The 144,179-nt window shown below is 43.3% G+C and overlaps 3 protein-coding genes across 11 annotated transcripts; 1 reads left to right on the top strand and 2 right to left on the bottom strand.

Annotated features, from left to right (window-relative positions):
• Window positions 1–52,678: 52,678 nt before the first annotated feature.
• On the top strand, window positions 52,679–59,081 carry hps6 (HPS6 biogenesis of lysosomal organelles complex 2 subunit 3). Its single transcript, XM_014199021.2, has one exon. The coding sequence runs from the start codon at window positions 52,957–52,959 to the stop codon at window positions 55,813–55,815; it is 2,859 nt and encodes a 952-aa protein (XP_014054496.1). The 5' UTR covers window positions 52,679–52,956; the 3' UTR covers window positions 55,816–59,081.
• Window positions 59,082–60,691: 1,610 nt separating this feature from the next.
• LOC106604404 (prominin-1-A) lies at window positions 60,692–95,425 on the bottom strand. Of its 3 annotated transcripts, XM_014199004.3 has the most exons (26): window positions 95,171–95,425; window positions 94,681–94,749; window positions 93,046–93,171; window positions 85,109–85,435; window positions 79,475–79,539; window positions 77,799–78,004; window positions 75,832–75,952; window positions 74,717–74,780; window positions 72,008–72,097; window positions 71,581–71,777; window positions 70,685–70,759; window positions 70,399–70,462; window positions 70,030–70,186; window positions 69,785–69,937; window positions 69,558–69,681; window positions 69,392–69,480; window positions 67,423–67,507; window positions 67,041–67,184; window positions 66,804–66,872; window positions 66,555–66,647; window positions 66,296–66,349; window positions 66,084–66,164; window positions 65,662–65,730; window positions 65,348–65,437; window positions 65,138–65,250; window positions 60,692–61,166 (listed from the first exon to the last, which is right to left on the bottom strand). In XM_014199004.3, exons 4-26 carry the CDS (start codon window positions 85,350–85,352, stop codon window positions 61,115–61,117), a joined length of 2,499 nt encoding a protein of 832 aa, XP_014054479.1. In that variant the 5' UTR covers window positions 85,353–85,435; window positions 93,046–93,171; window positions 94,681–94,749; window positions 95,171–95,425; the 3' UTR covers window positions 60,692–61,114. The 3 variants fall into 3 exon arrangements, with proteins under 3 accessions (XP_014054479.1, XP_014054469.1, XP_014054485.1); XM_014198994.3 differs by lacking the exon at window positions 93,046–93,171; XM_014199010.3 differs by lacking the exons at window positions 93,046–93,171; window positions 94,681–94,749.
• A 3,314-nt stretch (window positions 95,426–98,739) lies between these two features.
• On the bottom strand, window positions 98,740–142,438 carry ldb1a (LIM domain binding 1a). 7 transcript variants are annotated; one of them, XM_014198964.3, is made up of 12 exons: window positions 142,256–142,438; window positions 133,212–133,294; window positions 110,315–110,420; window positions 110,156–110,200; window positions 109,952–110,027; window positions 109,709–109,811; window positions 105,819–105,871; window positions 105,003–105,125; window positions 104,738–104,821; window positions 104,461–104,584; window positions 104,096–104,238; window positions 98,740–102,862 (listed from the first exon to the last, which is right to left on the bottom strand). In XM_014198964.3, exons 2-12 carry the CDS (start codon window positions 133,237–133,239, stop codon window positions 102,623–102,625), a joined length of 1,125 nt encoding a protein of 374 aa, XP_014054439.1. In that variant the 5' UTR covers window positions 133,240–133,294; window positions 142,256–142,438; the 3' UTR covers window positions 98,740–102,622. The 7 variants fall into 7 exon arrangements, with proteins under 7 accessions (XP_014054439.1, XP_014054407.1, XP_014054421.1 ...); XM_014198932.3 differs by having other exon boundaries at window positions 105,819–105,991; window positions 142,256–142,434; XM_014198946.3 differs by having other exon boundaries at window positions 104,738–104,815; window positions 105,819–105,991; window positions 142,256–142,432.
• Window positions 142,439–144,179: the final 1,741 nt, after the last annotated feature.

Here is a 144,179-nt window from a genome sequence, read left to right as displayed (position 1 = left end):
CCTCATCCGTGAAATGCATGCCATCCCCACGGTGCTGCCTAGGGACACAGTGCTTTATGGCAGTGTGGCAGATTGTGGGAATGCGCATGTCACGGAGAAATGCAAGCTGACCCATGTGGAACTGACAAACGACTTATTACAATTCAAATGCACGCAGTAAACATGGTGCTTCGCACACTATCAAAACCTAAAATGTATGTTCTTTTCCAAATCTGTGAGTTGTCCCACCTGTTTTCTAATTTATACTGCCATTTAAAAATGAGGGCACGTGTGCTCTTTTACTGGAGTTGGAAAGTCGTGTACAGCATTACTTAGGACATTTTGTATTCAAGGGTTTAGAGCTATCAGGACTCAGGATAAGACCCAGATGCAGACAGTTCGAATCACAGATGTGTATTTACAAAACAGGGGGGCAGGCAAACGACAGTTCAAGGGCAGGCAGAGGTCAGTAATCCAGGGAAGTGTCAAAAAGGTATAGAACGGCAGGCAGGGTCAGTGTAGGCAGAATAGTCAAAACCGGGAGGATTAGAAAACAGCAACTATAGAAACTTGAAAACACGCTGGTAGTACTTGACGAACTGCCAACAGTCAAACAGAAAACAAGGTATAAATACACAGGAGATAATGGGGACAAATGGGAGACACCTGGTGGGGGGTGGAGACAAGCACAAGACAGGTGAAACAGATCAGGGTGTGACAAGAGCACCTATACAATTTTGTAAATATGTCATAATTTCTCTTACGAGTTTTGTACTTGTCTAATGACTTTTTGCAGGTGTTTCTCAGCAGTTTGTCATTCGTTACAGTGTTTGTATCAGGAGTTATCAAAATTGCTCTTGACGATTCACAGGGTTATGCAGGCTTTTTTGTTCAAGCCCAGTGCTACCACACCTGATTCTACTACTCAGCTGTTCATCAAGACCTCAGCTGTTCCTCGAGACCATGAATAGTAGAATTGGGTGTGGTAGAACTGGACTTGAACAAAAGAGCCTGCATAAACCTGTAGCTTGTCAAGAGCAATTGTGGTCATCCCTAACTTGTATTTACAAAGTTGATGAATGTAAATTTGGTTGTAAATGTGATATTTAGTGATAACTCACCTTTGTTAACAAGTAATGTAGTACTAGGCCTTTCTTCAGTAAACTTTAAGCTACATTTTCATGTACACTGAACAAAAATATACATGTTTAATGATCTGAAATAAAATATACACAGGCGATAATGGGGACAATTGGGAGACACCTGGTGGGGGCGTGGTAACAAGCACAAGACAGGTGAAACAGATCAGGGTGTGACAGTTACATACTTGGTTCACCGGGTTGCCAGCGTCAGAACTCAACGATGAGGGCTGGGTCCAGGATGATCCTAGCCGGGACCCAGCACCTCTCCTCCGGGCCATAACCCTCCCAGTCAACTAGGTACTGGAATAGACTGCCCCGAGGTCGAACACTCAGGAGGCGCCTCACCGTGTATGCAGGATGGCTGTTGATGAGATGGGGAGTGGGGTGGGACAGGGGTTTAATTCTAGATACATGGAAAGTGGAATGTAATACAGAGAGTGTGGGGCAACAGAAGGCGAACAGCAGAGGGGCACGAACGGCGAGATACCAGTGGCCGAGCAGGGAAGGGTGTTGCAGGCATATTCCATCCCCACTTGGCTCCAGGTGGTGGGGTTGGCAGAGACGAGGCAATGAAGAGTCGTCTCCAGGTCCTGATTGGCTCACTCCGACTGGCAGTGAGGGTGAAAACTGGAGGACAGGCTGGCCAATGCCCCAATGAGGCTGCAGAACGTCTTCCAGGATGAGAACTGAGGACAAATCAAATTAAATTTATTTATATAGCCCTTCTTACATCAGCTGATATCTCAAAGTGCTGTACAGAAACCCAGCCTAAAACCCCAAACAGCAAGCAATGCAGGTGTAGAAGCACGGTGGCTAGGAAAAACTCCCTAGAAAGGCCAAAACCTAGGAAGAAACCTAGAGAGGAACCAGGCTATGAGGGGTGGCCAGTCCTCTTCTGGCTGTGATTGGTGGAGATTATAACAGCACATGGCCTAGATGTTCAAATGTTCATAAATGACCAGCATTGTCAAATAATAATAATCATAGTAGTTGTCGAGGGTGCAACAAGTCAGTAACACAAGAGTAAGTGTCAGTTGGCTTTTTCATAGCCGATCTTTGAGAGTATCTCTACCGCTCCTGCTATCTCTAGAGAGTTGAAAACAGCAGGTCTGGGACAGGTAGCACGTCCGGTGAATAGGTCAGGGTTCCAGCAGGTCTGGGACAGGTGGCACGTCCTGTGAACAGGTCAGAGACCATGTCCACCGGAAGTCCATGAATCTGAAGTGTGAATACTTTCTGAAGGCACTGTATCTCTGATTTTATGTTTTCTTTACACAATACAGTATCTGTCGTAGCGGGAGTAAAACCATGAAGGTTGCTTATTGTATAATGTCCCTGTTTGAAGGACAGTGTTGTTTGGAGTATTTCACAGCTAGTTAAGGGTGTTCCATCTCGCTCTCCTTTTGTCTCTGTCTTTCGCACTCTCCCTCTATACCCCATGAAAAGTCAACAAAAAGACAGGCTTGCTCTATAAAAGAGAGAGAGTGTGGTGTCTGTGCGTGCATGGGTGTGTCACTTGGGAAAATAGAGCAGAGCACCATAATAAATAGCAGCATTAAAGGAACAACGTCAACAGCTCTTTTTCTCACACTCACCCTCTCTCCCCATCCATCTCTCTCTCGCTCCCCTCCCTCTCTTTCTCTCTCATCTCCCTCCCCCATACCTATCTATTCCTCTCCATTTCACCCTCCCTCCATCGGTTTTATGGTGGCAATACCAGAGGGCACTGGATATTGATTGTGTTCTGAGGACTGATGGGCAAAGACTAAGCAGGGAGAGAGAGGGTGGAAGGGAAGAGGGAATGAATGAGGGGAATACTTCAATGTGGGGCCAGCATCTTCTTGGTGCAGTGGATTGCTGCCGTCTTTTTTGTACATAATATTTGAGCCATAATTTTCTATGACCAAAAACAGCTTCTGGACATCAGAACAGCAATCCCTAACCTTGATTTGGATGAAGATTTTTACTTCAACGAGTTGGCAGCTGTGGACACACTGCTTATTCCGGACCAGGCCCTAATCCCCGGGAATCGAAAGAGGAAGAGACAGTGCAAGAGAGGTAAACGAACGGGCTCCCTGACGAGACTATGTCGGGGAATAAATAAACCCCCTCTACCCTCCTTTCTATTGGCGAACATACAATAACTAGAGAACAAACTGGACAAGCTCCGTTCGAGACTATCCTATCAACGGGACCTGAAGAACTGTAATATCGCTATGTTTCTTGGAGTTGTGACTGAACAAGGACATAATGTACTTATCTAGCTGTTTTTTCTATGCATCGTCAAGACCGAATGGTAGCTTCGGGTAAGGTTAAGGGGGAGGTGTGTGTCTCTTTGTTAACAACAACTGGTACACTATCTCTAATGACAATGGAATCTTGACTATTTTGCTCACCTGAGTTAGAATACCACATGATAAGCTGCAGACCATACTATTGCAATACCAAGAGAGTTTTCATCTATCCTTTTTGTAACTGTCTATTTACCATCAAGAACCGCAGCATGTCACCTGTGTACCTAGAGGCGACAAAACTCTACATCACCTGTACTCCACACACAGAAAAGCATACAAAGCTCTCCCTCGCCCACCGTTTGGCAAATCTGACCATGACTCCATCCTTCTGATTCCTGCTTACAAGCAAAAGCTCAAACAGGACGTATTAGTGACATGCTCAATACGAAATGGTCCGATGAAACAGATGCAAAACTACAGGACTGTTTCGCTGGCACAGACTGGAATATGTTCCGGGATTCATCCGATAACATTGAGGAGTTTACCACATCAGTCACCGGCTTCATTAATAAGTGCATTGACGACGTCGTCCCCACAGTGACCGTACGTATATATCCCAACCAGAAGCCATGGACTACAGGCAACATCCACAACGAGCTAAATGCTAGAGCTGTCGCTTTCAAGGAGTGGGACATTAATCCAGACACTTACAAGAAATCCCACCTCCGACGAGCCATTAAACAGTCAAAACGTCAACACAGGACTAAGATTGAATCTAACTACGCCAGCTCTGATGCTCATTGGATGTGGCAGGGCATGCAAACTATCACGGATTACAAAGAGAAACCCAGTTCCTTCTATGCTCGCTTCAAGTCAAGCAACACTGTACCATGCATGAGAGCACTAGCTGTTCCAGATGACTGTGTGATCTCACTCTCTTTGCTCTGTTCATCTTTCCCTCGATCCTGACTAGTTTCCCAGTCCCTGCCCCTGAAAAACATCCCCACAGCATGATGCTGCCACCACCATACTTCGCTGTAGGGATGGTGACAGGTTTCCTCCAGACTTGATGCTTGGCATTCAGGTCAAAGAGTTCTTGGTTTCATCAGACCAAAGAATGTTGTTTCTCATGGTCTGAGAGTCATTTAGGTGCCTTTTCGCAAACTCTAAGCTGGCTGTCATGTGCCTTTTACTGAGTGGCTTCCGTCTGGCCACTCTACCATAAAGGCCTGATTGATGGAGTGCTACAGAGATCGTTGTCCTTCTGGAAGCTTCTCCCATCTCCACAGAGGAACTCTGGAGCTCTGTCAGAGTGACCATCGGGTTTTTGCTCACCTCCCTGACCAAGGCCCTTCTCCCCCGATTGCCAAGTTTGGCGGGCGGGCAATCTTGGTGGCTCCAACTTCTTCCATTTAAGAATGATGGATACCCCTGTCTCGGAGCTCTAAGGACAATTCCTTCAACCTCATGGCTTGGTTTTTGCTCTGACATGCACTGTCAACAGTGGGACCTTTTATAGACAGGTGTGTGCCTTTCCAAATCATGTCCAATCAATTGAACTTCAATCCTGCCTGTTTGGCCCTGTCCGGGGGTATCATCGGATGGGGCCACAGTGTCTTCTGATCCCTCCTGTCTCAGCCTCCAGTATTTATGCTGCAGTAGTTTATGTGTCGGGGGGCTAGGGTCAGTCTGTTACATCTGGAGTATTTCTCTTGTCTTATCCGGTGTCCTGTGTGTATTTAAATATGCTCTCTCTAATTCTCTCTTTCTCTCTTTCTGTCTTTCTCTTGGAGGACCTGAGCCCTAGGACCATGCCTCAGGACTACCTGGTATGATGACTCCTTGCTGTCCCCAGTCCACCTGGCCGTGCTGCTGCTCCAGTTTCAACTGTTCTGCCTGCGGCTATGGAACCCTGACCTGTTCACCGGACGTGCTTGTTGCACCCTCGACAACTACTATGATTATTATTATTTGACCATGCTGGTCATTTATGAACATTTTAACATTTTAACATCTTGACCATGTTCTGTTATAATATCCACCCTGCACAGCCAGAAGAGGACTGGCCACCCCTCATAGCCTGGTTCCTCTCTAGGTTTCTTCCTAGGTTTTTGGCCTTTCTAGGGAGTTTTTCCTAGGGAGTTTTTCCTAGCCACCGTGCTTCTTTCACATGCTTTGCTTGCTGTTTGGGGTTTTAGGCTGGGTTTCTGTACAGCACTTTGAGAATATCAGCTGATGTACGAAGGGCTATATAGAAATAAATTTGTTTGATTTGAAATTTGAATTGAACTTACCACAGCTGGACTCCAGGTGGACTCCAAGTAGTAGAAACATCTCAAGGATGATCAATGGAAACAGGATGCACACGAGCTCTATTTCAAGTCTCATAGTAAAGGGTCTGAATATTTCTTTAAATAAGGTAATGCTGTTTTTATTTTTAATAAATTGGCTAAAATGTCTAAACCTGTTTTCGCTTTGTCATCATGGGGTATTGTGTGTAGATCGATGAGAATGGGGAAAAAAAATTGAATAAGGCTGTAACGTAACAAAATCTGGAAAAAGTCAATGGGTCTGAATACTTTCCAAATGCACTGTAAATGTAAGAATTCTAAACTTCTTTAATAAGCACAATGTCTTGAGTAAAAGCCTAATTGGATTTATACCAACACATCGCACAACCGATGTACACCCTCCCCACCCTTATAGATAAACATATCCACCAAAATAAGACCAAACTGTATGCTTGCTTTACTGACTTCCGAAAAGCATTTGATTGTATTTGGCATACAGGACTGTTCTACAACGATATTGAAAGTGGTGTAGGGGGTAAAATATGGCACAATAAGTGCAGCATCAAAATTGGCAAGAAATTAACCGATTTCTTTGACCAGGAGCGTGGCCATCAACAGGGTCCAATCTCAACCCGCGCTCTTCAATATTTACATAAACGAATTGGCCACCATTCCAGAAAAATCCTCAAAATTCCTGGTGCTTGTCTCCACAATTCAGTGGTTAAATGCCTGCTCTTCATAGTGTCACGTCCTGACCATAGAAAGCTTTTATTTTTCTATGGCAGAGTAGGTCAGGGCGTGACAGAGGGTTTTGTCTAGTTTATTTATGTCTATGTTGGTTCTAGTTTCTTTTTTCTATGTTGGGGGTTTTGTCTAGTTTATGTATTTCTATGTGGGGTTTTAGTTGTTGTATTTCTATGTTTTTCTTTTTTGGGATGATCTCCAATTAGAGGTAGCTGGTCATTGTTGTCTCTAATTGGGGATCATATTTAATTAAGTTGTTGTTTCTCCCACTAGGAGTTGTGGGAGATTATTTTGAGTAAGTGTATGTTGCACCTCTTCGTCACGGTTTGTTGTTTTGTTCATTAGTTTATCTGTATGTCTTGCATGGTTTCACAGTTATAATAAAATGTGGAACGATACACACGCTGCGCTTTGGTCCCATTCTTCAGACAGCCGTGACAGAATCTCCCACCACCAAAGGACAAAGCAGCGTGGTAAACAGGAATGGACATGGGAGGAAATATTGGATGGGAAAGGACCCTGGAGGCAGGAAGGGGAGTATCGCTGTCCAAAGGAGGAGATTGAAGCAGCGAGAGCAGAACGGCGATATTACGAGGCGTTATATCATCAAGGCAAGCAGGAGGAGACAGCGAGAGAGGAACGGCGACAATACGAGGAACTAGCACGGTAACGACGGAAGCCCGGGAGGCAGCTCCAAAAAACTATTTGGGGGGGCTCACGGGGAGTTTGGTGGAGTCAGGTTTGGGACCTGAGGCAACTCCTCGTGCTTACCGTGGAGAGCTGAGGGCTGAACCAGAGCCAGTCAGGGAGACGAGTGAGGAACTCGATGCAAGATTCCAGAGAGAGGTGTTAGCATTGAGAGCGCTGCAGAGCGGACGTGCTGAGGAGCGTGACACCAGTCCGGTGTCATATGTACCAGTTTCACGCATCTGGCCTTCAGTGCGCCTCCCCAGTCTGGTACGTCCTGTGTCTCCTCCACGCACTCGCTTGAGGGAGTGTGTGACCTGTCAGGGACTATGTTTTGCAATGATACGCACGGTGTCTCCAGTGCGCATTCACAGCCCATTGCGTCCTGTGCCAACGCCCCACACTTGCCGGGCTAAAGTGAGCATCTATCTAGGACGGATTGTGCCAGCCCTACGCTCCAGACCTCTAGTGCGTCTCCACAGCCCAGTATGCCCTGTGCCTGCTCCTCGCACTCGCCCTAAAGTGCATGTCACCAGTCTGGGGCCACCTGGGGCCACCTCCACGCACTAGGCCTTCAGTGAGTCTCTCCAGTCCGGTGTGTCCTGTTCCTGCTCCCCGCACTCACCCTGAGGTGCATTTTACCAGTCTGGCGCCACCTGTGCCAGCCCCAAGCATCAGCCCTCCAGTGCGCCTGGCCAGTCTGGGGTGTCCTGTTCCTGCTCTCCGCATTCGCCCTGAGGTGCGTGTTACCAATCTGGCGCTACCTGTGCCAGCCCCACGCATCAGGCCTCCAGTGCGCATTCACAGTCCGGAACTTCCTGAGACGGCCCACAGTCCGGAACCTCCTGAGACGGCCCACAGTCCGGAATCTCCGGCGACGGCCCACAGTCCGGAACCTCCGGCGGCGGCCCACAGTCCGGAACCTCCGGCAACGGCCCACAGTCCGGAACTTCCGGCGACGGCCCACAGTCCGGATCCTCGGCGACGGCCACCAGTCCAGAGTCTCCGGCGACGTCCCCCAGTCCAGAGTCTCCGGCGACGATCCGCAGTCCAGAGCCTCTGGTGATGATCCACGGTCCGGTGACACAAAAGCGGAGGGATCAGCTGGCGGAGCGGGGACTACACCCCGAACCGGAGCCACCTCCAATGTTGGCGGATAAGCAGGATGTGAGGGTTCTTTGTCCCGCACCAGAACCGCCTCCGATGCAGTAGGATCCGCGGGATGTAAAGGTTCTTCGTCCTGCACCAGAGCCGCCACCGACATTAGACACCCACCCTTAACCCTCCCTGTTTTTTTTGTTGTTGTTTGGGGTTGTGCGTTCGGATTCCGCACGTTTGGGGGGGGGGGGGGGGGTACTGTCACGTCCTGACCATGGAAAGCTTTTATTTTTCTATGGTAGAGTAGGTCAGGGCGTGACAGAGGGTTTTGTCTAGTTTATTTATGTTTGTGTTGGTTGTAGTTTCTTTCTTCTATGTTGGGGGGTTTTGTCTAGTTTATGTATTTCTATGTTGTTGTTTTTTGGATGATCTCCAATTAGAGGCAGCTGGTCATCGTTTGCTCTAATTGGGGATCATATTTAAGTTGTGGTTGAAACCACTAGGAGTTGTGGGAGATTATTTTGAGTAAGTGTATGTTGCACCTCTTCGTCATGGTTTGTTGTTTTATCCATTAGTTTATCTGTATGTCTTGCATGGTTTCACAGTTATAATAAAATGTGGAACGATACACACGCTGTGCTTTGGTCCCATTCTTCAGACAGCCGTGACACATAGATGACCTGTACCTGCTCTCACCCACAGAAAATGGTCTATAGCAGAGCCTGGACCTGTCAGTTAACTTCACTAGGGTAGGGGGCAGTATTTTGACATCCGGATGAAAAGCGTGCCCAAAGTAAACTGCCTGTTACTCAGGCCCAGAAGCTAGGATATGCAGATAATTGGTAGATTTGGATAGAAAGCACTCTAAAGTTTCCAGAACTGTTAATATAATGTCTGTGAGTATAACAGAACTGATATGGCAGGCGAAAACCTGAGAAAAATCCATCCAGGAAGTGGGATTTTTTTATGTTTGTAGTTTTCCATAGACTGCCTATACAGATTCCAATGACTTAGGACTCAAATTGCACTTCCTATGGCTTCCACTAGATGTCAACAGTCTTTAGAAACCTTTTCAGGCTTGTATTCTGAAAAATGAGAGAGTAAGACCACTCTGAATGAGTGGACACTGCAGTGTCCCAGAGGTTTTTCATGTGTGTGACCGAGAGCGCGCCTTTCTTGTTTTCCTTTTATATTGACAAAGCTTTTGTCCGGTTGAAATATTATTTTTTGCACTGAGATGCAGTGCCTTAGACTGCTGCGCCACTCGGGAGCCCTACCAGGTCAAAGAGTTCAAGACTGCCAGACCAGGGCCCTGACAGTAAACCTCAAAAATACAAAAATAATGATTTTCCAGAGGAGATACAGATCTCAGGGAAGTAGACCAAAGTTCTCAATTGGTACAAATTATACAATTGAAGTCGGAAGTTTACATACACCTAGGTTGGAGTCATTAAAACTTGTTTTCAACCACTCCACAAATTTCTTGTTAACAAACTATAGTTTTGGCCAGTTGGTTAGGACATCTACTTTGTGCATGACACAAGTAATTTTTCCAACAATTGTTTACAGACAGATTATTTATAATTCACTGTATCACAATTCCAGTGGGTCAGAAGTTACATGCACTAAGTTGACTGTGCCGTTAAACAGTTTGGAAAATTCCAGAAAATGATGTCATGGCTTTAGAAGCTTCTGATAGGCTAATTGACATCATTTGAGTCAATTGGGGGTGTACCTGTGGATGTATTTCAAGGCCTACCTTCAAACTCAGTGCCTCTTTGCAAAAGAAATTAGCCAAGACCTCAGAAAGAAAAACTGTAGACCTGCACAAGTCTGGTTCATCCTTGGGAGCAATTTACAAATGCCTGAAGGTACCACGTTCATCTGTACAAACAAGAGTACGCAAGTATAAACACCATGGGACCACGCTGCCGTCATACCGCTCAGGAAGGAGACAGGTTCTGTCTCCTAGAGATGAACGTAGTTTGGTGCAAAAAGTGCAAATCAATCCCAGAACAACAGCAAAGGACCTTGTGAAGATGCTGGAGGAAACAGGTACAAAAGTATCTATATCCACAGTAAAACGAGTCCTAAATCAACATAACCTGAAAGGCCGCTCAGCAAGGAAGCCACTGCTCCAAAACTGCCATAAAAAAGCCAGACTACGGTTTGCAACTTCACATGGGGACAAAGATCGTACTTTTTGTAGAAATGTCCTCTGGTCTGATGAAACGAAAATAGAACTGTTTTGCCATAATGTTATGTTTGGAGGAAAAAGGGAGAGGCTTGCAAGCCGTAGAACAACATCCCAACCATGAAGCACAGGGCTGGCAGCATCATGTTGTGGGGGTGCTTTGCTGCAGGAGGGACTGGTGCACATCACAAAATAGATGGCATCATGAGAAAGGGAAATTATGTGGATATATTGAAGCAACATCTCAAGATATCAGTCAGGAAGTTAAAGCTTGGTCGCAAATGGGTCTTCCAAATGGACAATGGCCCCAAGCATACTTCCAAAGTTGTGGCAAAATGGCTTAAGGACAACAAAGTCAAGGTATTGGAGTGGCCATCACAAAGCCCTGACCTCCATCCTTTAGAAAATTTGTGGGCAGAACTGAAAAAGCGTGTGCGAGCAAGGAGGCCTACAAACCTGACTCCGTTACACCAGCTCTGTCAGGAGGAATGGGCCAAAATTCACCCAACTTATTGTGGGAAGCTTGTGGAAGGCTACCCGACATGTTTGACCCAAGTTAAACAATTTAAAGGCAATGCTACCAAATACTAATTGAGTGTATGTAAACTTCTGACCCACTGGGAATGTAATGAAAGAAATAAAAGGTGAAATAAATAATTCTCTCTACTATTATTCAGACATTTCACATTCTTAAAATAACGTGGTGATCCTAACTGACCTAAGACAGGGAATTTTTTACTTGGATTAAATGTCAGGAATTGTGAAAAACTGAGTTTAAATGTATTTGGCTAAGGTGTGTGTAAACTTCTGACTTCAACTGTATATAGAGTACTGCACACATTACAATTACTTCGGTTTAAAAATAAGCTAAACTGGACACCTAAATAAGTCAGTGAATGAACTGGGAGAGAAAGCAAACAGGGCATTCTAAGTCAGTAAAAAACTATTTAAAATGAAAATACCTATTAAAATGTGTGCATAACTAATTGAATATGTCATTAAACCAATTGCACTTCATGGCAGCGAGGTGTGGGGTCCACTTGCAAAAAAGATTTCACCAAATGGGACAAACACCCCATTAATACCCTGCCAATAAAGCCATTTTAATTGAATTGAATTGAGAGAGAGAAAGAGATTAGATCTGGTTCAGCCCAAGGGGAATCATCACGCCTCCAGCCAAACTCTTAACCAATCCCTGAGCTCCACCTCCAACCAATTAGGTGTGGAGTTCTCCCACATTGCTGAGCTCACTGGATTCAACCCACTTATCTGTCTTATTGGATTGACTGACTCACACACACACACACAGACACAAACAGTCTCTCAAACACACACACACACACACACACACACACACACAGACAAAGACACACACATACACACGATGCACATGCACACATGAACGGACACACAGCCAAACTCTTCAGAGATTTTATGATGTAAATGATTTCTTGAGTCCAGGGCATTCTACAATCCATATGAGGGGAAATCAATCCGTTCTCGTACAGTTAATAAATTATATTCCAAGCCAGCTTTCCCTTACTTTCACATCTACAGACGATGGTAGACACTGGATGGCATAGGCCTGTTGTGTAAGTGAATAACGCCCAAAGGCTTGGCTCAGCAGGCAGGCCTACAATATTAGATATGAGAGGCTCATATCAAAGTGGAAGCTGCTTCCAAACACTGGAGGAAGGTTGACAGCTTGTTTTACCTTTGATAATATATAATTGCTTATACAGGAATGTACAGACCCACACAATATACAGTATAGTCGTGGCCAAAAGTTTTGAGAATGACACAAATATTAATTTTCACAAAGTCTGCTGCCTCAGTTTGTATGATGGCAATTTGCATATACTCCAGAATGTTATGAAGAGTGATCAGATGAATTGTAATTAATTGCAAAGTCCCTCTTTGCCATGCAAATGAACTGAATCCCCCAAAAACATTTCCACTACATTTCAGCCCTGCCACAAAAGGACCAGCTGACATCATGTCAGTGTTTCTCTTGTTAACACAGGTGTGAGTGTTGACGAGGACAAGGCTGGAGATCACTCTGTCATGCTGATTGAGTTCGAATAACAGACTGGAAGCTTCAAAAGGAGTGTGGTGCTTGGAATCATTGTTCTTCCTCTGTCAACCATGGTTACCTGCAAGGAAACACGTGTCGTCATCATTGCTTTGCACAAAAAGGGCTTCACAGGCAAGGATATTGCTGCCAGTAAGATTGCACCTAAATCAACCGGATCATCAAGAACTTCAAGGAGAGCGGTTCAATTGTTGTGAAGAAGGCTTCAGGGCGCCCAAGAAAGTCCAGCAAGCGCCAGGACCGTCTCCTAAAGTTGAATCAGCTGCGGGATTGGGGCACCACCAGTACAGAGCTTGCTCAGGAATGGCAGCAGGCAGGTGTGAGTGCATCTGCACGCACAGTGAGGCGAAGACTTTTGGAGGATGGCCTGGTGTCAAGAAGGGCAGCAAAGAAGCCACTTCTCTCCAGGAAAAACATCAGGGACAAACTAATATTCTGCAAAAGGTACAGGGATTGGACTGCTGAGGACTGGGGTAAAGTCATTTTCTCTGATGAATCTCCATTCCAATTGTTTGGGGCATCCAGAAAAAATCTTGTCCGGAGAAGACAAGGTGAGCGCTACCATCAGTCCGGTGTCATGCCAACAGTAAAGCATCCTGAGACCATTCATGTGTGGGGTTGCTTCTCAGCCAAGGGAGAGGGTTCACTCACCATTTTGCCTAAGAACACAGCCATGAGTAAAGAATGGTACCAACACATCCTCTGAGAGCAACTTCTCCCAACCATCCAGGAACAGTTTGGTGATGAACAATGCCTTTCCCAGCATGATGGAGCACCTTGCCATAAGGCAGAAGTGATAACTAAGTGGCTTGAGGAACACAACATCGATATTTTGGGTCAAATATTGACTCTTTGCATCAACTTCATGTAATTGTCAATAAAAGCCTTTGGCACTTATGGAATGCTTGTATTGCTTGTATGCTTGTATACTTCAGTATTCCATAGTAACATCTTACAAAAATATCTAAAGACACTGAGGCAGTAGACTTTGTGAAAATTAATATTTGTGTCATTCTCAAAACTTTTGGCCACGACTGTATATACAGTTGAACTCGGAAGTTTACATACACCTTAGCCAAATACATTTAAACTTAGTTTTTCACAATTCCTGACATTTAATCCAAGTAAGAAATTCCCTGTTTTAGGTCAGTTAGGATCACCACATTTTATGAATGTGAGATGTCAGAATAATAGTAGTGAGAATGTTTTATTTCAGTTTTTTGTTCTTTCATTACATTCCCAGTGGTCAGAAGATGACATACACTCAATTAGTATTTGGTAGCATTGCCTTTAAACTGTTTAACCTTTTTGGGCTAGGGGGCAGTATTCGGAATTTCGGATGACTGACGTGCCCAGAGTAAACTGCCTGTTACTCAGGCCCAGAAGCTAGGATATGCATATAATAAGCATTGGATAGAAAACACTCTGAAGTTTCTAAAACTGTTAAAATAATGTCTATGAGTATAACAGAACTGATATGGCAGGCGAAAACCTGAGGAAAATCCATCCAGGAAATGTTTTTTTTTATGTGAGTGGTATTCCATTGAAAGCCTATTGACTATATAATGGTTTAGGGCCCATTTGCAGTTCCTATGGCTTCCACTAGATGTCAACAGTCTTTAGACATGGTTTCAGACTTTTTTTCTGAAAAATGACAAAGAATAAGACCTTTTGGTAAGTGGTCTATGGAATCATGCAGTACTGGTTTGCGCACGTGACTGTGTGCGCGCTCTTCATTCTTTTTCCTTTCTATTGAATACGCTAATGTCCGGTTGAGAAATATTATTGATTATTTAGATAATTGACAACCTGGGGATTAATTATAAACATCATTTGACATGTTTTGACAAACTTTACCGGTACTATTAGGATGTATTCGTCTGCATGTTTTGACCGCCTTTGAGCCAGTGGATTACTGAACAAAACGCTTCAACAAAACAGAGTTTTGGGGATATAAAGAGGGACTTTATCGAACAAAACAACCATTTATTGTGTAGCTAGGACCCTTTGGATTGCCAAAAGAGGAAGATCTTCAAAGGTAAGTGATTTATTTCATCACTATTTCTGACTTTCGTGACGCCTCTGCTTTGGTTGGAAAATGTTTGTATGCTTTTGTATGTGGGGCGCTGTCCTCAGATAATCGCATGGTATGCTTTCGCCGTAAAGCCTTTTTGAAATCTGACAAAGCGACTGGATTAACTTCTTCGGGCTAGGGGGCAGTATTTGGAAGTTTGGATGAATGAGGTGCCCAATGTTCATTGCCTATTACTCAGGCCCAGAAGCTAGAATATGCATATAATTGGTAGTATTAGATAGAAAACACTCTAAAGATTCCAAAACTGCTAAAATAATGTCTGTGAGTATAACAGAACTGATATGGCAGGCGCAAACCCGAAGACAATCCATCCAGTATTATTATTTTTTTCAGCTCATCTCTGATTACAATGGCTGGGAATAGGAATATAAAAGGAAGTCCTCCCAGATTGCAGTTCCTAGGGCTTCCACTAGATGTCAACAGTCTTTAGAAAAAGTTTCAGGCTTGTTCTTTGAAAAATGAGCCAGAATTTGTAGTTTTTCTAAGTGGCTCCCATTTTGGCTGTAGTGTTTGTAGCGAGTTCCGGTGAGTGCGTGTACTTCGTTATTTATCTCCGGTAATAGTCTCCGGTATTCTCCGTCTCTTAAATTTTATCGTTTATATACATAATAGAGTACCTGAGGATTGATTAGGAACGTTGTTTGATATGTTTGGAAGAAGTTTGTTGGTAACTTACGGGATTCATTTGTATGCATTTTGAACAAGGGAAACCGGTGGATTACTGAGTCTAGCGCGCCAATGAAACAGAGTTTTTTGGGATATAAAGAAGGACTTTATCAAACAAAAGGACCATTTGTTATGTAGCTGGGACCCTTGTGGATTTGTGGAGTGGTTGAAAAACTAGTTTTAATGACTCCAACCTAAGTGTATGTAAACTTCCGACTTCAACTGTATATCCATGTATAAAGCCATATACGGTGACAAACAGATTTTTCAGCAGAGGTCTTGTGGTTAGCTAATAATGAATGTGTAATGTATAATGTCTAACAACAAATGCATGAAATGTATCACGCAAAGGTCACACACACATACACACACACTCGCAAAAGGTCAATAGAGCCAAAGTCGTTTCCTCAGGAGATGCAGCCACACGTTACACAGCCAAACACTCACAGCTTCTGCAGAAACGTTTAAACCTGCTCCCTGAAACCTTCTGTTCCTCTCTGTGAGGTCATACAGTATGAAGGGAACAGACATGGCAGACCTGGAGGGAGGCTAATGTAACATGGCAGCACTCCTAATCTGATTTATCTTTATTTAATAGGATGTGAATATTTTATGTCTGTGAAGGAGTAATCTTGATCTGAGATTGAGTGTATGCATGTGTGTGTGTGCGTGTGTGAGAGGGGGGGTGTGTGTCTTTGCGTGCGTGCGCATGCGTGTGTGGTGGGATCAGGGGCATTAGTCATTAGTGCTTGAAAAGAGAACTACTGGGGCAGTCTCTGCCAGAAAACAGAATATTTGCTGACTATTTCACCAATCAGTCCTTGATTATTATTGCAGTTAATTGAACATTTTCTGAGAAATTAACCTTTAAAGGGTCCTATGCAATGGTGCTTTCCTATATTTTAAGTCAGAAAAACATTTAATTTTTGCTTGTTACATACAGTACGTATTGGTTTAAATTGCTTCAAATTGCAGAGCTTGTGGTTGAAAATTAAGTAGTCATCTACTTCCCTACTGAGTGCTAAGAAGTCTCTCTCTCCCTCACCCGTGTTATTTCATCATCTCTCCTTCCCTTCTACCTTTCCCCCTCTTCACCCTCTCCCTCTCTCCCTTCACAATTGGCCTCTCTCTTCCTCTTGCCTCCCTCTATCCATCTCTCCTTCTCTCTCTGTCAGGCAGTTTCCAGCTAAACTGGGGCTTGGCAGTGCGAGCTATATCAGTCTATATATATAGTCTCGGCGGAGAAGGAGAGGAGAGTGTGAGGAGAGTGTGAGGAGAGGAGAGAAGGGGAGAGTGTGAGGAGAGAGAGGAGAGTGGAGAGTGTGATGAGAGGAGAGTGTGAGGAGAGGAGCGTGTGAGGAGAGTGTGAGGAGAGAAGAGAAGAGGAGAGTGTGAGGAGAGGAGAGAAGGGAAGAGGAGAGTGTGAGAAGAGGAGAATGTGAGGAGCCGAGAGTTTGAGGAGAGAAGAGGAGAGTGAGGAGAGGAGAGTATGATGAGAGGAGAGTGTGATGAGAGGAGAATGTGAGGAGCGGAGAGTGTGAGGAGAGAAGAGGAGAGTGAGGAGAGGAGAGTATGATGAGAGGAGAGTGTGATGAGAGGAGAGTGTGAGGAGAGAAGAATGTGAGGAGAGAAGAGGAGAGGAGAGGCAGTGTCAGTCTTTGAGACAAATTAAAAACAGCAGCAGACAGCAAATACAGGACCGATGGACAGATGACAAGGAGCACAAGTAACAACAACAATCTGTGGAGGAGAAAATTGGACTGGCAGCATTCTAAATGTCCTCAACAGGCCTTGACTTAGAGGTCAACAGAGGTCAGGGGTCGGCGGGTACAGTCTCTGACCGTCTCTGACCCAAAATGAATATTCAAACTTCACAACCGTGGAGATGTGGATGCCGGGTCGTGTTCATTATAGGTACCAGTGTCGGTCGGTGCCGTTTAAGATGAGGGAGGACAAAAAAAAAATTCATGAGCATTGGCCTTATTTCCATTACAGCATATTGGATGACTGTCATTCATATTCCATTCGCCCAGTTCAATGCAACAGTGATAGGTTTAGGCTACTACATGATAATCAAATGTTCCCTATACTTATCATGAGGTTGCTACAACCTAGCCTATGAGACTGAAAGTCGAGAGATAAATTTGAGGTGACAGACAGGGACACATGGACAGACAGTGACACATTCAATACCAACTTGCACACTCTTGCACACTCTTAAAAAGTGGGATGAGAGTGAGAGTTTCTACATTTACATTTACATTTTAGTCATTTAGCAGACGCTCTTATCCAGAGCGACTTACAAATTCAGGTATGTTTATCCCTGTTCCTTTTAAGAAATGTTTTTCAACAGAATCCGCGAAATGAATACACCCCTGGTCACACATAAACACAGTTAACTTTCATAGCAACCACGTTGTATTCCTTCTCGTATCTATGTGCTCTCCTCCTCTCACCTTTTCCCTTCGCTTGTGTACTTCAAGGCACAACACATCAGCTGTATGTGACCAGGTGAAAAAACATATCATAAGCGCTACACACAGCTTACATCATTGTCACCGTATTAGCTAAAGAAGCGTCATAGTCAACATAGCTAATAGAACTAACAAGTTAGTTAACCCGCTACAATCAGGCAGTAACGTTACAGTGTACAGCCAGTAAGCAGTTTAGCACTTACACCAGTGGGCCCCGGTGGCAATAAATTAGTAAAACCAAAAGCTTACTTTGACTTCGAAGAGTACCAGCGTTATGTTGGATAGTCATAGGCAGCTAGCTAACATAGCATCACTCTGTTTCAGCAGGGTGTTTGAGTAGGCTAAACTAGCTAGCTGCATTTGCTAGCTAAGTAAGTGAAAGTGAAAAAAATGACTCTCTCTTTCTCTCTCTCTTGCTTCTCCTTCATTTTGGAAGAAATTAATTTGTTCAAAACTGTTCAACTATTGTCTTTCTCTCTCTTTGAGTCAATTACTCGCCACATTTTAAGCACTGAAATGCTAGCTAGCTGTAGCTTATGCTTTCAGTGCTAGTTTCATTATCTGATCATTTGATTGGGTGGACAACATTTCAGTTCATGCTGCAAGAGCTCTGATAGGTTGGAGGACGTCTTCCAGAAGTTGTCATAATTACAGTGTAAGTCTATGGAAAGGGGTTGAGAACCATGAGCCTCCTAGGTTAAGTATTGTAGTCCTGTGTGGCTCAGTTGGTAGAGCATGGTGTTTGCAACTCCAGGATTGTGGGTTCGATTCCCACGGGGGACCAGTACGGGGGGGGGGAGAAATTATGAAATGTATGCATTCACTACTGTAAGTCGCTCTGGATAAGAGCGTTTGCTAAATGACTTAAATGTAAAATGTATTGAAGTCAATGTACCCAGAGGAGGACGGAAGCTAACTGTCCTACGGCTCCACCATGGTGCTACCCTACAGAGTGCTGTTGAGGCTACTGTAGTCCTTTATTGCAATACAGTGTGTTTTAATCAATTATTTGGTGACGTGAATATATTTTGTATAGTTTTATCTAAAAAGGATAGCCTTTTAAATGTTTTACAATTTTTATGAAATTCACTGAGGAGGATTATCCTCCCCTTCCTCCTCTGAGGAACCTCCACTGATAGGCAACAAATGGAAGAGCAGACTGAAACTGTAACGGCCGTCTGAAAGAGTAGACCAAGGCGCAGCGTGGTTAGTGCTCATCATGAAATTTATTTGAATGAACACTGAATCAAAAAACCAAAGTGCAACAGCTAAACAGTTCTGTCAGGTAACAAATGACTAAACAGAAAATAACCACCCACAAAACCCAAAGGAAAACACGCTGCCTAAGTATGGCTCCCAATCAGCAACAACGATATACAGCTGTCCCTGATTGAGAGCCATACCCGGCCGAAACAAAGAAATACCAAACATAGAAAAAAGGACATAGAATGCCCACCCCAACTCATGCCCTGACCAACCAAAATAGAGACATAAAAGGATCTCTAAGGTCAGGGCGTGACAGTACCCCCACCCCCCCCAAAGGTGCGGACTCCGGCCGCAAAACCTAAACCTATAGGGGAGGGTCCGGGTGGGCATCTACCCGTGGTGGCGGCTCAGGAGCAGGACGCAGACCCCGCTCCACCGCTGGCTCACTCCACTTTAATGGCTCCCCTAGAGCGTGGTCTCTTGCCGCCGACTACGGCCTGGGGACCCTCGCAGCGGGCCCCGGACTGGATGGCAACTCTGGCTGCGCCCGGCTGGCGGGCAACTCTGGCTGCGCCTGGCTGGCGGGCGACTCGGCAGGCTCCGGACTGTGGGCCGTCTCGGCAGGCTCCGGACTGTGGGCCGTCTCGGCAGGCTCCGGACTGTGGGCCGTCTCTACAGGCTCCGGACTGTGGGCCGTCTCTAGACGGCTCTGGACGGGGAACTGTCGTCGGAAGCTCTGGACGGGGAACTGTCGTCGGAAGCTCTGGACGGGGACTGCGCACTGAAGGCCTGATGCGTGGTGATGGCACTGGAGGTACCACCTCAAGGCTAGTGCGAGGAGCAGGAACAGGGCGTACTGGACTGTGGGGTCGCACTGGAGATCTGGTGCGTAGGCTTCTTACCCATCTTCCAGGCTGAATACCCAACCTAGCCCGGAGACACAATATGCAGCGCCGGCGCAGGATAACCTGGGCCGAGACAGCGCACCGGAGACCAGATGCGCTGAGCTGGAACACTCCGGCCCGGCTCAATGCCCACTCTCGCCCGGCAGATGTTAGGAGCTGGGATGTAGCGCGCCGGGCTCTCAACGCGTACTGGGGACACCGTGCGCTCTACCGCATAACACGGTGCCTGACCAGTACTACGATGCCTCCTGTAAGCACGGGAAGTTGGCTCAGTATTCCATCCTGACTCAGGTCAACTTCTCGTGTGCCCCCCCCAAAGAATTCTTGGGGCTGCCTCTCGGGCTCCCGTAGCTCGTCCTCCCAGAATCTTCACTTCTTCTGCCAAGTCCATCCGTCAACCCGATGCTCCAATCCACACTGCTTGGTCTTCTTATGGTGGGTGGTTCTGTAACGGCCGTCTGAAAGAGCAGACCAAGGCGCAGCGTGGTTAGTGCTCATTATGAAATGTATTTTAATGAACACTGAATCAAAAAACTAAAGTGCAACAGCTAAACAGTTCTGTCAGGTAACAAATGACTAAACAGAAAATAACCACCCACAAAACCCAAAGGAAAACAGGCTGCCTAAGTATGGCTCCCAATCAGCAACAACGATATACAGCTGTCCCTGATTGAGAGCCATACCCGGCCGAAACAAAGAAATACCAAACATAGATAAAAGGACATAGAATGCCAACCCCAACTCACGCCCTGACCAACCAAAATAGAGACATAAAAGGATCTCTAAGGTCAGGGCGTGACAGAAACAGGGAGAGACTATCTAGACTTGTCCAATAAGAAATGTTCCCTTTCACTTCCCATTCCAAAATGTTTTAAAGTGCTTTCCATTTCGGCCTTAACGAACATGACCCTGCTGTTCTCCTGTCCAGTTCCTTTTCAGTGCAGATGGAGGAAAGGAGACGAAGAGAGGAAGGCACTTCAGACTACTGACTAGTAGTCAAACACTCTTGCTAAGGAGACTTCACTCCCAGGGAAGATCTCAATTGCATACTCCTCGAGTCTCTCCTCTCTCCTTGTCTCCTTCTCAAAACCCATAGCAGGAGAAGGTCCCGCCCCTCTGACCTTCTCCTGCAATGGGTTTTGAGAAGGAGACAAGGAATGAGGAGAGAGTATGCGAGGTGTATACAATTGAGATTTTCCCCCAGACTAGGACACAGCTAGACACTTATCCTTCTCAAGGTCTTCTCTTGTGAGACTAATGAGAGAGGTATGTTAAGACAGGAGATGGGCTGCATAAATTTACTTCAGCTAAGAAGGAAAAATACACTAGCTTCGTTAGTGTATATATTCTTCACCGTGGCTGTTCTTTCTGATGAGTCACAACGGCTGGTGGGTTCTAATAAGCTGTCACTACTTCTGCGTTTAGGCAAACACACACACACACACACACACACACTCTAAGTAGATGTATTACGATAAAGGCAGATGATGCTCTTCAAGGTAATAATTAATTAAATACTGTAGAGGAATCAGACAGGATGGTGAGTTTGTTTATCATCTACACACTCACTGTCTATACATCAGCAGATCTAGTCAATTAAAAAAGTGAGTTTATCTTCTAAACAGAAGGAAAGGATAATGATCAGGTTTCTGTTTAAATATAGGCATGGTGTGTGTGTGTGTGTGTGTGTGTGTGTGTGTGTGTGTGTGTGTGTGTGTGTGTGTGTGTGTGTGTGTGTGTGTGTGTGCATTTATTCGTGCATGTGAGCAGTTACCTTCCAGGTGCCTCACAGGTGGAATCTGGGCCAGACATGACAAGTAGCCATGACTACCATGAACAAATACACACGCACACACATCTCTGAGTTTATGTCAAACCTGAGTCAGAATTCCACATCGACACAAGGGGGGTTTTAAGTGACAATATCAAGGTGTTTCTGGGTAATGGAACGCAAAATTACGAAAAGGGAAGGAAGAGGAGACAAGGAGATCTATCTACTGGTGAATATTCTCTATGATCAAAGTAGGCCCTGGTTACAGCTATGACTGTTCACTGGTAGGAGGGGTGAACAGATGTGATTTCAGAAGAGAAAATGAGAAATCGCTTCGGAGGGTTTAGGTTCAGAAAGCGAGAGAGAGTGAGAGAGAGAGAGAGAGAGAGAGAAGAGATTTGTGAAGGTGAGAGAGAAGAGAGCAGCTCTGTAGGTACATTCTAGGGCTGAGTAATGCAGAGAGGTTGTTTTAACAGGAGATGGGGAAGACACACTCAGACATGGCAAAATCCTGTCCTTTGATCTCTGCTAAGGCCACACAAGGCAGTCTGCTATTAGCTAACAACCTCAGGTGCAGCACACACACACAATGACCTGAACTAACATCACCTCATCCTCATCTGTAATGAATATACTGCCAACCTGTGGTTGTTCAATGTACCACAGGTCAGAGGAGAGAAAGAGTTTTGAGTTTTTATAAGACCTTTATTTTATACTTACTTATTAACACAAACAATGGCACACTGTGCCCTTTAAGAAATTAAACAACAAATGTGTCATTCTTAAATAAAAATACATTCAATAAAATAATATTTTATTTTATGTTTCCTACTCAGAAAAATTGACATCTTAGCTTGTCCCAAAATAAAATTGAACAGTTGACATTTTCTTTTCTATTGCTTACTGTATTGAAACCCCAAAATAAAAACAGTGTCATTGAAAATCTCCACTACAGCTGTAAACAAAGACTCCAGCATTTCAAAGAGAGGCTTTATCCTCTCACACTCCATAAAACAGTGAAAATTGTTTTTCTTATGTTATAAAAAGGACATCCATCTCCATCATCTGAGTTAATAACAGATACAAAAGCATTAACTGCAATGATGCCATGCAAAACCCTCCATTGCATGTCACCAGTGCCCTTTTGTAACAGTGGCTTGTACAGTGCTCTCCATGTCACCAATACCCAGTTTTACCCTCCCAAGGAGTGTCTTTTCTAATCTTCAATTTGTCTTTATTCAAAACCTTGACACACCCCCTATATAAGTTCCATTCACCTCATCCAAACCCAACTCTTCCAACCCTTTCAAATCCAGTAATAACGCCTTTCTTTCTGACTCGGGGATATTGGGTGTAATCCCAAGTCTTGGAAATGGGATGTTTTCATCTTGTACCTTCTTCTTGTGATTATTAAGCATAAACCACTCTTCTACTGACAGAGCCTTCCTGCAGCTTCCCGGCAGTTGTCCAACAATCCTTTCTGACCTCACCCACAAATGTTCAGCCACCCGTCCTCCATCCATTAATGTGGGCCCAGCCATGGCCATTAACTGTTTTAGGGTGATGATTTTGCCATTCACCAGAATCTTGGAGAAATGTGGAACAGCTCTAGTTGTACAATACAGTCTTGCCCCATACACCAGAGGTTCCTCCAGCAGCCAATGCACTGACTTCGGTGGAGTGCGTCTGGACACCATCATTATGCTCCAAACCCTAAGAAGGCCTCTGTAAAATGGATGTACTCCCTCCCTAGAAATCTGTTCCACTGTCAACCAAAAATAAAGCCTTCTTTAAACCTAATCCCCTGACCTTCTGTAATACAAGACCTGCCACCCCTCTCCAAACCACATTTTCCAGTCCATAAAGCAACCTTTGAATAAACTGAAACCAGAAAGCAGCAGCAAGATGTACAATACCCTGTCCCCCCTCCTCTTTTGACAAATACAAAACACTTTGTTGAACCCAATGATATTTATCCCAAAATAAATCTACAATAATTGCCTGTATCTTGGCCAGAAGGCCAGACCGTGGCTCTAAACATGACAACCGATGCCACAGTGCAGAGGTAACCACATTGTTAACAATAATAGTACGCCCCTGTATGACATTCAAGATAACAACCAACGCCATCTCCTCATCCTCCCTTCCACCATTTCAACCACCCCATTCCAATTTTTTTCCATTGTCCCCTCATCCCCTAAGATACTTAAAACCTCCCTTACACCATTCCAGCCACCCTGGCAAAGCCTTGATCCCTCCAGACCATTTTCCAATCTGTAAAGCACAACCTTTTTCCCAATTTACCTTTGCAGAGGATATTCTCCTAAACCGATCAACCATGAGACTCAAACTATCAACCTCTGTTTGATTTTTCACAAAAATAACTATATCATCAGCATAGGCTGAGAGACGAATAGGAGGAATATCCTCTGAAAGGTGCACCCCTTCAATGTGACTTCTAATGCTATTTAGTAGTGGCTCTATAGCGATGGTATATAACATTCTTGACAAAGAACACCCCTGCCTAATACCTCTACACACTAAAAGGAGCACCGTTAACTTTCTGTACACTTTCAATGTCACCATATATCACACCAATCATGAAAATAAAACCAGAGCTGAAACAAAATGCCTCAAAAGTGTGCCATAATTATCGATGTTCAAAATGCCATGTGGCTCCCGAGTGGATCCCGAGTGGCACGGTGGTCTAAGGCACTACATCTCACTGCAAGATGCATCACTATAGTACCTGGTTTGAATCCAGGCTGTATCACATCCGGCTGTGATTGGGAGTCGCATAGGGCGGCACACAATTGGACCAGAATTTTCCATGTTTGTTCAGAGTAGGCCGTCATTGTAAATAAGAATTTGTTCATAACTGGCTTGCCTAGTTAAATAAAATAAAAAAATGTATTTTCCTGATCAATTGAAATTAGACCAGCATCCAACCCAATAGCCCTAGAGAAGTCCAAAAAATCCAGAATCAGGGAAATGTTATCCCCTATCTGCCTGCCGGTAACACAGTAGGACTGGTTTGTATGTATGATTTGCCCCATCACCTCCCTCAGCCGGTTGGACAAAGCCTTGGACAGGATCTTATAATCAGTGCACAATAAAGCCACCGGCCTCCAGTTCTTCACTTCCCTAGGGTCACCCTTTTATGGCAGTAGGGTGAGGATAGCCCTCCTCCTTATCGGTAGTAACCCTCCGGTCAAACTATCGTTAACTACTGCTACCCAATCCTCTCCCAACATGGCCCAAAAATACTTAAAAAAGTCAACAGGAAGCCCATCAATACCCGGTGCCCTTCCATATTCCATGCCTTTTAATGCAGTGTATAGCTCCTGCAAAGACAATGGTTGCTGTAGCTCAACCTGAGTTTCTGCAGCCACCTGTGGGAGCCCATCAAGGAACTCCTGTGTCACTGTTTTATCCTCTTTGTACTCACACTTGTAGAGCTCAGCATAGAACTCTACTGCCCTCTTTCTAATTTCACTAGGGCTAGTGAGCTCTTGTCCAACAGCTGATCTGAAGCAATTAATAATTATTTGTCCATTCTTTTTCTCTAAACGAAAGAAAAATTTGGATGAGGCATCCATTTCAGAGATTCCCTGAAAATTTATTCTCACCAATGCCCCCTGTGCTCTGATACCCAGCAGGTCTGCCAATGCGGCTTTTTTCCTCTTGAGGGCCTGAGTGTGGCCTCGATCTCCCGTGGTCTCAACCAATGTCAGAAGTTCCACTATTTCAGACTCTAGGGCATTCATTGATCTGGTGATGTCTCTGGTGACATTCATCGTGTACTGATTACAGAATTGTTGAATCTGGATTTTCCCTGTATCCCACCACTGTTGAAGGGATACAAAACCCGCCTTTTGAGACCTCCACATCTCCCAGAAAAAACTAAAACATTTCCTGAAGTGAGCATCACTCAATAAAGTTATATTAAAATGCCAGTATGTGCTTTTGGGTTTTACAACGTTAATGAACACCACCTCTGTTATTAAACAATGATCAGAAAATCCCACTGGGGTTATAACACTTGATTTACAGACCTGAGATTGATGCTCAAAACAATAAAACCTATCTAACCTGGCCAGAGAGATGGTGTTCTCTCTCAAATGGGCCCATGTGTACTGTCTCGTGCCTCCATGTTGGCTCCGCCAAATATCACACAGTTCATGTGTTACAATAAGGCGTTGAGGCTATATGAGGTTCTTTGTGGTTTCAATCTAAATCACTGACTGTGCAGTTAAAATCCCGAGCAAGAAATAAATAATCCTCAGCATTACATTTATCAGTGGTATTTGATAATGTCTCTAAAAACATACCCTCTCAACTGCTACCACTGGGGCATATACATTTATTTACAGCATGATTGAGATTTAAAACCAATGTTCCTGCTTTAGCGGAGACTGCATTCATGGTAAACGCTGCATATGTCGGTTCAATCGGAAATTACCTTACATTTCTAGAGTGGAATCTGTAACGCTTCAACATTTCTAAATAAACACTATATATACCAAAGTATGTGGACACCCCTTCAAATTAGTGGATTTGGCTATTTCAGTCACACCCATTGCTGACAGGTTTATAAAGTCAAGCATGCAGCCATGCAATCTCCATAGACAAACATTGGCAGTAGAATGGCCTTACTAAAGAGCTCAGTGACTTTCAACATGGCACCGTCATAAAATGCCATCTTTCCAACAAGTCAGTTCGTCAAATTTCTGCCATGCTAGAGCATCCCCGGTCAACTGTAAGTGCTGTTATTGTGAAGTGGAAAAGTCTAGGAGCAACAACTGCTCAGCCGTGAAGTTGTAGGCCACACAAGCTCACAGAATGAGACCACCGAGTGCTGAAGTGCGTAAAAACAGTCTGTCCTCAGTTGCAACACTCTCCACCAAAACTTCCTTTGGAAGCAACATCAGCACAAGAACTGTTAGTCGGGAGCTTCATGAAATGGGTTTACATGGCCAAACAGCCACATACAAGGCTAAGATAACCATGCACAATGTCGAGTGTAGGCTGGAGTGGTGTAAAGCTCGACGACATTGGACTCTGGAGCAGTGGAAATGCGTTCTTTGTAGTGATGAATCACACTTCACCATCTGGCAGTCCGATGGACGAATCTGGGTTTGGCAGATGCCAGGACAACGCTACCTGCCTGAATGCATAGTGCCAACTGTAAAGTTTGGCGGAGGAGGAATAATGGTCTGGTGCTGTTTTTCATGGTTCGGGCTTGGCCCATTAGTTCCAGTGAAAGGAAATCTTAACTCTACAGCATACAATTACATTCTAGACGATTCTATGCTTGCAACTTTGTGGCAACAGTTTGGGGAAGTCCCTTTTCTGTTTCAGCATGACAATACTCCTGTGCACAAAGCCAGGTTTATACAGAAATGGTTTGTTGATATAGAGGGTGAAGAACTTGACTCCCTGCACAGAGCCCTGACCTCAACTCCATCGAACACCTTTGGGATGAATTGGAAGCCAGACCTAAATGTCCATCGTCAGCGCCCGACCTCACTAATGCTCTTGTGGCTGAATGGAAACAAGTCCCTGCAGCATTGTTCCAACATCTAGTGGAAAGCCTTCCCAGAAGAGTGGAGGTTGTTATAGCAGCAAAGGGGGGACCAACTCCATATTAATGATTTTGTAATGAGATGTTCGACAAGCAGGTGTCCACATACTTTTGGTCATGTACTGTAGAAAGAAGAAATTGGTCATGGTTCTGAACTTTATTCCTACCTGAGAACTTTAGCCTCGTATAGAACTATCACCTTTCTTATCTCATTAAAGAGAATTAAAACATCCCCATGGCCTGCCATTCCTTGCCTTGCCAATATGGATCGCTATTGCAAAGAGGAGACAGGGGAGGAAGGATATTACTCAATACTGCCACCTCCTAGATATTAAGTCTGCCAACTCACAAACCTCCCAATACTCCTGAGGATTCTCTACAGTAACCTCCTCTTCCGTCACCTTTCCTTTTGTCTTCACTGATTTGAAATCCCAGTGGATGTGAAAACAATAGGGTCACTTTTCCAGCTCTCTTACATCAGTGCAGAATCAGATGAAGGGAGGGAAATGAGGATTACTGAGATTAAGTTATCAGTAGTACTACTGAGCATCAATATTTTTTTCCATCATTCCCTCATATATGAACCACAGAGAAAAGTCCATACAATTATCAGGCCTTTATCTCTATGAAAAGATCCCGAGCTGGGACTAGAATAGCACTGTATCGACCTGCCCTGTCCTGAAGACGTCTGTTAGGGCTATTGATAGCTGCATTGTGTGCATGAACACACCAATGCACAGTCAAAACCCAGAGTAGACAGACATGTTTGATGTGTAGATCCGCAACATGATCTCACCAACACTACTGCCGCGGTAAGCCTATCTATGTGAGAAATCGGCAAGCCTCAATCAAACTTTGAGTTATCGCTTTAAGAACCATTACAATGGTTACAGATCATGGAGGTGATAGGAGAGTTGGACAATGTCGACTGTTGACCATAGATATACAAAGTTTACGGAAGCCCTTTTCCGTATGTCACTCTGTGGCAATCATATAGGCATTTCACAAGAGTCTGGTGATAAGATAAAGAATGGTGGTGAAATCTACTATAGCTGGCCCTAAATTGTACTGTGTATTTCTGAATACTAACAGCCTCTGGCAGGCTATGAGCAAATAATTAAAAAGCATTATCTCAGCAAACATTACATTTGTGTCTTGTTGCTTTGGATTTTAACCTGGGTTTCAGGGACAAAGTCAAAAATCATCTCTACCTCTACCACCTCTCTCACTCTCTCTGTCTCTCTATCTTCTTTCTCCCTCCCCCCTCTCTCCCCCCTCTTTCTTACTGCCTATTGCTGTGGTGCTGTGGGTTATTACATTGATCTTAAACTTAGGGAATAGTTCACAATAGCCTATGCCAAGTGGCGACCCGTCATTCAGACCTGTCATTTTGTTTGCCTGTTTTGCATGTTATTTTGACATTAATACGTGTCACAAAACTCCCAAGAAAAGCCGGAACATAGGAAGAAACGGGGTGGCAGTGTAGCCTAGTGGTTAGAGTGTTGGGCTAGTAACCGGAAGGTTGCAAGTTCAAATCCCCGAGCTGACAAGGTACAAATCTGTTGTTCTGCCTCTGAACAAGGCAGTTAATCCACTGTTCCTAGGCATCATTGAAAATCTGACTTGCCTAGTTAAATAAAGGTTAAAAAAAACCTAGAGATGAACCAGGCTCTGAGGGGTGGCCAGTCCTCTTCTGGCTGTGCCAGGTTGAGACTATAACAGTACATGGCCAAAATGTTCATCGATGACCTGCAGGGTCAAATAATAATCACAGTGGTTGTAGAGGGTGCAACAGGTCAGCACCTCAGGAGTAAATGTCAGTTGGCTTTTCATAGCCGAGCATTCAGAGTTAGAAACAGCAGATGCGGTAGAGAGAGAGTTGAAAACAGCAAGTCCGGGACAAGGTAGAATGTCTGGTGAACAGGTCAGGGTCCCATAGCCGCAGGCAGAACAGACGAAACTGGAGCAGCAGCACGACCAGGTGGACTGGGGACAGCAAGGAGTCATCAGGCCAGGTAGACCTGAGGCAAGGTCCCAGGGCTCAGGTTCTCCTGGAGGAGAGGGAGGGAGAGAAAGAGAATTAGAGGGAGCATACTTAAATTCACACAGGACACCAGATAAGACAGAAGAAATACTCCAGATATAACAGACTGACCCTAGCTCCCCGACACATAAACTATTGCTGCATAAATACTGGAGGCTGAGACAGGAGGGGTCGGGAGACACTGTGGACCCGCCCGACGATACCCCCGGACAGGGCCAACCAGGCAGGATATAACCCACTTTGTCAAAGCACAGCCACACCACTAGAGGGATATCTTCAAACCATTAACCTACTACCCATTTTTGGGTTCTAGTCAAGATTCTAGCAGCCGTGTTTAGCACTAACTGAAGTTTATTTTGTGCTTTATCCGGGTACCCAGAAAGTAAAGCATTGTAGTAGTCTAAACTAGAAGTGACAAAAGCATGGATTAAGTTTTCTGCATCATTTTTGGACAGAAAGTTTCTGATTTTTGCAATGTTATGTAGATTGAAAAAAGCTGTCCTTGAAATAGTCTTGATATGTTCATCAAAAGAGAGATTAGTGTCCAGAGTAACGCCGAGGTCCTTCACAGTTTTATTTGAGATGACTGTACAACCATCAAGATTAATTGTCAGATCTAACAGAAGATGTCTTTGTTTCTTGGGACCCAGAACATCTCTGTTTTGTGTGAGTTTAAAAGTAAAAAAAGATTGCTGCCATCCACTTTCTTATGTCTGAAACATAGGCTTCCAAGGAGGGCAATTTTGTGGCTTCACCGTGTTTCATTGAAATGTACAGCTGTGTATTGTCCGCATAGCAGTGAAAGTTAACATTATGTTTCAGAATGACATCACCAAGAGGTCAAATATATAGTGAAAACAACAGTGGTCCTAAAACGGAACCTTGAGGAACACCAAAACTTACAGTTGATTTGTCAGAGGACAAACCATCCACAGAGACAAACTGATATCTTTCCGAAAGATAAGATCTAAACCAGGCCAGAACTTGTCCATATAGACCAATTTGGGTTTCCAATCTCTCCAAAAGAATGTGGTGAGTAAAAAATTTGAGTGTCTCCCCTGATCCTAGGTTCTGGCAGTCTTTTGCAGACTCAGGACAACTGAGCTTTAGAGAAATTCGCAGATTTAAAGAGGAGTCTGTAATTTGCTTTCTAATGATCATGATCTTTTCATCCAAGAAGTTCATGAATTTGTCACTGCTGAACTGAAAGCCATCCTCTCTTGGGGAATGCTTGTTTTTACTTAGCTTTGCGACAGTATCAAAAATAAATGTAGGATTGTTCTTATTCTCCTCAATTAAGTTGGAAAAATAGGATGATCGAGCAGCAGTGAGGGCTCTTCGATATTGCACGGTATTGTCTTTCCAAGCTAGTCAGAAGACTTCCAGTTTGGTGGAGCACCATTTCCGTTCCAATTTTATGGAAGCTTGCTTCAGGACTCAGGTATTTTCTGTATACCAGGGAGCAAGTTTCTTATGACAAATGTTTTAGGTTTTTAGGGGTACGACTGCGTATACTGTATTGCGCAAGGTTACATTTAGTATCTCAGTTAGGTGGTTATCCGATTTTTGTACTCTGACATCCTTGGGTAGGTGGAGGGAGTCTGGAAGGGCATCTAGGAATCTTTGGGTTGTCTGAGAATTTATAGCACAGCTTCTGATGATTGTCACGTATACTCCCTCTCCAGCGCTCTAGGTCACCAGGCTGCTCATGATGGCGTACACTTGTCACCATCATTCCACGCACCAGCGCATCATCAGACTCACCTGGACTCCATCACCTCCCTGATTACCTTCCATATATATGTCCCTCCCTTCCCCAGGTATTATTGTTTTTGTTTCAGTTTCATGTCTGTGTGTTGTTAGTGTTTCTTGTTTTGTATTACGTTCTGTTTATTTATTAAATATTCACTACCTGAACTTTCTTCCCGACTCTCAGCGCACATCATTACAGAATAACGCCTCACCTAAGGGAAGCATCAGGGAATGTTTTTTTTTTGTGGTGGAAGGTATGTCGGGTCCGGGTGTCAGTACCGGAGCTACCGGGGAGTCCTCAGCTGGCTCATCAGGCTCTCACTCTTCAGCCAGCTCGTCGGGCTCTCACGCCTCAGCCGGCTCGTCGAACACTCACGCCTCAGCTGGTTCGTCGGACTCTCACGCCTTAGCCGGCTCGTCGGGCTCCTATGCCTCGGCCAGTTCATCAAGCTCTCATGCCTCAGCAGGTTCGTCAAGTTGCCGCGCCTCAGTGGAGGCGACCGGTCCTCCCCTATTCCCTGGGATTGTCCCCTTGGTCGGCGTCCAGTGGCTGGAGCCGCGCGTCAGGGAGGGGTTACTGTCACGTATACTCCCTCTCCGGCGCTCTAGGCCGCCAGGCTCCTGCACCTCAGCAGAGGTGACCGGTCCACTCCTGATCGCCGGGATCATCCCTTTGGTCGGCGTCCTGTGGCTGGAGCCGCGCATCAGGGAGGAGTTACTGTCACGTATACTCCCTCTCCGGTGCTCTAGGTTACCAGGCTGCTCATGATGGCGCACACCTGTCACCATCATTACGCGCACCGGCGCGTCATCAGACTCACCTGGACTCCATCATCTCCCTGATTACCTTCCCTATATATGTCACTTCCTTTGGTTCCTTCCCCAGGCATTATTGTTTCTGTTTCAGTTTCATGTCTGTGTGCTGTTAGTGTTTCTTGTTTTGTATTATGTTTTGTTTATTTATTAAATATTCACTACCAGTACTTTCTTCCCAACTCTCAGCGCACATTGTTACAATGATCCTTGGTTGGGGTCGAAGCAGATTATTTGTTGCGATTGCAAACATAATAAAATGGTGGTCCGATAGTCCATGATTATGAGGAAAAACATTAAGATCCACAACATTTATTCCACAGGACAAAACTAGGTCCAGAGTATGACTGTGGCAGTGAGTAGGTCCGGAGACATGTTGGACAAAACCCACTGAGTTGATGATGGCTCTGAAAGCCTTTTGGAGTGTGTCTGTGGACTTTTCCATGGGAATATTAAAGTCACCAAAAATGTGAATATTATCTGCAATGACTACAATGTCTGATAGGAATTCAGGGAACTCAGTGAGGAACGCTGTATACGGCCCAGGAGGCTTGTAAACAGTAGCTATAAAAAGTGATTGTGTAGGCTGCATAGATTTCATGACTAGAAGCTAAAAAGATGAAAACGCAGTCATTTTTTGTTTTGTAAATTGAAATTTGCTACCATAAATGTTAGCAACACCTCCGCCTTTGCAGGATGCTGGGGGATATGGTCACCAGTGTAATCAGGAGGAGAGGCCTCATTTAACACAATAAATTCATCAGGTTTAAGTCATGTTTCAGTCAGGCCAATCACATCAAGATTATGATCAGTGATAACTTAATTGACTATAACTGCCTTGGAAGTGAGGGATCTATCATTAAGTAGCCCTATTTTGAGATGTGAGATATCACAATCTGTTTCAACAATGACAGGAATGGAGGAGGTCTTTATTCCAGTGAGATTGCTAAGGCGAACACCGCCATGTTTAGTTTTGCCCAACCTAGATCGAGGCACAGACACGGTCTCAATGGGGATAGCTGAGCTGACTACACTGACTGTGCTAGTGGCAGACTCCACTAAGCTGGCAGGCTGGCTAACAGCCTGCTGCCTGGCCTGCACCCTATCTCATTGTGGAGCTAGAGAAGTTAGAGCCCTGTCTATGTTCGTAGATAAGATGAGAGCACCCCTCCAGCTAGGATGGAGTCCGTCACTCATCAGCAGGCCTGGCTTGGTCCTGTTTGTGGGTGAGTCCCAGAAAGAGGGCCAATTATCTACAAATTCTATATTTTGGGAGGGGCAGAAAACAGTTTTCAATCAGCGATTGAGTTGTGAGACTCTGCTATAGAGCTCATCACTCCCCCTAACTGGGAGGGCCAGAGACAATTACTCAATGCCGACACGTCTTTGTAGCTGATTTACACGCTGAAGCTATGTCAACAAGGGTTCCTCTAAGATCCTCAAACCTTAGGGTTCTTTGTACTGAAAATGACCCCAGAAGGTTCTTCCAAGAACCCCTTAGAAGGTGGGGTTCATCGAGGAACCTCCTTAGTTGGTGGGGGTTCTTGCAGGAACCTAACTGCCCAACTGAAACATTTGGATTTGAATTTGAAAGGACAGCAGGTGCAGACACTTAACTGAAAAATGTAAAGATCTCCATCATTTAAAGGTAAGGTTTGTCCCTTGTATGATCTAAATTTATATTGTTTTATGATGATACCATCTGTCTTTTCATATCTGTGCAAATCTTTCTTAAACAGAAAATGTACACAATTCAATGGACACCAAACAACAAAGAGGAAAGAATATGTAGGCAATAAGAATATGTTGATGGCTAGCTGTATTTGGTGCAGATGACTGAACTGCTCACTTTTGTGTCTGTGTCTGCAGGTATACAGACATGGAGCCCTACAAAGGTATGTCAATTGGTATGTTATGCAGATCACATGTACCATCCTCCTCCATTACCTCTTCAATGAAAATCTCATAGGACTCTACATTATGGACAAGGTATGTGTAGGAAAACCATTATCACATTTCTTTTTTTTTAAATATCATATTTACCACAAAAACCAAGGTATGAATACCGCCATGTGCATGTTTTGTTAAACATCTGTATAATAAAAAAAAAATGTATTCACAGACTTCACCCTCCCTACACCTCTGATGAATATAACAGGAAACCTGTTCGATCACCATGTACTGCAAAATCATTCTGGCTATGGATACGGACAACATCAACACATTAACATCAACACGCCAGAGGATGTACCCATGTGACTTGGTGCTCTGCTGGGAGTTCACCTCATATTTTTGATTTTTTAAATCTGCTTTGCCACTAAAATAATAATAAACACGGACAACTAAAATATTGTGTTATTGTTGTTATTGTTATGCGTATGTCTGCAAATGGATCATGGACTTCCTGACGGGCCACCCCCAGGTGGTAAGGGTAGGCAACAACACATCAGCCACGCTGATCCACAACACGGGGACCCCCCAGGGATGCGTGCTTAGACCCCTCCTGTATTCCCTGTTCACCCATGACTGCGTGGCCAAGCAAAACTCCAACACCATCATTAAGTTTGCCAACGACACAATGGTGGTAGGCCTGATCACTGACAGTGATGAGACAGCCTATAGGGAGGACGTCAAAGACCTGAAGTGTGGTGCCAGGACAACAACATCTCCCTTAACGTGATCAAGACAAAGGAGATGATTGTGGACTACAGCCCCTTTCTCATCGATGGGGCTGTAGTGGAGCAGGTTGAGAGCTTCAAGTTCCTTGGTGTCCACATCACCATCAAACTATCATGGTCCAAACACACCAAGAGATTCATGAAGAGGGCACGACAACACTTATTCCCCCTCGGGAGACTCAAAAGATTTGGCATGGGTCCTCAGATCCTCAAAAGGTTCTACAGCTGCACTATCGAGAGCATCCGGACTGGTTGTATCACCGCCTGGTATGGCAACTGTTCAGCCTCCATTCGCAAGGCGCTACAGAGGGTAGTGCATATGGTACAGTACATCACTGGGGCCAAACTTGCTGCCATCCAGGACCTCTATACCAGGCAGTGTCAGAGGAAGGCCCTAAGAATTGCCAGACTCGGGCCACCCTAGTCATAGACTGTTCTCTCTGCTACCGTACGGAAAGCGGTACCGGAGCACCATGTCTAGGTCCAAAAGGCTTCTTAACAGCTTCTTCCCCCAAAGCCATAAGACTGCTAAACAGCTAATCTAATGGCTGCCCGGGCTATTTGCATTGACCCCCACCCCTTTTTTGAACGCTGCAGCTACTCGCTGTTTATTATCTACCTGCATGTACATATTACCTCATTTACCTTAACTAACCTGTACCCCTGCACATTGACTCGGTTCCGATACCCCCTGTATATAGCCTCGTTATTTTTATTTTATTGTTGCTCTGTTATTTTTTACTTTAGTTTAATTAGTAAATATTTTTCTTAAAACTGCATTGTTGGTTGAGGGCTAATAAGTAAGAATTTCACAGTAAGGTCTACTACCTGTTGTATTCGGCGCATGTGACATATAAAATTTGATTTGAGTTGATTTTGATTTGATTTGATAATCTACTGGCAAATCCTTTTCAATCCTTGTCATATGAAGAGAAATTATAGATTAAACGTATCGGTGCTCATTGGCCATTGGACATAAACATTACACAACAAGTTGGATATGGCTAATTCAACAATGAGTGATTTGGAAGGAATCAATGGCTAACGGCAAGCGTTGCAAAGCAATCACAATTTTGCTTCCCTGCTATTCTGTGGAGAGGGTGTGTGGTCAAGGTCTGGGTTTTAGGGTCTCTTTCCCAAACTTAAAAGAATAAACATTCACGTGTAACACCATGGGCCAGAAAAGGTTGAATACATTGGCCATGCTGTCAATCCAGCGTGACTTCTGCAGCGTTCAAAACGACTGGAAACTCAGAACTGGGAAAGGTCAGACTTCAGTGAGTTCAAGACAACTGGGAACTCTGGGAAAAAAAGAGCTCCAACTGGGAAAATACGTTTTGAATGGTCATCCAATTCTTTCTTGAGCTCCGACCTGAAGATCACTGACGTCATGATTCAACCTTGTTTTTTAACCGAGTTCCCAGTTGCCTTGAAAGCACCATAAATCCAGAGAATGGCAGACTTTGATGACAAAGGTTCATGACAAAATTTGCCCACAAGAAGGTCCGCTGCAACCCCTTCCTTTTCAAGTGAGCACAGCACAATGGTGAGACTAAAAATGTCTTCTGCTGCAGAAATGATGTGACATGTCAGGGAGATATGTATACTATAACTAAGAAAGTGTATGTTGTGTAGTAAGCTGTAGTAAGCTGCCTCACCCTAATAATTTAGTCCCTTTCCCCCTCATAACCAATGGTGGTCAGTGCTGTTTAAGATGAGGAGGACGATTTGTTTCTCATGAGCATTGCCTTATTTCTATTACAACATATTGGATAACTGTTATTTAAATTCCATTCACCCTGTTCAATGTAATAGTGATAGGTTTAGGTTACTACATGATGCTCAAATTTTCCCTATAACCATCATAAGGTTGCTACAACCTAGCCTATGAATGAAAGTTTACAACGTAGGTGCACACAGGTCGAGAGAATAATTTGAGGTGACAGACAGTGACACATGAATAGAAAGTGACACACTCTTGCCTGCATCTAGCTGATATAGGGTGTAATCATTAGTCCAACAGTTGCAAACAAAAGTTTCTATTGGACAAATTGAGGTATGTTTATCCCCGGTTTGTTCCGTTTAAGAAACGTTTTTTAACAGAATCGGCAGAATGAATATACCCTGATCATGCGTAAGCACAGTTCACTTTCATAACAGCCACGTTGTATTCCTTCTAGCATCTGTGCTCTCTAATACTCTCACCGCTTGTGGAAGTCAATGTACAACATATCAACTGTATGTGGCCAAGCAAAAAAATGTTCCAAGCCAAACCATATCATAACTGCTACACACAGCCTACATCGTCACCATATTAGCTCAAATAACGTCATAGTCAACATAGCTAATAGAACTAACACATTAGTAAACATGCAGCAACGTTACAGTGTACACTCAGTAAGCAGTTTAGCACTTACACCGGTGGGCCCTGGTGGCAATAAATTAGTAAAACCAAAAGCTTACCTTGACTTGTAAGAATTCCAGTGTTGTGTTGGATAGTCATAGCCAGCTAGCTAACATAGCATCCCTCTGTTTGAGCAGGGCGTTTGAGTAGGCTAAACTAGCTAGCTGCATTTGCTAGCTAAGTAAGTGAAACTGAAAGTGAAAAAAAATCTATTTTGCTTCTCCTTCATTTTGGAAGAAATGTACTTGTTCAAAAATGTTCAACTATTGTTTTTCTCTCTGTTTGAGTGAACTACATGTTATGCACTGCAGTGTTAGCTTGTGCTAGCTTGTGTTATCTTATGCTTTCAGTACTAGATTCATTCTCTGACCCTTTGATTGGGAGGACAATGTCAGTTCATGCTGCAAGAGCTCCGATAGGTTGGAGGACGTAATTACTGTGTAAGTTTATGGAAGGGGGTGAGAACCATGAGCCTCCTAGGTTTTGTATTGAAGTGAATGTACCCAGAGGAGGTGTCACGTCCTGACCAATATAAGTTGTTATTTTCTATGGTAGAGTGTTCAGGGCGTGACAGGGGGTGTTTTTGTGTTTGTTCTATGTTTTCTCTTTCTATGTTGTAGTTCTAGTTTGTCTATTTCTAGGTTGGGGTTTATTGGGTTGACCTTCAATTGGAGGCAGCTGGTCCTCGTTGCCTCTAATTGGAGGTCATATTTAGTAGGGGTGTTTCTGCATGTTGTTTGTGGGTGGTTATATTTTGTGAGTGTGTATGTTCCTCCTGCGTCACGGTTTGTTGTTTTTCCCTTCAGTGTTTTGTTAGTGCATTTCAGTTTCACGTTTAAATAAATATGTGGAACAACGACGACGCTGTATTTTGGTCCAATCCTTAAAACAGCCGTGACAGAATCACCCACCATAAAAGGACCAAGCAGCGTGCCCAGGAGGAGCAGGGATCCTGGGCCAGGGAAAGGATGGAATGGAGGATGTCCTGGACATGGGAGGAGGTAATGGCAGGGGACAAAACCCTGCCATAGAAGCAGGTGGAGACAGCAAGGGAGGAGCGGCGACATTACGAGGAGCTAGCCCAAAGAAGGAAGCACGAGAGGCAGCACCCAAGATTTTCTTGGGGGGGCACACGGGCAGATTGGCTGGGGCGGTTTTAAGACCTGAGCCAACTCCCTGTGCTTACCGTGGAGAGCGAGTGACCGAGAAAGCACCTTGTTATGCAGTGGTGCGCACTGTGTCGCCAGTGCGCACTCACAGCCCGGTGCAAGCTCCTCACCGTTGCCATGCGAGAGTTGGCCGTCAGCCAGGTAGAAGTGCGCCGGTTCAGCGTATCTGGTCTCTAGTGCGTCTCTTCGGTCCAGGTTATCCTACGCCTGCTCTACACACGGTACCCCCCTTTCACCAGCACAGCCCAGTTCGTCCTGTGCCGGCGCTCCACCCTTGCTTGGTGCAAATCACCATTCAGCCAGGACAGGGTGTGCCAGCTCTAAGCTCCAGAAAACCGGTGCGCCTCCGAAGCCCAGTACGTCCTGTGCCTCCTCCTCGCACTAGCCCTGAGGTGCGTGTTACTAGTCTGGCGCCTCCTATGCCAGTCCCACGCATCAGGCCTCCAGTGCGCCTGCTCAGCCCGGAGCCTCCAGTGACGCTCCTCAACCCGAAGCCTCCAGCGACGCTCCTCAGCCCGGAGCCTCCAGCGACGCTCTCCAGTCTGCAGCCTCCAGCGACGCCCCTCAGCCCGGAGCCTCCAGCGACTCTCCTCAGCCCGGAGCCTCCAGCAATGCTCTCCAGTCTGCAGCCTCCAGCGACGCTCCTCAGCCCGGAGCCTCCAGCGACGCTCCTCAGCCCGGAGCCTCCAGCGACGCTCCTCAGCCCGGAGCCTCCAGAGCCGCTCCTCAGCCCGGAGCCTCCAGTGACGCTCCTCAGCCCGGAGCCGCTCCTCAGCGCGGAGCCTCCAGTGACACTCCTCAGCCCGGAGCCTTCAGCGGTGGTCTGCAACCCAGAGCCTTCAGCGGTGGTCTGCAACCCAGAGCCTTCAGCGGTGGTCTGTAGCCCAGAGCCTTCAGCGGTGGTCTGCAGCCCAGAGCCTTCAGCGGTGGTCTGCAGCCCAGAGCCTTCAGCGGTGGTCTGCAGCCCAGAGTCTTCAGCGGCGGCTTTTAGCCCAGAGTCTTCAGCGGCGGTTGGCGGTCCGAAGCCTCCGACGATGATCTAGGGTCTGGTTCCTCCGGATAAACAGAAGCGGGGGGATCAGCGGGTGGTGGGGGTACTACGCCCAGAACCAGAGCCGCCACCATAGACATTTTTCACCCACCCTACCCTCCCTTTGTGTTTGGGGTTTTTTTTGGGGGGGGGGTTGTTGTTTGGGGGGGGTTGTTGTGGTGTTGGCATTCGGAGTCTGCACCTTTGGGGGTAGGGGTACTGTCACGTCCTGACCAATATAAGTTGTTATTTTCTATGGTAGAGTGCTCAGGGCGTGACAGGGGGTGTTTTTGTGTTTGTTCTATGTTTTCTCTTTCTATGTTGTAGTTCTAGTTTGTCTATTTCTAGGTTGGGGTTTATTGGGTTGACCTTCAATTGGAGGCAGCTGGTCCTCGTTGCCTCTAATTGAAGGTCATATTTAGTAGGGGTGTTTCTGCATGTTGTTTGTGGGTGATTGCATTTTGTGAGTGTGTATGTTCCTCCTGCGTCACGGTTTGTTGTTTTTCCCTTCAGTGTTTTATTAGTGCATTTCCGTTTCACTTTTAAATAAATATGTGGAACAACGACAACGCTGCATTTTGGTCCAATCCTTAAAACAGCCGTGACAGGAGGACGGAAGCTAGCTGTTTTCCGGCTATACCATGGTGCTACCCTACAGAGCGCTGTTGAGGCTACTGTAAACATTCATTTAAAAATAGTATTTTTTTATCAATTATTTGGTGACGTGATTATATTTTGTATAGTTTTATCTAAAAAAGGATAACGTTTTACATGTTTTAGAATTACAAAAATCTGAAAATCACTGAGAAGGATGGTCCTCCCCTTTCTTCTCTGAGGAGCCTCCACTGCTCATAGCCTACTGTTCTGACTTGGTGGTGCACATGTAGCCATCATCGAATAGTGTAAGAGCTTTCATCGCCTGCTTATGTCCCCCCTTTATTTATGCTATTGTTCTGATTTGGTGTGCTGGGAGAATACTGTAAGAACAGCCCATGATCTGTCGCAAAAAATTTCAGAAGTGCTGAACAAATAGCTATATTGACTACGTCCGTCTTAGCTCTCACATTAAAGTCTTAATCGAATTTACGGATTGCCTCTTATCCGCTCATCGTTCCCTCATGCCATAGTTTGTACATCTCAATTGTCATCGGTGTCCCTCCACCGGGACGGTAGAGCTAACGTGCGCTAATGTAATTAGCATGACGTTGTAAGTAACAAGAAAATTTCCCGGGACATAGACATGTCTTATATGGACAGAAAGCTTCAATTCTTGTTAATCTAAATGCACTGTCCAATTTACAGTAGCTATTAGAGTGAACAAAAATGCCGTGCTATTGTTTGAGGAGAGTGCACAACAACAAAACTTTTATCATGGCAACTGGTTTGATACATTCACGTCTGAACGTAAATAATGTACTTATATTCAGTAATCTTGCTTTGATTTGTCATCCTGAGGGTCCCAGAGATAAAAATGTAGCATAGTTTTGCTTGATAAAATCAATTTTTATTGTCAAATATAGGGTTGCAAAGGGTCGGAAACTTTCTGGGAAATTTTCAGAAATTTTCCATGGGAAGTTAATTAAGCCCGGGATTTTGGGGAATTTTGCTTAAATTCATTTAAAAAAAAGTTTGCTTATAACAGTGAACCTTTTTTGTGGGATAGACATAAGGCAATTCTAGGTATTGTGGCATATTTCGGTTAAACTATCCCCAATTCAATGAAATTACAACCCTCTGCATGCACAGTGCATTCTTCCATCACATGTACAGTACACTCTTCCATCACATGTACAGCTGATTCTCAAGATCTTGCACACTAATGAGATACAATTGAGCACACACTACTACACTGTCTGAGCCAAGGACTACATGCATTCTGTTAAGTTTTGATTATAATACTGGGTGGGGTGAATATATTTTATATGACATACATGATTTTTTGTTAACTAGTAAATAGTAGCCTACAGCAAAGTGTGTTTAAATCATTTCTAACTCGTTAACAATTTCTGCTTGTTAGTTTTTGCTACCATGTGGGTTTTAGCTTGCTTGAGCCTGCTAACTGAGGAGTGTTAATTCACCTGTTTCATTTTAAAACAGGTATCTGACAAAGGAGTTGTTTAATCTAACTGCTTAACTATTGATCTGTACATGGAATTGTATTTATTTTTTTATTTTTTTTATAATTCTCATCTTTACAGGAAAATTCCAAGGGCACTATCTGATGTGTGGAGACATTTCCCTACAGCTAATGTAGAAGGAAAAGCTGTGTGCATTTGCAAATACTGTGCCAAATCATATGTGAAGAATGCAACAAAGATGCAGAATCATCTGGCCAAGTGCATAAAGTTCCCTCAGTTCTCATAACAAACAACCTCTGACAAAAGTCCTACTTCTATTTGAGGTGAAAATGATGAATCAGACACCTTATTGATAGCAACAGCTCATGGTCCTCCTGGAATCAGAAGTTTTTTTGACTCAATGGAGGAACGTATTCAGAGAAATGCTGATGAATGTCTTGCTAGAGCTGTGTATGCAACTGGTTCACATCTGATAATCACAGGCAATGCGTATTGCAATAGGATTTCTGAATGCCTTTTGCCCAGCATACACCCCTCCAACCAGACATGCTTTATCTACTAATTTGCTGGATACAGAGTTCAACAGAGTTCAAGTGAAGGTCAAGCAAATCATAGAGAAAGCAGACTGTATTGCAATCATCTCTGATGGGTGGTTGAATGTTCGTGGGCAAGGAATAATTAACTACATCATCTCCATCCCTCAACCAGTATTCTACAAGAGCACAGACACAAAGGACAACAGACACCAGTCTCTACATTGCAGATGAGCTGAAGGCAGTCATAAATTACCTTGGACCACAGAAGGTATTTGCACTGGTGATAGACAATGCTGCGAACATGAAGGCTGCTTGGTCTAAAGTGGAGGAGTCCTACCCTATTGGCTGTGCATTCAATCTGCTCCTCGAGGACATCAGGGGACTTAAAACAATGGTTACACTCTACAAGAGATCCAAGGAAATGGTTAGGTATGTGAAGGGTCATGAAGTTATAGCAGCAATCTATCTCACCAAGCAAAGTGAGAAGAATAAGAGCACCACATTGAAGCTGCCCAGCAACACCCGTTCGAGTGGTGTTGTCATCATGTTTGACAGTCTTCTGTAGGGAAGGAGTCTCTCCAAGAAATGGCCATATAACAGTCTGCCAATATGGACAGCCCTATCAAGAGGATCCACCCTGTCACGCCCGTTGTTAGAAATGGACCAAGGCGCAGCGTGCGTAGAGTTCCACATGTTATAATAAATGAAACTCACCAAAAACAATACAGAACAAACGAAATGTGAAGTAAATGCAGAGTTCACAGGCACTACACTAAATATGATCCCCAATCAGAGACAACGATAGACAGCTGCCTCTGTTTGGGAACCATACCCGGCCAACATAGAAATGAAAAAACTAGACTACCCACCCTAGTCACACCCTGACCTAACCAAAATAGAGAATAAAAAGGATCTCTAAGGTCAGGGCGTGACACCACCTGAATGATGTATTTTGGGAGAAAGTGGTAATCAGCCGGAAACTCCTGAAACCTGGAGCAGTAGCCATTTCACAGATTGAGGGAGACAATGCCATCCTGTCTGATGTTCAGACTCTGCTTGCAGATGTAAGAGAGTAAACCCATACGGCCCTGCCCACTTCCCTGTTGCTCCAAGCAGAGGAAACTGCAATTCTGAAATAGATCAAAAAGCATGAAGACTTCTGCCTGAAGCCCATACACACCGCAGCGTACATGTTGGACCCTAAGTATGCTAGAAAGAGCATCCTGTCTGGTGCTGAGATCAACAAGGCCTATGGTGTCATCACTACCGTGTCTCGCCACCTTGGCCTGGATGAGGGAAAGGTTCTTGGCAGTCTTGCGAAGTAGACTTCCAAGCAAGGCCTTTTGAATGGAGATGCAAGCCACTTGGTGGAAGGGACTTTGTGGATCTGAGGCTCTTTCCCCTGTTGCCTCCATCATCCTCCAAATCCCACCCATATCAGCCGCCTCAGAGCACAACTGGTCCTTGTTTGGGAACACACACACCAAAGCACACAACAGGCTGACCAATACAAGGGTTGAAAAATTGGTGGCCATTCAGGCAAATTTGAGGCTTTTTGAGCCTGACAACGAGCCATCCTCAACAAGGTCGGAAAGTAACAGTAAAGATGAGGCCTCAGAGTCTGATGTACAAGAGGTGGACATTGAGGAGGTCCATAGAGAAGACATTGAAGCCTGAGAGGAAGACAACCAAAGCTTTAGTTTCTAGACAATCATTTTACGTTGAAAACGTAAGTTGAAAACGTTTTTGGGATATGCAATGGATCATTCAATATTCCCTTTCTGTCACGATTCCCCCTCCTGCTCGGGTGGCGCTCGGCAGTCGTCGTCACCGGCCTATTAGCTGCCACTGTATCCCTTTTTTGTTTTCCCCCCTGTTTGTGATTGTGTGCACCTGTTCTTAGTGGGGGTGATTAGCGGGGCTATTAGTGTTAGCTGGTCCGCTTGTTCATTGTGCGGGATTATTTTCCTGTTGTGCTTGGGGTTATGCTGGTGCGTTTGTTATTTGCGCCGCATGTTATTTCCCCTGTGTTTGGGACTCATTATTTTGTGTGCGCATTATTTCGCAGTTTGGGGTGGCTTGTGTGTGCTCGCCTGTTGCAACTATTAAAAGCCACTACCCTGTGCTCGCTGCTTCCTGCGTTTGATTCCTCACTACGACGCCCGAGCCTTACACTTTCTTTTGTTGTTCAGTGAAATCATCCCATGTGAAGAGTCAACTGATTTAATTAAAGTTAATTTGGTAACTAAATTGTTTTTTTTATTTCTATTGGAAGGATTTAATCATTTGCAATTGTCTACTTATGATAAGGTAAAATGTTTATGTTTCTGTCTCCATATGATATTGTAAATATATCCAATGCAAAAAAAAACCATCTACATTTAAATGGTATTAATATTAATTTGCATATATTTCCGTTAATTCCCATATATTCCCATTAATTCCCACGGAAAGTTTCCTCCTCTGAATATTCCCCAAAATGTGCAACCCTATTCAAATGTAGGAACTGGGTTCTACATTGAACCCCTGCTGTCTGGCTCCACACCCACCCCACCCGGCCATCTAGATGTGTGAAAGTTAGTGTATAAACTAATGATCCATCATGTATGACATTCTTGGGAGTGTGTAATCTAAAAATGTGTAATACCATATAATTTTTGTATGTTCTCCATAGTTATGTACTTGAAAATGTATCAATTCAGCCCATTTGGGCAGACTTGATACAAAATATTGTCTAGTATTGCAACGCTTCAGTGGATCAATCTGAAACGTTGCACACACTGCTGCCATCTAGTGGCCAAAATCTACATTGCGCCTAATCTGCAATATTACATTATGGCCTTTCTCTTGCATTTCAAAGATGATGGAACAAAGAAATAAAACAAACGCATGTTTTTTGGTTTGTATTCTCTTTTACCAGATCTAATGTGTTATACTCTCCTACATTCATTTCATATTTCCACAACCTTCAAAGTGTTTCCTTTCAAATGGTATCAAGAATATGCATATCCTTGCTTCAGGTCCTGAGCTACAGGCAGTTAGATTTGGGTATGTCATTTTAGGTGAAAATTGCAATTAAGCAAGTCAGCCGTGTCAGCTATGTTTTTAAAAAGGCAGTAAATGAGGCTGAATGAACTGTTTCACTGCCAGACAAGGCTCCGCTGATAGCCAGGTGTAGCGGTGGTAATTTTGACCCACCAAGATTTACATGCTAAAATCGCCACTGCCTATGCCTGGTGGTGCTCCTTGTTTCAGTTACCCAAATGCAAAGCAAACAAACAATTAATATATTGTTCCTGCTGAATTATACAATGTAATGTTTTAGTAAGCTACCTGGTCATTTCTGTAGGCATGCTATGTAATATAAACGATTTAGTTTACATCTTATTGATATAGCTGACTACAAAAGTAATATCTTGAACATTTAAAAAAAAAAAATATGTATCTAACCATGTGTGTAACAACTTGATTGGAAAGAACTGTATCAGGCAGCAACAGTAGAATCAGCAATCCTCCCCAAAAATGTTTTACTCACCAAGCAAACTGTATTGAATGATGCTGCATTCATAACCTAGTGGGAAGGTGATATTTACCACATACAACTGGGAAAAATCCACTTAAACGCCCCTCCAACTGGTAATTACTAGTGGGTTAAATTGGTCCGGGTCCCGCCGGGTCCATGACCTGGCACCTATGATCCAAATGAGAGCCAGGCCGAGCTGAGACCTGGTCCCTTTCATGAGCCTATTCAAATTATCTAATGAAAAATGATTGTCCACATGTAATTTTCCACAGCCAACAACACGAGTAAGCAACAGCTACATCAGACAACCCCATAGTAGAATAGTTTACCTGTTCAATTGTTCAGCCTGTCACATTCTATGCAAGAAAATAATATCCCTCTGGAGGAGCGTTCAAATTGCTCGTGCCGCAAAGGAAGATTAATATGCATGCCCAGTCATTGTAGACTGCAAAATTCTTATTGCAGTTGCAGGAAAACATACCATTGAAAGTAGTTTTGATGGCCATTGTTAAAAGAGGAGGATCATTTAGCTTTCTAGTATTACTAGGTTACACTTAGCCTATTTCTCAAACCTTAGGAATTAGTTAAATGCAAAATGTTTGAACCAGTGTTTTTAGCAGCAGCATGGTTTATGCGTGTCAGGGAGAGCCAATGGCGTTGAATGCATTGGGAAGACCAGGGCTAAATGTAAAAAGGGTCAGGCGTAACAGGTAGGCCTACATTATATGACTTGCCTAGTTAAATAAAGGTTAAATATAATAATATTCACAGTACATGATCCTTGGTTTGCCAGTGGAACTTTTTGGGGGGGACATGCAAGATATTCAAATCAAATTTGATTTGTCATATGCTCCGAATACAAAAGGTGTAGACCTTACAGTGAAATGCTTACTTACAAGCCCTTAACCAACAATGCAGTTTAAAGCGATAATACATAAAAGTATAAGAAATAAAAGTAACAAATAATTAAAGAGCAGCTGTAAAATAACAATAGCGAGGCTATATACAGGGGGTACCGGTACAGAGTCAATGTGCGGGGGCACCGGTTGGTTGAGGTAATTGAGGTAGTATATACATGTGGGTAGAGTTTTTAAAGTGACTTATGCATAGATAATAACAGAGTAGCAGTAGCGTAAAAGAGGGGTGGGGGGCGGGTGCAAGTAGTCTGGCTAGCCATTTGATTAGATGTTCAGGAGTCTTATGGCTTGGGGGTAGAAGCTGTTAAGAAGCCTCTTGGACCTAGACTTGGCAATCCGGTACCGCTTGCCATGCGGTAGCAGAGAGAACAGTCTATGACTAGGGTGGCTGGAGTCTTTGACAATTTTTAGTGTCTTACTCTGACACCGCCTGGTAAAGAGGTCCTGGATGGCAGGAAGCTTGGCCCCAGTGATGTACTGGGCCGTACGCACCACCCTCTGTGGTGCCTTGCGGTCAGAGGCAGAGCAGTTGCCATACCAGGCAGTGATGCAACTCGTCAGAATGCAGCTGTAGAACCTTTTGAAGATCTGAGGACCCACACCAAATCTTTTGAGTCTCCTGAGGGGGAATAGGTTTTGTCGTGCCCTCTTCACGACTGTCTTGGTGTGCTTGGACCATGTTAGTTTGTTGGTGATGTGGACACCAAGGAACTTGAAGCTCTCAACCTGATCCACAACAGCCCCGTCGATGAGAATGGGGGCGTGCTCGGTCCTCCTTTTCCTGTAGTCCACAATCATCTCCTCAGTCTTGATCACATTGAGGGAGAGGTTGTTGTACTGGAACCACACAGCCAGGTCTCTGACCTCCTCCCTATAAGCTGTCTTGTCGTTGTTGGGGGATCAGGCCTACCACTGTCATTGGCAAACTTAATGATGGTGTTGGAGTCGTGCCTGGCCGTGCAGTCATGAGTGAACAGGGAGTACTGGAGGGGCCCCTGTGTTGAGGATCAGCATGGCGGACGTGTTGTTACCTACCCTTACCACCTGAGGGCGGCCCGTCAGGAAGTCCAGGATCCAGTTGCAGAGGGAGGTGTTTAGTCCCACGGTCCTTAGCTTAGTGATGAGCTTTGAGGGCACTATGGTGTTGAACACTGAGCTGTTGTCAGTGAATGGCATTCTAACATAGGTGTTCCTTTTGTCCAGGTGTGAAAGGGCAGTGTGGAGTGCAATACAGATTGCATCATCTGTGGATCTGTTGGTGCGGTATGCAAATTGGGTTTCTGGGATAACGGCTTAGATGTGAGCCATGGCCAGCCTTTCAAAGCACTTCATGGCTACAGACGTGAGTGTTCTTGGGACTATGTTGGTCTGCTTGAAACATGTTGGTATTACAGACTCGGACAGGGAGAGTTTGAAAATGTCAGGGAAGACACTTGCCAGTTGGTCAGCGCATGCTCGGAGCACACATCCTGGTAATCCGTCTGGCCCTGCGGCCTTGGGAATGTTGACCTGTTTAAAAGTCTTACTCACAACGGCTGCGGAGAGCGTGATCACACAGTCGTTTGGGATCAGCTGGTGCTCTCATGCATGTTTTAGTGTTACTTGCCTCGAAGCGAGAATAGAAGTAATTTAGCTCATCCGGTAGGCTTGTGTCACTGGGCAGCTCTCGGCTGTGCTTCCCTTTGTGATCTGTAATAGTTTGCAAGCCCTGCCACATACGACGAGCGTCGGAGCCGGTGTAGTACGATTCGATCTTAGTCCTGTATTGAAGCTTTTCCTGTTTGATGATTCGTCGGAGGGCATAGCGGGATTTCTTATAAGCTCTACCCTTTAGCTCAGTGCGGATGTTGCCTGTAATCCATGGCTTCTGGTTGGGGTATGTACGTACAGTCCCTGTGGGGACAACGTCGTTGATGACTGATGTGGTGTACTCCTCAATGCCATCTGAAGAATCCCAGAACATATTCCAGTCTGTGCTAGAAAAACATTCCTGTAGCTTAGCATCTGCTTCATCTGACCACTTTTTTATTGACCGAGTTACTGGTCCTTCTTGCTTTAATTTTGATTGTAAGCAGGAATCAGGAGGATAGAATTATGGTCAGATTTGCCAATAGGAGGGCGAGAGAGAGCTTTGTACGCGTCTCTGTGTGTGGAGTAAATGTGGTCTAGAGTTATTTTCCCTCTGGTTGGACATTTAACATGCTGATAGAAAGTAGGTAAATCGGATTTAAGTTTCCCTGCATTAAAGTCCCCGGCCACTAGGAGCGCCGCCTCTGGATGAGCGTTTTCCTGTTTGCTTATGGCGGTATACAGCTCATTGAGTGCAGTCTTAGTGCCAGCATCGGTCTGTGGTGGGATGTAGACGTTTATGAAAAATACAGATGAAAACTCTCTTGGTAGATAGTGTGGTCTACAGCTTATCATGACATACTCTACATCAGGCGAGCAAAACCTTGAGACTTCCTTAGATATCGTGCACCAGCTCTTGTTTACAAATATACATAGACCGCCACCCTTTGTCTTACCAGAGGCTGCTGTTCTATCCTGCCGATACAGTGTATAATCCACCAGCTGTATGTTATTCATGTCGTCGTTCAGCCACGACTTGGTGAAAGATAAAGATATTACAGTTTTTAATGTTCCGTTGTTAGGATATACGTGCTTTTAGTTCGTCAAATTTAGTATCCAGCAATTGTACGTTGGCCTGTAGTATGGCAAAGGCAGATTAGCCACTCTTCGGCGGATCCTCACAAGGCACCCCAAACTCTTTCCGTGATACCTCTTCCGTCTTTTTCTCCTGCAAATGACGGGAATGAGGGCCTGTTCGGGTGTCTGGGGTAAATCCCTCTCGTCTGACTCATTAAAGAGAAATTCTTCATCCAGTTCAAGGTGAGTAATCGCTGTTCTGATGTCCAGAAGCTCTTTCCGGTCATAAGAGACGGTAGCAGCAACATTATGTACAAAGTAAGTTACAAACAATGCGAAAAAACAAAAAAATAGCACGGTTCGTTAAGAGCCCACGAAACGGCAGCCATCCTCTCTGGACCCATTTTATTAAGCTATATGTTGCTGTAACTAGCAACAAGATAGCCTGGTGTTTAGACTTTAGAGTTTGTGATCTAGCTAATGATTAGCCCAATGGGATAATTTCAGATGGGAAACCCTCAGCCTATTTATTTATAGCCACTATGCTGCATCAGGTGGACTACATCAGGTGATAATGCTTATAGCTAAATACCACACCTGCCTGATAATATGGACAAATATGTTATGAACACAGCATGAGATTGGAATATTGTTCACTGTCATTACAAAATAAACACAATCTCACTGACCCACAGCTCTTTTTGGTTGTGTTCCCCTGCTCAGACTTTGCATGCATCAAGCAATGGTTGCATGCAATGTCATCGACTGTCTCTTCAACTGATAGATTGCTATAACATAATATTTGGTTAGCTGATACTTAAAATACCTATCCAGGTGTTGTAAAAAGTCAAATTGCACTATAGTAAACAGCAACACAGAGACACATCTGAAGCAATTCTTTCAATGAAAAGAAAGAGAGAGAAGAGTGGATGGGGGACCGTTGAGCGATGCGAGCATGGGCGAGGGAACTGAACAGGGCGGGACTAAAATTGGGGAAAGCTGAACTTTATGCAAATCCTCTGCAATATTGCTACACGAGCAGGGTATGTGAGCAGAGTTGAGTGGTCGGAAATCCCAATCATCGATCATGGAGCGGTGCTTTCACACTGCTCCTGCACTGCTCCTGTGCTCCACATTCAACGCTCTGCTAAAAAAACGCTCCTTGCTCACAGGAAAAAAACGGACTATTCAAATTCGGTCCGGTCATTAAAATCACCATTTAACCTACAACCATCTATTTTGGGGACTACGTGGACCTACCATTTGGTTTTTAAGTACTGAAATCAAACCATATGATTTGAATGAAAAGTATTTTAATAAACAACATGAAAAGTTTACTGTAAGAAGAGCTCATCATTTCCAATAGGCCAATAGGCTATATGTAATATTAAACAGCACATAAACACTCTAAATAGGTCAGGAGCCAGACAGGTAGCCTAAGAAGGAACGAAAATGGATTATTTAGGCAATATTATTAGCCTATTATTTTTATTATTTCAAGGCAATAGCCTACAAAGAAATATATTGTGAAGGATTTGCAAGTCTGTCAGGAACAGTAAGTGCTCAGCATTACATCTTAAGGATCGGACCCTTTTTTTAAATTTTCGCCTAAAATGACATACCCAAAACTAACTGCCTGTAGCTCAGGACCTAAAGCAAGGATAAGTATATTATTGATACCATTTGAAAGGAAACACTTTGAAGTTTGTGGAAACATGAAATTAATGTAGGAGAATATAACACATTAAATCTGGTAAAAGATAATACAAAGAAAACATTTTTTTTTGTTCCATCATCTTTGAAATGCACAATTTAGATTTTGGCCACTAGATGGCAGCAGTGTATGTGCAAAGTTTTAGACTGATCCAATGAACCATTGCATTTCTGTAAAAAATGTATCAAGTCTCCCCAAATGTGCCTAATTGGTCAATATATACATTTTCAAGTACAAGTGCACTATCCTCAAACAATAGCGTTGTATGTTTTCACTAATCACTACTGTAGATTGGAGAGTGCAGTTAGATTAAGAATTTAAGCTTTCTGTCCATATAAGACATCTATGTCTTGGGAAATGTTCTTGTTACTTACAACGTCATGCTAATCACATTAGCACATGTTAGCTCAACCGTCCCGAGGGTGGGACACTGATCCTGTAGAGATCCTTACAACATTTTGTTGTATTAAATCATTATAGCCTATACATTGCGCATATAGGCTGTGACTTACTTAGAATTAAATACAAATGCAACTAAAAATGCCTTATTAGGCTCAGTCTACAGTGTCTTTGAATTCACTTTTAGAAACACGAGTTTGGCCAGAGTCTGTGGCTTCAGGCTTATGCGAAGGTGCCTGGAGAGAATGCCAGCAGCGGAGAATAGACCCTCTCCGTGCTTGCAGAGCAACTGAGGATGCTATACACCCTTCGGGACACTCCTGTCAGGCTGGACGGGATGCCGAGTTGTTTTAAAACATTTCTGAAGGTAGGCCTAAAGGTTTTTAGGCCAAATAACCCTATCAAACCGGAAAGCTCCTTGAAAGAGGTAATATGTCAGGCCTATTGGGCCCAAAAAATGTATAGCCTATTGCATAGATAATAGAACGAAAATGAATGACACTTTTAAGAGAATAGATTTTTGGTTTAAAAATACTTTTCTACAATGACATACTTAGCTAGCAACCCACCTCCTAACATTCTGTTTGTGCACTTACAGTATAGTACAACATTATGATTTTGGGATAAGTGTATTTTCAGATTCCACAATGATTCTTTAATTGTGGACACTATATCACCGCACTCCCTCTTTTGCGCTTGGTCCTCCTTAATTTTGATTTTAATTTTGATTTTGACCTTGATTTTGCACCTGTGTGTTTTATCAGATTCTTTATAAAAAATATTTTGCGATCTCCATGACAGTAGCTACAGCAAGGGGCTACAGCAGCACACAAGTTGCATACAAATGCATACTGGGCAGGGCATGCCCTGAGCTCATGAAGTGAAGTGAGCGCTACTGGAGTGGTACTCCACTCCAGCTCCGTTCCGCTCACATACTCTGAATGCAAGTGATCAATCGAAGTTCACCTTAACTTCCAACCCCTACTGGATTGGCTGACAATGGCTGTTAATGCATAGCACTACCTAGTTTGCTTTCTACCTTGTTAGCACCCAAATGAAGGCGAGGCTAGCGCGTTTATGCGAGTGCCGCTTGTATAGTGTAAATGGACGGTGATGCCCAATTTCCACATTACACGATAATGTGGATAGCCGCAGAAGCTTCATACTCATGTGGGTGCTAGCAAGCAGGCTAGGTATCAACAGCCATTACAGTAGAGGGTGGAAGCTATAGTGACCTTCGATTGGTCAACAGTGCCACAATGTCTTGGAGTATTACCAAAACATTCAGCTGTCCCCAACTTTGGTCCTACCCTGTTCACGCTCCCTCACACATGCTCACATCGCCCAACTGTCCCTCCGCCCACTTCACTGACTTCCCTCAATTGAAAATGAATGGCCTCCGTTGTTTAATCACCCCAACATGTTATGTGGAAATGCACTGTAACATCTGGCATGCGAACGCGCCCTTTGAAAGATAGCTTGCGGTTGTGCTTTGATTGACAGTTCAACGCTTCACAAAATACTTTTTAAGAACAAAAGATAGTCAACTTCAACGATTTCGTCATTCAGTCACTTAATAATCCCAATTTTGATGAACGTTTTTAGAATACACATTTTAGGAGTCATTTTAGAAGTGTTGTATGCCACCCATTTGCGTTTATTTAGTTGTACTGCTGTTAAACAATTTCACATACGAAGTCAAGCTGAAGATGGAAAAACCTGCACAGTTCAACGTTCTGTGATGCAGTCTTTGATATTACGTCTTTCCCCTCTCCACTCCTCCCCTTTCAGGAAAAAAATCTTTGTATCCGGAAATTAATAAACTCGTGATGTCAGGAGGTAGCTAAGCATCCAGATGACTAGCTTGTTAGCTAGCTAACTACTTTTACGCATAAGATTTAAACTGTTTTGAAATGTCGACAGTTAGCTACATAGTTAGAGAGGTTTACATCGACGGAAGTGGGATTACTAAAGCTCACGACAACCGGTTGATTTAACCGCTAACGGGTTCCAGCTAGCAACATCGGCAGTCTGAGTTGAGATTTGTGCTAGCGTTAGCGCCGCATCGAATACCTTCTCTTCTCTGTAGACATGATGCAACGAATGTTGGAACAAGTGACAACTTTCGTGGACTTTACTAGAGGTACAGATTTAAACGAGTATCTAAAACAGACGTATTCGAATAACAGAAGTTGCAAAAACAATCTATCAGATGTGCGTGTGAGCCCAGATGGACGCCACATTCACGTCATTCTCCGCAAACCCAAGGTTGGTCTCATGACTTTTGACAAATATCAGAGACCGCAGCAGATCCAGAGCCAAAAGCACCTAGATCTGGGGCTGACTCGGGCTGTGCCCATTGTGGATATTGTATATTTCGACGACAAAAACAGAGACGGCGGTGTTGCGCTGTTAGCTGTCATATTCGAGAATGGAAAAGCAGAGTTTTGGAAATTTCTGGAACTCAAAGGGGGATGGCATCCCCTGCACACAGCGGACCTTTGCAACAGCCCTCGGGCTAAAGTCATCTCTGTCTCGGCCAGTCAGAACTACATCTTCTGGTGTGAGGAGAGGCCACCGTCGGAGAGCTCATCACCTATCAATGAGACCCACAACTTCAGGTACTGCATCTGCAAACGAACCTATGAGGTGGAGGAAATGGCTGTCAGTTTAGGGGGCATGAAAATTGCTCTGCACAACAACCCCCGCTACAACGTCATCAGCTCAGGTGAGAATGTTTACCTACTACCTGATTTGAAAGACAAATCCACCATGTCCCTCTCCAAATTTTTTCTCATGTGGTCCCCCCAGTATGACACATTCAGAGTGAGCAGCACCTGTAAAGGTAATCTCCTCCGAAAAGACTCACCTTCTACTAAAGAATCTGACTTTAGAAGGTTGATAACAGACTGCACGGGATACCTATCAGCCCTTAGCCCCCCTGATATCTATGGCTACTCCCCTACTGGCAGTGGAGGCCTGTTACTGCTGCTCAGCACAGGTTGGGTCAGTCTACTACAGAAGGATGGGGTGTTACGACAGATCTACAAACTAGCTGACAACTGCCTGGCCAGCAGCAGTGCCCATAACAGCCTGAACATGTACCAGGACACCCTGGCTCTGACCATCGGACGGACCCTCTACCTGATTGACACTACGTGTGGTGTGGAGCTGGAGAAAATAGCCCTGAAGAGAGAGGGGCTACTCTACGTCAACAGGACTGAGAGGCAGGCACCACACCTGCTGTTAGAGACCGGCCTATTTGTAGTGATGCTCCGGGAGGGCGACCCCCGGGGCCACGACTCCGACCCAAAGCAGAAGACCCCGTCCCTGGGTACAGGGGAGAGCATCAGCCCTGCGGCTCTACTGGTAGAGGCTGTGTTCGAGGAGGCCTGTAAGTATTACCAACAGAGAAGTCTCAGCAGCACTCGGCTCACTGTGGAGAAGTTAAAGAGAGGAGGGATGTTCCAGGCTCCTATCACTCTGGCAAACATCGTCGGAGACTACCTCCAGAGCGGGGGGGAGAGGGGAGTGGAGTTACCCCAGGGAGAAGGCAGGAGAGGACAGGAGAAGCTGCTCGGATCCCTGGAGGCTGAACTGAAGGGGCTGGTCTCCCTAGAGGAGGTGAAGGGGGGATTGGTGAAGGAGAGGGAGGTGGAGGATGTTTGTGAGAGTCTAGTGCAGCAGGAGGTGGGGAGACTCCTCTTGTCATCAGAGCTCGACCGAGACTCTCTACTCTACCTCAATTCCATCTTCAGCCTGTTCCCCGGTCAGGCTTGGAGGGCCACACAGAGTGCTCTGCAGCTACGCTGCAACGGAGAGAGCTTTCTCTCCTCTAAAGTGCCCCCGGAGGTCTGGAAGACTGTCCTCAGCCCTGTACAGGCCCCCACTGTCACTGTAAACCTGCCCTACACCAATGGCAACAGCCAGTCTAAACACAAGTCACCCAAACCTTGCCCCAGCACTGGCTCTAGTTTTAAACTTAACCCCAGCCTTAGCTCCAACTCCAGCCCCCTTGCCGCTAACTCGGCCCTGCCTGTCTTCGAGCTCCTGTGCCACTCCGTCTTCTGCTTCCAGCCCAGCTGGCTGCCCAGGTTCCTGGAGCTAGCCCAGCAGCAGCAGACCTCTTCAGGCTTGGGGATGGGTCTAGGCCTTGGTGGCTCCACCTGGAGCTACTCTGGAGGTAGGGGATTTGCGGAGAACGGAGAGAGCCTACCCCTGTATAAACGCGCCCTTTCAGCTCTGCCTCTACCTGGCCCCGGATCAGACCTGAAACAATACCCAGATTATGAACAAAACCAGGACTTGGAGGTGGATCTCCTTTTGGTGAGTGGTAGGCCAAACGCGGTCCTCCAGGCTCTGAGGATCTTGATGGGGAGACGGCAGTGGGAGAGGGTAACCCAAGTGGCCCAGAGGTTCTGCAGGCAGAGTCCCTTACTGAACAAAGAGATCTTTACTACCTTACTGTGTGAGGTGGCCCAGCATCGAGACCTGGATCCATACCTAGACCTCCTCTGGGCTCTGTGTCCTGAAGATCTCACGGTCACGGCCATACTTAACATTGTGCTGAAAAATATACCCTCATCATCTTCCTTATCTACATCCTTCTCCCCCTCCTCAAATATCCCTCCCTCCTCTCCCTTTGCTGACCCCCAGTCCAGCCAGTTGACCTTTGGGTTGTTGAAGCCGTTGCTCAGTAAGGTTCTACAGAGAGAGACCAGGCCCAACCAGCGATATGCTGACATCCTCCAGTCGCCCTCGTTCCCCCCTCCCACGCCCCCTCGTCGGGCTAAAGGACTGCCTAGGTCCACCACCGAGCCTAGCATAGGCTTAGATCAGCAGCATAATGATGTCATCGGGAACATGGCGGCCATCTTGGATCAACACGACCCATCTAAACACAGGACTGTCCCCGGGGGCATGGTGACCTCCACTCCGAACCCCGACTGAGACGCGCGCACACACACACACTGGACTCACCCCATAACCCTCGTCTGACACTCCCACAACCTGTCAATCCTGCCATACTCAAAACACACACACAGTCTATTTCTGCTCTTTGGCTGCGGCGATATCTTCATGTTACTCTACTTGATGTGCAGTGTTGGCTACGAAAACATTTTAACAGAATAAAAATAACAAAAAAAGCTATTGATACCATTATTGAGATTTCAGTTGATTGGTATAGGTAGTAGTGGGTTGTTAGATTGAGATTGGTCTAATCTGCTATTGAACAGCATATCTTAAGTGCTTCCTCTACACTGGAGCAGGACTGTGCCTGAACAACAAAATCAGTCAACAAAACAAAATCTCCTCCTTTTGGCAGGCTTCATTTGAGGCTCTTTTCTGTTGTCAGTCATAAGCAGATGAGTAATCATAGCTGACTGTTTGTTTACTTTCCGAACAAAATATTGCCTTAAAGTTATTCCAGGTTATTAAATGACTACTAAATCTTACCATTGTACATACCTCTCTTTGATTTTCATTTTGTATTTTAAAATGTGTATATATGTGGTGTTATTTAAGTGTTATTGTGTGATCAGGAATGCACACAGAGTAGAACGCTAGCTAAGAGTTGCCTTGCATTCGATAAACTCAGCCTTAATGGAAAGAACATTAATAGACTAATATACAGTATGTATTGATATTATGAACAGATGATTAAGTGTGCATGTCTCAGAGCTACCATTCTTGTATGTAATATGGTAGAAATCCATTAACTGTCCTCTTTTTTTTTTATTATCATCAACTTGCTCAATATTCATTCATTGTTGTGGGTCTTGTTCAGCAGGCACAAAACAGAAAATGTTTTCCAACAGAAAATGTTTAAAAAGCTACAATGAACATTCTCATTGGTGATGTTCAGGTAGTGCCTCTTGTGCTTCAAAATGTTATTTTGTAATTCGTGCCTACTGTACACAACCTGGATCTTTTTTGCTTTCGCCAACTCTGTGTGTCATAATATCCCAGGTGGTTTACTGTACTTTAAACCTACTAAGAATCGAAAGCCCTTTGTCAGCCCATAGTGATACAGTTATCGGACCCTGACCCATAAACCTCTGTGTTGAATGTTTATTTGTTTAGAATATTTTGAACCCTTGGCTCTAGGGGGTAAAGGTTTCGTCTCTGGGACGTGACTTCTGGGCTTAGTGTATGTTCCTCATAAAGTCAGTCAACCGTCATGCTCAAACATGAACTATTTTACTGAATGTGTCTGTTTTGAAAATAACATTGATGTAATGACACCTTTTCCAGCAGCAGTGGAAATGTTCTATAGTGAAACACGTTATTTAAGAGATATAAAGCTGCTTTTGGAGGAAAATGTTCAGTAAAAAAGTGTACATTTTCTTTTCAGGGGTAGATGAATATTTATATCTTTCTACTTCTTTAAACCCTTGTTGCATTCTCTTTTTCTCTTTTCATTCTCTCCTCAACCCTCTCTTCAGTATCTCCCCTGTCTACTCCAGTCTCTCTTTCTCCAGTTCCACCCAGTACATTCCTACCAAACTGCCCTGTAGAGGAGAGGTGACTCACCGTCTTCGAGTTCCTGTAATTTAATTTGGGGTAACGCTATTATGTCCTTAGTAGGGGTGGGGTAGGCCCAAACCAAAGCACATCGCACACACACACACTAGGCACTCTGCACCAGGTCACGTCTCCCTGCATGGGCCAAGTGACTGTAATGTCGTTATGGATGTTAGACCCTCTGTTTCTCCTAACATTTTCTCTCTCTGTCTATCCACTGTTGGGATTCTCGCTTTCTCCTGTTAACATTCCCCATCTCCATTTCACCTCTGCTCTCTTTCTCCTCTCTGTTTTCTGCTCCATGATTTACACATACAGAGGAGTTCATTCTCTACATTCTGTATGTGTAGCTTCCTCATTGTCAGTATTACAGAACCTCCTATTGTTTACTTGTCATGTCTGAGTAACATTTTAAAGTCTGGAGATCAAACCTTGTAAATGAAGCGCTTATGGATAAAGATTGTTTTAAAGTGCCTACATTTTAATTTTATAGAAAGTGTTCTTTAGCATTTAGATTTTGAATCAAACTGATTCTTTAAATGTTTTGCACAGTGCAGTAGCCTGAGTCCCAGATATGTTTGTGCTGTCTTGCCAGTGACATACGAGTTGGAATGACAGTACAGACAAATCTTGGACTCAGGCTAACAGAGCTGTGGAACCACCTCTAAAGAATATGAAATTATTCATTTCTGTAGTCCTATCCAGATATATTCTGTGAAGTTGGTGCAGCCTAACCTGGTTAAAACCGACTGAACACTGCGCTCACAAAATACGGCCTGCTAAGGCACACAGTCAGTGACACTCCAGAATGCTACTGGAATGACAGTTCCTTCAGGGAGCTGCTGCTCCTCATTCACAACCTAGTGTCACATATCTGCTCTAATGCAGCCACCACCACCTTTATAGATACAGCCGTCAGAAGCATGGGATATTGTGTGTATGAGTGACATGGGGTAATTTGTTTTGCCTGATCATGTGACTCGGCCAGTTAAAACTGGTCGCCTGCTCTCAGAGAGCCAAAGATGACTTACTCTGCCGGAATTCTCCACCCATTTCCTTGAAGGGAATCAAGGAAATCCCCCACATATATCAAACAGAGCATGGGATCGGTGTAACACCAGCCCTATGCTTTTAAATCTGCGGAGGAGGGCACTCCAGTGAAAAGGGTTGCTAATTGGGATGCCTGAGATGCTGTGACTTGTAATGACATTCTGTTAGTATGTCAGGTGCACAGCTACAGTCCTGGAGGGCCACAATGGCAGTTTAATTACTTTTAATCACAGACTGTATACTCTTCTCTGTCCAATCAATAAGTGCAACTAAAACCAGTAGGATTGCAGCCATCGACTTGAGTTTGATACCCCTGCAGTATGTGGGAATGGATGGATGTATAAAGCCTTAGCAGAACAAGAAAATCACATTAAACACCATTGCCTAGCATACTTCTATTCAATCCAGACAGGTGAATGTGCTCAGAAAAGGAAGTCTTTGTTTATTTGCCTTTGCTCCACTTTGACAGGTGGAGTTCCCCTTTTTTATTGCCTGTTATCAAATTGTGTCTTTTCCGGTCAGCTGTGATGACTATTCCACCTGCCGTACTTTAGCCTTCTGCAGTGTTTCACTTTCAGCCACACAGATATCAAATGTTTGGATGCAAAATGAGTGTTATTAAACCCAAGTTAAAACTTCCACATGGTCTCTGGTGGTGTTTGTTATTTTGGAATATTGTGTTGTATTTTCCCAGTCTATTTCTAATTTAGCTAACAGGTCGTTGTCCTGCCAAGGCAACCGTGTAGTATTGCTAACATCAGAAACAGTCAGGTACCCAGACTAACTTGAGTGTAAATGGGTGTGTTCCAGATAGCCATATTATGTGCAAGACTGTACAGTTTACAAGATCATTACATCATAGTGATGTGGTAAAGAGATGATATTCTATGCGGGCCTGAGCAGAATGTGCCCAATATGTATGTCACTGAGAAATGCCCTTGTTTTTTTTACCTGTGTTTCTGTTCTGTGAATAGTTTCTCATCCTCACCAAAAGGCATGGCTCCCACACGTTGTTCTGGTTTGTTAGGCCCTTGACATTGCCAACTTACTCTTAGATACAAAAACATTGGGATTGTTACCTTTTGTTTAAACTAGCCTGGTCCCATATGTAGGTCATAGGAGTTAGCCAGGTCTGTTTGTGCTATCTTGCTATGTTTAAACCCATTATAGTCAAAGAAACAGAGGAAACACTACATTTACTAGTTACATTCAGGACACATGATGACCCACTGCTCAATATGGCCATAGCCATGACCAAGGGCTCAATTCAATCAGATCTGCTTTAGCCAATTTAGTGGATAGTGTCTGAGGTGGAGCTGTCAAATCCACAAGTGGTTCCCAGCATTATACCTAAAAAACGGACATTGCCATAGCATTAAGATAAATCCCATGCAGCCTTGTTTAAAATTTAACACTGGAATGGGTTCACACAGGCAAAACATCCGCTATGCGCATGTCTGCATTCGCCGGGTTAACGCTTGATCTGATTGGATCTAGGCCTAAATCTCTATTAGAGCTGTACACAGCTTAGTGTGTGGACCAGTCGAAGGATGAATGTGCGTGTATGCGGTGGGAATACTGTGTGTGTGTGTGAAAATGTCCTTCCTTACCCTGTCTACTAAACAATGCCACTCCTTATTGTTATGGCTATGGAACTGTGTGTGTGTGTGTGCGTCTCTTTTGCTTCACAGCAGACAGGCAGGTTCCTCGGGTGTGCGAGAAGGATATCATCATGCAGGTGGAATTATCATTAACCATGGAGTGGGGGGGAAGAAGAGGTGGAAAAGGGTGGTGGAGGGCCCCGCTTATTGTCTTACGCTAGATTTTCATCTGCACTGTTGATCAAGTGACACCACCTGGCTGAAGACAATGGGGACTCACTATCTCTGTCTCAGATAATCCTGCTGCAGAGGGAGAGAGTGGGAATGAGGATGATCCCAGAGGCTAGAAAACTTCATATCGGTCATTGAGGTCAAATTCAACCTGATACCCACACTTCGCTCCCCTACTTCCCCCATCGTGATGCTGAGAGGTTGTGTTCACTGAATCAGGTGGATCTGTGCTGTAAACCTAAACGCATTGATTGATTTGTACCATTTTTAGACTGCATCCTGTAAACAGCAATCAATCACATGCAGAACACGTTTCTATTGGCCACTGCTGCTAGTGCTATCCTATCAGAAACATATTATACCACAAGGTACTATATCAGTAATATATTTGAGAAAGAATTAGCTAACACAAACCGTAGTCCATCTGCAGAAAATCTTTAATCACAGTAGTTTGCACAATGCATGTCAGAAATGTTTTTCCTATAGCAACAGACCTACTAAAGTGCTTCCTAACATATCCTACTCATTGTCTGGTACAAAATTGTATCATTGCAGAATCAAATATTTCAATCAATATCATTCATTAAAAGAAAAAATATATATCAAAAATGTCAAAAACAATGACATTGTAGACAAACACAATGACATGATTATAGACGTTATGTTGAAGCCGGCAACTTGTACCTACCCTATTTGATATATCAAATATATCATATCATTATTCAGGTGGTACATGTAGGGTTAGACCCATTCATGTCCCTCTGTCAGGGTGGAGTGGCAGAGCCCTGGTTCTATTCCCTGAGAGCAGTAACATCCCTTGCCAGTCCTCTCTTTCACCCAGCTCAGTAGGGTTTGACTTGGGCTTGGGGGAGGATGTTCATGGCTATGTGGTTTCTATGGGGAGAGAGATGAGACAAGACAAAAAGAGAGATTGTATATTGTTCCCATACCAGCTTTATTACAACAACGTTTCAGTCAGAGTCATAGTGTCCTGGGCCCGTGTTCACAAAAAGTCAGAGAAGGAGTGCTGACATGTGATCTAAAAGGCAAAACGGATCCTAACGAATAATAAGATAATAAGATGATTATGGGCGGGCGGGGGACCTGATGCTAGATCTGCACTCGAAATCTGAGATGCTTTTGTGTATATACAGTACCAGTCAAAAGTTTGGACACACCTACTCATTCAAGGGTTTTACTTTATTTTTCATATTTTTTTACATTGTAGAATAATAGTGAAGACATCAAACTATGAAATGACACATATGGAATCATGCGGTAAGCAAAAAAGTGTTAAACAAATCAAAATATATTTTAAATTTGATATTCTTCAAAGTAGCCACCTTTTGCCTTTACGGCAGCTTTGCACACTCTTGGCATTCTCTCAACCAGCTTCATGAAGGTAGTCACCTGGAATGCCTTTCAATTAACAGGAGTGCCTTGTTAAAAGTTATTTTGTGGAATTTCTTTCCTTAATGCATTTGAGCCAATCAGTTGTGTTGTGACACGGTAGGGGTGGTATACAGAAGATAGCCCTATTTGGTAAAAGACCAAGTCCATATTATGGCAAGAACAGCTAAAATAAGCAAAAGAGAAATGACAGTCCATCATTACTTTAAGACATGAAGGTCAGTCAATCCGGAATATTTCAAGAACTTTGAAAGTTTCTTCAGTGTAGTCGCAAAAACCATCATGCACTATGATGAAACTGGCTCTCATGAGGACCGCCACAGGTCATGAGGACCGCCTCTGCTGCAGAGGATAAGTTCATTAGAGTTACCAGCCTGAGAAATTGCAGTTGAAATAAATGCTTCAGAGTTCAAGTAACAGACACATCTCAACATCAACTGTTCAGAGAAGACTGCGTGAATCAGGCCATCATGGACAAATTACTGCAAAGAAACCACTACTAAAGGTCACCAATAAGAAGAAGAGCCTTGTTTGGGCCAGGAAACACGAGCAATGGACATTAGACCAGTGGAAATCTGTCCTTTGGTGTGATGAGTCCAAATTTTAGATTTTTAGTTCCAACTGCCGTGTCTTTGTGAGAGACAGAGTAGCTGAACGGATGATCTCCACATGTGTAGTTCCCACCATGAAGCATGGAGGAGGTGGTGTGGGGGTGCTTTGCTGGTGACACTGTTAGTGATTTATTTAGAATTCAAAGCACACTTAACCAGCATGGCTACCACAGCATTCTGCAGCGATACGCCATCCCATCTGGTTTGCGCTTAGTGGGACTATCATTTGTTTTTCAACAGGACAATGACTCAACACAACTCTAGGCTGTGTAAGGGCTATTTGACCAAGAAAGAGAGTGATGGAGTGCTGCATCAGATGACCTGGCCGCCACAATCACCCGACCTCAACCCAGTTGAGATGGTTTGGGAAAAGTTTGACTGCAGAATGAAGGAAAAGCAGCCAACAAGTGCACAGCATATGTGGGAAGCATTCCAGGTGAAGCTGGTTGAGAGAATGCCAAGAGTGTGCAAAGTTGTTATCAAGGCAAAGGTAGGCTACTTTGAAGAATCTCAAATATAAAATATATTTTGATTTGTTTAACACTTTTTTGGTTACTACATGATTCCATATGTGTTATTTCATAGTTTTGATGTCTTCACTATTATTCTACAATGTAGAAAATAGTCAATACAAAGAAAAATCCTAGAGTAGGTGTGTCCAATCTTTTGACTGGTACTGTACAGTGGGGGAAAAAAGTATTTGATCCCCTGCTGATTTTGTACGTTTGCCCACTTACAAAGAAATGATCAGTCTATAATTTTAATAGTAGGTTTATTTGAACAGTGAGAGACAGAATAACAACAAAAATATCCAGAAAAACGCATGTCAAAAATGTTAGAAATTGATTTGCATTTTAATGAGGGAAATAAGTATTTGACCCCCCTCAATCAGAAAGATTTCTGGCTCCCAGGTGTCTTTTATACAGGTAACGAGCTGAGATTAGGAGCACACTCTTAAAGGGAGTGCTCCTAACCGCAGCTTGTTACCTGTAAAAAAGACACCTGTCCACAGAAGCAATCAGTCAATCAGATTCCAAACTCTCCACCATGGCCAAGACCAAAGAGCTCTCCAAGGATGTCAGGGACAAGATTGTAGACCTACACAAGGCTGGAATGGGCTACAAGACCTTCACCAAGCAGCTTGATGAGAAGGTGACAACATTTGGTGCTATTATTCGCAAATGGAAGAAACACAAAAGAAATGTCAATATCCCTCGGCCTGGGGCTCCATGCAAGATCTCACCTCGTGGAGTTGCAATGATCATGAGAACGGTGAGGAATCAGCCCAGAACTACATGGGAGGATCTTGCCAATGATCTCAAGGCAGCTGGGAACATAGTCACCAAGAAAACAATTGGTAACACGCAGCGCCCGCAAGGTCCCCCTGCTCAAGAATACATATACATGCCCGTCTGAAGTTTCCCAATGAACATCTGAATGACTCAGAGGACAACTGGTGAAACTGTTGTGGTCAGATGAGACCAAAATGGAGCTCTTTGACATCAACTCGCCGTGTTTGGAGGAGGAGGAATGCTGCCTATGACCCCAAGAACACCATCTCCACCGTCAAACATGGAGGTAGAAACATTATGCTTTGGGGGTGTTTTTCTGCTAAGGGGACAGGACAACTTCACCGCATCAAAGGGACGATGGACGGGCCATGTACCGTCAAATCTTGGGTGAGAACCTCCTTCCCTCAGCCAAGACATTGAAAATGGGTCGTGGATGGGTATTCCAGCATGACAATGACCCAAAACACACGGCCAAGGCAACAAAGGAGTGGCTCAAGAAGAAGCACATTAAGGTCCTGGAGTGGCCTAGCCAGTCTCCAGACCTTAATCCATTTACATTTACATCATTTAGCAGACGCTCTTATCCGGGGGGGGGGGGGGGGTTAGAAGGATTACTATATCCTATCCCAGGTATTCCTTAAAGAGGTGGGGTTTCAGGTGTCTACGGAAGGTGGTGATTGACTCCGCTGTCCTGGCATCGTGAGGGAGCTTGTTTCACCATTGGGGTGCCTGGGCAGCGAACAGTTTTGACTGGGCTGAGCGGGAACTGTGCTTCCGCAGATGTAGGTGGGCCAGCAGGCCAGAGGTGGATGAACGCAGTGCCCTTGTTTGGGTGTAGGGCCTGATCAGAGCCTGAAGGTACGGAGGTGCCGTTCCCCTCACAGCTCCGTAGGCAAGCACCATGGTCTTGTAGCAGATGCGAGCTTCAACTGGAAGCCAGTGGAGTGTGCGGAGGAGCGGGGTGACGTGAGAGAACTTGGGAAGGTTGAACACCAGACGGGCTGCGGCGTTCTGGATGAGTTGTAGGGGTTTATCCCATAGAAAATCTGTGGAGGGAGCTGAAGGTTCGAGTTGCCAAACGTCAGCCTCGAAACCTTAATGACTTGGAGAAGATCTGCAAAGAGGAGTGGGACAAAACCCTCCTGAGATGTGTGCAAACCTGGTGGCCAACTACAAGAAACATCTGACCTCTGTGATTGCCAACAAGGGTTTTGCCACCAAGTACTAAGTCATGTTTTGCAGAGGGGTCAAATACTTATTTCCCTCATTAAAATGCTAACCATTGTATAACATTTTTGACATGCGTTCTTCTGAATTGTTTTGCTGTTATTCTGTCTCTCACTGTTCAAATAAACCTACTATTAAAATTATAGACTGAGAATTTCTTTGTAAGTGGGCAAACGTACAAAATAAGCAGGGGATCAAATACTTTTTTCCCCCACTGTATATACGGGCCCTGGTCTTATTTCTGAATGAGTATTTCCCGCCCAGTACATAAATACAATCATCTGATGTATGTGTGTAAATATGTGTAAATATGTTTGCTACTCACTCGTAGACATCGCTGTGCTTCATCCTCCTGTAGAACTTGGCCAGTTTGATGGAGAAGATGATGCTGGGGACCAGGAAGATCATACACCAGCCCAGACTGAACCAGAACGCATTCTGGACACAAACACAGATGTAGGTTAATGAACAATATTAGATTAACGCAGTGTATCATTTTCTGTGCGTGGGTGCGTGCATGAAATCATTTTCTCACCAGAGACTCCACCATATTTGAGCAGACTACAACCTCAGCTGAGTCCACAGCTTCTGCCACTGGGCCACAGCGACCAATCTGTTGAGTGATCTACATACCCACACACACACAATCAAATTTCGTCAAATGTATTTTATAAAGCCCTTTTTACATCAACCACAACCACACATTCTTACACATAAGGCTGAGGCTAAACTACACACACACACACACACACACACACACACACATAGGAACCTAAAATTAAACCACACACACACACAAGATACAGCAATGCAGTGATACAGTAGTAGTAGAATGCTAAGTGAACCCACCGTGAGGTTAGCCCAGTCAGCATACTTCGTGAAGTACCCCATCTGACAGTCTAGGAACCCCCTACTCGCCTGAGAAAAAGAAAGAAAAACAAGTGTAAATTTCATACATTCTCTATTGACTCAGAAGTCATGAGAATCAGTGGAGCTTTGCAGCAGAAAATCAGGTGGAACTCCCTTTAACTATGTGAAGTGGGCTGTGTGACTGTGGGCTAAGATGTGAGTAATGGCTGTGGTGCTACCATCTCTCCTTCTTTACTGTACAGAACACCTGAGGTCATGAACCAGATGAAATGGTTTATCTTTCTAGGAAAGAAACCCAAATGGCATATGATGTCATTTTCTGGTTGTAAAGGATTATTTTCGTGAGTAGATATGCCTGTGTTTGAGCATGCGTTTTAACGTGCATGTGTGTGGTTACTCACGGCCTTGACTATCTGTGTAGTGTTGGTGTTGAGGAAGTCTTGAGCTGTTCCCACTTTATTTAACACATCTCCTACTGTGCCCTAAAGAAGAAAGAGGTAGGGAGGGAGAAAGAAAGAGGGATGAGCATGCATTGCAAAGCTACATATTTTCATTGTTTAATGAAAGAACCCTTGCAGCTCATGCTTTCTGAACATTCTGCAGTATTACTTACATTGATCTCTGATGCTACAACACTGAGGGCATATATGTTGGAGTTCAACTGAGTCTGAAACACAAAAGTCAGACAGGTAATATATCTATTTACAATATATAGGACTCTGCTCTGGATAATGACCTCTTAAGGATTTATAAAATAGTCATAGATAATCCAGACATTCAGATAGCTGTATATTTAGTACAACCACACATATGTGACATTTGCTGAAGTTGTCCAGAGCAGAAACAGATAGCACCAGGCCAGTCAGACGTACCAGTTGTGGGATGATGGTAGTGACAATACCTGACTGGATCCCTCTCAGGTCTTCAGCCTCCTGTGTCAGCCGTTTTTGAATACCTGTATTATTCTGTTGAGAGACATGCATCACATTAGTGTCTTTATACAAACATCTATATGACTAGTGCACACACTGATGTTCACATCGTATCATTGATGGAAGAGCCTGAGAGTGCTCAGAGGGAGGGAATATGTTTGTAACAATGTTCCATGTTTTATTACTCACTTGAACAGTAGCAAGTTGGTCTAACATGCCTGCTATTTCTGTCAGATTAATGCTGGAAATAATTTTGATCTGAAACAGGTATAGAAATAGTTAAAATACTTTGTAACCATACTTGACGTGACGCTGCATGTTGTCCTAATATACACTCCAATTGAACACGTTACAAACTATTAGAGACCAAAGGTCACACATAAATGCACAAGCACATCTACGTGTACACACACACACACTTTGTACCTGCTGTGTGACAGAGCTTATGTCAGCATCATGGACCATGTCAGAGAAGCTGTGTAGCTGTTTGCGTATCTCAGGTGTGAGCAGGGTGATGGTAGGCAGTTTGATCTCATTACTGTCAAACTGTTGCTGGATCTCTTCTTTGTACTGGGAGGCGAGAGGTGGACACGTAATTAAAAGGAGTAGTGGAAACATTATGCTAGTATAGCAGATGGTTTGAAATGTGGACTTTACACCACTTTGGAAGTAGAAACATAAGACAAGATTTTGGAATTAACCACCCATATAAAGTGATTCCTAGTAATCATCAGTAGACAGTGTATGGTGATTGAAAAAGTAAAAACCACATGTGATAAGAGTAGAAACCGTAGCTTGACAGTCTTACTTTGGACACGTTGAGTAGATCATTGAGGTCTATGAGCTCATACAGGTGGAAGGTTGTCCATAGAGGCCTGTTCTGTTCACATTCACTACAAACACACGCACAACAATACATCCTTAGTAGTGATGTGGAGGTTGACTAATAACCCGCAGTCCCAGCAGTTATATCCGTAGTGTGGCGGGTTTAGGGTCATGAAATATTGTGTGGATGAAGGGCTGGTGGGTGGCGGTTAGGTTAAATGAAGAGAAAATAATACCTTAAATATCCATAAATGTATCATTCATCTTGTGCAATTTATATCTATAGGCTACATTGACGTTTTTCTTTCAATATTTTAGGCTATCTGGCATTAGTGCATAATGCCTAAGCTTTAGGACCTAACTGTACGTGCGCCAAATAGCCAACACGCCAACCGCCAAATGCTTTTGGAAACGGGGAGAAAAAGTTAATGTTCAAGTCGATCACGGAGGCAAAAAAGGAAAATGCTGGAGTTTAATTCAATAAGAGAAAAGCTGCGAATCGCAAAATGGAGAGTTGAAACTAAAGAGAAGGGAGTGCCAGATAACTAATGTTTGGGAAGTGGTAAAAGAGAATGACAGCAGATAGATAGATGTGTGATGATTGTGAGGCGCTATACAAATTCGACAGTCACAAGACGGGGACTTTAAATAGGCCGATGGCACATCAAGGGAAGTGTAGCCTACTGTTCAGATGGGTTAAATGGAAACTGAATTCTGGACACCAACTGTAGGTCTATAACGTCTCATATAGCCTTAATATGAACTCCTGCAGAATGAAGCATTTCTTGCAGTAAAATTATACACCAAATGTAGGCAGAATTTTGACTCAGGAACAGGAGTGGGTAAATATGATTTATTTCTTTCAGCATCCTGAGAGAATGCGAATGTGCAGTTAGATACCTACCATCTGTAGAGGTGCCATCTTTATCAACCACATAAAATATGCATCCAAGCCCGAAATGAAATCTTATCAGAAACGTATTGGGTCATTTTCACAGCCAGTCAAACGTATGTCTTTTGGAAATTTTGCACAGAAAAACATTCTAGTTTTTTGTTGTTGAGCTATTGCATTTTCTACCCGGTCCCTAAATGTCTTTGCTCTGCGAAAGAAGCAGAGATGTCAACTATATTGAAGCATTCATTCTATCGATTTATTACATTATTCTGGTGAGCAAGTGTTTATTTAGTCTTCTTGGGCAACATATAATGACAGAAGTAAAGCTGCATTTATCTAATTATACACAACAGTGGAAGCTGCTGAGGGGAGGACAGCTAATAATAATTGCCGGAATGGAGTGAATGTGTTTGATACCATTCCAATGATTCCATTCCAGCCATTATTATGAACCGTCCTCCCCTCAGCAGCCTCCACTGATGGACAAGTTGAGATAACAAATAGCCTACCAAAATTATAAGCAGAAACATATTTAAAACAATCCTGAACCCTGCAAAAAAACAAATGTCTGCCGTCTCTAACTGTAGCCTACAGCGCATTTTCTATATTATTGGATTAGGGTGCGGGCCTCAGATTTTCACTTCACATATTGTCAGGCGGTTGCGAATGGGTTATTAGCCCGAGTGGCGCAGCGGTCTAAAACACTGCACCTCAGTGCTTGAGGTGTCACAACCGGACGTGATTGGGAGTCCCACAGGGCGACGCACTATTGGCCCAGCGTCGTCTAGGTTTGGCCAGTGTAGGCCGTCATTGTAAATAAGAATTTGTTCTTAACTTGCCTAGTTAAATAAAGGTGAAAAAAATAAAGAATAATTGCGGGCGGGTGCCGGTGAACAAACAGCTGACCCGCGCACCATTAATCCTTACATTGCATAATAGTAATAGAACAAAGTTACATTTAGCAGGCACTCTTATCCAGAGTGACTTATAACAATCCTTTAGAAAACCAGAAAGAAGATCTTTAATGTACATAACCCTTTATAATGTTGCTACATACTTGTATACTTCAATGAGAGGCAGGTTGCTCTTCAGGCCCAGTATCTCTCTTAAATTGAATCCAGGTATCAGGCCCGGAGTGTCAACAAACTGTGGAGGGGGGAGACACAATCAATCAATCAGTGAGTCAATGAATTAATTGTGCATGTATGAGAGTGTGTTCTTACCTGTAGTAGCTGTCCACTGCGCCAGGGCTGGCAGACCAGTGTGTAGACATTCCCTCCCAGTAAAAACAGTATTAACACCACCAGCATGAAGAGCCAGGAGAACAGGAAACTTAGCCCTGCACCCCTACACACACAGACAAATAAGTTGAGATAATTATTTTACCAAATGTCCTTTATGCCCATCCTCATACCCACACACACAGACAGACACCTGTGACAGTACTTACGCCATTAGGAAGGTTCCTGCGCAGTTGGCGGTGCCGGATCGTTCTGTCGGGTCGTCTTGAGGGCTCAGTCCCACCAGACCCAAAAACAGACCCAGAAGGTTACACACTACGACCAGGAGAACTACACAGCTCAGGATAATACCCACACCCCACCTAGAGAGACAAAAACACAGAGGGATAATTACCTTATCTGTTCAGCCCTGTCAGTGTGTGCGCGTGCCTATGTGTGTGTGTGTACTCATTACCTGATCATCTCTACCCACTCTGCCTGTGGTGAGTACATGTCGATGTATCTCTGAGCCTCTCCCAGTGTGTCTGAGATTTTGCTGAGGGCAGAGACAGGGATGTATCCCTTCACCAAAGAGATCTGTCTCTTGATGACTTCAAGCTGCTGCTTCACATCTGAAGGAGAAGGAGAGGGATGAATGTATCTCTAGACACTGATCCAAGGTCAGTTTTAAAGGTATTTAGGTTAAAGCATAAGATACGGCTAGTAGATATCAGACTCTTGTTAGTGTCACTGTGAATAATAATGACCTATAACAGCTAGTAGTTTAACTGAACTAGTCCTAATCTTATAACAGTTAGTAGTGGCCTTGAAGGTAAATACTCACTCTGTACCATGTCCCTGGTGTCGTTGGTCACTCTCTGGGGAATACTGGCAAATAAGTATTCTCCCTGAAATACACATGGTCAGAAACATCCTCTGTAACTACCGCAGAAATGAAGCATAGAAGTCAATGGATGAAAAAAGTGGATCTCAATTCCTTTCTCACAAACAGGACCATGCTGTGGAATGTCAGTTACACTTCACTAATCCATTTCAACTGCTCTCTCTCTCTCTCAATGGGGGAGGGGGGGGGGGTATTTAGTGTGCCTATTTAGTTCAGACAGAATTACCTCTTTCACTTTTGAGTTGAGATTAGCCTTGGTGACGTCATCAACAGCCGACTGCAGCTCATTCAGACTGGGGATCTATGGAACATACACAAACACTTTAGGTTACAAACAGTTCATGACTTCTCTGCAGTAAGTGTCGTTCTTATTCTTTGGCAGCAGGGGGCAGCAAAACCAGAACTATCCACTCAGATGACATTCATATTTTTACTTTGGCATGTATTGCCTTCCTTACGCTTGTTATAAAAGTAGAACAGTGATAGGGGCGAATGAAATACTGCTTTGTTTTCCACAATCATATCAGAGTAACATACACCATGGTATCTTATCCATGGTCCTTTAACTGTTTGTTCTCCGTCCTACTGGTTTGTTCTCGATAAGGAACTTATCTTGTGTTCCTCATACTGTGTGCGTATATATATATATATTATGAACTGTAATTTTCCTGAAACCCAAGCCTCTATTTGTGGTAGCTTGTTTGAGAAAGGGGGGAGAGGAGTGGAGCGGGTTAACCCACAGACTCAGCATGCGTCAGCAACAGTAGAGTGGGAGGAGGAGAAACACCCTGAAACCTGATGTCACATAACTAATTTGCCTGTGTCATATCCACCCCATTAACTTCTGCTGCGAGACCAGCACACATCGTCCACAACCACACGACCACACACACTGTACCATGAACACACGAGAAAGACAGGTGTTTCAGCTCGATTGTGTTTAGCAAAAGGCCTGAATCGTTCCTTATCAAAAACAAACCAGTAAGATGAAAATACACACCAGTGTGTACAGGGGATAACTGGGTTAATCAGAGCTACCATGGAATTTGCATTCAATGGTGGCAAGATGAGAAGGAGGGAAGAAAAAAGAGAGGAGAGGCGACGCAACACGATTGCACTCACAGTGATAGTGGTGTCAAATGTTAGTCTCTCTAGCTCTGACTGATAGGCAGAACACCCATTACAGTCAGGGTATCTGAGTGTGCTGTTGATGCTGTCTCTGACAGAGGAAACATTAGCCTGGACTACAGTCACATCAGACTGGAGCTGGGTTAGAGTAGAGTTCAACCCCACCAGCAGGACACTGGTACGGTTCACCACTAGGATACAGATGCAACATACACACAGATTAAAATGTCAAAATATTTTTTTTACTTTTGAACGCTCTTTATTGAACCATTCATGAAACTATTCCAGAAGAGGAATACACACACACACACACAAACAAACATCACACGTGCACACAAAGACACACACACACAATTTACCATATCAGAAGAGGAATACACACAACCACACAAACAAAAACACACACAGGATGGAGTTGTACCTTTGGCTATATCACTGACAGACTTCAGGGCAGGGTTCAGGGGGCCCTCTAGACTTCTCTGGATCTCTCTGCCCAGCAGAGGACCTATGTCTAGAGGAGAGACAAGAGAGAGAAGGTAGAGATGTATGTAATTGTTGACCAGTGTTTCTCAAATGGTGGATCGAAGTCTCTTCTGGGTCAAAACAATGATCAACATAATTGTTTCAGTGCGTTTCTACTTTGCAGAACTTTTGCACGCATTATGTGAATATCTAGAACTGGGATCATCAACTAGATTCAGCTGTGGGACCATTTTTTCTTGAGCGGATGGTCAGGGGGCCAGAACATAACTACAAATCATTTGTAGACTGCAAATTGACCGCAAGAAGCCCAAACATATAATATTTGACTAAACATAATAATTTCAAATCTTGCCTGCATGTGTACAGTCGTGGGCAAAAGTTTTGAGAATGACACAAATATACATTTTCACAAAGTCTGCTGCCTCAGTTTGTATGATGGCAATTTGCACATACTCCAGAATGTTATGAAGAGTGATCAGATGAATTGCAATTAATTGCAAAGTCCCTCTTTGCCATGCAAATGAACTGAATCCCCAAAAAACATTTCCACTGCATTTCAGCCCTGCCACAAAAGGACCAGCTGACATCATGTCAGTGATTATTTCATTAACACAGGTGTGAGTGTTGACGAGGACAAGGCTGGAGATCACTCTGTCATGCTGATTGAGTTCGAATAACAGACTGGAAGCTTCAAAGCTTTTTACTGGAACGAATTGCAAAAATCGCTGAAGTTGGAGACTTATTTCCCTCACCAACTTTAAACATCAGCTATCTGAGCAGTTAACCGATCGCTGCAGCTGTACATAGCCCATCTGTACATTGCCCACCCGATCTACCTACCTCATCCCCTTACTGTTTTTATTTGTTTTACTTTTCTGCTCTTTTTCCACACCAGTATCACTACATGCACATCTTCATATGGTCATTTATCACTCCAGTGTTAATCTGTTAAATTGTAATTATTTGCTCCTATGGCCTATTTATTGCCTACCTCCTCATGCCTTTTGCACACACTGTATATAAACTTTTTTTTTTCTACTGTAGCATTGACTTGTTTATTGTGTTATTGGCTTGTTTGTTTACTCCATGTGTAACTCTGTGTTGTTGTCTGTGTCACACTGCTTTGCTTTATCTTGGCCAGGTCGCAGTTGTAAATGAGAACTTGTTCTCAACTTGCCTACCTGGTTAAATAAAGGTGAAATAAAAACAATTTTTAAAAAAAGGAGGGTGGTGCTTGGAATCATTGTTCTTCCTCTGTAAACCATGGTTACCTGCAAGGAAACACGTGTCGTCATCACTGCTTTGCACAAAAAGGGCTTCACAGGCAAGGATATTGCTGCCAGTAAGATTGCACGTAAATCAACCATTTATCGGATCATCAAGAACTTCAAGGAGAGCGGTTCAATTGTTGTGAAGAAGGCTTCAGGGCGCCCAAGAAAGTCCAGCAAGCGCCAGGACCGTCTCCTAAAGTTGATTCAGCTGCGGGATCGGGGCACCACCAGTACAGAGCTTGCTCAGGAATGGCAGCAGGCAGGTGTGAGTGCATCTGCACGCAGTGAGGCAAAGACTTTTGGAGGATGGCCTGGTGTCAAGAAGGGCAGCAAAGAAGCCACTTCTCTTCAGGAAAACATCAGGGACAGACTGATATTCTGCAAAAGCTACAGGGATTGGACTGCTGAGGACTAGGGTAAAGTCATTTTCTCTGATGAATCACCTTCCAGATTGTTTGGGACATCTGGAAAAAAGCTTGTCCAGAGAAGACAAGGTGAGCGCTACCATCAGTCCTGTGTCATACCAACAGTAAAGCATCCTGAGACCATTCATGTGTGGGGTTGCTTCTCAGCCAAGGGAGTGGGCTCACTCACAATTTTGCCTAAGAACACAGCCATGAATAAAGAATGGTACCAACACATCCTCCAAGAGCAACTTCTCCCAACCATCCATGAACAGTGTGGTGACAAACAATGCCTTTTCCAGCATGATGGAGCACCTTGCCATAAGGCAAAAGTGATAACTAAGTGGCTCGGGGAACAAAACATCAATATTTTGGGTCCATGGCCAGGAAACTCCCCAGACCTTAATCCCATTGAGAACTTGTGGTCAATCCTCAAGAGGCGGGTGGACAAACAAAAACCCACAAATTCTGACAAACTCCAAGCACTGATTATGCAAGAATGGGCTGCCATCAGTCAGGATGTGGCCCAGAAGTTAATTGACAGCATGCCAGGGCGAATTGCAGAGGTCTTGAAAAAGAAGGGTCAACACTGCAAATATTACATTTACATTTTTACATTTAAGTCATTTAGCAGACGCTCTTATCCAGAGTGACTTACAAATATTGACTCTTTGCATCAACTTCATGTAATTGTCAATAAAAGCATTTGAAACTTATGAAATGCTTGTAATTATACTTCAGTATTCCATAGTAACATCTGACAAAAATATCGAAAGACACTGAAGCAGCAAACTTTGTGGAAATTAATATTTGTGTCATTCTCAAAGCTTTTGGCCACGACTGTATACAATCATGTCTCTCTATGATGCTTGGGAATACTTCAGAACAGATTTCCAAATTTAGAATCACTTGGAGCTGGGTTTTTTTGCCTGTTCGTGAACCCTAATCTCAAAGCTCAGGTACAGTACTTACCATTGAGGCTTCTGGTAACCTCATCCACTGTCTTATTGCTCTCTATCAGCACACTGTCAATTTGCTGATGAGACACAGGAGACAAACACACTTAGACACAGGAGAGACGACATACAGGAGAGACGACATAAAATTGCAAGACTCCCTCAAACACATTTAAATAGAAAGACTGAAACTATGCACCGAAACATCAAAGCCACTACCGATTTACCACACAACCCTGCCCGACCATTACCTTATCCCTCTCTCCCCTCCCCCTTTATTTTCCCCTCCCCCTTTTTCCTCTCTCCATCCTCTCTTCCCTTTTCTCTGAGTCTCTCCGATTCAGAGGGGTTGGGTTAAATGCGGAAGACACATTTCAGTTGAATGTATTCAGTTGTACAACTGACTAGGTATCCTCCTTTCCCTCTCTCACCCATCTCCTCCCTTCTCCCACCCTCATTCCCCATGTCCCCTCTCCCTCTGTTGTATCAGATACAACTGTTCACAGTGCAGGCTGGACAGGGGAGACAAATGTTTTTTTTTACCTTTATTTAACTAGGCAAGTCAGTTAAGAACAAATTCTTATTTACAATGACGGCCTAGGAACAGTGGGTTAACTATCTTGTTCAGGGGAAGAATGACAGATTTTTACCTTGTCAGCTCGGGGATTCGATCTAGCAACCTGCCGTGCAGTGTGTGTGTGTGTGTGTGTGTGTGTGTGTGTGTGTGTGTGTGTGTGTGTGTGTGTGTGTGTGTGTGTGTGTGTGTGTGTGTGCGTGGCTGTTTTCTAGGGGGAGATTTATGGTAGATGGGGTGGTTTATGTACTAACTCTGAATATAATCTTTAGGTCAGAAACTGATCTATAGGTGGTTGTGTGTCAACAGAAGATAAGTGACATACCATCCAAGTAATTTATTACAGGATACTTAACAGAAGAGAATACGGAATGTTTTTAATAAATGTGTGTACCCATTCAGAAATATCCAGTTGCTACTTTATGCTATATCTATTGTTTTATAAACCAAAAAAACTAAACGGGTCTTACTTCTACTTCATTTATTATTTTGGTTTTCCCTTCTGAAAATAATAGGAACGTTCTCTCTCACACACACACACACACACACACACTTACATGTGGGACAGCGGTGAGGTAGGTTTGGAGGTTGCCCAGTCTATTGCTGAGTTCTACAGAGCTGTCCTCGACACTCACTTTCAGTAACTGGTTAGTGAAGAACATGCAGATGTTCCCTGCACTACACACACACACAGACACACACATAAGCACACACATACATGAATGCACGCACACAAACACAGAGAAGTTAGTTTGTTTCACTTCATATCCAAATACACTCCCCTCTATATATATTTGGACAGTGAAGCTAAAAATTATTATTTGGCTCTATACTCCAGCATTTTGGATTTCAGATAAAATGTTTAATATTAAGCAACAATACAGAATGTACCTTTTACTTGTGAGTATTTTCATACATATCTGTTTTGCCGTTTAGAAATGAAAGCACTTCATGTATTTAGTCCTCCCATGTGAAGAAGTTTGGACAAATTCACTTATAGGGTATTATGGTAGTCAAAAGTTTAGTAATTGGTCCCATATTCCTTGCATGCAACAACTACATCAAACTTCTGTATCTACAAACTCATTGAATGCATTTGCAGTTTGTTTTGGGTTATGTTTTGCCCAATAGTATCTGAATGGTGAATGATGACTGGAGTCATTTTCTTTCTAAGTGAGTGGATAAGATATTTGTAAATGAATCATGATAATGCCATAATTAAGAAAAACCATGAATGAGTGAGAAAGCTACAAAGGCTACAACAAAACATGCTAACCTCTCACCATTACCAATAACATGGGAGGTTTGGATTTTTGGAGGGTATGAGCTTTGTTACTCTGTAACCTTATCACTCATCAATATCCATGACTATTCATAATCAGGGTAGCATCCACAAGAATTTAGAACACATGAACCTTCTAACCTTCCAAAATGGCACACAAGACATCGAAAACTCAACCAAAACAAACCACAAATGCATCCAATAAGTTTGTAGAGTCATAAGCTTGGTTTAGTCATTGTGTGCAAAGAATATGGGACAAAATACTAAACTTTTCCCTACGTTAATACACAATAATTGAATTTGTCAAAATACTTAGGATTTCTTCAAATGGGGGGTCTAGATACATAAAGTGCTTTCATTTTTAAATGGTAAAACAGATACATATGAAAATATCCTAAAAATACACTGCCTTATACAGTACCAGTCAAAAAATTGTTTTTTCTTTATTTTGACTATTTTCTACATTGTAGAATAATAGTGAAGACATCAAAACTATGAAATAACACATATGGAATCATGCAGTAACCAAAAAAGTGTTAAACAAATCAAAAAATATTTTTGATTCTTCAAAGTAGCCACCCTTTGCCTTGATGACAGCTTTGCATTCTCTCAACCAGCTTCACCTGGAATGCTTTTCTACCAGTCATGAAGGAGTTCCCATATATGCTGTGCACTTGTTGGCTGCTTTTCCTTCACTCTGCGGTCCAACTCATCCCAAACCATCTCAATTGGGTTGAGGTCGGGTGATTGTGGAGGCCAGGTCATCTAATGCAGCACTCATCTTAAAAAAGCTAGGTGGAACAACCACATATTACAGTCATAGTAAGTAAAATGTTCCTCAATAATGTAGATATGATGGTGATATTAGTTTATGATGGTGATGCTGGTATACTGGTGACCAAGCTGGTGTATGGTGGTCCAGCATGGTCTAGCTCAGGGATGGGCAACTTTGATGTGGGTGGGGGCCACAGAAAATCCGAACTCATCATGAGGGGCTGCAGTGGCTTGCGGGTCTGCTTACCCACATGTATGCAGTCAGAGCCGGCCCTAGCATTTTGGGGGCCCTATGTGATATTTTGGTCACCAGCAAAACACTGCGAAGGCTGGTCAACACGAAAACACAGCGAATGAACCATGAAAGCACAACGAAGGCACTTCGAAAACACAGCGAAGGCTGGTCACCAGCAAAACCACCACCTCCGCTGGTCTATGCTGGTTTTTTTCAGGGTGGCACACACTTACAGTATGACTAGTGTTGTGAGTAGTGTAGCCCAGTATAATCCTCTCCTGTGACAGTGGACAGCTTTAGTCTGTTCCTGGTACATGTGTCCTCCACAGTATCCACAGCAGCGACAGCAGGCCAGGCAGAACCCCACCAGGGGCATAAGGATAATGTACACGATCCCTATAGCAGCACACACTAGGAAACCAACTTCATAGAGAAGGACCTGAAGAGATTCACACACACACACACAAAATTAGTAGGGTGCCTTACATAAAGCTCTCCCAGGTTACTGCCTAAAGGGTAACTTAGGAGGGAGTGTCTGTGGCTAGTACACAGAGCTTAACTTGACACACACACACACACACACACACACACACAGTAAAAAAAAAGGTTGTCCTGCTCCTCTCCACCTAACTTCCCCTCAAGGTCCCATCAGTTTCTCTTAAGTCCCGTTAGTTTGGCTGCTCAGGCTACCTAAGATATCCCTCACCCATTATAGCCCTGCCATTCCCAACCAATCAGAGCGCTTGGAAATGCGCATCTGGACACTGCAACCGACCAGGTCAGAGTGTTATCATTGTCCGAAGGGAGAAGGCGCATGTTTCTGAGGACTTTTTATTGTCGACAGTAACACGAATGTCTGAATGTTGTGGGTGCATCGAAATGTACGTTTAAGGGGTGTTCTATTGTGGTTTTAACATGCTACTTTGATAAGTTTCAGCCATATGATCTACTGTATGGCTGTTAGTATTATTTAATGTTAGAGTTGCCAATGCTGCTTTGCGTATTGTTTATTGTATGTAGTATTATTCTGTACTGCCATAAGCGTTATTGCATTGGTTGCACAAGTACTTTTGCAGAAGTGGTTTAATTGTTGTATTGGTAAACATAGTCTTTTGCATGCACACGCTACCACAGCATTTTCCATAGTGGCCTTTATTGAGATGTTTTATTGAGCTGCCATGGGCAAGCTTCTCGAGTCATGCCAGACAGTTCTTGGAGCTTCTTGGAGCTTCCTCATGCACAGAGTAATTTACAACCCTGTGGTGCCAGGCCAGATCAGGTGTCAGCCTGGCAGATTCTCATACAAGGCTGAAGAGAGAAGGTGCCATGAATCTGGACTCTGTAAATCCAAGAAATTAGTTTCTCTCTCTAAGAGGTGAATGTTTAAGTTTATATTGATGCTGTGTTTATAGCCCTTTATAGACATGTAAGGGTGATGCAATTTGCCATTTATTCATGTACATGTGTATATTGCATAGTTATAAACATGAACTAATACTGTTCACATGTGTGCATATCTTTGTCTTATAGAAGCACAACAATAAGATTCCAATTCATTCAGATTCCCAAAGACCGTATAAACATCCTCAAATGGAAACAACTGTGTCTGTGTGTGTGTGGTGGTGACTATCAAGAGTACAGTGATGGGCCTCAACGTAATGCTCTAACCGGACAGCACTACAGAGGGCAGAACCAAACTAATCAGTCATAAGTATATAGCGGGTGAGGGCATTCACAGCCGACCGCTCAGACGGGTGAGGGCATGCCAGCCAACCGTTTTTACGTGGTCCTTCTAGACGGATTTAGAGACTAACAGTTTTTTTTACATGGTCCGTAGTTTCTCTGGATTTAGCGACCAAGTTTTTACACACACACACACGCACACATGCACGCATCCATCTTTTCTTACCTCTTTGATGGTCTTCTTGTCATCGTATATATTGCCCCTTTTCTCCACGAATTTAACCAGCAGATCTAGGAGAGAAGAATGGAGAGGGAGAGAAAGAAAGGAGGAGGATCTGGATATGTTTGTTTTTTATGACCATGTTTTTCTTTCTGCTTGCATTCTGTATTTATATTTTGATGTGTGTTTTTTCTTTAATTTATGTAATTCAGGGCTCATCTGTAAAATCGACCTTGGTCTCAGTATGACTCCCTGACAAAATAAAGGTTAAATTAATATTTATATTTAAACATCAGCCAACATTCAACCAATAATGATTGGATATCACCACAAAAATATATTCAACATATAAACATCATCTGGCTTGTTCATGTGAGAGGATCTGACATCACACTGTCAAAGGCTGTATGGAGATGAGGTGTCACATTTTACATCAACCCTCTGATCTCCCTCTCTCGCAGGTAGCCTAGTGGTTAGAGCATTGGGCCAGTAACCGAAAGGTTGCTGGACCGAATCCCAGAGCTGACAAGGTAAAAATCTGTCATTCTGTCCCTGAGCAAGGCAGTTAACCCACGCCGAAGACGTGGATGTCGATTAAGGCAGCCCCCGGCACCTCTGATTCAGAGGGGTTGGGTTAAATGCGGAGACACATTCCAGTTGAACGCATTCAGTTGTATCTCTCTCATTCCCTCTCACCCTCAGTTTCTTCATCACCCTCTCTCTCTCTTTCCCTCATTCTCTCTGACAACAGTGAGACCTCACACCTTCACAATACAACAATTACTCTCTATCATTGTTTCATTTACTTGCAGAAATCAAACCTACTGTATGTTCTTTAGGTTCATGATCAGGAAACCATGTGAGAACTGAGACTACCACTCTGTTCCTACTCCACTGTCTGTACTTATGGTCAGGGTTCGATGGTTATTATGGTTATTATTCACACAACACCAGCTGGCATTGTGAAGGGAAACTTCAGAGGAGCTCTATCGTCTAGGTGGGAAACAGGAAATTCTGCTTTCTCATATTATCTCTCCATTTCTTTATTAATCTCCTGAAAGCAGATATCCAGCTGGCGTGCCATAAGACGTGTTAAAGCCCCAACTGGTACACTGTCATGTACATTACTTAGTGAACAGAATAGTTAATCCACTTCTGAATCCTGATATCCAGGCATTCAGCCATAGAGAGAGAGAAAGGGAGGGTGACAGAGAGAGAATGACAGACGGAGGTGGGTGTACTGAGCTCCACTAGGGAGCTTAGCCCACTCAGTTTTTGTTTTATGTCCCTATATAAATATAGCAAAAAAGTTCCAAATGATTGACTGACAGGTTGGTGAAAAATCTATCTCCCAGCACTGTGTCAGCACAATGGACAGTGTCAGCACAATGGACAGAGTGCGCTGCGGTGTGTAGGGGGACTATGGAAAGCCACTGGGGCGATTGTGTATGATCCCTTTGGGTTTCAATAAAAGCGGGGGGGGGGGGGGGGGGGGGAACGCTTCATCTGTGGTAGGCTAAGTGAATAAAGTGATACGGCTCCGCCTGTAATATTTGATTTATAAGGGCGGGTCAAGTTTACCATTGAAGCCGCTTCACTCAACTCTGTCTCACACCCCACACCACTACAGAATTTATTTAGCTTCTTATCCAGCTGTAAAAAGCGTTAGTGTTATTATCCTTCGCCTATTTAGCTAGCTCGAACCAGCTAATCTGCCACGGCCACGATGGATATCAGAAATTGGCTGCTCCAAAGTATCCAAACAAAGCCAACGGAGAGCGATGAGCAGCAGAGCGATGATGTTGCCGAGCTCCAGCTAGCTCCGAGCGCAGAGCCTTCCCTCTCTTCCAGGATAATGGCTCCACAGCTCCCTCCACCTCCGACTGTTCCTGACTATCTTGGAACAGAGGAGCCAGCCCAGGTTAGCCTAGAATCCTACCATAGCCTAAGGTTTTCTATCCAAAAACGTTCATTTAATAGCAACTGGTTCATAGGAAGAGAGTGGCTGGAATACTCGGTTATTGCAGATGCAACATTTGGTTTCCCACGTCGAAAGTTCTATGTTGGGTCCAATGCTAACGCAAACAAGGCCTTCACCCAAGTCGGGTATTCTAACTGGACGCATGCTATTGGTGGTACCAAAGGATTCTCTGGGCACGCATCAAACAAAGAGCGTTTGAAATGCACTGCATTGTGAGTACTGAGATGTCAACACTTGTTAAGAAATCGCATGTATGCGTTTCAGCGACTGTGGACATTATTGAGTGTCTTGTTTCAAACCAGAAACCACTGAGGGGGTGCATTGGACGCGATAGAGTCAAGAGGAGAGGGGGGGCAGTATACTTTTTCTGTCTGTGATGGAATATACTCTCTGAATAGACAAGGAACTTGTCAAGGTGTTTAGCACCATACCCCACAATGTCACATAAACATCACGCGAATTTTCTAAATGAAATCATAGGGCTCATGAGTGAGATTGTCACTGAGGACGCTACATGCGAGAACTCATTTCCCATTTTGACAAATGTGTTCCATCAGCAGAGAAGAAGCATGACACACCCGAGAAAAGCTCAACTAAGCCAACTGGTATTTGAGGGGGATCTTTCAAGATGATCTCGGGGAGAACGGAATGATCGATTACTCAGGAAGATCCACAGAGCATCAAGGAGGCAGCAACTGTTCTGAAAGGGTAAGACAAAATCTAGCTGGTTAGTTGTAATACAAATCGTTCTTTAGTGTGTAGGGTGCTGTCCATGGAGCCCGGAGATTTTGCGCCAACCTGTTACTTATTGGTCATAAGCATTTGAACTTATGTTTATTGTGGTATAGCGTGATATAAGCAGAATTCAATATAATTCCAACGCAATAACCCAAATGATGCCCCAGGGTATAGCTACAGATCGTATGTTCTGTTAGGGTTTTCGTGGTTGTAAATGGAACTGTACATATTGGAAACTTGTTTATGGTAGTCTGGCCATTGCTTACTTGATTACGATGTGTCGAATTTGATTTACAGTAGTGTATTTTGCCGTATCACAACGTGTTACTGAACTCATGAGGGAGCGGCATTATATTCCATGTTTGAAGCGGGCCATTCTAGCCCTATTTATTTGGGAAGACAACTGTGCATGGCTGCATTCCACTGTAGTAGGTTGTAGGCTGTTTTGGTTATTTGGATCTCCATTCGCATTTTGTTTACTGCATTTGTTTACTGTTAATGTAACTAGCCTAAATATATATTGTGTCATGCCGTTATCGATCTGACATTTTGTTTTACTAGGCCTACTACTACTACTTGGTACCGCTGTTTTGTTCAGTTCGCATTTATTCGTTCACATTCGCAGTTGTGTCGGTATTCTAAGTCAAACTGCTATTCAGTATTTTTGTTTGCATACACGAATAACTAGGCTACTACTTTCAGCGTTTCGTTTGCATTATTTTGGTAAGACAGCTATTACAAACAGCATATCTATCTTGTAGCCTTATTCTTTACCATAACAGCCTTACTTTAGTGTGTACGGCACAAGGCACTGTCCATTGTTCTGATATAGCGCAACCTGACTGTCACTTCAAAAGCACTCAATGATCTTGGAGTCTGGACATTTGAACTTTAGGTTTATTGTAGTATAACGTGATATACGCAGAATTCAATATAATTCCAATGCAAGAACCCCCAAAATGTTTCCCCCTCGCCGATTTCAATTGCCCCATTAGTCACTTTATCCTGGCCCCAGATATACAGTACCAGTCAAAAGTTTGGACACACCTACTCATTCAAGGGTTTTTCTTTAGTTTTACTATTTTTCTACATTGTAGAATAATAGTGAAGACATCACAAAACTATGAAATAACACATATGGAATCATGTAGTAACCAAAAAGTGTTAAACAAACCAAAATATATTTTATATTCTTAAAAGTAGCCACCCTTTGCCTTGATGACAGCTTTGCACACTCTTGGCATTCTCTCAACCAGCTTCACCTGGAATGCTTTTCCAACAGTCTTGAAGGAGTTCCCACCTATGCTGAGCACTTGTTGGCTGCTTTTCCTTCACTCTGCGGTCCAACTCATCCCAAACCATCTCAATTGGGTTGAGGGGTGATTGTGGAGGCCAGGTCATCTGAAGAAGCACACCATCACTCTCTTTCTTGGTCAAATAGCCCTTACACAGCCTGGAGGTGTGTTGAGTCATTGTCCTGTTGAAAAACAAATGATAGTCCCACTAAGCGCAAACCAGATGGGATGGCGTATCGCTGCAGAATCCTGTGATTGCCATGCTGGTTAAGTGTGCTTTAAATTCTAAATAAATCACAGACAGTGTCACCAGCAAAGCACCATCACACCTCCTCCTCCATGCTTCACGGTGGGAACTACACATGCGGAGATCATCCTTTCACCTACTCTGCATCTCACAAAGACCCGGCGGTTGGAATCAAAAATCTCAAATTTGGACTCATCAGGCCAAAGGACAGATTTCTACCGGTCTAATGTCCATTGCTCGTGTTTCTTGGCCCACACAAGTCTCTCCTTATTGGCATCCTTTAGTAGTGGTTTCTTTGCAGCAATTCAACCATGAAGCATGATTCATGCAGTGTCCTCTGAACAGTTGATGTTGAGATGTGTCTGTTACTTGAACTCTATGAAGCATTTATTTGGGCTGAAATTCTGAGGCTGGTAACTTTAATGAACTTATCCTCTGCCGCAGAGGTAACTCTGGGTCTTCCTTTCCTGTGGCGGTCCTCATGAGAGACAGTTTCATCATAGCGCTTGGTGGTTTTTGCGACTGCACTTGAAACTTTCAAAGTTCTTGAAATGTTCCGGATTGACTGACCTTCATGTCTTAAAATAATGATGTACTGTCATTTCTCTTTGCTTATTTGAGCTGTTCTTGCCATAATATGGACTTGGTCTTTTACCAAATAGGGCTATCTTCTGTATACCACCCCTTTCTTGTCACAACACAAATATTAGTGTCATTAGCCAAACATTCAACCAAAACATGAGCAAACAAGGGTTGCTTCAACAACATCCTCCAATCCTGATTGGATAGCAGCCATGATCAAAGAGACTATCACTATCCAATCTGTGCATTGCAATCTGCTCAGCAACTCTAGAGCTCTCTGATCTAGAATGAGTTTCACCTGAGCAAAGGTCAATGGCTAATTAACACACAGTGTGTGTGTGTGTGTGTGTGTGTGTGTGTGTGTGTGTGTGTGTGTGTGTGTGTGTGTGTGTGTGTGGACCTAAGGGGCCTTCACTGTTGTTTGTCCATCAGAATCAGTACTAGCCCTAACAAGGAAGCAGTCACAAATAAACTGAGCCAGCTCTGAAATAATAGTCATTTAGGATCAATAACAAATGTGACAAAGACTCTGGACTACAGTGGAATATTGTCCACTCACTACTTAAAGATGCACTATGCAGAAATCCCTCTGCAAATGGGTGAAAGCCCAGGTATTTATATGGGATTTACAGAGTGGCTACACACACCTGGCTAGGTCAGAATGAGCTCAATATGATCATAACACTGCTGTAGAAAAGCAGCGTTGTCCGATTATGCTACAGTATTTTTTTACTATGGCACCCTATTCCCTTTATATAGTACACTACTTTTGACCAGATGGATGCACCGAGACTGACCTTTGGGGAAGGGGTTGGGCTGGACGGTGTGGAGGAAGGACTGGACGACCCCGGACATGAAGCCTGCGTCTGCTCTTGGGATTGACTGGTACTGTGTTTGGATCAGGTTCATGGGAGAGACTCCCTTAGGACAGGTGGCAGGGGGAGGCAGGGCCAAGCTGGACCCCAGCAACAGAGCCCCGATCCAGGCCGACACCAACCTGGCGCAGCCTCCTAACCTCCAAACACTCCTACATGCTCCCATCACTGCAACTAGAGATAGGGCTGGAAGGTGGGCTAGGGTAAGGCTGGAGAATGTAGAGTGGCACTATCTCTGTATTGATGGGCCTGCAAATACAAAGCAGAGACACTGGGGTGGAAGTGGAAACACACAGATACGGAGATAAACACAGAAGTAAACACAGAGATTGTTGTGAAAGGGTGCAGGCACTGGAAAGTAAATGCATACATATTGTAATTGTAAGAAAACTATCATTGAGGGAAACCATAAATGTGACCACAAGTGAAGCAGGTTTCCAGTTCCGGTGACATGCCTTACCGTGTCTTTCTGTTACAAAATTATTGTTTTCCAAAAATGTAAATTGTGAACCCCATATTAAGGTGTATGATGTTTATGGATAACAATAAAAAATTAGCAGGTCTATTTCGCTCCAGCAGATAGCATAATCTGTCCATCCACAATTCACCTGTGGGAACATTGCGGCTTTCAACTTGCGTGGAAGCAGGCAACCCAACTTCATTCATGGGAAATATTTTCTATTAACTGTTCGGGCAGAAGAAGCTGGGTTCCATGCCGCTAATTAACATTGCACACCACGCGGTCCTCTCCGGAATGGTTCTCGCTGTATGATTGTACGAACGAATCCACAGTTTTGAAGTCAAACGGCAAATTGTTCGCCTTGCAGCAGAATCGGGGCCTCTGACCTATGCGGAGAAGAGGATCAGCATCTACCTAGACTTGAGTGCCGAACTGCTAAAACGGAGGGTGACCTACAATGAGCTGAGATCCCAGCTACGCAAGCTAAATCTGAGATGCGGCTTCATCCAACCGGCAAAACTCATCTTGACCTTCCAGAACACAACACACGTTTTCCACTGCCAAAGAAAGCTAAACACTTCTAGAATCACCTCAAAACTACATCAAACCTAACACACAAGCGGACGAGTCAGATGGAACCCCGTTATGATTGGCTTAATATTCAGATATGCTATCCATACACTCACACAGCCTAGCCCTCAGCACAAGACAATGAGGACCCCTTAATTGGATATAAGGAACATTACAATTATTGCTGAGTATTGAACTTTGTTATTATTATATTGCCTATGGAACAGGAGGACATTAACACAGTGATGACACCACGCCGATGAAAGAACAATGGACAATATATTGAGTGAGGTTTCACTCCTGTACTTCCTGTTCATCCACAACTGCATGGCCAGTCACAACTCCAACACCATCATTAAGTTTTCAGACGACACAACAGTGGTAGGCCTGATCACTGACAACGACGAGGCAGCCTATAGGGAGGAGGTCAGAGACCTGGCCGGGTGGTGTCAGAATAACAACCTATCCCTCAACATAATCAAGACAAAGGAGATGATTGTGGACTACAGGAAAAGGACCGAACGCCCCCATTCTCATCGACGGGGCTGTAGTGGAGCATGTTGAGAGCTTCAAGTTCCTTGGTGTCCACATCAACAACAAACTAGAATGGTCCAAACACACCAAGACAGTCGTGAAGAGGGCACGACAAAGCCTATTCCCCCTCAGGAAACTAAAAAGATTTAATATGGGTCCTCAGATCCTCAAAAGGTTCTACAGCTGCAACATCAAGAGCATCCTGACTGGTTGCATCAATGCCTGGTACGGCAATTGCTCAGCCTCCGACTGCAAGTCACTACAGAGTGTAGTGCGTACGGCCCAGTACATCACTGAGGCTAAGCTGCCTGCCATTAGCTCAGTGCAAATGTTGCCTGTAATCCATGTCTTCTGGTTGGGGTATGTACGTAGTCACTGTAGGGATGATGTCATCGATGCACTTATTGATGAAGCCAGTGACTGATGTGATGTGCTCCTCAGTGCCATCGGAAGAATCCCAGAACATATTCCAGTCTGTGCTAGCAAATCAGTCCTGTAGCTTAGCATCTGCTTCATGTGACCACTTTTTTTATTGACCGAGTCACTGGTGCTTCCTGATTTAATTTTTGCTTGTAAGCAGGAATCAGGAGGATATAATTATGGTCAGATTTGCCAAATGGAGGGCGAGGGAGAGCTTTGTAAGCGTCTCTGTGTGTGGAGTAAAGGTGGTCTAGAGTTATTTTCTCTCTATTTGCACATTTAACATAATGGTATATATTATATACACCAAGTCACTTGGCTCTGTCATATCCTCACATGGTCTCTCCTATCATTGCTACACAGACAACACACAATTAATCTTCTCCTTTCCCCCTTCTGATAACCAGGTGGCGAATCGCATCTCGGCATGTCTGGCAGACATATCAGTGTGGATGACGGCTCACCACCTCAAGCTGAACCTCGGCAAGACAGAGCTGCTCTTCCTCCCGGGGAAGGACTGCCCTTTCCATGATCTCGCCATCACGGTGGACAACTCCATTGTGTCCTCCTCCCAGAGTGCTAAGAGCCTTGGCGTGACCCTGGACAACACCCTGTCGTTCTCCGCTAACATCAAGGCGGTGACCCGATCCTGTAGGTTCATGCTCTACAACATTCGCAGAGTACGACCCTGCCTTACACAGGAAGCGGCGCAGGTCCTAATCCAGGCACTTGTCATCTCCCGTCTGGATTACAGCAACTCGCTGTTGGCGGGGCTCCCTGCCTGTGCCATTAAACCCCTACAACTCATCCAGAACGCCGCAGCCCGTCTGGTGTTCAACCTTCCCAAGTTCTCTCACGTCACCCCGCTCCTCCGCACACTCCACTGGCTTCCAGTTGAAGCTCGCATCTGCTACAAGACCATGGTGCTTGCCTACAGAGCTGTGAGGGGAACGGCACCTCCGTACCTTCAGGCTCTGATCAGGCCCTACACCCAAACAAGGGCACTGCGTTCATCCACCTCTGGCCTGCTGGCCCCCCTACCTCTGCGGAAGCACAGTTCCCGCTCAGCCCAGTCAAAACTGTTCACTGCTCTGGCACCCCAATGGTGGAACAAGCTCCCTCACGACGCCAGGACAGCGGAGTCAATCACCACCTTCCAGAGACACCTGAAACCCCACCTCTTTAAAGAATACCTGGGATAGGATAAAGTAATCCTTCTAACCCCCCCCAAAAAAAGAAAAAGATAGATGTACTATTGTAAAGTGGTTGTTCCACTGGATATCATAAGGTGAATGCACCAATTTGTAAGTCGCTCTGGATAAGAGCGTCTGCTAAATGACGTAAATGTAAATGTAAAAATGGTAGAAATTAGGTAAAAGGGATTAAAGTTTCCCTGCGTTAAAGTCCCCGGCCACTAGGAGCGCAGCCTCTAGATGAGTGTTTTGCTGTTTGCTTATGGCCGTATACAGCTCATTGAGTGCGGTCTTAGTGCCAGCATCAGTTTGTGGTGGTAAATAGACAGCTACGAAGAATTTAGATGAAAACTCACTCAGAAGATAGTGTCATCTACAGCTTATCATGAGATACTCTACCTCAGGCGAGCAAAACCTTGAGACTTCCATAGATTTCATGCACCAGCTGTTGTTTACAAATATATATAAACCGCCACCCCTTGTCTTACCAGAAGCTGCTGTTCTATCCTGCCGATACAGTGTATAACCCGCTAGCTGTATGTTATTCATGTCGTCGTTCAGCCACGACTCAGTGAAACATAAGATATTACAGTTTTTAATGTCCCGTTGTTAGGATATATACGGGTTTGTAGTTCATCCACTTTATTATCCAGCGATTGTGCGTTGGCCAATAGTACCGATGGCAAAGGCAGATTAGCCTCTCGGTGCCGGATCCTCACAAGGCACCCCGATCTCCTTCCGCGATACCCCCATCTCTTTTTCCTGCTAATGACGGAGATGAGGGCCTTTTCGGGTGTCTGGAGTAAATCCCTCTAATCCGACTCATTAAAGAAAAATTCTTTGTCCAGTTCAAGGTGAGTAATCGCTGTTCTGATGTCCAGAAGCTCTTTTTGATCATAACAGACGGTAGCAGCAACATTATGTACAAAATACGTTACAAACAATCCTATTACTGATCCTATTACTGCTCAGACAATCTCTGGGAATCAAAATGGCATACCCATACTCCAATATTTCACAATAATGTCTTGCAATCTGGAGGGTGTCTTTTTGCATTCCCCCAATGGTCCAAATGTAGAATCCGTACCCATGCCAATATCATGGAAGTAATGGTTTGAGAACATTCCAAGATTGGAAAGACATACAGTGGGGGAAAAAAGTATTTGATCCCCTGCTGATTTTGTATGTTTGCCCACTGATAAAGAAAGGATCAGTCTATAATTTTAATGGTAGGTTTATTTGAACAGTGAGAGACAGAATAACAACAAAAATATCCAGAAAAACACATGTCAAAAATGTTATAAATTGATTTGCATTTTAATGAAGGAAATAAGTATTTGACCCCCTCTCAATCAGAAAGATTTCTGGCTCCCAGGTGTCTTTTATACAGGTAACGAGCTGAGATTAGGAGCACACTCTTAAAGGGAGTGCTCCTAACCGCAGCTTGTAACCTGTAAAAAAAACACCTGTCCACAGAAGCAATCAATCAATCAGATTCCAAACTCTCCACCATGGCCAAGACCAAAGAGCTCTCCAAGGATGTCAGGGACAAGATTGTAGACCTACACAAGGCTGAAATGGTCTACAAGACCATCGCCAAGCAGCTTGGTGAGAAGGTGACAACATTTGGTGCGATTATTCGCAAATGGAAGAAACACAAAAGAACTGTCAATATCCCTCGGCCTGGGGCTCCATGCAAGATCTCACCTCGTGGGGTTGCAATGATCATGAGAACGGTGAGGAATCAGCCCAGAACTACACGGGAGGATCTTGTCAATGATCTCAAGGCAGCTGGGACCATTGTCACCAAGAAAACAATTGGTAACACACTACGCCGTGAAGGACTGAAATCCTGCACCGCCCGCAAGGTCCCCCTGCTCAAGAATACATATACATGCCCGTCTGAAGTTTGCCAATGAACATCTGAATGACTCAGAGGACAACTGGTGAAAGTGTTGTGGTCAGATGAGACCAAAATGGAGCTCTTTGGCATCAACTCAACTTGCCGTGTTTGGAGGAGGAGGAATGCTGCCTATGACCCCAAGAACACCATCTCCACTGTCAAACATGGAGGTGGAAACATTATGCTTTGGGGGTGTTTTTCTGCTAAGGGGACAGGACAACTTCACCGCATCATTTGACGGGGCCATGTACTGTCAAATCTTGGGTGAGAACCTCCTTCCCTCAGCCAGGGCATTGAAAATGGGTCGTGGATGGGTATTCCAGCATGACAATGACCCATAACGCACGGCCAAGGCAACAAAGGAGTAGCTCAAGAAGAAGCACATTAAGGTCCTGGAGTGGCCTAGCCAGTCTCCAGACCTTAATCACATAGAAAATCTGTGGAGGGAGCTGAAGGTTGGAGTTGCCAAACGTCAGCCTCGAAACCTTAATGACTTGGAGAAGATCTGCAAAGAGGAGTGGGACAAAATCCCTCCTGAGATGTGTGCAAACCTGGTGGCCAACTACAAGAAACGTCTGACCTCTGATTGCCAACAAGGGTTTTGCCACCAAGTACTAAGTCATGTTGTGCAGAGGGGTCAAATACTTATTTCCCTCATTAAAATGGAAATCATTTTATAACATTTTTTACATGCATTTTCTGGATTTTTTGTTTTGTTTTTCTTTCTCTCACTGTTCATATAAACCTACCATTCAAATTATAGACTGATAATTTCTTTGTAAGTGGGCAAACGTACAAAATCAGCAGGGGATCAAATACTTTTTTCCCACACTGTAACTGGTAATGAGTAACTCCTTTTTTCTATATTTACAACTTAGGTTAGCAATGTTGGCCTATGGAGTCCCTTGGGAAACCCAACTACCAAACCATCCAATGATGGGATTTATAAATAAATTATCTGTGCTCCCAAAAGGACTGATCTCTGTAATATTTAAACAACTTATGGAAAGCTTATTTTCTGAGCTAGCCATTAAAAAAGTATGGTCCACAGTTCTAAGTGAATCTGAATAACCCTTTAATTGGAACAAAATATGGAAAAATTTGACCTTGTTATCCCGTAATCCAAGCAGGGAGTGTCCTGCAGTTAAATGCTTCTGGGACAAAGTTACAAAATTAATTTCAAAGTGCAGAAATGTAAATATTCAATGCTTTGCATCTACCATGTTAACAATGGTAGTTCCTTGAATCGCTCAATTAAATCAGAGACTATTACTGCTCACAGGCAGCACTGCAGCAAGAAAAATATGTTGGCTCTTGGATGGCAATCACCTCACTCGCTCTCCCAATTTGCCAGTGGATACAGCTACTATTAGAAGTTATAACATTAGAATTATCGACAGTGACAATTCATGGTGCAACGTCAACAGTGAAGAGGCGACTCCGGGATGCTGGCCTTCTAGGCAGAGTTCCTCTGTCCAGTGTCTGTGTTCTTTTGCCCATCTTAATCTTTTCTTTTTATTGGCCAGTCTGAGATGTGGCTTTTTCTTTGCAACTCTGCCTAGAAGCCCAGCATCCCGGAGTCGCCTCTTCACTGTTGACGTTGAGACTAGTGTCTTGCGGGTACTATGTAATGAAGCTGCCCGTTGAGGACTTGTGAGGCGTCTGTTTCTCAAACTAGACACTCTAATGTACTTGTCCTATTGCTCAGTTGTGCACCGGTGCCTCCCACTCCTCTATTCTGGTTAGAGCCAGTTTGCGATGTTCTGTGAAGGGAGTAGTACACAGCGTTGTACCAGATATTCAGGTTCTTGGCAATTTCTCACATGGAATGGCCTTCATTTCTCAGAACAAGAATAGACTAACGAGTTTCATTCGAAAGTCCTTTGTTTCTGGCCATTTTGAGCCTGTAATTGAACCCACAAATGCTGATGCTCCAGATACATTTACATTTTAGTCATTTAGCAGACGCTCTTATCCAGAGCGACTTATAGTAGTGAATGCATACATTTCATTTCATTCATTTTTTTTTCTCCGTACTGGCCCCCTGTGGGAATCCAACCCACAACCCTGGCGTTGCAAACACCATGCTCTACCAACTGAGCCACAGGGAAGATACTTTGGGGTCACAGTGACGGATACTCAAATAGATACTCAAATAGTCTAAAGAAGGCCAGTTGCATTGCTTCTTTAAATCAGAACAGTTTTCAGCTGTGCTAACATAATTGCAAAAGGGTTTTCTAATGATCAATTAGCCCTTTAAAATGATAAACTTGGATTAGCTAACACGAAGTGCCATTGGAACACAGGAGTGATGGTTGCTGATAATGGGCCTCTGTATGCCTATGTAGATATTCCATTAACAAAAATAATCTGCCGTTTCCAGCTACAAGTCTTTTACAACGTCTACACTGTAGTTCTGATGAATTTGCTGTTATTTTAGTGGAAAAACAAGGACATTTCTAAGTGACTGTCACGCCCTGACCTGAGAGAGACGGTTTATTTCTTTATTTTGTTAGGTCAGGGTGTGGGGTGGGCAGTCTGTGTTATATTTCTATGTTGTTTTTTCCTTTGATTGGCCGAGTATGGTTCCTAATCAGAGGCAGCTGTCTATCGTTGTCTCTGATTGGGAATCATACTTAGGCAGCCCTTTTTCCCTCCTTCAGTGTGGGATCTTGTTTTTGTACAGCTCAGTAAGCCTGCAGAACGTGACGTTTGTTTTTCGTTGTTTATTATTTTGATTTAGTGTTCTGAGTTACAATAAAGAAATATGAGCACTTACCACGCTGCACCTTGGTCTACTCCTTTTGACGACCGTCACTGTGACCCCAAACTTTTGAACGCTAGTGTATATCAGCGGAGGATCCTCAGAGGAGGAAGGGGAGGACCATCCTCCTCAGTGAAATTTCTTACAAATAATGATAATAAAATGCATATTAATTACTTAAAATCATACAATGTGATTTTCTGGATTTTTGTTTTAGATTCCGTCTCTCACAGTTGAAGTGTACCTATGATAAAAATTACAGACCTCTACATGCTTTGTAAGTAGGAAAACCTGCAAAATCTGCAGTGTATCAAATACTTGTTCACCCCACTGTGTGTGTGTGTGTGTGTGTGATATATATATATATATATATATATATATATATATATATATATATATTATACACACACTGAATGTATAAAATATTATGAACACCTGCTCTTTCCATGACAGACTGACCAAGTGAAAGCTATGATCCCTTATTGATCCACTTCAGTCAGTGTAGATGGGGAGGAGACGGGTTAAAGAAGGATTTTTAAGCCTCGAGACAATTGAGACATGGATTGTGTATGTGTGCCATTCAGCGGGTGAATGGGCAAGACAAAAGATTGAAGGGGGTAGGGTATTAGGTGCCAGGTGCACCAGTTTTGTCAAGAACTGCAAAGCTGTTTTTATTCTCAACAGTTTCCTGTGTGATTCAACAATGGTCCACCACCCAAAGGACATCCAGCCAACTTAGCCCAACTGTGGGAAGCATTGGAGTCAACATGGGTCCCTGTGGAATGCTTTCGTCACCTTGTAGAGTCCATGCCAAGACGAATTGAGGCTGTTCTGAGGGCAAAAGGGAAGATCTTCTTAATGTTTTGTACACTCAGTGCTATTTTTTTTTTTACTTTCTTTGCTTTTGTGCCCACGGGTAAGTGGTGCTGGTGATCAACTTCTGATAAACGTGTCCTACCTTTGTTCATGTGTAAAGTATTTCCATGTTGCGCGACAAACATTGGCATCATACTTCCCTGTTTATCTATAAACATTGGCACAGCATCCTTCAAGAGAGCATATTTCTGTCTTAGGCTATACCACTGAAGGTTATCAACATCTATACACACTTGAGCTTTGATCAATCAACCACCAACACAGCTATCATAATCAATTACTTGAATCTAGTCATTTCACATTTGCTGTTCCTATATCAATAAAAAAAAGACGAGACAGATCACCAAAAAACAGAAAAACTTTACATAACGCAACCACACAGTGAGTGTTGATAGTGTGTTTATAGAAAAACAATCAACACTGCGTAACAGTTCATCATAAACAGCTACCTGCATCACTACTGTTTGTTTAGTTTAACCAGACAGAGGTGAAATATGGGAGGGGGAAACCAGGCAGAGATCTGCTTACTAAGACTGTGTGACAGAATAGTTAAAGGTTAAATAAAAATACCAGTATTCTCTATATAAAGTAAAGAAAAGCTTTTACTAGGATTGCATAAACTCAAACAAAGTATTGCAATGTCACATGCAATTTGATTGTCCAATCAGTTTCAGTATGTTATATTTATTTACTCATGTGCCTCTGAAAGGCAAATACTAGGACAACGGAGAAAGAAAGATAAAATATATTAAGTACAGACTAAAAAGCACTCACTTCCCACAGTGTAGACAGTGTTCTGTTGCGAGTAGAGCAGAGAGTGAGCAGGCTTCTTTGTACACAGTCCTATTGGGACAGACAGAACACAGTCAACCAGTCCTGGAGTACAACTCCAACACTCTCTCACTACTGCTGCTTCAACTGTATACAACCACCCTAAAGCTCCTCTACAGGAAATAGGCTCTATAGTGGCTTAATCAATTACAACAGCGGACTTGTATATCTTGTACACTTAACTACTACTATTGCCTCTGGATGCTAACTGCAGAGCTGTTAGCCTACTTCTCCTGTACCTGTTTGAGGCTCTGGAAGTGTGTGGAGGAGTAGAGGAGACATAACAGGAGAGTGAGAGAGAGATGGGGGGGAGAGAGTCAGGAGAAGAGAGTGTGAGAGAAGAGGAAAGAAGGTAGAGTGTGTTGGAGACCATAGAGGAGAAAGATTTCGGAGAGGTGAGAGGAAAAGGGGGGGACAGAAAACAATACTTTACCTGTTGTTCCTTAAGTCGAGACAGGAAAGAGGTGAAGCAGGAGAGTGAAGTATATTCTCCAGGTGAGTTTGAGTGTGTCCTCTTCCTGGACAGGTTTGTCACCAATCTGCAAAGCACAGGTGTGTGTGTGTCCGGTCTCTACCCTGGTTCCACTAGTGTATGTGTTTGCAGGTGTGTCTCCGCTCTACACAGCACAGATGTGTGAGGGAGTGTGTTAGTCCCTTCCTTGAGAAACCTGATAGGGTGTACTATTGCTGCTATTAATTTGACTGCCTCTCTGCGAAATACTGACAATAGAGGGAGGGAAGAAGGGATTGGGGAGGGAGAACGGGAGGGTCTTAACTGGATGAGAGAGACAGTCGGGAGGGAGAGAGCAACACACATACTTTGAGGAGCGGGTGTTTGCTTTTTAGCAGTGAAAGGCTACTACAGTATACATTGACCACAAACCCAAGCGGACAATGGAACATCGCCAGGAAATGTCAACTATAGCCCAACAAAGTTTGAAAATGTGAACGTTACTTAGCCATCACGGTCATTTACCGGACATAGAAATAGATTAAGTATTTTTTTATATTTTAAGAAGGCTGGCCACATGAATTAGAACAAACAGGTAACTAACTGCTAAAACAAAGGAAACACCAACAAAGTGTGTTATTAGGGCGTTGGGCCACCACAAGCCCTCAGAGCAGCTTCTATGCGCCTTGGCATAAATTCTAAGTGTCTAGAAATCTTTTGGAGGGATGCGACACCATTCTTCCACAAGAAATTCCATCATTTGGGGTTTTGTTGATGGTGGTGGAAATGCTGCCTCAGGCGCCATTCCAGAAACTCCCATACATTTTCAATTGGGTTGAGAGCTGGTGAATGAAAAAAAAGCACCATTAATGCCATTATAAATGTTATACATGCTTATGACTTATGCTTGAATGCCTACTTTAAATAGTTATCTAATGAATGAATGCTTTTTCATGAAAGTTATTTTTACCCATTCATTCAATGGTGGTTCATCATGAAGAGCCTTCGATTCCCTTTGGTGGTAATGTTGATGTGCGTGTCCCATTTTAGGTTGGCTTGGAATGTCAAAAAAATATAAAATAATGTCTTGATCACATAAAAGCATCAATATAACAGTCCCCTACTGGAATTTAAGAGTTTATAACCACCATATAACCAGTAGATCAGGGCAATAAAATAATGTTTTAAAACAGAACATGATCGTTCTGTTTGAACAGGAGTTATGCGTGTTTAGTGTCATTTATAGAGCATCCTTACCTGAGGATATGTGACCCAGATGACAGGACACGCTTACCATCAAGATGGAGGCTGCATCAAATACAGACATTCGGTTGGACACTTCCATCATACCAAGTAGAAATGCTAGATAATAGAAATGCCATTTAACATTACATTTCATTCAAAGGCAGACAAAATGAATTAAATTCAGTCCAGTCTACATTACGTGTGACATGTTCTATCACACAGGCCTATTTTGCATGTTGTAAGATTGACTGTAATCCAAAGTGAACATGCAACTGCCTGTTATCTTTTATCATCGGGCCAGAGAGAGTGGTGGTACTGCACATTTGCATAGCACAAGAGAAAAACAGACATTCCATTATTCAAACTCAGGCATATGAAAGGCATTTTACTGTAGAAAACAGAATGGAGTTTACCAGAGCGCTGAAATGTTTATGTCAGACTGTTTCTCCTACACATCCCTGGGATGTTCCCTCAGATAGATGGTTAGCTGGCACTGATCTATTTTTGGTTCTCAAAGTCTAGTTTTAAATTTAAGCTGTATTTTAAATAAGTCTTAATAGCAGAGTAGCTTACCACTTCCTGGCAAAGATAAACACTGACCTATCCTCTTGATGTGAGCCACGACCTCCGACTCTCCTCCATCTCTAAATTAAATCTTATTGGTCACATGCGTGTTTAGCAATGTTATTGCGGGTGTAGCAAAATGCTTGCGTTTCTAGCTCCAACAGTATCCTGCGTCTTGAAGTTCACCACCCATGGCGTCTGTTGATCAGTCTATCGCTCTACCTGAGCCGACCCTGATAGCCCATTTACACAATCTCCCGGCAGCCGCTGCTGCTGAACTTTGACCCTTCCGCCTCAAAAACACACAGGCCCTGTCCAGAAACAATCCCTCTTGCCCAATGGCAACTTTCACCTGTGCTAAATTCCCCCACCCTCCTCCTTAAGCACTCCTGTGGATCTTAAAAGTTTGGGATTCAGAACAAGTGAAAGTTGCCCATACGAACAGATCCAGGATCTGTGCATCTACCCCCAATCCCAACATTAACCATTAGGGGCTTAAACCCAAAACTGACAGATCAATGTCTAGGAGTTTCATTGCATGCAATGTGGTATGACGTGGCTGATCTCTGGGTTGGCTTGTTCCTAAGAAAGATGGCAGCACTGTCACTGTCTGGTCTGCATCATACCAGAGGAAAATCATAAACACAGGTGATGTACACTGTGTTCAAAACATTAGGAACACCTGCTCTTTCCATGACAGACTGACCAGGTGAAAGCTATGATCCTTTATTAATGTCACCTGTTAAAACCAATCAGTGTAGATGAAGGGGAGGAGACAGGTTAAATAAGGATTTTTAAGCCTTGAGACAGATTGTATATGTGCCATTCAGAGGGTGAATGGGCAAGAAAAAGTGTTAAGTGCCTTTGAACGGGGTATGGTAGTAGGTGCCAGGTTCACCGGTTTTGTCAAGAATTGCAATGCTGTTGGGTTTGAGTGTTCAAGTTTCCCGTGTGTATCAAGAATGGTCCACCACCCAAAGGACTTCCAGCCAACTTGGCACAACTGTGGGAAGCATTGGAGTCAACATCTCTGTGGAAAACATTCGACACCTTGTCAAGTCCATGCCCTGACGAACTGAGGCTGTTCTGGGGGCAAAATGGGGTGAAACTCAATATTAGGAAGGTGTTTAATGTTTTGTACATTCAGTATAAAATGTATAAAGATAAGAGTACAAGAGTATGAATGAGACGTTTTGACATTTCAGCTAGAGCCTCCCAAGACTGCCTTTAGCTGAAATGTAAACGATAAACGGCTGCTTTATATTCCTAATCTTTTTTAATCTGCACTAAATGTACAGCCCAAAGGCTTGCTAATGCTATGCAGTCTGTTTCAGCATAATGGGAATCATACACTTGGCATAGGAGAGCTCGAGCCAGTACTTACACCCATCTATCATCCATGGAAATGTCAGTCATTATCAAGCCTAGTCATCATCTCCCACATCACATCTACTACAACCCCAAAATGAATCCACTGTCTTTCGGTACAGACGTGATATTTTAGAATGGAAATTGCATTCTAGTCTTGGAGATTTCCGTGCTAACATGGAGGGCAATTTACCCAAAGTCTGTCCGTCTAGCTTCAGCCTACTATCAAAAACACCTATTCTGCCACACAAAGCCAGCAGGTAAGTCTGGGGCAAATCCTAACTTCCCATTGACATCAATGTGTGGCTTAAGCGGAAGTTAGTATTTGCTCCTAATAACAGACAGAACAAGTGAAGAGCCTCAGTCAACTGCGCTTAAGTGAAAATGTATCTTTATTGATACCCTAACACAAATCAATGGCAGAAACTAGGCAAAATATAATATACTGTATATCAACACACCCCTATGATATGAGCCGCTAACGGGAACAGGTATGGGTACTTCACCACTCGGACTCAAATCACACCCTACTCCTTATATAAACCCAGCAAAAAAAGAAACGGCCCTTTTTCAGGACCCTGTCTTTCAAAGATAATTCGTAAAAACCAAAATAACTTCACAGATCTTCATTGTAAAGGGTTTAAACACTGTTTCCTATGCTTACTCAATGAACCACACACAATTAATGAACATGCACCTGTGGAATGGTCGTTAAGACACTAACAGCTTACAGGGGGTAGGCAATTAAGGTCACAGTTATGAAAACTTAGGACACTAAAGAGGCCTTTCTACTGACTCTGAAAAACACCAAAAGAAAGATGCCCAGGGTCCCTGCTCATCTGTGTGAACATGCCTTAGGCATGCTGCAAGGAGGCATGAGGACTGCAGATGTGGCCAGGGCAATAAATTGCAATGTCCATACTGTGAGACACCTAAGACAGCGCTATAGAGAGACAGGACGGACAGCTGATCGTCCTCGCAGTGGCAGACCACGTGTAACACCTGCACCGGATCGGTACATCCGAACATCACACCTGCGGGACAGGTACAGGATGGCAACAACAACTGCCCAAGTTACACCAGGAACACACAATCCCTCCATCAGTGCTCAGACTGTCCGCAATAGGCTGAGAGAGGCTGTACTGAGGGCTTGTTGTAAGGCAGGTCCTCACCAGACATCACCGGCAACAACGTCGCCTATGGGCACAAACCCACCGTCGCTGGACCAGACAGGACTGGCAAAAAGTGCTCTTCACTGACGAGTCGCGGTTTTGTCTCACCAGGGGTGATGGTTGGATTTGCGTTTATTGTCGAAGGAATGAGTGTTACACCGAGGCCTGTACTCTGGAGTGGGATCCATTTGGAGGTGGAGGGTCCGTCATGGTCTGGGGCAATGTGTCACAGCATCATCGGACTGAGCTTGTTGTCATTGCAGGCAATCTCAACGCTGTGCGTTACAGGGAAGACATCCTCCTCCCTCATGTGGTACCCTTCCTGCAGGCTCATCCTGACATGACCCTCCAGCATGACAATGCCACCAGCCATGCTGCTTGTTCTGTGCGTGATTTCCTGCAAGACAGGAATGTCAGTGTTCTGCCATGGCCAGCGAAGAGCCCAGATCAATCCCATTGAGCACGTCTGGGACCTATTGGATTGGAGGGTGAGGGCTAGGGCCATTCTCCCCAGAAATGTCCAGGAACTTGCAGGTGCCTTGGTGGAAGAGTGGGGTAATATCTCACAGCAAGAACTGGCAAATCTGGTGCAGTCCACGAGGCGGAGATGCACTGCAGTACTTAATGCAGCTGCTGTCCACACCAGATACTGACTGTTACTTTTGATTTTGACTCCCCTTTGTTCAGGGACACATTATTCAATTTCTGTTAGTCACATGTCTGTGGAACTTGTTCAGTTTATGTCTCAGTTGTTGAATCTTGTTAAGTTCATACAAATATTTACACATGTTAAATTTGCTGAAAATAAATGCAGTTGACAGTGAGAGGATGTTTCTTTTTTTGCTGAGTTTAGTACACCACTTCTGACCACCGCCATAGGTGGTGATGCTCTATTTAGAGAAAAGGGTGTGATTTGAGGCGTGCCCTCAGTTTTCTATTCAGTCACTCTGCAGAAGTGCTGGACCAGAAGATAGGGATGTTAGAGAACATGATTGGATAGTCAAACATTATACAGTTAAGTCTGGTGATGTCTGGGTGGATTTAGAGAGCTTGAGAGGGTTGATCCTGTGGACTTGGGGGGCTGCTCAACTTGTCATGCAGCTCAGGAGAGACCCCTGGTGGTGAAACGTAGTATCTACACCAACTATGCACAAAGAAACCAGAGGATTCATTCATCACTGTATTGACTTGACTAAAAATCATGTGACAATAACTATGAGAAACATATGCTACACCATTTGAAATTATTGCCCTTTTTTACTCTTCTCATACATCTGAATGTTGATAAAGTGACATTGGTGTGAGTTATTGACAAGGTAAAGTATAGTTTAGATGACATAGCCAGAGCAGCCCACCAACATCTGACATTGGAGGCAAAGACATGGATATTGTACATGAGCTTGTGAATTTACGCCAGAAAGACTCCATTGACATAGAAAAATCAATAAATTGTACGTTGAACCCAAATTCATAGGCAAGCTCATTGAATGTATTTTCCAAACGGTTCAAAAAGGATTGTTTTTTTGTATCTTTACTTTAGAGAGATGCCTTAGATCAACACCCTAAGGCAGAATACATAGAATTACAATTATACAGAAACTACCTTTAAATATACAAGCACAAAGACACAAAACATGAGGGGGGGAAAGCCCACAAAATAATTCTTAATACAAACCAATAGTATGTTGGGGATCGATATTTAAAAGGATCTTGCAAAGTAATTTCTTGGTCTGTAGCTTTCAAAAATGGGGATAAAATGTTTGGGAAAACAACAAAATGTTTATCTTAAATCTTACAATGCCTTGTCAAACTTGTCTTCAAATGTTTCAAGTAGCAAATTGGAGAGAAACAAACATTGTCTGAGGTGTGGACGCAAGGTACTGAGCAGATAAGTAGACAGACAGAAGATAGGGTGCCACTTGGGATGCAAACCCCATCCTCTAAGTGCACTACTTTTGCCCATAGCCCAATAGGTCATTGTCAAAAATAGTTCACTACATGGGGAATAGGTGCCATTAAAGGCACAGCCTTGAACACTAGAGGTGGCCTTTTCCCTTCAGATCAGAAACACTGGGCTTCGTTATAACCATATCTGACACTGACAGGCTATATACTGATTCAGACATAGACAACACAATATTACATAGAAGTAGTAATCAATCACAATAATACAAATGATCTAACAGTAATAATTATACAGTTATATACCGTTGATTCTCCTCTCCAGTCACAGGTTTCTGAATCTTTACAATGTCTTCATATAAGCCATAATAAAAAAGAACAGAACACCATCAATTCATAAGAAAAATAGATTGAAGTTAGTGGAAAAAAGTGCAAAGAATATTCTGGGGTGTTTTTTACTTTGTTTTTGCTTGTCTGTTTCATTTTTAGAAATTGATATAAAAATAAAAAATTGAAATCAAATTAAAAACATAGAACATTAAAACCCACTTCTGTATGGCCAGGCGCTCTGGTCCAGGTGGGGAAGTAGGACCGCTCTCCAGTACCTCTCTGTGTGTGTGTGTGAGATTTGCATGTGTGTATGTGTTGCTTGTGTGTGTGTTGTGTGTTTAAGGTTTAGCGTAGTGGCTCTCAACTCCGGTCCTCAAGCTCCGGCAGTGTACAGGTTTTTGTTCCAACCAGGTCCTACAAAACAAATAATTTCGTTTTTAAAAACTGAACGTTGGATTTATGCTGTAGTGCACACAATACTTTTATTCTGCTAAATCTAAGAGATAATAAATAAAGCTAGGTATTCCTTCCCTGTGAGGTGAGCACAACAGAAACAGAGGTACGTTGTCAAGGCAACACACCCAGAGACCCGAGGTTGGAACAAGAACCCGCCAATATGGCCGCGACGGCTAGCACTGTGATCATAAAAGGCAGAATCCAGCTCTGACTCAAACACTCTGACCGGTAAGCACACACACTAAAAGAGCAGAGTCAGGCTTAGCGCTGATAAGCGAGGGGAGCCAGGAGGAGAAGAGGGCCGGGGTTGAACACCACTGAGCATGTGCGAGAGAGAGCGTAAGTAGCGATTCATTCTGCAGGTATGGGTGCTGAGTTAGGGTTTATGGTTGTGGCTCTACTGTGAGGACTGGGAGTCGTTGTTCTTGCTGTCCTGGCTGTTGGGGGTCTTGTTGTTGTTCCAGGGTGAGTTTGCGCCCCCCAGGGCGGGGGAGCTGCCGAAACTGTCCTCGTCCTCCAGGCCCCCCCCTCCATTGGCCGTGTCGAACTGGCCATTCTCCAGCCGCGTGATCAGACGCTCATCCTCGTCTCCAAACTCCCCTCCCATCAGAGTGGGCTCGCCCACCATCATCACGTCCTAGAGAGGGACAGCAAGGGCCGGAACATTATCCCCACAACCATGGGGGAGAACCGAGCATGGACGATCCCAAAGGACTTTGAAAATGGGATGGATGGGTCTGGGACTACCGTTGTTACTCGTAATGGTGAGTTTTGGGCTAGATGAGACTCATGGGATATAAAGTGTTTTTATGATTAATATTTTACATGTCCTTGAAGGCCTAAAATTATATGGACATTTTAAAGTAAAGCTTTTTGGGACCTAATAAGGATAATTCATGTTTCAGTGTCTAATATTCAGTGACTGTCCATCCATGCTCACCCCACTTACAATCAGACATAACGCTGGGTTTCAGGCACCCAGCCCAAATATTCAACAACATCTACAACAGGCCCAATGCCAGCCTCTGTTCCAGGGATTTGGGTATTATCGCCCTTCCCTGTTGGTCAGCGGTGGGCAGCCCTAATCCTTGAGTGCTGTATCATGGGGGTTTTCATTCCACCTCGGGTCTCATTGGCTCACTCAACCAATAGCTGCACAGCTGCCTGTGAATTCTATGTTTTGATAGGTAGAAGCGGCTTTAAAGGGTGTAGGACGATAAAGCAGATTGAGCGGCATGTCTCACCCGCTCCAGGTAGACACTATCCCGATCCACAATACAGGATCAGATTGGCATATCTCCACTCCTAACGTTAATAGTTAGAGGGAAGATATTGTATCCGATCCTGGGCCAGCGGTAAGGGGTAATGTCTACCTACTGAATGAGAGTGCAGCCCCAGAGGACCAGGTACTGCCCAGCACTGGCTCACGTCAGGGAGTCTTTGGTATCATAAGCATAATATACACTTGCACTATCCCCCAATACCCGTAGCCTACTTTCCCCACTCTGATTTTAAGACCAAATGCCCCACCTCCACCCTTCCTCCTCTCAACCCCTATCCTGCGTTCCCCGATCCCAAACAACCCTGCCTTGAACTCATATCCGTATCATACCAGCCCCCATCCCCATCTTTCCTGGCCCCACACTCCATGTTACCTGTCCCAACCCCCCACCCCTACTCCTTGTCACTCTCTCCCCACCCCACCTCCAAACCCCCATCGTTCCCCGCTCCAAACCCCCGTCGTTCCCCGCCCCCATCGTTCCCCACTCCAAACCCCCATCGCTCCCCACCCCCATCGTTCCCCACCCCCATCGTTCCCCACTCCAAACCCCCATCGTTCCCCACAAGGTCATGTAGATGGGATGCTTACAGGTACCTGTGTGGAGAGGGGGAAGTTGTTAGCAGGACTCTTCTTCTTGCTGTTGTTGTTGTTTCCTCCTCCAGCGCTCATGTTGCTGCCGCCAGACATCTTCCTTTTCCTCCGCTTGTTGGGCGCTTGTCTGGCCGGCTCAGCTGGATATAAAGAGAGAGGGAGAGGTGTTACTGAGATCTGCAGTGTGTGTGTGTGTGTCTCTGACATGGTTCAAATCATTTTCATCGACACGCCACATGACAGTGTAAGGCTGCTGAGTTACAGCCTAGGCTTCAGGTCTTGATCAGGTTACTCATCACCCAAGTTTGGTTCACCATATAAGTGTGTTATCTGTATACAGAGAGTGTGATGACTGTGTTTACCTGGTGGGGCCACCATGCGTTGCCACTTCTGGAAGAGACAGGTCTTAAGACAGTCTCTGGGACTCAGACTGTAGGTCTTGTGTCTGGACATCAACTCCTGCATCGGCTCCAAGATCACACACAGCTAGATGAGAAAGACATTGACAGTCAGACTACCAATACTGCTTCAGCACCTCTAATAGAATGCCAGCTCGGTAGGAACCCCGGTATGGTCAAATTAAAGTGAGTACAACTGCCTTTTTCATTCTACTTCAAGCACTAACTAGGCGTGACTTACCCTAAGGTAGTTGAGTGTGGAGTTGGACAGACCACATCTTGTGATGTTTTTGGCCAGCTGGTCCAGCATCTGAGGGTCCTGCACCTTGGAAGAGGCGGAGGAGAGCAGGGAAGCAATGACTGAATGGTGGTCAGTAACACCGGCAATCAATCAATAACTGTGTCTGTGACCTTTTAATTGTGAATGATAATTGAAATGTAAATTAATCCTTTTGGACTGTAATGTGATTTGTGGATTCAAATAAAGTATTTAAAGGGTGACTCACGTGCATAGCTAATATGCTACGAGGCAGGACCTCTCTGTGTTGTCTGATGCTAAAGTGCCAAGTCTTGATCCTCATCATGTCGTCAAACATGAACTCCAGGTATAAACGACCCTCCACACACACCTAGAGGGGAGAGAAGTTAGAGGTCAAACACAAAGGATGAGAGAGGAAAAAATAAAGCATTGTTTGTGTGTGTGTGTGTGTGGGGGGGGGGGGGGGCTGAAATTAGTGTTTGGATTTGTTGAGTTGTGGAACTGTAAATGGGATATTTGAGGATTTGGAAATGCAGAATGCAATGTGTATTTGCAATTGAGAGTTCAATGTGTGCGTGCAAATAGAGAATGAAATGTGTATTTGCAAATGGAGAATGAAATGTGTATTTGCAAATGGAGAATGAAATGTGTATTTGCAAATGGAGAATGAAATGTGTATTTGCAAATGGAGAATGAAATGTGTATTTGAAAATGGAGAATGAAATGTGTATTTGAAAATGGAGAATGAAATGTGTATTTGAAAATGGAGAATGAAATGTGTATTTGAAAATGGAGAATGAAATGTGTATTTGAAAATGGAGAATGAAATGTGTATTTGAAAATGGAGAATGAAATGTGTATTTGAAAATGGAGAATGAAATGTGTATTTGAAAATGGAGAATGAAATGTGTATTTGAAAATGGAGAATGAAATGTGTATTTGAAAATGGAGAATGAAATGTGTATTTGAAAATGGAGAATGAAATGTGTATTTGAAAATGGAGAATGAAATGTGAACAATGGTATCTGTATGTTCAAATGGACGAGAAAGTGTATTTACGTACCTGTGTGAACATGGGCTTGCCGTTCTGTGTAACCATGGTGCACTGGTCACAGTCTAGAGACACAAAGTTACTGTGGAATGACTCTTTAGGGTGTTTCAATGTGTAGAACAGCTCAGTGGCGCCCCCTTCGAAGATACTCCGGAAGTACCGTGGGATCAATGTCCGGCCGATAGCTAGGGACAGGAATAATTTAATGCCATTCCTTTGTATAAAATACTACGGACGAGTATTAGGGCTAAGCGAAGAGTGAAAAAAAAAATGTTTTGTACTAACATAAGTATTTTTGCATAGATAAAATATCAATGTTGATAATAAAGTAAAAATATTTAGAACTCGAAATTTCAGTTCGAGAATAAAGTAGACATTGAGAATAACCTCAATTGTGAGAATAAAGTGGCAGTTATATTTCAAGATTAAAGTGGGGTATTTGGTTAATTGCATGCCTCTCTGTTGCTGTGCACTACCGTTGAAATGCCCGAGTTAGATGACCTGGTGAAACCAATGATTTATATATACACACACACCACATGACTGACAGGGGGTTCTGTGTTGAAGCCACCGTGCCCCCATCTTGGAACACCCACCATTGGGGACAAAAATTATAATTTGGAACCGATAGAAATATATTTAATACATTTTAGTTATATTATGTAAGCTAAACATAAAAGCATTACAATTTTCCTTAAGGTGTCTTTTTTTTTTTAAATAACTAATGTTACTGTCCCCACTACAACAACAAAAAACTTAAATACATGTAATTTTGTCCTTGAAACACTGTAGAATCCCATGAATTCCTATGGAAGACTGATCCTACTGGGGAGTGCCAGTATGGCCGACAGGTGGCTTCAAAGCCTCTCAATAGCCAATACATAGCATCAGCAATCCAGGGTTTATATATACCATTCGGTGAAACTATCATTTGGAATTGGCTTTAGAAACAAGGAAATCCTTACTCTTTTAGCACATAATATTATTATAAGTATTAGGACCTTGTGCCGCAGATTGGGTCTTTTCAGAAGGAGGAACCACACCGACTTGGATGAGAGAGCCTATTGCAAAGTGAAATCAACAATATTATACAGAATACATGACCAAAAGTATGTGGACACCTGCTCGTCAAACATCTCATTCCAAAAATCATGGGCATTAATATGGAGTTAGTCCCCACTTTGCTGGGAAGGCTTTCCACTAGATGTAGGAACATTTCTGCGGGGACTTGCTTCCATTCAGCCACAAACAGTGAGGTTTGGGCACTGATGTTGGGTGATTAGGCCTGGCTCGCAGTTGGTGTTCCAATTCATCCCAAAGGTGTTCAATGGGATTGAGGTCAGGGCTCTGTGCAGGCCCGTCAAGTTCTTCCACACCAAACTCTTTACGGACCTCGCTTTGCGCACAGGGGCATTGTCATGCTGAAACAGGAAAGGGCCTTCCCCAAACTGTTACAACAAAGTTGCACAGAATCTTCTAGAATATCATTGTTTGCTGTAGCGTTAAGATTTCCCTTCACTGGAACTAAGGGGCCTAGCCCCAGACCATTATTCCTCTTCCACCAAACTTGACAGTTGGCACTATGCACTCGTGCAGGTAGCGTTCTCCTGGCATCCACCAAACCCAGATTCGTCCGTCGGACTGCCAGATGGTGAAGCGTGATTCATCACTCCAGAGAACACGTTTCCACTGCTCCAGAGTCCAATGGCGGCGAGCTTTACACCACTCCAGCCAACACTTGGCCTTGTGCATGGTGATCTTAGGCTTGTGTGTCGCTGCTCGGTCATGGAAACCCATTTCATTAAGCTCCCAACGAACAGTTCTTGTGCAGACGTTGCTTCTAGAGGCAGTTTGTAGTGAGTGTTGCAACCGAGGACATACGATTTTAACACACTACGTGCTTCAGCACTCAGCAATCCAGTTCTGTGAGCTTGTGTGGCTTACCACTTCGCGGCTGAGCTGTTGTTGCGCCTACACGTTTCCACTTCACAATAACAGCACTTACAGTTGACCGGGGAAGCTCTAGCAGGGCAGAAATTTGACGAACTGACTTGTTGGAAAGGTGGCATCCTATGACGGTGCCACGTTGAAAGTCACTGAGCTCTTCAGTAAGGCCATTCTACTACCAATTTTTGTCTATGGAAATTGCATGGCTGTGTGGTCAATTTTATACACCTGTCAGCAACAGGTGTGGCAGAAATAGACAAATCCACTAATTTGAAGGGGTGTCCACATACATAGTGTATTAGGAATTTCATCATTCCTCCTTCTCAGACCTCACCCCTCCCCTAGTCCAGTATCAGCCCTGCACTAGTTAAGCATCACCCCACCTTCTCAACCCTCACCCCTGCAATGGTCAGGTATAATCCTGCCTCATCGATCTCATCTGTGCATCAGTCAGTTCTCACCCTTGCATTACACCACATTCTTTCTTTTTAAATTACAATGACCATGACGATTGGCCGAAATACATGTACATTTAAAGAGCCAGCTAGGAATGATCATTTATTATATTCATTTCAAAAGGTACTAGCAAGAATAGCTCAGGGAAATTATATATGTTTACATACACAAACTAGAGAACTTCACTTGCTAGCTAGCTATGCTCTTATTTACAGGATAGCTAGTCCCCAAACTAGATTGGGTAGGTCTAGTTACATGGCAGGATCAATTAGTAATACCCAATTCATTTGCTTACATTTAGAAAATGTGTTTGAAATGGGCATGAAATTCTTTAATTGATTAAACCAACCCATGTTATTTAGCTATATTAAGCTATGGTGGTGTCCCAGAATTCTAAGATTGTAATAGGTTGTGTTTACATAGTCCCTGACGAAATTACGTTTCAGTGGCCACACCCCTCTACTGGGGTAGGGGTGTAAAGATCCCTCAATCTGCCGTTGGCGCCCATACAAATTAGCCTCAAGGTTGCCTTGTTAAATTTTCTTCATTCTCTTCAATTAAATGCCATGACTGTTTTCTCATTAGCTGGGAATGTTTGAAATGTCCAATACAACATACATTGGTGATATTGTTATACTTTAAGACAGACTGGTAGAATAGCTTGCATAGCTAAACATCGCTAGCATTCACTGGTTGAAGTAACTTAAGAGTAATGGGAGTTGACTGGTGACTATGACATGAATATATATATAATTCACAACATTTGTACGGGAGTTATAATACAAGATAATGTAAACGGTGTCTTATTGCTTGACTGAATGGTGAAAGATTGCTTCCGTACCACACTTCAATTTTCCCATGTGGACCTATGCAGCCAGTGGAGTGCCTACGACATCCATATTAGCTAGCAACTTTGTAATGGAAATCAATTTAATCATAGCAAATTATGGCATTTCTTAATTGCCAGTTACATTTTCCAAATATTATACCTCCATGTGTTGTCAGCTCTTGGCATGTTTTTTTGGCCAATGGAAAAGCTCATTGTGAATAAATGAGTGCAAGGGTGAGAAGGAGAAGTGAGGCTTGACTAATGCAGGGGTGAGGAAGCTTGAGGAGAAGGAGTGACACTTGACTAGTGCAGGGTTGATACTTGACTAGGGGAGGGGTGAAGAATGAGAGTTCCTAACACGTATTCCATACACGTGTACCATGCTAATCCCAGCAGTCGCATGGCAGTGCAATTATGGCTGAGAAGAATATCCTGCTGTAGCCTATTAAAGATATACTTTATTCTGGAGATAGTGACTTTATTCCAAATATGATTTTTTTATGTTCTCCACACAAAATACCCTGACCAATCACCATTCATAGACTTTTTTTTCTCTTCACTTGGCCCTAATACTCTTGTGTAAAATAAAGATTGTAACCATAATGTGTAACAGGGTGAAATATATACAATCCCATTTTAAAGCCTCCCTGCAAGTCTAAGTGTGTCTTACTGTATCGTTTGGGCCCGTCCTCCAGACAAAAGGTGATGGTCAGCATGGCATCATCTTCAAAGAACTCTGTGGTGAAGGCATCCCACCAGAGATTGTCACAGTCCTACAACACACAATAAATAAATACATACATCTGCCATCACAAGTTGTCAGAGTCTTACAAGAGCACAGTAAGACTGACAACCGGAATAATTGAGTGTGTGTGTGTGTGTGTGTGTGTGTGTGTGTGTGTTGGGCTTTCACCTCTGTCCAGTTCTGTAGCCGCTTGTTGAGCTCAAATATCCTGTAGTCTGTCTGGTTGCCGTATGGTGTAGGTCTCCTGCAACAGGACAGAGCAGGGTCAGTACACAACTTTATTTTCCGGTTGAAAGTTTTGATCCAACACTTTTTTGGAGGCCTGAGGGGTGAGAGTTGAATCTGTGATGAATGCTCAGTCGATGTACTCACCCCATGCCAGGCTCTAGGTATGACGGGGGGTACATTGGTGTTGGCCTGCAAAGACAGACAGGCGAGAGTCAAAATGTGTTATAATAATTATATAGGTACTAATAGTACCAACCTACAGTACTAACAGCATGGCCTAAGTGGCAGGTGTGTGTGTCCTACCCCACGTCTCTGTCCAGCATGGTGCCGGGGTGGAAGGGGGGAAAGGCACTGCCGTTAGGGCCGGGCTCCTTGGGGGAGTACAGCTTGAACGACTTAGATGAACAGCCTGGAGAGAGAGACAGAGGAAAAAGGAGATTGAGCGACTTGGTGCTCTGTACACAGCCCGCAGCAACAACAATAAAATCGACCAATGAATTGTAGCCTCGCACCAACACGCCCCACGATTGAGCCTTAAGATAAGACTGCTAAATAGTTACATTGCATCTCAACCCCACCCTGTGCAATTGGGACAGCAGTGGAGAAGGTGAAGTTGTTTTTTATATATATAGGCTCAATCGTGGTATATATATATATATATATATATATATATATATATATATATATATATATATAAGTGTAAGTGTATTGTTTACGTGTATATATATATATATATATATATATATATATATATATATATATATATATATATATATATACACTGCTCAAAAAAATAAAGGGAACACTTAAACAACACAATGTAACTCCAAGTCAATCACACTTCTGTGAAATCAAACTGTCCACTTAGGAAGCAACACTGATTGACAATACATTTCAAATGCTGTTGTGCAAATGGAATAGACAACAGGTGGAAATTATAGGCAATTAGCAAGACACCCCCAATAAAAGAGTGGTTCTGCAGGTGGGGACCACAGACCACTTCTCAGTTCCTATGCTTCCTGGTTGATGTTTTGGTCACTTTTGAATGCTGGCGGTGCTTTCACTCTAGTGGTAGCATGAGACGGAGTCTACAACCCACACAAGTGGCTCAGGTAGTGCAGCTCATCCAGGATGGCACATCAATGCGAGCTGTGGCAAGAATGTTTGCTGTGTCTGTCAGCGTAGTGTCCAGAGCATGGAGGCGCTACCAGGAGACAGGCCAGTACATCAGGAGACGTGGAGGAAGCCGTAGGAGGGCAACAACCCAGCAGCAGGACCGCTACCTCCGCCTTTGTGCAAGGAGGAGCAGGAGAAGCACTGCCAAAGCCCTGCAAAATGACCTCCAGCAGGCCACAAATGTGCATGTGTCTGCTCAAACGGTCAGAAACAGACTCCATGAGGGTGGTATGAGGGCCCGACGTCCACAGGTGGGGGTTGAGCCGACAGCCCAACACCGTGTAGGACGTTTGGCATTTGCCAGAGAACACCAAGATTGGCAAATTCGCCACTGGCGCCCTGTGCTCTTCACAGATGAAAGCAGGTTCACACTGAGCACGTGACAGACGTGACAGAGTCTGGGGACGCCGTGGAGAACGTTCTGCTGCCTGCAACATCCTCCTGCATGACCGGTTTGGCGGTGGGTCAGTCATGGTGTGGGGTGGCATTTCTTTGGGGGGGATGCACAGCCCTCCATGTGCTCGCCAGAGATCCTCAGACCCCTTGTGAGACCATATGCTGGTGCGGTTGGCCCTGGGTTCCTCCTAATGCAAGACAATGCTAGACCTCATGTGGCTGGAGTGTGTCAGCAGTTCCTGCAAGAGGAAGGCATTGATGCTATGGACTGGCCCACCCGTTCCCCAGACCTGAATCCAATTGAGCACATCTGGGACATCATGTCTCGCTTCATCCACCAACGCCACGTTGCACCACAGACTGTCCAGGAGTTGGCGGATGCTTTAGTCCAGGTCTGGGAGGAGATCCCTCAGAAGACCATCCGCCACCTCATCAGGAGCATGCCCAGGTGTTGTAGGGAGGTCATACAGGCACGTGGAGGCCACACACACTACTGAGCCTCATTTTGACTTGTTTTAAGGACATTACATCAAAGTTGGATCAGCCTGTAGTGTGGTTTTCCACTTTCATTTTGAGTGTGACTCCAAATCCAGACCTCCATGGGTTGATAAATTGGATTTCCATTGATTATTTTTGTGTGATTTTGTTGTCAGCACATTCAACTATGTAAAGGAAAAAGTATTTAATAAGATTATTTCTTTCATTCAGATCTAGGATGTGTTGTTTAAGTGTTCCCTTTATTTTTTTGAGCAGTATATATATATATATATATATATATATATATATATATATATACACACACACACACACACATATATATACATACATACACATATATATATATACATACACACACACACATATACATACATACATACACACACACACACACACGTTTCTTTGGGATTTAGTTCATTTGCATGGCAAAGAGGGACTTTGCAATTAATTGCAATTCATCTGATCACTCTTCATAACATTCTGGGTTATATGCAAATTGCCATCATACAAAACTGAGGCAGCAGACTTTGTGAAAATTAATATTTGTGTCAATCTCAAAACTTTTGGCCACAACTGTACACAAACTTTCACTCATCATATGCTGCTGTTACTCCGTTCCTTATTCTTACTCTTATTATCATCATCTATTCTGATTAGGGTTGAATGACGGGAACCTGATATTTACCATACCAAAACCACTCCCTATACCCAGGATAAATAAATTATAATAAATTATTTATATGAACAGCATGATGTGAAATGGAACTGTTTATATGTGATGTCTCAATCTGGCTACTCTACTGCCTTCTCTCTGCATGATCAATCAACGCTTAGGGTGGGGACATACAGCCCATCTCAGTACGGAGTGCAGTTCAAAATGCATGTAGACCTATCATGGTAACTTTTTTTTCTTATGACAGGATGGCCCTATATATTAATGTAGAATAGGCTATGCTGCAGTAAATGAAGACATTTACATTACAATTAAGTCATTTAGCAGACGCTCTTATCCAGACCGACTTACAAATTGGTGCATTCACCTTATGATATCCAGTGGAACAAACACTTTACAATAGTGCATCTAAACCTTTTGGGGGGGGGGGGGGGGGGGGGGGGGATTAGAAGGATTACTTTATCCTATCCTAACAGTGATATATTCTTAAATACTGTACAATGAGGAATTCAACTACAAAATACTAGTCTTCTCCCATTTTTTTTACCATTGCCCCCACCCACAAGGTGTATAAACAACATAACAATAAAATAAGATACAACACAAAAACATGAAGAACATAAGTCAACTTTAATTAGCACACGTAGGACAGTATGCAAGTGTGTGTGCATGGACTTTGCAGATGAATCTCTCATGTGCAGAACATAGTATTTGTTTAACAGTCCTCCTTTTGGGGGGGGGCGCGAATTGGCATCTCTTCCTCTTGCCTGCCCCAGCCTCAAGATTCAGCCCCCTGCACAGCTTTCACAAGCGTTGCAGACGCTGTTGTGCGGGGGAGGCCAACCTTCTTTGAATGTGTGGGCTTACAAGTGCCTTTCCCAGCTGCTCCAGGAACACCCTCTTATTGCACTTATCAGGCATCCAGGTAGGGTTGATCTTGTTCCATATCATGAAGGCATTGTATGAGGACACATCAATGATGTTATGGAAGATGACCAGAATCACCTTGTCCAGGTTGTCCACGCCTCCTTTGTAGTCCAGGATGATGCCTGGCTTCCTGTCCTCACAATCACTGATCTCAGCCATTTTGTGCAGTGTGCTCAGGAGGACCACATTCATATTCCTCTTTGGGGGGTAAGAAACTACTGGTGATGAAGGCAAACTTTGATGAGAAGGCCTCTCTCCCCATATTGCGAGTAGTAGAGGGGAGCTCGGGTTTGTTCTTTCTAACTGTGCCAACCATGGTGATCTTCCTCTTCGGGAGCTGCTGGCTGAGTTCATAAGAGGTGAAGAAATTGGCACACGTGACATTGTGCCTCTTTAGTCCATCTGTCACATCAAGCACAACCTGCATCCCCTGGTTCTTCTCTGGGCCTCCACTGGTCGGCTTCCCTGTGTAGACTTGCATCTTCCAAGCGTAGCTGGATTGTGTGTCACAGGCCACCCATATCTTGATGCCATACTTTGCTGGCCATATACTGCCAGAAAGGACAGCAACCTTTTGACCAAAGTGATTACTCAATGATATTACAGCAATACAAAATAAAATGAAACCGTGAAAAATAGCTTAAATTACAGATATGATTATTATTATTATAATTTTTTTTTAATAGAACCAGTTGCTCATCCACTGTTACTTCAGGCCCAGGGTTGTAGAGGTATGGCACACGCTCCACCCACTTCTCCCAGACCTCTCTTATGGCCGCTAGTTTGTCTCTCACACATCTTGCAGGTCTTGACTCACGGTTATCAAATCGTAGCATTCATGAGAAATGGCATCGTGGCACGGAAAATCGCCCTTCCACTCTCTGCATCCCAGAGACTACATGTAACCTCGCCTCGGGACCCATACACACCCACTAAGATGAGCAGCCCTTTGTAGGTGCGCAGGTCAAAGTCATCCATCCTTTTACAGTTGTCTCCATATTTACAGAAACCCTCCAAATTGGTCATCTCCAGGATGATTTTTTCGATGTGACGAACATGTAGATTGTTGAGGCGAAGTCCTGGGCTTGGGTAACTGCATGTCCTGTGTTCTGGGGTCATCCTTATGACATTTTGTGCTGCCATCCTGCCCTGGTTGTCATATGGTGACAAGGACCATGTTATTTTGCTGTGCTTTGACAAAAATGTCTCTTTCAGCGTGGGAGAGTTCTTCTTTATCTGAAGATGCATCATGCTCTGGGTTGTATTCTTCCCCATCTTCTTCAGATACCTCCTTTTCTAAATAATTGTTCTCTTGTTCCTCCTGGACGCCTAAAAAAAAACAATTCTACGACCTGCAGGGCACCGAAACGTACACTCACAGCTTCAGCAAAGAGGGAACTGGGGAGACTCATCTGCAGCACCTTTATAGCCTGACCGCATTCCCCATTAGTAAACAATGCTTTCAATAAATGTTTATTTTGTCTGAAATAGTTTTTATTTTGTCTGTGAACTTGGGTCATGTGTGGGGTTGTGGAGGGGAGATGCTGCACATGCACAATTAACTTTCAGTTTTGTCTGAGTTCAATCAGTAGCATACAATCTCAATTTCTCAGTGTGTGTGTGTGTGTGTGTGTGTAAATGATTTTAACTGCCGGGCCAAAAATGACCCTAAGACATTCTTAGTACCCAGGTGGTGTACAGCTTTCATGGAAATATGAACAAAGGCGATGTTCCACTTTTTCTAATGTTGGGGGTCACTCTAGGAAAAGTCATCCAATTTCATGTTGAAAAAATATAATTGAGGGGGTTCTCTCTGCTGTTAAACATAGTGGCGGGTCATTTTTGACCTTTAACCTGTTGGGGCTAGGGGGCAGTATTTTCACGGCTGGATAAAAAAACGTACCCGATTTAATCTGGTTACTAATCCTACCCAGTAACTAGAATATGCATATACTTATTATATATGGATAGAAAACACCCTAAAGTTTCTAAAACTGTTTGAATGGTGTCTGTGAGTATAACAGAACTCATTTGGCAGGCAAAACCCTGAGACATTTTCTGACAGGAAGTGGATACCTGATGTGTTGAATTACCTTTAAGCCTATGCCATTGAAACACACAGGGGTTGATTAATGTTTTGGCACTTCCTATTGCTTCCACTAGATGTCACCAGCCTTTACAAAGTGTTTTGAGTCTTTTACTGTGAGATCTGACCGAACAAGAGCCATGGAACGGTGATGGCCGATTAGACTCTGGCGCGCGAGTTCATGTTGGGTACCCTCGTTCCAATACGTTATAAAAGAGAATGCATTCGTCCACCTTGAATATTATTCATGTTCTGGTTAAAAAAGCCACTAATGATTTATGCTATACAACGTTTGACATGTTTGAACGAATGTAAATATATTTTTTCCCCTCGTTCATGACGAGAAGTCCAGCTGGCTTAGATCATGTGCTAAAAACACGGATCTTTTTGGATATAAATGATGAGCTTTTTTGAACAAAACTACATTCGTTATGGACCTGGGATATCGGGAAGTGACATCTGATGAAGAGAATCAAAGGTAATGGATTATTTACATAGTATTTTCGATTTTAGATCTCTCCAACATGGCCGTTTGTCTGTATAGCAAAGCATATTTTTCTGGGCGCAGTGCTCAGATTATTGCAAAGTGTGATTTCCCAGTAAGGTTATTTTTAAATCTGGCAAGTTGATTGCGTTCAAGAGATGTAAATCTATAATTCTTTAAATGACAATATAATATTTTACCAATGTTTTCTAATTTTAATTATTTAATTTGTGGTGCTGACTTGACTGCCGGTTATTGGAGGGAAACGATATCCTCAACATCAATGCCATTGTAAAACGCTGTTTTTGGATATAAATATGAACTTGATAGAACTAAAAATGCATGCATTGTCTAACATAATGTCCTAGGAGTGTCATCTGATGGAGATTGTAAAAGGTTAGTGCATCATTTTAGCTGGTTTTATGGTTTTGGTGACCCTGTCTTTGAATTGACAAAACATTACACAGCTATTGTCAATGTACTCTCCTAACAATCTAACTTTATGCTTTCGCCGTAAAACCTTTTTGAAATCGGACAACGTGGTTAGATTAAGGAGATGTTTATCTTTCAACGGGTGTAAGATAGTTGTATGTTTGAAAAATTTGAATTTTGACATTTATTTGGTTTCAAATTTGCCGCTCTTGAAATGCACCTGCTGTTGATGGAGTGCACCACGGGGGGGACGCTAGCGTCCCACCTAGCCCATAGAGGTTAAGACAACAAGGGTTAAACACTCCTTAGCTCTTGGAGACCCATTCAGTAAAAGCTATACTAGAATAGCCTGCTGGCAATTTTGCATGCCTTTCTTATACCAATACTATTCTAAAAAAGGATGCAAGCTCTTGTTTGCTGAATGTTTAATACAGCAGCCAATAGAACTCATGGGTAGTTTGAAAGAAAAGCGAAAGTGCAATGGCAGTAGACTATAGCAGTTATTTATTCAGACCCATAACCATTCAATCTTCATGAGGAGAAGTGAAAGCCATCCTATAAATTGGAACGATCCCTAGTCTCTATGGTGAATCAGCTTACACAAATTCGCTTAATTATTTATTTACTAACTAATGAAATAAAATCACACAAATGACACACACAGGATAGATTATACACTGATTATTAACATGATGCAATGAAAAGTCCCTAGAGGACTAACCCAATATGATGGCTGGTTCCACAATGAAAGGGGGAGGGGAACGAAAGACAAAGGAATTCAGCTACCGTACATACAGTTGAATAATACGCTCATCATAAATATGGATATTTAGCACCCTAACAACCGCACATTCAGATATGCAATGTACATATTTACGCTTGTATGTCTTTGTCGTCGCTCTCTGTTGAAATCGCCTGGTCCAATTTCTGGGGAGTCAGTCGACAGAAAGTCTCTGGTTGTGTAATTCTCTGGTTGTCCACCAGAGTTCACCATGACCAAGAGGCTACGACTACAAAGGACCTTCACTCTGTTTGTTTACATTTACATTACATTTTAGTCATTTAGCAGACGCTCTTATCCAGAGCGACTTACAGTAATGAATGCATACATTTCATTTTTTTCATTTCATACATTTTTTTCGTACTTGGCCCCCCGTGGGAATAGAATGGTCAGTGGTCAGGCAGTTTAGAATAGATACCCTAGAGATACCTACAGTGGTGAGAGGAAATGTTAGTCTCTTGTCTTCGGTCGAGTTTCTTAGGCTAACAGTGCATAAACAGCTGCAGACTGAATGGTCCAGTGTAGTCTTCTACGAGAGAGTTTGAGGGTCTTACCATTTTCTGGTATTGTAGTCTTTAAACCATTTCGTAGCGTACTCCGCTCACGCTGCACGTAAACTGGTCTTTAGTTTCAAACCATTACTCAGGTGTGTAGCCACCGCTCCACGCTGTCTGGTCTGGTAGTTTTAAACCATTAACCACCTGTTGGGGCTAGGGGGCAGTATTTGCACGGCCGGATAAAAAACGTACCCGATTTAATCTGGTTATTACTCCTGCTGCCCAGAAACTAGAATATGCATATTAGTGTTTGATTTGGATAGAAAACACCCTAAAGTTTCTAAAACTGTTTGAATGGTGTCTGTGAGTATAACAGAACTCATATGGCAGGCAAAAACCTGAGAAGATTCCATGCAGGAAGTGCCCTGTCTGACAATTTGTTGTCCTTCTAGGGCATCTATCAAAAATACAGCATCTCTGCTGTAACGTGACATTTTCTAAGGCTTTCATTGGCTCTCAGAAGGCGCCAGAAAGTGGAATGAGAGCTCTGCAGTCTCTGGGCGAAAAAAACAGCAGGAGTTTTGAGAGTGGTCAGGCAGGGAACACTGACACTGGTGCACGAGAGGACTCCATGTTTTCCTTTCTCTCTTTGAATGAATACAACATCGCCCGGTTGGAATATTATCGCTATTTTCCGAGAAAAATCGCATAAAAATTGATTTTAAACAGCGTTTGACATGCTTCGAAGTACGGTAATGGAATATTTTTTAAAAAATTGTCACGAAATGCGCCCGCGCGTCACCCTTCGGATACTGACCTCAACGCACGAACAAAACGGAGCTATTTCAATATAACTATGGATTATTTCGAAACAAAACAACATTTGTTGTTGAAGTAGAAGTCCTGGGAGTGCATTCTGACGAAGAACAGCAAAGGTAATCCAATTGTTCTTATAGTAAATCTGAGTTTGGTGAGGGAGTTCTCAGGTTTTGGCCACAGCAATTGCATAAAGGAGTCCTGTATCTATAATTCTTAAAATAATTATGGATTTTGTGAACGTTAATCGTGAGTAATTAAGTAAATTCACCGGAAGTTTGCGGTGGGTATGCTAGTTCTGAACATCACATGCTAATGTAAAAAGCAGTTTTTTGATATAAATATGAACTTGATTGAACAAAACATGCATGTATTGTATAACATAATGTCCTAGGAGTGTCATCTGATGAAGATCAAAGGTTAGTGCTGCATTTAGCTGTGGTTTTGGTTTTTGTGACATATGCATGCTTTGAAAATGGCTGTGTGATTATTTTTGGCAGGGTACTCTCCTGACAATCTAATGTTTTGCTTTCGCTGTAAAGCCTTTTTGAAATCGGACAGTGTGGTTAGATTAACGAGAGTCTTGTCTTTAAAATAGTGTAAAATAGTCATATGTTTGAGAAATTGAAGTTATAGCATTTATGAGGTATTTGTATTTCGCGCCACGCGATTCCACTGGCTGTTGACTAGATGGGACGCAAACGTCCCACCTTGCCCAGGGAGGTTAAAATGCGTTCTAGTTCCGACAGTGCAGCAATATCTAACATGTAATCTAACAATTACACAACAACTACCTAATACACACAAATCTAAGTAAAGGAATAAGAATATATACAGTACTGTTCAAAAGTTTGGGGTCACTTAGAAATGTCCTTGTTTTTTTTAATAAAAGCACATTTTTGCCCATTAACCTCTCTGGGCTAGGCGGGACGAATTCGTCCCACCTACGTAACAGCCACTGCAAGCCTGTGGCGCGATTTTCAAAACGTTAAAAATCCTATTACTTCAATTTCTCAAACATATGACTATTTTACAACCATTTAAAGACAAGACTCTCGTTAATCTAACCACACTGTCCGATTTCAAAAAGGCTTTACAACGAAAGCAAAACATTAGATTACGTCAGCAGAGTACCAAGCCAGAAATAATCAGACACCCATTTTTCAAGCCAGCATATAATGTCACCAAAACCCAGAAGACAGCTAAATGCAGCACTCACCTTTGATGATCTTCATCAGATGACAACCCTAGGACATTATGTTATACAATACATGCATGTTTTGTTCAATCAAGTTCATATTTATATCAAAAACCAGCTTTTTACATTAGCATGTGACGTTCAGAACTAGCATACCCCCCGCAAACTTCCGGGGAATTCGCTAACATTTTACTAAATTACTCACGATAAACGTTCACAAAAAGCATAACAATTATTTTAAGAATTATAGATACAGACCTCCTCTATGCACTCGATATGTCCGATTTTAAAATAGCTTTTTGGTGAAAGCACATTTTGCAATATTCTAAGTACATAGCCCAGGCATCACGGGCTCGCTATTTAGACACCCGGCAAGTTTAGCACTCACCATAATCATATTTACTATTATAAAAGTTTCATTACCTTTTGTTGTCTTCGTCAGAATGCACACCCAGGACTGCTACTTCAATAACAAATGTTGGTTTGGTCCAAAATAATCCATCGTTATATCCGAATAGCGGCGTTTTGTTCGTGCGTTCCAGACACTATCCGAAATAGTAAATAAGTGTCGCGCGCATGGCGCAATTCGTGACAATAAAATTCTAAATATTCCATTACCGTACTTCGAAGCATGTCAACCGCTGTTTAAAATCAATTTTTACGACATTTTTCTCGTAGAAAAGCGATAATATTCCGACAGGGAATCTCCTTTTCGGCAAACAGAGGAAAAAAATCCCAAAGGCGGGGGCGGTCGGGGTCACGCGCATAAGCCCAGTGTCCCTTGATCGGCCACTTGAGAAAGGCGATAATGTGTTTCAGCCTGGGGCTGGAATGACGACATTCTGTTTTTTCCCGGGCTCTGAGCGCCTATGGATGACGTGGGAAGTGTCACGTTAGAGCAGAGATCCTTAGTAAATGATAGAGATGGAAAAGAAGTTCAAGAAATGGTCAGACAGGCCACTTCCTGTAAAGGAATCTCTCAGGTTTTGACCTGCCATTTGAGTTCTGTTATACTCACAGACACCATTCAAACAGTTTTAGAAAATGTAGGGTGTTTTCTATCCATATGTAATAAGTATATGCATATTCTAGTTACTGGGTAGGAGTGGTAACCAGATTAAATCGGGTATGTTTTTTATCCAGCCGTGTCAATACTGCCCCCTAGCCCTAACAGGTTAAGCCATTTTTCCACAACTTTGGAAGTATGCTTGGGGTCATTGTCCATTTGGAAGACCCATTTGCGACCAAGATTTAACTTCCTGACTGATGTCTTGAGATGTTGCTGAAAATATATCCACATAATTTTCCTACCTCATGATGCCATCTATTTTGTGAAGTGCACCAGTCTCTCCTGCAGCAAAGCACAGTCACAAAATGATGCTGCCACCCCTGTGCTTCACGGTTGGGATGGTGTTCTTTGGCTTGCAAGCATCCCCCTTTTTCCTCCAAACATAACGATGGTCATTATGGCAAACAGTTCTATTTTTGTTTCTTTAGACCAGAGGACATTTCTCCAAAAAGTACGATCTTTGTCCCCGTGTACAGTTGCAAACCGTAGTCTGGCTTTTATATTGCGGTTTTGGAGCAGTGGCTTCTTCCTTGCTGAGCGGCCTTTCAGGTTATGTCGATATAGGACTCGTTTTACTGTGGATATAGATACTTTTGTACCCGTTTCCTCCAGCATCTTCACATGGTCCTTTGCTGCTGTTCTGGGATTGATTTGCACTTTTCGCACCAAAGTACGTTCATCTCTAGGAAACAGAACACATCTCCTTCCTGAGCGGTATGACGGCTGCGTGGTCCCATGGTCCCATGTGGAGGTCTACAATTTATTTTTCCTGAGGTCTTTGCTGAGATCTTTTGATTTTCCCATGATGTCAAGCGAAGAGGCACTGAGTTTGAAGGTAGGCCTTGAAATACATCCACAGGTACAGCTCCAATTGACTCAAATGATGTCAATTAGCCTATCAGAAGCTTCTAAAGCCATGACATCATTTTCTGGAACTATCCAAGCTGTTTAAAGACACAGTCAACCTAGTGTATGTAAACTCCTGACCCACTGGAATTGTGATACAGTGAATTATAAGTGAAATAATCAGTCCAGTATCTGGATAATGTGTGTGAAATGCTTGCTAATGTAAACTCAGCAAAAAAAGAAACATCCCTTTATCAGGACCCTGTCTTTCAAAGATATTTGGATTTTTACAAATTTACTTCACAGATCTTCATTGAAAAGTGTTTAAACACTGTTTCAACCACAGTGTTTGAAAAACAAGTTAATGACTGCAACATAAGTGTATGTAAACTTCCCACTTCAATTGTAGTAAGCTAGCTAACTATAGCTACTGAAACAGATGTCAGTTTGCTATGTTTTCGGGGAAGAACATTGTTTGCATCCATGTAGGTGTAGGTGCACGAGACAACTTTACCAGCATCATAGCATACGCATCGATGAATCGTTGTGACAGTGTAATCAATGTGTAATAACTACGTAAAAAATGTATGAACGCGTTAAATTATTATGTGACGTGCAGTGATATTCAGGTCCTGATTGGTCAATAAGCTTATTTGACACGTCAAAGACCCAAACGGCGTTCCACAGAAATCCTGGTTGAGAATGAAACGACTGAACAAACGTACAATGTAAGCAAAAAATAAATAGGTTTTGATTATGTTTTGGGGACATACGGTAATGGGGACAAACGTAAACAAAATAACTTTTTGGTCAGTGTGGTGTGTGTGTAACCTTTATTTAACTAGGCAAGTCAGTTAAGAACAAATTCTTATTTACAATGACGGCCCAGACGACACAGGGCCAATTGTGCGCCACCCTATGGGACTCCCAATCACAGCTGGATGTGATACAGCCTGGATTCGAACCAGGGACTGTAGTGGCGCCTCTTGCGCTGAGATGCAGTGCCTTAGACCGCTGCATCCATGTGTGTGTAAACTATTTAACCGTACTAGAATTCTTAAGATTATCAGTATTGGTTTTTTTGGCAAGGAAAATATCAGATATCAGCCAAAAATGTCATATCTGTGTATCACTCCTAACAATACATGCAAATCCCCCAAAAAGTAAGAAAGGAACTATGAAATATTAGAAAGAGCAATGTCAGAGTCCGGAATATACATGTATATGATGGTTTGTATATACATTATGGACAGTACATGAATAGAAAAGGTGTACAGCAGTGGTTATATGGGATGAGCCTCGACTAGAATACATTAAGTAAGCAATTCACTGTGAGGTAGTAATCGTCGCATGTGACAAATAAAATTTGATTTGAGTATCTACGTATGAAGTGTGTAAAACTCAAAACACTCGCCGTCTGATGGCCCATATATAGAAGGGGTGACAGACCTCTCCCCTCTTCTCCAGATGATAGCCTGTATATATGTGTGTGTTTGCCATCTTGGAGTGGGGTGAAGTTGTCCCTACTACAGAAACTGATCTAAGGTCTGCTTTGAATGTTCCCCTCAATGGGATTTGGGGAGGATGAGCTGATCCTATATCTGTTACGTTGGGCCTACATGACAATTTCCCTAGCCCTACAGATATGATTGGAGATGGTTGATTAACACTCCCCTTGTGCTTTTCACTGAGATTTAACCCCACACTAGTGGCTCACCAGTGTTTTTTAAATGAAAGCTCAAGTGTAATTATGTTTCCATCAGGAGTGTGACACTACATACTTTTTGTTTTGTAAGGTGTTAAAGTTAACATGTAGCGATTGTTATGCAAATGCACGCTAAAAAGTAACGTTACCCAGAACCTGGGCTTGGCCCCAAGTCTGAGGAAAGGTCCGCCGGAGCCATGCACGGCCCAGTGAGACACAGGTGACGGCCCGCGTAGGGATCGAAACAGAAAAGTCTGAGCCTTTTGGGTAAAACCTCATTGGAAATACACCATCCATGTTTTGCTATGGAAGACGGTGCCACACTACAGAATATGAAACCACCATGGTTTGAACGATAATTTAATCCCCTAAAATCGTCCATTGATTTGAGGGTTAAAAAAGAAATGCAGCATAATTATATCGTTAGCATAAAAGACAATGGAAGTCACAGAGCTGAGAACTTGTAGCAGCCAACTACATGGTGAATTCCTCATTCATTGTCTTGATTAATACTAAAGAATGAGATCAACTGAACAAAAGGTTTGACTGATGCTGATGACAAGCTAGCTACAACAGCAGCAAGATTGTCTTGACCAGTGTGGCAGTGAATAGCTAACTGGCGTTAGCCAATGGTAAACTAGCTAGTGTGGCAGTGAATAGCTAACTGGGGTTCGCCAATGCTAAACAAGCTACCTATAACGTTAGTTAGCTGCACGGACCACACTTGAAATGTGCCTTATAATAATATAATTGCTACTTAGATTGTAACAAGGCAAGTTAGTAACTAGTATAGTTAATTGCTAACTTTAATCCACCATACCTGCACAGAATGATTCACCGAAACGCGGTGTTTTTTCCAACAGTAACAGCACTGCTCGGTGTTAGCAGGCTAGCTTGGTTGCTAGCCGTACCAATTTGGAGCACCTTCAGCGTAGTCGTTATTTCCGTTTTCCTCTCCGAAACAAAACGAAAAGCAAAACAAAAGTTAAAGCGAATGAGTACTTCCTCGGTCTCGTTATTTTTTCACTTACAAAGTCGCGTTTTTTTTAAGCAACCCAGATGTTGAAAAGTGGGGATCTAGGCAGCTAGGGACGGAGCCAAACCCTTTGTTCCTAACCAGACGCGAACAATGGCCCCGTCTCTTACGTTTCTCCTCCCTGCTTGCGTAAACATTCCCTCTGCAGAATGGGCTCCCCAATCGTGTTTAATCGAAACGTAATCCGCCTTTACAACCCCCCCTATTCACAAACTAATAGCTATCTAGTAAAGCTTTAAACATTTGCTATGAATTGTAGGTGTATTAAAATAAATAATACAGTCAGTATCTAGCTAGCCTTTTAAAAACAATCACATTCACTGCCTCTCATTCAGTCAGTACTATGATGCATATAATTAATGCAGAGAAAAAGTTTGAGTGTAGCACCTTATCACACATTGACTGATCAAAGAAGTTCAGCTTAAAAATATGCATCTAATAAATTGGGTAATTGGTCAACATTGGTGACACCTTTAGGACAAAACCTGGCAACAGCTCAAGGCACACAAAGTAGTACTCTTACACTAGAGGCCTGACACTACGGCTCTGAGTGATGAGCTGATAACACCTCAGACAGTGCTGGAGTTCAAACCAAATGTGCGAGCACTGGTTGGTCGGCCCAATTTTAGGTAGTATGTACATGAGTGTATAGTTAAAGTGACTATGCATATATGATAAACAGAGAGTAGCAGCAGTGTAAAAAGAGGGTTTGGGGGGACAATGTAAATAGTCTTGGTAGCCATTTGATTTGCTGTTCAGGAGTCTTATGGCTTGGGGGTAGAAGCTGTTTAGAAGCCTCTTGGACCTAGACTTGGTGCTCCGGTACCGCTTGCCATGCGGTAGCAGAGAGAACAGTCTATGACTAGGGTGGCTGGAGTCTTTGACAATTTTTAGGGCTTTTCTCTGACACCGCCTGGTATAGAGGTCCAGGATGGCAGGAAGCTTGGCCCCGGTGATGTACTGGGCCGTACGCACTACCCTCTGTAAGTAAGTGCCTTGCGGTCGGAGGCCGAACAGTTGCCATACCAGGCAGTGATGCAACCCGTCAGGATGGTCTCGATGGTGCAGCTGTAAAATAATTTGAGGATCTGAGGACCCATGCCAAATCTTTTGAGTCTCCTGAGGGGGAATAGGTTTTGTCATACCCTCTTCACAACTGTCTTGGTGTGCTTGGACCAGGTTAGTTTGAACTTGAAGCTTGAAGCTCTCAACCTGCTCCACTACAGCCCCGTCGATGAGAATTGAGGCGTGCTCGGACCTCCTTTTCCTATAGTCCACAATCATCTCCTTTGTCTTGATCATGTTGAGGGAGAGGTTGTTGTCCTTGCACCACAAGGTCAGGTCTCTGACCTCCTCCCTATAGGCTGTCTCATCGTCGTCGGTGATCAGGCCTACCACCGTTGTGTCATCAGAAACTTCATGATTGTGTTGGAGTCGTGCATGGCCGTGCAGTCATGAGTGAACAGGGAGTACAGGAAGGGACTGAGAATGCACCCCTGAGGGGTAACCGTGTTGAGGATCAGTGTGGTGGATATGTTGTTACCTACCCTTACCACCTGGGGGCGGCCCGTCAGGAAGTCCCAGGGTCCTTAGCTTAGTGATGAGCTTTGAGGGCACTATGGTGTTGAACTCTGAGCTGTAGTTAAATGAATAGCATTCTCACGTAGGTGTTCCTTTTGTCCAGGTGTGAAAGGACAGTGTGGAGTGCAATAGAGATTACATCATCTGTGGATCTGTTGGGGCGGTATGCAAATTGAGGTGGATCTAGGGTTTGTGGGATAACGGAGTTGATGTGAGCCCTGACCAGCCTTTCAAAGCATTTCCTGGCGACAGACGTGAGTGCTATGGGTCGGTAGTCATTTAGGCAGGTTACCTTAGTGTTCTTGGGCACAGGGACTATGGTGGTCTGCTTGAAACATGTTGGTATTACAGACTCAGACATGGAAAGGTTGAAAATGTCAGTGAAGACACTTGCCAGTTGGTCAGCGCATGCTCAGTGTAAACGTCCTGGCAATCCATCTGGCGCTGCGCCCTTGTGAATGTTGACCTCTTTAAGGTCTTACTCACATCGGCTGCGTAATGCGTGATCACACAGTCGTCTGGAACAGCTGGTGCATGCTCTCATGCATGTTCTCATGCATGTTTCAGTGTTACTTGCCTCAAAGTGAGCATAGAAGTAATTTAGCTCATCTGGCATGCTCGTGTGACTGGGCAGCTCTCAGCTGTGCTTCCCTTTGTAGTCCTTAACCTGTTGGGGGTAGGGGGCAGTATTTACACGGCTGGATAAAAAACATACCCGATTTAATCTGGTTACTACTCCTGCCCAGTAACTAGAATATGCATATAATTATTGGCTTTGGATAGAAAACACCCTAACGTTTCTAAAACTGTTTGAATGGTGTCTGTGAGTATAACAGAACTCATATGGCAGGCAAAAACCTGAGAAGATTCTGAACAGGAAGTGGCCTGTCTGACAAGTTGTTGTTTATCTTGGCTCTTTTTATTGAAGACTGAGGATCTTTGCTGTAACGTGACACTTCCTACGGCTCCCATAGGCTCTCAGAGCCCGGGAAAAATCTGAATGATATCGAGGCAGACCCAGGCTGAAACACATTTGCGCGTTTGGCAAGTGGCCGATCAGAGGACAATGGGCTTAGGCGCGTGCACGAGTCGACCCCGTGCTTTATTTTCTTTCGTCTTTTTACCTAAGCGCAGATTCCCGGTCGGAATATTATCGCTTTTTTACGAGAAAAATGGCATAAAAATTGATTTTAAACAGCGGTTGACATGCTTCGAAGTACGGTAATGGAATATTTAGAATTTTTTTGTCACGAAATACGCCGTGCTCGTCACCTTTCTTTACCATTCGGATAGTGTCTTGAACGCATGAACAAAACGCCGCTGTTTGGATATAACTATGGATTATTTGGGACCAAACCAACATTTGTTATCGAAGTAGAAGTCCTGGGAGTGCATTCTGACGAAGAACACCAAAGGTAATCAAACTTTTCTAATAGTAAATCGGAGTTTGGTGAAGGCTAAACATGCTGGGTGTCTAAATAGCTAGCCCTGTGATGCCGGGCTATCTACTTAGAATATTGCAAAATGTGCTTTCACCGAAAAGCTATTTTAAAATCGGACATATCGAGTGCATAGAGGAGTTCTGTGTCTATAATTCTTAAAATAATTGTTATGCTTTTTGTGAACGTTTATCGTGAGTAATTTAGTAAATTTTTTGTAAATTCACCGGAAGTTTGCTAGTTCTGAACGTCACATGCTAATGTAAAAAGCTGGTTTTTGATATAAATATGAACTTGATTGAACAAAACATGCATGTATTGTATAACATAATGTCCTAGGGTTGTCATCTGATGAAGATCATCAAAGGTTAGTGCTGCATTTAGCTGTCTTCTGGGTTTTTGTGACATTATATGCTAGCTTGAAAAATGGGTGTCTGATTATTTCTGGCTGGGTACTCTGCTGACATAATCTAATGTTTTGCTTTCGTTGTAAAGCCTTTTTGAAATCGGACAGTGTGGTTAGATTAACGAGAGTCTTGTCTTTAAAATGGTGTAAAATAGTCATATGTTTGAGAAATTGAAGTAATAGCATTTCTAAGGTATTTGAATAACGCGCCACAGGATTCCACTGGCTGTTACGTAGGTGGGACGATTTCGTCCCGCCGACCCTAGAGAAGTTAATAGTTTGCAAGCCCTGCCACATTAGACGAGTGTCGAAACCGGTATAATACGATTCGATCTTAGTCCTGTATTGATGCTTTGCCTGTTTGATGGTTCGTCAGAGCGCATAGCTGGATTTCTTATGAGCTTTCGGATTAGAGTACCGCTCCTTGAAAGCGGCAGCTCTACCCTTTAGCCCAGTGTAAATGTTGCCTGTAATCCATGGCTTCTGGTTGGGGAATGTACGTACAGTCACTGTGGGGACGACGTCCTCGATGCACTTATTGATAAAGCCAGTGACTGATGTAGTTTACTCCTCAATGCCATCGGAAGAATCCTGGAACATATTCCAGTCTGTGCTAGCAAAACAGTCCTGTAGTTTAGCATCTGCTTCATCTGACCACTTTGTTTTTGATTGAATCACTGGTGCTTCCTTCTTTAATTTTTGCTTGTAAGCAGGAATCATGAGGATAGAATTATGGTCAGATTTGCCAAATGGAGGGCGAGGGAGAGCTTTGTACGCGTCTCTGTGTGTGGAGTAAAGGTGGTCCAGAATTTAACATGCTGATAGAAATTAGGTAAAACTGATTTAAGTTACCCTGCATTAAAGTCCCCGGCCACTAGGAGCGCCTCCTCTGGATGAGAGTTTTCCTGTTTGCTTATGGCAGCATGCAGCTCATTGAGTGCGGTTTTAGTGCCATCATTGGTCTGTGGTGGTATGTAGACAGCTACGGAAAATACAGATAAAAACTCTCAAGGTAGATAGTGTGGTCTACAGCTTATCATGACATACTCTACCTCAGGCGAGCAAAACCTTGAGACTTCCTTAGATATCGTGCACCAGCTGTTGTTTACATATATACTTAGGCCCCCGCCCCGTGTCTTACCAGAGGCTGCTGTTCTATCCTGCCGCTAGAGTGTATAACCCACCAGCTGTATGTTCTTAATGTCGACATTCAGCCACGACTCGGTGAAACATAAGATATTACAGTTTTTAATATCCAATTGGTAGGATATACGTGCTTTCAGTTCGTCCCATTTATTTTCCAGCGATTGAACATTAGCTAGCAGGATGGAAGGCAAGGGCAGATTAGCCGCTTGTCACCTGTTCTTTACAAGGCACCCTGATCCCTGCAAAAACTCTGTTTCCTTCTCCAGCGAATGACAGAGATCTGGGACTGGTCGGGTGTCTGTAGTATATCCCTCCCTTCCGACTCATTGAAGAAAAACTCTATCTAATCTGAGGTGAGTAATCCCAGTTCTGATGTCCAGAAGCTCTTTTCGGTCATAAGAGACGGTAGCAGCAACATTATGTACAAAACAAGTTACAAACAACGGGAAAAAACAAACAAAATAGCATGGTAGGTTAAGAGCCGATAAGACAGCAGCCATCCCCTCCGGCGCCATCTTTGAGTTACTTATGAACAGAGTTGGAAAAAGTACTCAAATGTCATACTTGAGGAAAAGTAAAGATACCTTAATATAAAATGACACAATTAAAAGTAACCCAGTAAAATACTACTTGAGTAAAAGTCTGAAAGTATCTGATTTTAAATGTACTTTAAGTACAGTGGTGGAAAAAGTACTACATTTTCATACTTGAGTAAAAGTACAAAGTAAAAGAAAATGCTATACATCAAATTCCTTATATTTAATAAACCAGATGGCACAATTTCCTTTTTTATAACTTTTTTTGACAGCCAGGGGCACACTCCCAACACTCAGACATAATTTACAAAGGAAGAATTTATGTATCGTGAGTCCACCAGATGTGAGGCAGTAGGGATGACCAGGGACATTCTCTTGATAAGTGTGTGAATTGGAAATTCTTCCTGTACTGCAAAGCATTCAAATTGTAACTAGTACTTTTGGGTGTCGGGCAAAATGTATGGAGTAAAAAGTACATCATTTTCTTTAGGAATGTAGTGAAGTAAAAGTAAAAGTTGTCAAAAATATAAATACTAAATTAAAGTACAGATACCACAAAAAACTACTTAAGTAATAATATTTTAAAGTACTATACCACTGCTTATGAATGAGCGTGGCTCACTACACTATGAGCTCCTGACCTGGACTGCACCCCATCACCATTGTGTTGTCAGAGGCAGAGGTAATATACGGATCTACTGGCAGTGGCCTCACACACAGAACAAAGCCATGGGAGACACTATATGGCAAACATTCCCTAGGAAAAAATAAAGTTAGGAGGGATGGAAGGTGGGAATAAAGGAAGGGGGATGTAAAGGGCAGAGGAAAGTAGCATTTTGTATAATGGAAACAGGAATGAGAATTCAACTACTAGCCTAATTCCAGGCCTGATTTTTGTCCCGTGAGAGGCATGTGATCAGTCACGCCTAACTAACTGTTGCCTTCTGTAGAGGGAGAGATTGAGAGCGAGGGAGAAAGAAGAAAGAAAGAAAGAAAGAAAGAAAGAAAGAAAGAAAGAAAGAAGAAGAAAGAAAGAAAGAAAGAAAGAAAGAAAGAAAGGAGAGAGAGCTGGAGAGATGGAGAAGGAGAGTGTGAGGGAACAAAAGAGGGCAAGAGAGGAGATTTGTGAAACAGCATCCCCCTCTACTAAACCAGCTGAAAAACAGCTTGTCCTTTCTTTTGACCGTGGAGCCAAATAAGATTTTATTTTTTAATTGAACCTTTATTTAACTAGGCAAGTCAGTTAAGAACAAATTCTTATTTACAATGACGGCCTACCCCGGCGACACTGGGCCAATTGTGCACCCAATCACGGCCGGATATGACACAGCCTGGATTTGAACCAGGGACTGTAGTGATGCCTCTTGCACTGAGATGCAGTGCCTTAGACCGCTGCACCACTCAGGAGCCCAAAATAACTGACAGTGCGATATGTTACTGGTGGATAAAAGCCCACAGGAGGACAGATCTAGTCTCAGCAGCACTATGCTGGAAAGCAGAATACTGTAAACATATGCACGTACACGCATACACAGCTGCACTACGGTAGGGCTGCTGCTATCAGGCTCAATAGAGACAACAATGTGTGTGTGTGTGTTCCTGTGTGGGTGTGTGTTTGCCTGCGTGTGTGCTGTGTGTCCGTGAGAGTTCTTGGAAACAGCGGTACAATGTGCTTCTATGCCAGAACAGCCTGTTAAAGCCAGTAATCCCTATGCCCTCCACTGTGCCATTGTGTTTCCTGTACAATAGACACATTATCTATAGGGGGCACTATACACAAACATTTTAGAAATCATGACAAGTAGGAAACATGATTTGGTGCCCTCTTGTGATCCTCCTGAATACCTCCTAACTTCACTCTGCTCCATCAACCATCTGTGTCAAATCAGAACGCTTTACATAATTTAGTTTTATTCGACTGGAATACTGATGGAATTTACATCCTTGAATGTGGCAGGTAGCCTAGCGGTTAAGAGTGTTGGACCAGTAATTGAAAGGCTGCTGGTTCAAATCCCCGAGACGAAAAAGGGAAAATCTGTCAATGTACCCTTGAGCAAGGCACTTAACCCTAACTGATGCTGGAAGTCGCTCTGAATAAGAGCATCTGAATGACTGTAATGTAAAATGTAATTCCCCATGGGGAATTCATATTGAAACTCAGACGGTCCAGGTTGAAACACAGACAGACCTTGTTCAAAAAAGGGCTCACTATAGTCTCATTAACAAGCCATACCACTCAAACCCTGCACTCTCAGTGTTTCCTGTAAAAGGTTAGGCAGAGCTGATGATGGCCTCTGCTGTGTTCTTCACTGGCCAACAGGCTTTCATCTACAGAGATCTGGGTCATGCTCATTTATAGGGCACACAATGGAAAATGTTTTGTAATGGCAATCGGAAATTAGCATTTGTTTTTGGGATGAGCATTTGTTAATGTTATGTTCAGGTAGTCTCTGTTTCAGTCGACTTTCTTCCATTTGGTGACTATTGATCATGACCCTGCTGTAAGATAGCAAATTGTCCCCGCCAATGGCTGTTTTGACTTGACAGGCAGGAGTGTTAGGGCAAATTCCATTAGGCAATTAATGAACATTGAATTAAGAAGATTTATTTTATTTTAATTCACTTCCTGAAGGGACTGACGTTGACTCTCCAACCCTGGTAGGCATCGTGCTTGTTCTGAATATAGTGATTCAGACTTGGACAGACTTGAATTTGCACAGGAAACTGACCATGATAAGATACTGATACATATAAGAGATTGAGGTGAACTGTACAAAATGTCAGACTGACCGTTTCACAGTAATAATGCCCATATGTACACACTTTTCTCTCTCTCTCTCACACACACACACACACACACACACACACACACACACACACACACACACACACACACACACACACACACACACACACACACACACACACACACACACACGGTGTGTCTTCTTGTGACGATCAGAGAAAGGTAAAGAATAGAGACAAAGGGTATTGATGAAGATATCGATCAAGCTCAGACTAAGTTACAGTTAGTAACCACTTAGTAAGCAACAAATAGACGAAGCTGCCAGAGAGAGAGTGACAATCAAATGTGCGCGCACGCGCATGCGCACACACTCACACAAACCAGACACACCTCCATAAGGAACAATGTTGTTCTGAGGGCACAGGAGCATTCCACTGACTCAAACTTGTCCGAGCAAGAAAACGTTGTGTCATTCAACATGGGGGAAAGACGTATGCGTGTATGTAGGAAACGTGCGCTCGTAATAGCTAGTGAGCGCTAGTAGCCGTTGTGCAGTCTTGCTGAGAAATAAAGTGCACTGAATATTGAGTGAGGAACACACTGTAAACCAGTTGCTGGACTTTACCTTTACAGCAGAAAAGACACACGAGAGAGAGACAGAAGACAGAGAGAGCAATAGAGAGTGAGAGAGCAGAGAGACAGAGAGCGAGACATGGTGAGACTTACCAGGGCAAGCGCAGCCTCCAACAGACATCTTCTCACATGTTGTAGGTCTCTGCTCTGCTGGAAACAGCCGCCTCCAGTCCTCCCTCCGTATGCAAGGATACACATGCAGAGAGAGAGCAAGAAACAGAGGAAAGTGAGATAAAAGGGTTAGAAGAACAGGACATATAATGACACGTAAAACAGGATCGGAGCTCTCCCTTTCTAGCTCGATTTAACAATCAGGAAGTAGGAAATATACTGCTCTGGTTGGTTTATTAATATGCAAATTGCAATCCTCGTGGGCAGAGATAAATGTGAGGGGGGGGGGAGACACGAACCATAGCTCTCTTGAAATCGTTTATTGTGGCAAAGATATCAGTAATTTTGTGTATACAGGGCAACAGATATGCTTGCACAGGGCAACAAGAGAGGGCAATCTTCTGTTTTTCAAAACGTATGATGTGCAGAGGCTATGCTTTGCAAACATTGAACGGCCATTGCCTGCTCTGGTATGTAATTGGTGATCTAAATGTCAGTGCCGGTTGGTGCCGTTTAAGAGGAGGGTGGATGATAATTTTTGGAGCATGGCCTTATTTCTAATAAAGTATATTGGATGACTGTCATTCATATTCCATTCACTCAGCTCAACATAACATCGATAGGTTTAGGCTACTACATGATACTCGAATTTTCCCTGTACCCATCATGAGGTTGCTACAACCTAGCCTATGAACGAAGGTTTACAACATAGGTGCACAGGTCGAGAGAATTTTTTGCAATCAAGGTGACAGACAGTGACACATTCAATACCGCCTTGCACACGCTTGCCTGCATCTAGCTCATCTAGCTGTAATCATTAGTCCAACAGCTGCAAATGAGAGGTTCTATTGGACAAATTCAGGTATGTTTATCCCCGTTTCGTTCCCTTTGCTTCCGTTTAAGAAACATTTATTCAACAGAATTGGCAGAATGAATACACCCCAGATCACATGCAAACACAATTCACTTTTATAGTAGCCACAAAACATCATGATCACTTCACTCGTTGTATATATAATTCCTTCTCGCAACTATCTACTCACTCTCCTCCTCTCACCTTTTCCCTTCGCATGTGGACTTCAGTGCACAACACATTAGCTGTCTATGACCAGGTAAAAAACATTTCCAAGACAAACCTTCAAATTATGACCGCTAACCGCAACACACAGCCTACATCATTATCACCATATTATCCAATGTCACAGTTATATCCAATGTCACGCCCTGATCATAGAGAGCCCTTGTTTCTCTATGGTGTAGTAGGTCAGGGCGTGACTGGGGGGTATTCTAGTTTAATATTTCTATGTGGGGGTCTAGTTTATTATTTCTATGTTGGTGATTTGTATGATTCCCAATTAGAGGCAGCTGGGAATTGTTGTCTCTAATTGGGGATCATATTTAGGTAGCATTTTTCCCACCTGTGTTTGTGGGATATTGTTTTGAGTTAGTGCATGTAGCACCTCTGAAGTCACGGTTTGTTGTTTCTTTATTTGTTTTGTTCAAAGTTTCACTTAATAACCTCTAGGGGCTAGGGGGCAGTATTTTCACGGCCGGATGAAAAACGTACCCAATTTAAACAGGTTACTACTCTGGCCCAGAAAATAGAATATGCATATTATTAGTAGATTTGGATAGAAAACACTCTGAAGTTTCTAAAACTGTTTGAATGGTGTCTGTGAGTATAACAGAACTCATATGGCAGGCAAAAACCTGAGAAAAAATACAAGCAGGAAATGAAAATCTTGTGGCTGTACTATTTTCAAGTCATTCCCAATAAAACACACAGTGACAAAGGATTCATTTTGCACTTCCTATGGCTTCCCCTAGATGTCAACAGTCTTTATAAAGATGTTTGAAGCGTCTATGATGAACAGAGACCGGATGAGAAGGAAGGGAAGTTGATGTCCCTGGGATGTCGTCACTTCATTATTGCGCATTCATGCGCGTTCATGTGGGATGAGACCTTGTTCAAAACGTTTTTCAAGACACAGGAAAGGTCCGGTTGAAATATTACTGATGTTTCACGTTAAAAATGGCCCTAAAGATTGATGCTAAACAACGTTTGACATGTTTGAACGAACGTAAATAGATTTTTTTTAAACTTTTCGTCGTGACTTTTCCCTCCCGCGCCCTACATTTTGAGTAGCCTACCGAACGTGCTAACAACACGGAACAACATGGAGTTATTTGGAGATAAATTATGTACTTCATCGAAAAAACAACAACATTTGTTGTTGACCTGGGATTCCTGGAAGTGCCTTCTGATGAAGATTATTAAAGGTAAGGGAATATTTCTAATGTTATTTATGATTTTAGCTGATTCCAACATGGCGGCTATCTGTATTGCGTAGTGTATTTTTCTGAGCAGAGTACTCAGATTATTGCAAAGTGTGCTTTCCCAGTAAAGTTATTTTGAAATCTGTCAATGCGGTTGCATTCAGGAGATGTTAATCTATAATTCTTTGAATAACAGTTTAATACTTTAACCATGTTTTATAATGAGTATTTTTTGTAAATTCACAGGCAGTTTTGGGGGAGACACATTTTCTCAACGACACGCGCTGATGTAAAATGCTGTTTTTGGATATAAATATGAACTTGATAGAACAGAAAATGCATGTATTGTCTAACATAATGTCCTAGGAGTGTCATCTGATGAAGATTGTCAAAGGTTAGTGCATAATTTTAGCTGGTTTTCTGCTTTTGGTGACGCCTGTCCTTGAATTTAAAACCGATGTGTGTACTTTTTTGGCTATGTACTCTCCTAACATAATCTAACTTTATGCTTTCGCCGTAAAGCCTCTTTGAAATCGGACAATGTGTTTCAATTAAGGAGATGGTGATCTTTTAAATGGTGTAAAATAGTTGATTGTTTGAGAAATTGAAATTATTAGATTTTTGCTGTTTTGAATTTCCCGCCATGCTAGCAATCCCGTCAGTGGGATTCTATCCCCAAGAGGTCCCCAAGATTAATAAAATATGTGTAACTCTGCACCTTGGTTCATCTCTCCACACAGCCGTGACACATATACTTAGGTTGGAGTCATTAAAACTCATTTTTCAACCACTCCACAAATTTCTTGTTATTAACAAACTATAGTTTTGGCAAGTCGGTTAGGACATCTACTTTGTGCATGACACAAGTCATTTTTCCAACAATTGTTTACAGACAGATTATTTCACTTATAATTCACTGTAAAATTGTAGACCACAAGTCTGGTTCATCCTTGGGAGCAATTTCCAAATGCCTGAAGGTACCATGTTCATCTGTACAAACAATAGTACGCAAGTATAAACACCATGGGACCACGCAGACATCATACCGCTCAGGAAGTAGACGCGTTCTGTCTCCTGGAGATGAACATACTTTGCAAAAAGTTGCAATCCAAGAACAACAGCAAAGGACCTTATGAAGATGCTGGAGGAAACAGGTACAAAAATATCTATATCCTTAGTAAAATGAGTACTATATCGACATAACCTGAAAGGCCACTCAGCAAGGAAGAAGCCACTGCTCCAAAACCATCATAAAAAAGCCAGACTACGGTTTGCAACTGCACATGGGGACAAAAATCGTACTTTTTGAAGAAATGTCTTCTGGTCTGATGAAACAAAAATAGAACTGTTAACAATGCCCATTGTTATGTTTGGAGGAAAAAGGGGGAGGCTTGCAAGCTGAAGAACACCATCCCAACCGTGAAGCACGGGGGTGGCAGCATCATGTTGTGGGGGTGCTTTGCTGTAGGAGGGACTGGTGCACTTCACAAAATAGATCAATCATGAGGATGGAAAATTATGTGGATATATTGAAGCAACATCTCAAGACATCAGTCAGGAAGTTAAAGCTTGGTTGCAAATGGGTCTTCCAAATGGACAATGACCCCAAGCATACTTCCAAAGTTGTGGTAAAATGGCTTAAGGGCAACAAAGTCAAGGTATTGGAGTGGCCACAAAGCCCTGACCTCAATCCTATAGAACATGTGTGGGCAGAACTGAAAAGTGTGTGCGAGCAAGGAGGCCTACAATCCTGACTCAGTTACAGCAGCTTTGTCAGGAGGAATGGGCCCAAATTCACCCAACTTATTGTGGGAAGCTTGTGGAAGGCTACCCGAAACGTTTGACCCAAGTTAAACAATTTAATGGCAATGCTACCAAATACTAATTGAGTGTATGTAAACTTCTGACCCACTGGGAATGTGATGAAATAAATAAAAGCTGAAATAAATCACTCTCTCTACTATTATTCTGACATTTCACATTCTTAAAATAAAGTGGTGATCCTAACTGACCTAAGACAGGGCATTTTTGCTAGGATTAAGAGTCAGGAATTGTGAAAAACTGAGTTTATTGGCTAAGGTGTATGTAAACTTCCGACTTCAACTGTATACTGTATATTTTACCATCTATTGCATCTTGCCTATGCCGCTCTGTCATTGCTCATCCAAATATTTATATATTATTCCATTCCTTTATTTAGATTTGTCTGTATTTTTTCTATTTTTTCTATTTCACCTTTATTTAACCAGGTAAGCTAGTTGAGAACAAGTTCTCATTTACAACTGCGACCTGGCCAAGATAAAGCAAAGCAGTGCGACAGAAACAACAACACAGTTACACATGGAATAAACAAGCGTACAGTCAATAACACAATAGAAAAAAAAGAAAGTCTATATACAGTGTGTGCAAATGGCATGAGGAGGTAAGGCAATAAATAGGCCATAGTAGCAAATTAATTACAATTTAGCAGATTAACACTGGAGTGATAGATGAGCAGATGATGATGATCAGATGATGGTGTGCAAGTAGTGATACAGGTGTGCAAAAGAGCAGCAAAGTAAATAAAAACAATATGGGGATGAGGTAGGTAGATTGGGTGGGCTGTTTACAGATGGACGATGTACAGCTGCAGCGATCGGTTAGCTGCTCAGATAGCTGATGTTTAAAGTTAGTGAGGGAAATGTAAGTCTCCGGCTTCAGCGATTTTTGCAATTCGTTCCAGTCACTGGCAGCAGAGAACTGGAAGGAAAGGCGGCCAAAGGAGGTGTTGGCATTGGGGATGACCAGTGAGATATACCTGCTGGAGCCCGTGCTACGGGTGGGTGTTGTTATCGTGACCAGTGAGATAAGGCGGAGCTTTACCTAGCATAGACTTATAGATGACCTGGAGCCAGTGGGTCTGGCGACAAATATGTAGCGAGGGCCAGCCGACTAGAGCATACAGGTCGCAGTGGTAGGTGGTATAAGGCGCTTTGGTAACAAAACAGATGGCACTGTGTATTAGGTAGTTGTTGTGGAATTGTTAGCGTACTTCTTAGATATTGCTGCACTGTCGGAACTAGAAGCACAAGCATTTCGCTACACTCGCAACATCTGCTAAAGCCTGTTGGGGCTAGGGGGCAGTATTGACAATTTCAGAAAAAATATGTGCCCATATTAAACTGCCTCCTACTCAAACTCAGAAGCTAGGATATGCATTAGTAGATTTGGATAGAAAACACTTTGAAGTTTCTAAAACCGTTTGAATGGTGTCTGTGAGTATAACAGAACTCATATGGCAAGCAAAAACCTGAGAGAAATCCTACCAGGAAGTGGAAATCTGGATGCATGGGCTCTCTTCAAGTCGTTTCCTATTGAATACACAGTGACGTAGTAATAATTGTGCACTTCCTACAGCTTCCACTAGATGTCGACAGTCTTTACAAAGTTGTTTGAAGCTTCTACGATGAACAGAGCCCGAATGACAAGGAGGGGAAGTTGTTGAGGCAGGGGGTGACATCACTTTTTGGAGCGCGTTCATGAGGATGTATCCCTCCCATTCCAAAACCTTTTTCAAGACACAGGAACCGTCCGGTTGAAATATTATTGAATCTTCACGTTCTGAAGGCCCTAAAGATTGATGTTTTACAACGTTTGACATGTTTGAACGAATGTAAATACAACTTTTTTTTACTTTTTGTCGCGACATCGTCTGCGCGCTTTCTACACTTGGAGTAGCTTACTGGACGCACGAACAACAAGGAGTTATTTGGACATAAATTATGGACATTCTTAGAACAAAACAAAACATTTTGTGGACCTGGGAATCCTGGAAGTGCCTTCTGATGAAGATGTTCAAAGGTAAGGGAATATTTCTAATGCAATGTATGATTTTAGATGACTCCAAGATGGCGGCTATCTGTATAGCCTAGTGTATTTTTCTGAGCTCAGTACTCAGATTATTGCAAAGAGTGCTTTCCTCGTGAAGCTTTTTTGAAATCTTTCATAGCGTTTGCATAAAGGAGATGTTCATCTATAATTCTTTGAATGACAGTTTAATTTTGTATCAATGTTTATGACAAGTATTTTTGTAAATTGTGGCACTGATTCACCGGCAGTATTTGAGGGAAAATATTTTCTGAACGTCACGCGCCGATGTAAAATGCTGTTTTTATATATAAATATGAACTTTATCGAACAAAAATGCATGTATTGTGTAACATGATGTCCTAGGAGTGTCATCTGATGAAGATCGTCAAAGGTTAGTGCTGCATTTAGCTGTGTTTTGGGTATTTGTGATGCATGCTAGTTGCTAGGAAAATGGCTGTGTGGTTGTTTTTGTCGATGTACTCTCCAAACATAATCTAATGTTTTGCTTTCGCTGTAAAGCCTTTTTGAAATCAGACAATGTGGTTAGATTCAGGAGAAGTGTATCTATAAAATGGTGTAAAATAGTCATATGTTTGAGAAATTGAAGTTATAGCATTTATGAGGTATTTGTATTTCGCGCGACGCGATTCCACTGGCTGTTGACTAGGTGGGACGCACCTTGCCCAGGGAGGCTAACCATGTGAATGGGACCAATCAAATTTGATTTGATAGCAGTTACACTGGTGGGCCCTGGTGGCAATAAATTCATAAAACCAAAAGCTTACCTTAGCTGTCCTCCGGCTCCACCATGGTGCTACCCTACAGAGTGCTGCTGAGGCTACTGTAGACCTTCATTGCAAAACAGTGTTTTAATAAATTATTTGGTGATGTGAATATATTTGGTATAGTTTTATCTAAAAAGGAAAACATTTCAATGTTTCAGTATTTTTATATTTATGAATTTCACTGAGGGGGATGGTCCTCCCCTTCCTCCTCTGGGCAGCCTCCACTGCTAAATGTGCAGCTCATTGATTTGAGCATCCTTTTGTAAAGCTCATTTGTTCAACTTTGTAAATGGTGAAAATAGGAATAACCTCAAAACGCTCCCCCCCTCTCTCTCCCTTGTCCTCCCTCTGTTTTGCATCTGTGTGTAGAACAGCAGTGTTAATCACTACAGACAGCATCGATTAAAAATGCAAAGCCCACCTGGGGCGCTGGGACACTGGAGACCCATGAAACACACACACACACACACGTCACCCTCCAGTATGAGCCTTCATAGCTGTCCCTCACCCTAGCTCTCTTCTCTCTTTCCCCTCCCCTCTTTTCCCCTCTCCACCTCTCTCCATCAAGCGTCTTCTCTCTAACTCAATAATCTTACAGTCCACCACATCACTATGTTTGTATACTATGTTTGCATAGTGAACTTACACACAGCACTGACACACACTTACCCCACCAGACATGCCACCAGAACAAATTCAAGGAAACGTACAGTATTATACAGAGCCATGAGTGCATGGAACTCCCTTCCATCTTATATACTGTAGCGCAAGTGAACAGCAAACCTGGTTTAAAAAAACAAATAAAGCAACCCTGCTCACGGCACTACGCCTCTCCCCCATGTGACCTACTTGTTGTGTGTCTGTTCTGACATGTATGTGTAACTGATGGATGCACACACACTACATGTTAATGTTTTTACATGTATGTAAACTGTAAAATCTTTTGTCTGTCATTTATTTTTCATTATGTGTCAGACCCCAGAAAGACTAGTTGTCACCATTGGCGTAATAAATCAAAACCAAGACAGACAGACAGACAGACAGACAGACAGACAGACAGACAGACAGACAGACAGACAGACAGACAGACAGACAGACAGACAGACAGACAGACAGACAGACAGACAGACAGACAGACAGACAGACAGACAGACAGACAGACAGACAGACAGACAGACAGACAGACAGACAGACAGACAGACCACACACACACAGTAGGAGCGGGGCTTCTCTTAACAAGCTCCAGCTCTTTGTTATCAGTCTGTCAGGATCAATACGTTGAGGAAGCAATACAACCAATTTACAAAAATAACAAGTGGGGCACGACATTCCCTAAATGCTATGACGCGCCGTGTCAGTGACAGAGCCATCAGAGCTGAATGTCATACATACTGTTAGACACATTTCTGAGGAACTACTAACACCCTCCCTAAGGCCTTTACTATTTGTAGTCTCTCTCGCTCTCTCTCTCTCCAGTCAGGACAAAACAGAATTATCTCAGCTGACAGTAGAACTCTGCTTTTAAAAGGGTGAACTGAGAACAAAGGCAGATATGAGTCATTTCACAGAGAGAGAGAGAGCGGTGTGTGTGTTTGTTTCTGTTTCCACTCCAGCTTTGGGGAAATGGCTTTTGTTTCTGCGCCAGAAAGGCGTTGAGGCTAGAGATATACACTTCGCTGACTGCACAAACAGGCAGTGTCTCTCGCACTGGCGCTCACTCTCTAAAGCAGTTTTTCCGAAAACAAAGATGGTGTAGCTCTATCTTTCCCTGTCAGAAGGCACGCAGCAACAGCAATGTCACAGGAGTCAGGTACTTGCACAAACACACACACACACCTGAATGAGAACGGTCACGCTTCACCTCTTGTGAAGAACATGTTGTTCACTGGAGGTAAACAAACACTCTTATGAACATGACATTTTACACACACACAAACACACAATAATGACATTGGCATAGCTAGCCTAATCCTCCAGTCCCAGTCCATCTTAGGTGAGGTCACAAAATAATGCTTACCTCTCCTCTTTGTCTGTCTGTCTACTCGGCACCTCACGACACACACACACACACACACACACACACACACACACCACACACACGCCATCCATGCTTACCTTTTCCCCCCTTTTATCTCCTCCCGTCCTCTGTCCGTGGCTGTGGAAACACCAGAGCCTGTTCACTAAAACATCCACCAGGTCAACTGCAGAGAAAAATAGACCGTCAGAAAAAGAGACAAAAAGAGAGAGGAGATGTAGTGGAGCACAGAGATGATGAGGAAGAGAGCCGGCTAGCTCTCTGCTGGTATAAATATGACGCAGAGGCAGCAGCCAGAGTCACTTCTTTCCTCTCCTCTCCTCCACCCCATCCCTCCATACCCACACAGAGAGAGAGAGGGCACTGTATCCATGGCAACAACGAGGAGCAGTAGGTGGTGGTTACTGAGATGTTGGGGCACAGCAGGGTGATTCTCGTGAAACCAACTGAAGCCATGTCTGTGATGATTTCAGCTATATAGCCTCTAAAATGTTTTAATAATCTACTATCACATTAAAGCTCACTATGCTTGGTTTCTAGTTCTTTAACTTGTTTTGGCCTTAAATCTTATTTATAAAATGGACTTTAGATGCATTTAATTTATAGAAATAACTAACACATTCAATTAAAACCAATGAAATATTGTATAAAGTGGTATTCAAAGAGTTAACATTTCTGGGTATTCACATAAACTAGTCATATTTAGATGTTCATTACCCTAACTGTGTAATACTTGAGGTTTGAGCAAAATTATTAATTCAACTTTTACAGTATAATAGATTAGAAAGAGCATGAATTGATCATGTCAATTGTTTTGCTGAGTCATATTGGATTCTGCGATTGTTAGCCAAATTTGCTAAGGGCTTCTCATTAACGTAATGCCCATTTCTCATTGCCATGACATTGTTGTCAGTTACAGTAATAATGAATAATGTAACTCCATCACACTATGTACACAACAGATACACCGCTAACCAAACAACAGTGCTAGGTGCATGCACACTTGAATTAAAGGTTAACTACACTACAAAAATAATTCATTTAACATTTTTCACACACCTCAAAAATTGTCTCCTGATGTGGTTTTAAGCATTGCTGTGGACTTATAACACCCCCCCCCCCCCCCCCCCCACCTCCACAATCCTTTTGCGTCCCACCACTGCAACAAAAAAAGACTAAAAACACAAAACATTGACACTTACAAAACTAAAGCTTGTTTGATGTTTTCAGAATTCAAAAGTAAGCACCTAATCAATTCCAGATTGGAGGCATATAGCATGATGTTCTAATTGTTGGCACGTGAAGTGGCCTCTTCTTGACATTACACTACTTTTGAGGTCTGAAAACATCTGACCAAGGTTGATATAAACTGTGTTAAAGGATGTTACACCAAATAAATCTAAGATAAATTGTCAAGATGAATACAAGATGATGCCAAAACATTGGTGGTTTACCCCAAAAATTACTGGGAGATTATATATAGAGTTTGCGACTCTATTTTTATAGCCTGCAGTTGTCTCACCATTAGTAAGCACCTCTACTAACTTTTTGGGGTGTGCGCCAGCTCATGCTTTTCAGAAGATGAATACACATCCTATGTTATTGATTGTGTAGAGCCAGCTCTATGTCTCAACACCAACAGGAAAAGATGAACACCATATAAATTCCAGATCTTATTTGGTGCTTATCTTTTTCATTGATTTGGGGGTTTTGCATATCAGTGTATTTCCACAATGAATGGCCTGGGATGTGGACTTAAAGGGATAGTTCACATAAATTACATATTGGTTTCCATACCCTGTAAGCAGTCTATGAACAAGATAAGACAGCAATCCATGCTTGGGTTTTGTTTACCTGGTTGCTGTCTCCAGCTTTTTAGCATTTACAGTATAGCAAACAAAAACTATGTAAGTGAAACTTTATTGAGCTATACGATACATTTTTGACACTTTCGGATGATTTGGACATGGAAGGTGATAATATATCAGGGAAATCCACTTGCAT

Source organism: Salmo salar, chromosome 01 (genome assembly GCF_965601325.2).
Source record: "Salmo salar chromosome 01, fSalSal1, whole genome shotgun sequence".
Classification (NCBI taxonomy): Eukaryota; Metazoa; Chordata; class Actinopteri; order Salmoniformes; family Salmonidae; genus Salmo; species Salmo salar.
This window is presented reverse-complemented; position numbering and strand designations above follow the sequence as displayed.

Excerpts from the sequence above, each read along its gene's own strand:
- LOC106604404 (XM_014199004.3), bottom strand. The coding sequence starts at position 85,352 with ATGGGAGCATGTAGGAGTGTTTGGAGGTTAGGAGGCTGCGCCAGGTTG. Across the intron at positions 65,251-65,347 it reads CAAATATGGTGGAGTCTCTG|AATGCGTTCTGGTTCAGTCT; the intron begins GTGAGAAAATGA and ends GTTTGTGTCCAG. Across the intron at positions 61,167-65,137 it reads AAGCACAGCGATGTCTACGA|AAACCACATAGCCATGAACA; the intron begins GTGAGTAGCAAA and ends CTCTCCCCATAG.
- hps6 (XM_014199021.2), top strand. The coding sequence starts at position 52,957 with ATGATGCAACGAATGTTGGAACAAGTGACAACTTTCGTGGACTTTACT.
- ldb1a (XM_014198932.3), bottom strand. The coding sequence starts at position 133,239 with ATGTCTGTTGGAGGCTGCGCTTGCCCTG. Across the intron at positions 104,585-104,737 it reads CCACACTCAACTACCTTAGG|CTGTGTGTGATCTTGGAGCC; the intron begins GTAAGTCACGCC and ends TTTCTCATCTAG. Across the intron at positions 104,239-104,460 it reads ACGCATGGTGGCCCCACCAG|CTGAGCCGGCCAGACAAGCG; the intron begins GTAAACACAGTC and ends CTTTATATCCAG.